This window comes from Salminus brasiliensis, chromosome 1 (assembly GCF_030463535.1).
Source record: "Salminus brasiliensis chromosome 1, fSalBra1.hap2, whole genome shotgun sequence".
Taxonomy (NCBI): Eukaryota; Metazoa; Chordata; class Actinopteri; order Characiformes; family Bryconidae; genus Salminus; species Salminus brasiliensis.
The window spans coordinates 27203842-27325737 of record NC_132878.1 but is presented as its reverse complement, the minus strand read 5'-3'; the positions used below and the strand labels follow the sequence as shown (position 1 = coordinate 27325737).

Genomic DNA, 121896 nt, shown 5'->3' with positions numbered 1-121896 from the left:
AGAAAAACTGTAAAAGTTGGCAGCCCTGACACACACACACACACACACACACACACACACACACACACACAATAAGAAACATCTATACACCTAAGAAAGAGAGAACCATAGATAGATAGAGATTGAGTCCTCAATAAGCCCCGCCCTCATCTCTATAACAGAGAGAGAGAGAGAGAGAGAGAGAGAGAGAGATACAGGGAGGGATGCTGAGGGACTGAGGCTCGCGCAGTCTCCCTGCTCTCCGCGCGCCTGACCGGACGTGCGTGGTGCGCGTGCGCTGCTGTGGGCGGAGCGGCGCGAGCGGAGCGGAGACACGGCGCGCGCGGGACACGGAGCCCATCATGATGAAGATGATGGTGAGCGAGAGGATGAGGATAATGATGATGATGATGATGTTGATGATGATGATGGTGGTGCTGGTGCTGGTTGCTATAGTGATGGTGATGGTGATCGTTTTTGTGGTGCCGCGATGATGCATCGTGACCTTGGCTGTATGGACGATTCTTGCATATGTGTTTGTGTGCGCGGGCGCGCGTGTGCGTATACGTGTATACGTGTGTGCGCTGTGTGTCTGTGTGCGTGTGTGTGTTTGTCCGCGTGCGCCGCGTGTCACACAGTTCCATTCCAGCGCTATGGAAACCAGAGAACAGAGATGACGGGGGGAGGGGGAGTTGTGTGTGTGTGTGTGACAGAGAGAGAGAGAGAGAGAGAGAGAGAGAGAGAGAGAGAGAGAGATGCCCACTGAAACGTTATTGCGCGATTATCCCGGTTGGTGTTTCTGTTTTAACCTGCGCCACTGCTGCGCGTATGTGTGTGCATGTATGTGTGCGCGCGCGCGTATGTATGTGTGTGTGTGTGTGTGTGTGTGTGTGTGTGGGTTGGTGAGGTAACTGCGGTAACGCGCGCGTTGTTGCTGCGCAGCTCCGCCTCGCCTCCGTAGCTCTACGTCTCGCGCATCCGCTCCCGATCAGCTCGAGATTATCGATCATTGACCGGAAATCGATCTCGCGCGCGACAGCAAGGGAGCAAGACAGGGGGAGAAACACCGGAAGCTCCTAGCTCTCGGTAGAATCTCACCTAGGGTAGCTTACATAAGCTAGCCCACTTTCTCTTTGCGCGCGCGCGCGTGTGTGTGTGGTGCAGCTCGTACCGTGGGCTTGAGCGCCGCGGATGCTGGGAGCATTGCTGCCCGTGTACACTAGAGCTCAAACCTTTTAGTCAGTAATGCTGCTGGTGATGGTGAAGCGGCACAGCAGAATCTACAGCCTAACGGTGTTCATTAAGCACTGGGAACTACGGCTGTAGTCAAGACCACCTCTGCTGAGTCCAAGACAAGGCCTAGTCCAAACGAGAGCAGGGCAGAGTAAATGCTGGGTTGAAATGAGAGCAAGGCAGAGTCAAGACCGAGTCCAAATGAGAGCAAGGCAGAGTCAAGACCGAGTCCAAATGAGAGCAAGGCAGAGTCAAGACCGAGTCCAAATGAGAGCAAGACAGAGTCAAGACCGAGTCCAAATGAGAGCAAAGCAGAGTCGAGAGCGAGTCCAGTTGAGAGCAAAGCAGAGTCGAGACCGAGTCCAGTTGAGAGCAAAGCAGAGTCGAGAGCGAGTCCAAATGAGAGCAAGGCAGAGTCAAGACCGAGTCCAAATGAGAGCAAGGCAGAGTCGAGAGCGAGTCCAATTGAGAGCGAGGCAGAGTCAAGAGTCAAGACCGAGTCCAAATGAGAGCAAGGCAGAGTCAAGACCGAGTCCAATTGAGAGCGAGGCAGAGTCCAATTGAGAGCAAGGCAGAGTCCAAATGAAAGCAAGGCAGAGTCAAGGCCGAGTCCAGTTGAGAGCAAAGCAGAGTCGAGAGTGAGTCCAATTGAGAGCGAGGCAGAGTCAAGAGTCAAGACCGAGTCCAATTGAGAGCAAGGCAGAGTCAAGACAGAGTCCAAATGAGAGCAAGGCAAAGTCCAATTGAGAGCGAGGCAGAGTCAAGACCGAGTCCAAATGAGAGCAAGGCAAAGTCCAATTGAGAGCGAGGCAGAGTCCAATTGAGAGCAAGGCAGAGTCAAGACCGAGTCCAATTGAGAGCGAAGCAGAGTCCAATTGAGAGCAAGGCAGAGTCCAATTGAGAGCAAGTCAGAGTCAAGGCCGAGTCCAATTGTGAGCGAGGCAGAGTCCAATTGAGAGCAAGGCAGAGTCAAGACCAAGTCCAATTGAGAGCGAGGCAGAGTCAAGAGTCAAGACCGAGTCCAATTGAGAACGAGGCAGAATCAAGACCGAGTCCAACTGAGAGCAAGGCAGAGTCGAGAGCGAGTCCAATTGAGAGCGAGGCAGAGTCAAGAGTCAAGACTGAGTCCAATTAAGAGCAAGGCAAAGTCCAAATGAGTCCAAATCTAGACTAAGCCAAAATGAGAGAGAAGACAAGTCTAGACCGAGCCCAGACGAGAGCAAGAGTGTGTCTAGACTAAGCCCAAATGAGAGTGAGGACAAGTCTAGACTGAGCACAAATGTGAGCAAGAACGAGTCTAGACTGAGCACAAATGAGAGTGAGACCGAATTTAGACCAAGTCCAGACAAGATCGACCAAATCTAAATGATAGCATAGTCAAATAAAGGCAAGGATAAATGTAGGCCGAGTCCACATGAGAGCAAGGGTCCTAGGGCCCTTAAATGCCACACTAAACATTAACCCACGTCACTGAACATATAGAGCCGGTTCCACTGGGTGAGGATTAAGTCTAGATAAGACCAGACAACCATATTCACCATTTGTGTTGGACAAAGACGGAATTTAGCCTCCACCTTCAAAACATCCGTGCAGTGAACACACACATACACACTACTGAGCAAACACACACACAATTACCCGGGAAGCAGGGAAGGTGAGAAGCCTTGCTCAAGGGCCCAACAGTGGCAGCTTGCAGAGCCCGGGTACTGAACCCACAACCCTGCCGTCAAGGTGGATGCTCTAACCACTGAGCCACCACTACCCCAACACTGTATCACTGTAACTGCTCATCCGACAGGCTAAAGAGTCAGCCTTCACTGTTCATTTGTGCTCAGCTGGAAACAAATTATTGTTGAGGATGAGGATTAAACCCAGTCTTGGGCTAAACTGCAACACCAAGGGTCATTGAAACCTGGTTTATTGAAAACTTGTGACTGTGCTAATTCTACATTTGGGTGTCTGAAGTGTTTACCAAGCCCAACAAACCTGTCACTTTTTTGTGAGCTGCTTAGGTGAGAAAACAGGACAATCTACGTGCTGTTCAGATTTGGCTCCCCTACCTACCTCACAGGGGGACACATTAGATCTATGCCCCCCCCTGCCTGAGTACTATATGTGTGAAATATGCATTTATATATGCATTTTCACCCAGATTCGTTAGCATTATGTCGTAGGCCGCACACGCCACCACAAATCACAACATCACCTTTGTGTCTGCTTTTCCAACTTGGCTCAGTATAACACAGGACTGGCAGCGATTTCTTTTTTCTAAAGGGGGGTTAATTACAGTTGCTTACACGGCTAGTTTCAACAAGTAAATATGCTAGCTATGTGTTTCTTTGGCCATTAGCGCACACTAACGCTAACTGAGGTAATATATGTATATATATATATATATATATATATATATATACATATATGAGATGTAATTCTTCAGTAAGTTTTTAAATTTGAAGTCAACATCCTAAATTCATACCTGTTAGCTTTATGCTAGCATAACAGGCAAATCCCCGTAACCAGGCTAACCGAAATGCTTTTAGCAGGGCTGACACGCGAATAAAAGATAGTGTTAAAGAAATCTGTCAGGTTTCTGTTAAGCATCGCTATGCAATGACGTGCTTGTCTGGCCTGTGCTCATGATTTAGTGACTGTATTGGGACTTTTAGCGCAAACAAGCTTAAAAAGCTGAACATGTACAGTGTATTGAGCGGCAGCCATTGTTGCCTTTTCCTCTGAATGCCGTACAGCGCCACACCCTCTACTGATGAGAGCATTTATTATTAACAAACAACATTAATATGAGCTGTTTTTGGCAGAGGAGTGAATGACTGAGTAATGCACATCGTATAAATCCTCCATTAAAGTGCTGTAGGTTTTATAATATTCACAGCTGTTATTTAAAAGGACGTAAAACATGCCTTCTTTAACAGTTAACTCAGTATTAAACTTCTATGTCTGCTCTGTAACCTGTGAAAGCTAACCTTTGGTGTTGAGTAGAGGCATTTAATGCTGTGAAATTGAATGAGTGTTAAATTAACAGTTCTTAAAGGTGATGTGTCGGAAGCGGGAAACAGGAAGCAAGCGAAAGAATCTTTCAGTGATGTTGACGAGAGCCAAATTGTGAAGACTGGATTAGAGCATCTCCAGAATGTCAGGTCTTTTGGGGGAGTTTCCATTATTTAGTGGTTAGTACCTACCAAAAGTGCTCCACTGCACCAGTACCTCTTTTTTTCTTTCCGATACAGATACCAGATTTTATATTATATTATATTTATACCAGTATCTGCCGAGTATTAACACAGTTAAATACTTGATAAACGGCTATAAATCCTGATATTTATAGTGTCCCACTTTTATAGGCTGTATTTTTTATATCCCAAATAAGATCTAATAAGCTCAGAGCTATATAAAAAAATTAAAACACGTGCAAGTAGGGAAGCATAATCTTGCTAAGCTTCACCAAGTGGCTTTTAATTGGTGTTTAAAATTTACATTTCAGAGCAGTGAAAAAAAAGCCAGTTTAGAAAAAAAAGTGCTTATTCAGCAATTTCACATTCTAGTACACAACTCTGTGTAAAAAGCTACTAAATGTAAATGTGTGGTCTTTAAACAAGATGCGGAAACTCTGAGAACCACAAAAACACAAAAAATGCAAAGTTTCTATTTAAGACTGACTTTTATTGGTTGTTTAAACATTTTTCAGGTTTCATAACAAAATCTGCAAACAAAAATGTTCAATTCTGCATGTAAGTGCCAGTATCGGTGCCAGTACCAATATGAACACTAACAATCAGTGAACGGGCATCAGAATCATGGACTCTAAAGTTCATCTAAAGTTCATTGATGTGTGTGGGAAACATCATAATATTAGTCAGGTGTTATGTATTTTATGTTATGGCAGATTAGTGTACACATATTTCATTTACAGTATTCTAGTATATTAAGAATACATATACATTAATATGCAAAGGTTAAGGCACCCCTGCTGAAATGGCATGCTTATTGTGTGGGTCTATATAAGTGAACCAATCCTCTACCGGAAACCAACTGAAATATGACATTGGCAACAAGGATGCCCTAACTTTTGCACATGGACTGTAGCATATGATAGGCCGGAGTACAGTATTTCTCTTTTAGGTTCTTCTGTGTGTGTGTGTATGTGTATATGTGTGTCAGATGCTTTTACAGAACATGAGTTTTGTGATTAGCTGTAATGTAACAGATTTGCACAGGCTAACTTGTTCTAATTGAAGGAAGATGAACGAGTTGCGATGACTGAAGCGGCTCGATGTAATCGTTCCCTTAACATCATCTGATTCAGCGTGCAGCGAGAAGCATGTTATTTCATCCAGCAGGTTCCAGGTCCATTTCCCAGAAGCCCCCCATATCGATATGATTAGAGCAGGGGAATCTGAACTGTTTTTCCATGGTGGTTTTCTAATTGTTCTTAATGAAAGCGGAAAACCAAACAAACCACACAAGGCTTCGCTAAGCCAGCGTACACCAGTTTTCTCCCATCATTTTTCCCAGTCGTTTACCAGATTGCCAGAGGATGGCATGCTTTTTTGCTTTTCTGTTTTTTTAGCCATCTGTGAACCCAAATGCTACTTGGTGTGGAGGGGTTTATTGTAATAGAGATGTACCGGCTCTGATTTCTGATAACCAAGGGTCTCCATGACTACAACACAAATATAGCCATTTTATTTACTATTCAAAATGACCAATGAACCTGTATGTGTTTTATATGGAATGTTAACAATGGTGAAGTAGTGGCAAATCTTTCACTTCCTTGAAATCATTTCATTTTGGGGACTGGAGACTTTTGTACACAATACCCTGCATGTATCCATCCACAATTGTAATGATATGTAACTTTAAAAACATGTTTTAGACTCACAGCCTTCTTTAAACTGTGGTGAAACTCATCTTAGTCAGGTAGAGAGACTGGACTGATCAGTGTTTTTGTGGCCAGAACGGAAGGCCGATACTGATTGAGGGCGAGGCTGTATGCCACAGTAACCTTTCTACCGTTTCTGATGTATTTTTGGGATTGATTATACAGGGTCTGCACAATTCGCAGACTTTTTTGTATTGTTAGCTGTCTTTGCTATTTCGGCTGTCCTCTGATACTCACTGTAATGGGCTGAGTAATAAACTCTCATATCTGTCATATCTGGTTAGTGGTGTTAAAAAGTATTCAGTGGCGTTAAAAAGGGTCTGTTACCTGAACAAGGCACATTTGTTCATTAGTTTGAGTCAAATACTGTAAAAAACTTGTAGACTGATGACATGTTTCAAAATGGTGTTTCTGGAGCTGTGTGTGAGGTCTGCATTTCCGTCTAGCAGTTAAACAAGGAACTGCAGCGCCTTGTGATCGAGCGGCTTTGTGCAGGGCTGCTGTAATCCTTAGCTTGCAAAATATGGCTTATATGATCCAATCAGCTCTTAGGATCAGTGAAATATTGGCCGATTACATATTTGGGCTGAATGTTTGGTGTAATAACTTTCTGTGAGCCTCTGGAGAACTGGCCTCTGAAAGTCTTAGCTTGCATCTTATGCAGAAGGTTTGAACAATCAATGGAATTCCCATGTAAAATCCAATCTTCTTTTGCTTCCTATCTTGGCAAAGCATTTTGAATGTAGCAATTTGCCACAAGGATTCTGACAGGCATTTTCAGATGTAATTCTTTGACACTAAATTTCTATGCCCATATGCTTAACAATTTGCTTTCTGATACTAAGAAAAATGCTGCTTTTCGACTGTCATCGAATTTGGGCCAATTTAGCGTCTGTTTTTGAGCTAATGTCAAAGCATTAGTCTTGAGACTCTTTAGGACAACATGTACATGTAAGGATGTGTACCTTACCATGGCATAGACTACTGTCTTTTTAATTTATAATAGTAACTGAGGACACATCGTTTTTTGCATGCTACTGTATGTTAGCATGTTTATCGATGACAGTGAGTCATGCAGTGTCAAAAAGTGTAACCTGGTGCTTTAGGCTTCCATTACATGCTTACCATGTTAGTGCTATAGCTGCAATTTAGAGATAAAGGAGCAAACATTCAAACACCAAGCATGTCTTTACTGATGGAATACAATTGGAGTTAGGGGAAAATGAACTATTACATATCACTATCACAAACGATTGCTTTAAACTCTTCCAGATGGCTTCAAATGCAAATGAATGGAGCCTGGGATGTGCAGCCAGGCTACTCACAGCCACTCTCAGGATTCCCAGCAGAGCTGCAGGACAAAAGTATAAAAAACATTAGTACAGAGCCAAACTGCGGAAGCCAGTCCAGCTGATATCTTCCATAATCAAACAACTCAACAGTTCCATAACCTAGACGATTGTAAATGTGATCTACTGTAGATTATGTTGAGATTACTAAAACTCTGCTGTGTTCTAGATGCTGGAGGTATTCTACTGTAAAAGTCTAGATCTATCATGAGATCCAGATTTATGCTTAAACTGTGTAAACATTCTACACTCAAGCTACGTACTGAGGCATTTTAGAGTTGTGTCTGTAAAATCCTAGACGTATGCTGAATCTAGAGGTATTCTATAGCGTGTGTAAAATCCTAGACGTATGCTGAATCTAGAGGTATTCTATAGCGTGTGTAAAATCCTAGACGTATGCTGAATCTAGAGGTATTCTATAGCGTGTGTAAAATCCTAGACGTATGCTGAATCTAGAGGTATTCTATAGTGTGTGTAAAATCCTAGACGTAATAATACTATATAACAATATTTGAAAACATTTTCATGATACACAATATTTAGCACAATACATGTAATCACAGAATAGTTATTTTTATTCAACATCTGCTGTTTTCTTTGAGCACTAACAAAAGCATATTGTGTATCACAATAATAAAATTGATCACGATACGATAAAATGACTTCATATTGCCCAGCTCTGCTTTTAAGTATTCCTTAGGTGTAAGGAGTACACAACTAGTGTACAGACAATTGTTGTTTTGTACTGCAACTATACTGTGAACTGCGCTGTAAGAGAACTTATATGTGCTAGTTATATACCTCTATCCCACATTTTACATTATGAAAGCATACTTTAAGTATTCTTTAGGTGTAGTAAAAAAAAAAGGCTCGCAGACATGGGGAGAACACACCAAACACCTTTGCAGGGTCTACACTGTTCCACGCTTAGTGAGACTGTAGAATCGAAAAGTAACGCATGAATGATTGTGTATTCAGCTCTTACCTCCAGTATGAACACACTTAATACACTTCAGTAATATTTAGACATGTTTTATTTAGATCTGTGTTGTCAGTGAGGGCTGAGTTCGCCAACAACCTCTTAGTACAAGGATCGAGTGTTAAACGGTAGAGCGAACATCACATTAAACACACATCCCCCCACCATTTAAGATGATCTTTTGGAGTGTGCTTCTGCAAGTGTGATGTGTGTATAGGGTAGAAATGATTCCTAAAGTATGAGTCACTTTGTCATAACCTTTATACCGGCGTGGTGTCCGTGGTCTCTTATCATCTGTCATAAATTCTGATTTATTGGCTGACATCACTCACATGATTTGTTACACAAATATCACACAGACAAAACTGGATAATCCTTATTATGTATAACTAATAAAGTATTTTTTGTGTGGTCACCACACTGATATGACAAAAAAGTCTTAGATTAGATTAGGAATGCTTCGTGATCCGAAGCATCCAAAACATCATCTGTCAAACATGGTGGAGGCACTGTTATTGCATGATCATGTATGGATGTCAGTGGAAGTGGATCACTGTCATTTATTAATGATATGACTGCTAATAGAAGTAGCAGGAAGAATTCTGAAGTGTAGAAAGTAATACGTTCTGCTCAGATTCAGACAAATGCTGCTAAATGTGCAGGGTTGTGCTTCAAAGTACAGATGGTTAATGACCAAAAACACACAGTGAAAGAAACCCAAGAGTTTCTTTAGGCATAGAAATGGACTGTTCTTAAATGATTTTGAGTTAGTCAGCTGGCCTCAACCCAATTGAGCAGCTTTTTACTAACTGAAGACAAAACTAAAGGCAGAAAGAACTGCAAAAGAAGCAGCAACTGAAGGTGGCTGCAGGCCTAGTAAAGTATCTCAAGGGACGAGACTTAGAATTTGGTAATGTCCATGTTGTCTAGACTTCAGGCAGTCATCCACTGCAAAGGATTTGCATCCAAGTATTAAAAATAATCCTTATATTTATAATTATATTAGTTTGTCTAATTACTTTTGTGCCGGAGAAAAAATGGCTGTATTTCCTAAATGGTTAATGCAATGGTTTAGTTAAACCCATTCAATCTGGAATCAAGTCATTTTGGTTGCTTTATTTCGAAGTCACTGTGGCAAAATGACAAAACGCTGTCGCTGTCCAAATACTTGTGGACATGCCTATGTATATGCATTTATGATAGCGTCATATGTTAATTACACTGCACTACGCACTGCAGTGTGTTAAGGTGGTGTGTGTTGTGTATGTAGGTGTGTTCCAGCAGTGTGTGTTGTGTGTATGGGGGTGTATTTTGCATGGATTGAAACGGTGGGGTGCTCATACAGTAGCATTAGTCCTAGCTGGGGTGTGTTCACATGGAGCCGCATGTGGGGCTAAAAATACACCAGCTTGTGTGTGAGGCGCCGAGTAGAAAAACCGAGAGAGCTGCCGGATTTAGAAACCTCCACACAAACACACACACACACACACACACATACACACACACACACATGCTAACTTCATATGAGCAATGTCTTTTAACAGCATGTCTGGCATGTGTGAAATATTTGTTGTTTTCTTACAGAAACTGTGGAGCTGCCATGCTGTGCTTGGCCTCCGTGTTTCCGACTCAGACTGGAACAATAATCTAGGGATCTTTTTCTGAAGCTGAGAGAACGGCTCTGCTAATTTTCACCGCTAATGCTCAAGCTTGCTGAAATTTCCTGTGTAGAAAGCTCGCAGCACTACGGCTTTTGCTAGCTTGCATTGTGTGTGTGTGTTTTTTTTTATCCCCTCACGTTTTTCAATGTATCAGTTTGTTGAAGGTAGACGTGCCAATATTAGCCAGTCCCTCCAGGAATTTGTGATCTTGCGATCGCGAGAATTCACGCACATTCAACCAATCCTCGCAGCATTTGCCAGGGCTCGCAATTTTGCCCAGTCACTGCATTATTTTTGCACTAAACATGTAAATCTGTGAAGTGCTTTCACAGCTAAGCGTGCGCCGTGACAGTAAGCCAACACTATTATACTAATCATACTGATGAATGTGCTACTATTGGTGGTTACACCAATTATTTAGTACAACATTGTATGGTTTCGGACGCAGCCGTAATGTCTAAGGTACCTGCCACAGATATCAGGATTCCATTAACTCTATTCTGATTGGCTGAAAGCATGTTCATGTGTGTCTGACGGGTAGTTATGGAAAAGTGAGGATGTATATATATTCTAATATTCTTTTTATTGTAGTTGTTGTTGCCAATTTCCAAAAAAACCCTATAAAATAGTATTATATTTTGATTGAATGATGAATTATAATAAATATAAATATCTACAGTTAAACAGAATTCTGTGTAGCGTCAAGGAAATCTTATGCTTTTCTCTGGGTTGTATGGTAAATATAAGTAAGTCCTTATGTTTTGCAAGCATACGTTCCAAAGACATGAGCTTAAGCTACCTAACTAACTAGTAAACAATCAGTGATACGTTATTTAAATGTGTTAAAGTGAAAGCTTTCTGGTAGATGGTATAATATAGTGTAGGTCTTTCATGGTGAAGAGGGTCAAAAAGCTGGTCATCCAAACAAAAACATCCAGGCTAGTTAACCAGCTTCGCTCTTGACCAGCATAGCTTATGTGTTCGTTTGAGTTTGATGGACTAGCTGGTTTATCATCCTGACCAAGCTGGTTGTTACACTGTCAAAGCTGATTCAGTCAGATTGATCATGTAGTGGACCAGCGTTGGTCCAGCTTCACTGGCTTAAGCTGGCCAGACTTCTTTTTCTTTCCTTATACACATATTGGCCTGACTCAGTGCAGGTTGGGAGTTTTGGTTCATTACATGCTTTGTTGGAGAGATGAGGAACTTGCTTCTGAAGACTGAGATGTATTTCTAAGAAGCTGTAGGTAAATATGTCTATGTCATAGAACAGTATACATATTTGTGGGTAATGTGGTGTTGCTTGCAGAGGCCACAATGCCCAGGCCTCCAAAATCTAACCTACACGGGATGCATGAGGTACTTTTGGAGGGTCTTCAGTTTGAAACTGTGGAGGAACCTCTAATGGTGCTTTTCAAGGAACCTTGTTCCTCAAGGATCTTATCCTTTTAACAGTGTACATGTTCTATGAGTCTGTGGAGCAGTGCAGCAAGCAAACGTAGATTGGATAACTGGTAGACTTAAGACGATACTTAACTTGAACTACAATTATTGGAGATAATTGCTGGACATCATCTTTTCAAACCGTTGCTTATGCAACACAGTTGGTCCTGTTTTGTCAGCTGAGGAGAGGGAGGGCTACTCCCACTTATGCTCTTTGGCACTCCTAGCTATGGATGACTGTGGCAGCACCGGGGGATTGAAACTGTGACCTCCTGATGACAGAACCAATGCCTAAATGGCTGCACCATTCAGGAGCCCACTGCAGTCATAATTTTTTTAACACTAGCTAACAATTAGCTAGCCCTGAATATAGCTAACTCTACTACTAACTGTCTAGCGGGTGTGTGCAGGTTTTAGTGAACAGTGTCACCTTCCTTCTTGTTTTGAGAATAAAAGAATTCCACAGCGAACGGCTTAATCACTTAATCAATAATACCTTTTTCAGTGTTTGACTTTGATTATTATCATATTTCATTTGGTTCAGGTCTAGTGTTTGCCTTCTCTCTTGGTACAGTAATGTTAAAGCTGCCTTATGTCCAAATTCAGAAGGCATATCTTATAATTGTTGCAGTTTTAAATTCAAAATAGTGTCATTTTCTTATTTTCATGACTGAAATGATATCATTCACTCTCTCTTTCGCTCTCTCACTCTCTCTCTCTGTCTTTTCTCTCTGTCCACGTGTTTGCTTGTTCTCCCTCATAGACTCCTGATGTACAGTGGTTACATAATCCTTCTCTCTGGTCAGGAGTAGGAGTGTATATGTGTATGAGTGTGTGTGTGTGTGTGTATTCTAATCCTGTGTATTGCATAGACATCTCGTGGAATGAAGAAACACACGCCTCTGAAGCAAATCTTTGCAGTGTGTATGACTAACGCTTTTTCCTGCTGACTCCACAGATGAGGAGCTTCTCAGGAGCTTTTCTGAGTGAAAGTGCTGGTCGGAGATCTTCTGTGTGACTGGATTCACACTGTGATCCCATATCAGCACGCTAATAATGCCACAGTTTGTGTGCTACAAATGGTTCTTTGAGTGAGGCCAAAGAAGAACCACTTTGGTTCCCTAAAGAACATTGGGCCTCATTCACCAATGTTTTCCTATTTGTCTTGGATTTGTTATAACAAAGTTCTACGTCAGATTCATGATGTGTTTTTTAGACAGCAGAATTGTTTATGCTCAGATTAATGCCAGAATCTTCGTTAAAACTGCGTAAATGGGTTTAAAGAAAGAAATCTTTTCTTAATAAATATAATATCTTTGTTTCTGTATATGGACTATGTGGACTGGGGACTTAATGGTACATTTTGAGACTTACTATAGCAAACTCTATATTCAAAACTAACCTATATTCATAACACGAAAATATAAATCAAACAGATTTACTTGAGACCTATAAGGTAATCTAGGAGGTGATACAGGTCATCCATCAGCTTTGCTCACTCGTATGGTTGTCACAACTTTCCCAAAGGCACTAAATTAGCTTTCAGGAAGCAACAACACATTAAGCGTCCTACAGGACTGATTTCACCTCAAAGAATTTCTTCAAAATTTACAATTTCAGTTTGTGGCAGCATTATAGCAACAGCATACAATGTGGGTCAAACGTCCAGTAGAGTCCAGTTGAATCAATGAACTCTGAGACATAATCCATTTAGTGAACAGGAAAGGAATTCAGGGAGATAAACTACACTACAGGTCAAATGAAATTAGGGTTATTAACGGGAGAAATTCCTGAAGCAAAATCTTGGCTAAAATAATTAGATATAATACCAAAACAGTTGAATAGCAAAGCTGCTCCTCAATCCCAGGCACATAGCACATTACACACTGAAGGGCTATTGAGACCACAGCCCCTGCGTGCACTGTTCATTTCTCCATCACATGTACAGCATATGTCCAGATGATTTCTAGAAAGCTGACACTCACCACTAGCTTGTGGGAAAATACCTTTATTTGATTTGATGTTAATAATTAATATTTAATTAAAGTATTAATTATTGGTTACAGAAACCAGTTGAGGCAGAAAATATAGGTAGCTAGCCTATGCCAGCCTTGGTAACTTAGCCTCTTGCTATCATACTAGCCTTGGTAAACTAGTCTGAAATGAAATTGCTCATTAAGCTTTTCTGATTCAGCAGATAGCGAGCAACTGTGAGATTGTACCATGATTTAATACTTGCTTAAATGTTTCAGTGCTTTTACTGTCAATAAAAATATAAACCTCGTTAAAACTTTGGTCCACTGGTCCAAATGTGTGCTTTCAGTACTGGTGAGTGTCGACTCTCTAAAAATCATCTTGACTTAAGCTGTACATGTGATGGAGGTACGAACAGTACATGCAGGGGCTGTGTTCTCAATAGCTCCTCAGTGTATAATGTGCCATGTGCCTGGGATTGAGGAGCAGTTTTACTATTCAACTGTATCATATCTAATTATTTTAGCCAAGTTTTTGCTTCAGTATATTTGTACCAACTGTATGTAAGTTTCTCACCCTTAGCTTTGAATATTTCCATTTTATTCACATTAATTCCAGTTAATTCCCATAATTACTCATTTATCCCCTCAGTAAAAGTATTTGTATTGTTATACGGGACATTGATGATAGTGTACAAAATAGTTCTTTTAAATTATCCAATATTTTCTATTAATGACAATAAATTTCCCATAATTTCCCATAGGTTCCCAAATTTTCCATGGAAAGTTTACATTTTGGAATATTTCCAATGTTCCCAGAGTAAATTTCCCATGGAAAGATGCCGATAATTTACTGGAAATTTATCAGAAATTGTCCACCCCTTTGCAACCCTAAATGAAATGTACAGTCACTAACACGAATGTGAATTGTGCATACCTGAGATAAAAGTGAATGTGTTTTCTACTACAGTGAAGGGCATAACAGTATGATAAACACTGCTGTATACTGACACATATCTGCAGTAAACTGCTGTATAATGGACTCTGCTGTACATTGATATACTGCTGCAGTAAACACTACTGTATATTAAACATTGCAGTATCCTGATACAGTGGCAAGAAAAAGTATGTGAACCCTTTGGAATTTTCTGGGGTTCTACATTAATTTGTTATAAAATATGATCTGATCCTCATCCAAGTCAAGCGACATACAGACACTCATATTATCCTATGGAATCCAGCGGCATAGACTCATGTAGACTCATGAACACAGATGTTAGCCTGTGCCAATGATGCCTTCAAATCTTTGGCTGTCACTCAGGGTTGTGAGTCTCTGTTGTGCTCTTGGGGTCATTTTGACTGGGCATCAACTTCTTGGCAGAGTAGCCACAGTCCCAAATTGTCTCCATTTGTAGATTGTTTGCCTCGCTATAGACTGGTGAATTTCTTTGAAATTACTTTGTAACCCTTTCCAGCTTTATGTAAATCAACAATTTTTGATCGTAGATCCTCTGAAAGCTCTTTTTGGGGAGGCATGGTTCACATATGCGTATTTTTCTTGAGAATTGTGTTTTTTATCAGTCAAAGTAGCTCTAATCCACACCTCATTTTCTTAAGAAGACTCCAGGTATGCTAACACCTGACTCCAAGAGATCATTAACTATGCGTTTTTTATGATTGTTCTCAATTATTGTTGTTTTGTATTGCTATTTTGGGCACATTATATTTGCCAAAAAGCTTGGATGTGGATGAGGATCAGATTCACATGACACATAAATGCAGAAAAACATAAAATTCCAAAGTGTTCACATACTTTTTCTTGCCACTGTATATATAGCTGCAGTGAACACTGCTGTATAATTAACACTGCAGTATCCTGATAGAGCTGCAGTAAACGCTGCTGTTTACTGATATATAGAGCTGCAGTAAACACTGCTGTATACTGATATATAGCTGCAGTAAACACTGCTGTATAATAAACACTGCTGTATACTGATATACAGAGCTGCAGAAAACACTGCTGTATAATAAACACTGCTGTATACTGATATATAGCTGCAGAAAACACTGCTGTATAATAAACACTGCTGTATACTGATATATAGCTGCAGTAAACACTGCTGTATACTGATGTATAGCTACAGTAAACACTGCTGTATAAAAAAACAGTAAACGCTGCTGTATAATAAACACTGCTGTATACTGATATACAGAGCTGCAGTAAACACTGCTGTATAATAAACACTGCTGTATACTGATATACAGAGCTGCAGTAAACACTGCTGTATAAGAAAACACTGCTGTATACTGATATATAGCTGCAGTAAACACTGCTGTATACTGATGTATAGCTACAGTAAACACTGCTGTATAAAAAAACAGTAAACACTGCTGTATACTGATATATAGCTGCACTGAACACTGCTGTATACTGATATACAGCTGCAGTAAACACTGCTGTATAGTAATATGCTGCTGTAGTAAACACTGCTGTAGAATAAACACTGTTGTATACTGATATGTAGCTGCAGTAAACACTACTGTATAATAAACACTGCTATATACTGATATACAGCTGCAGTAAACACTGCTGTATAGTGATATCCTGCTGTAGTACACACTGCTGTACACTGATCTATATCTACAGATCACACTGTATACTGATATATAGAGAGCTGCAGTAAACACTGCTCTATAATAAACACTGCTGTTTACTGAGATATAGAGCTGCACTAAACACTGCTCTACAATAATCACTGCTGTATACTGATATAGAGCAGCAGTAAATACTGCTCTGTAGTAAACACTGCTGTATAATAAACACTACTGTCACAGTATTTATGTGAGGGGTTCATTGTGATTACTAATATGATCAGTAGTCACCAACCCAATCTACATCAACTAGCTTGTGGTCTGAAATGCTATTTTTTTTCTGACTCTGTCAATTTGAATGACTATACAGTAATATTTAGGATCAATTTTGATATTTGCAGTCGAGTTCACAGCCTATTGAAGACTTTTGGCAGTCAGTAAAGCATCGTTTCACTAAAACCTGTGTGGTCTGTCTAATCCTATATAAAAATGATGACTGAAGGTCCACTATTGGTCAGGCCTTAACAACAGGATTTGTTGCAGCATGACTTTAGTTCATGAAGGTTCTTACTAACTTGTGTGTAGGTTTGTGGAGATGTGCAGAAAAGCATTCACACACACACACACACACACACACACACACACAGAATAGAAATAGCAGTGTCCTGAGCGCAGTTTGTTCATGCGGGAGTAGACGTATAAAGCAGGGAGGAATGGAGCGATGGCTGCAGGGTAAAGGAGTGGAGATGAGTTTAGCTTTAGACGGAGCGGTCAGGAACTGCAGAGACTCGCACGCCAGCGTACAGCCCTACAACAACGGAGTAATGACCCCCGCTGAAATGATTTACAGTATGTGACGTTGTTGTGATTCCTGTCAGGATAATCTGAGTCTGGCCTGGGGCTGCTGTAGCCTCATGATCAGGGCTTTATAAGCAGCTATAACATAAGCAAGCATGTGTGTAGAGCAGTGGCGAACTGAGACTATTAGACCTAGGCCTTCAGTTCAGACTGTAAATGTCAACACTTGGTTAAAAACAGAGAGGGGGGGGGCTGCAAAGATAATGCTAATTTGCCAGCTCACCTATGGGATTCTAGTAGTTTGTTAGCGCTAAGATATCAGCAGTGCCTTTGTTCCCACTACTGCTCGCATTCCTCCAGAAGACCTAGATCTAGACCTAGACCTGCACCTGCACCTTTACCTTTAGATTGACATTTTCTTGGACAAAGCTGGTCCAGCCAGAGAATGTGAATGGTTGATTACTGTGTCTGTGCCTAATTGAGTTGGTTAATTTGCATAATAACAGGTCTCCTGTTCTACCATTGAAGTCCCAGCCAAGCCAATGACTGGACCTTCCAGAAAGGTGTCTTTATACTACAATCGTACACTGCACTGTGATCTTCATTTCACTAATTGTGAGACTACTAGTACCAATTCTTTGCACATCTGCTGAATTAGGTCACTTACAGTCACAGTAAAAGAGGTATATTTATGCAATAACTTATTTTACATTTTATATTTTTTTATTTAAATCACATCACCTTTTTTGGTCAAATCTTGGTCATTCCATTGGTATAATTTGACCACTGGAATCATGGTCAAATTATATTGACCATGATTCTGTTTATAAAAGCAATAAAAGTGGAACAACATCCAAGGGGGTGAATACGTTTTATAGACACTGTACATCCCAGCATCATTCTACTAAATAAAACGTATTCTAGACATATTTTGTTAATTCCTAGAAATTATTAGACCTTGTCTGAATGCCTATAAGGCTGGTATCCCACTCATATAGAGTTATGTAATCCCACACTCCAGTTAATTGTATTCTTGCCGCAATGAAATAATGACTACAGTAAAAGTAAAAGTCAATGATGTCCCGGTCCAATTTTTATCCCCCCCCTCAGTTTGATCTGAGTATCTGAATGATGAATGTCAGTCAATACTAATCTGATATATGTGTTTTCAAAAGTAATACAGCGTTGTAGTTTAGGTAAGACATGCTGCCAAGTAATACTACTGAAGTAAAATCAATGGATATATATAATCTGACATTTTGGACAGATTTTTTGTGTACATTTTTAAAATGAACACAATGTGTTTAATATCTTCTAATACAGTCTGACTGACATCCCTGATCATTCAGCCCCCAGTTCCTTTAAAACACTGCAGTCAAGTCACTTTTTGTGTGATATGTGTACAGTGTTACGCACTCTAATTTCTGCTGTTTGTGGGACGCTTGTGTGGAATAACTATTTCAAAATTCAGCTTAAACAGACCAAAAGCAAGCTCACAACCATAGAGCTACTGAACAGGCTAGAACCACAGACAAGACAACTCTGGACAGACTACAGACTAGAAGCAGTCTGCTGTTCACGTCTGTTGAGACTTGTCTGATAGATGGTTCTAGACCATTCAGTAGCTCTGTTGTTGTGATCTTGCTTCTAGTCTGTTTAGACATTCTAGAGTTGTCTAATCTAGTTACAAACTATTCAGTAGCTCTGTGGTTGTGAGCTTGCTACGGGTGTTTAGACATTTGGAAATTGTCTGATCTTGTCTGTTCTAGAGATTCAAGTTCAGTAGCTCTACTGTTTTGAGTTGGCTTCTAATCTGACATTTCAGAACGGTCTGATCTAGAGTTCCAGACTGTTCAGAAACTCTGTGATTGTGAGTTTGCTTCTGATCTGTTCAGGCATTTCAGAATTGTCTGATCTAGAGTTTTAAGCTGTTCAGTAACTCTGTGATTGTGAGTTGGCTTCTGATCTGGTCAGATCTGTTTAGACATTTCAGAATTTCCATTTAAACTTTTGAAAGTCCATGGCTCACAGTTTGGTTCCACGTTATTTTGGAAATTTTGAAACTGTAATTCCATAGTTGTGAGTTTGGTTCCAGACTTTGATTTGTTAGATTTATTGAGATGTTAGAGTTATTCTTTGGGTTCTCAGCTTTTGCTTTCGCTAAAAGGGATTATTTTTCTTATTTAATTGAAGTAACTGAGAAAATGAAACATTCCCTTGCGTTCTAGAATAAAATAAGTGATAAAATATACTGTTAATCTCTGTGTTTATAAATATACCCTTTTCATCATTCATAACTAGAAGCCTCGCCTGCTTTTACTGAACGTCATCTCTGTTACGTTTTGGATGGATTCCGGAACAGATTTATCATTGGTTAATTAGCATCAAATCAGATTCAGGAGAAAAGCGTGAACTTAAGGTTTATGTACACACATATTCACTCTATATGACTCCCATCTGCCGTTTCTTTTTTTTTCTACATCTGTCTATCTGTCTCACTGTCTGTTTGTCTTCACTGTATGTATGTGTGTGCATGTGTGTGCTTGCGTGATGATGGTACCTGTTTAGGCAGACTCACAGCTGTGTCTCTATAGAGTTCTTTCTGACGGAGTTACATAATCGTACTGTTTACCCCAGAGAGAGGCGCGATTTTACCGCTTTAGCTCCGGAGAAACACACACACACACACACACACACACACACTGATACCCTTTAAACTGCAGGCTTTTTCTTAGACGTCTCCATTGTAAACAGTGAGCATGAACAGGTGCACTTTTTCCAGGCTTCTTTACTGAACATGCTGAGCTGGAATCGGTTCTTTAGAGACACTACAGGAATTCTGTGGAGGAACAGCATTTCAAATGAAGCTAACTCTGTGATTAGTGGTTGCGCCTAGCAAAGCGCCATCACTGATTGTGCTCTGATCAGGAATCGTGTGCTTGCATACAGCCTTTACAGCTCCATGTGGCAACCATGTTTTGGGCCCTATTTAATTCCCATAGGAAAGAATGGCAGAATTTTGTGCATACAAGATATCAAAGCAAACACCTAGCAACATCCTAGCAAGCACCTGGGATACCATAGTAACCACATAGCAACCACCTGGCAACATCCTGGCAACCATCATAAATGGCTTAGCAACTAGCTAGCAGCACAGTACAAACCATCAAATAGCCACGAAGCAACATCTTTACAACCACTTGGCATAGCAACTTCCTAGCAATATTATTGCAGCTACCATAACAACTGCTATAGCAAAGCAAACACCTAGCAACATCCTAGCAACCACTTCAGAAAATATAGCAACCACAGTGAAAAGCATATAAACCACCTAGCAACACCCTAGCAACCACCATAAATGGCATTTAATTTACTGCAACAACTGTAGACTGTAAACAAAGGGTTCTATGTACAGTGTTATCCTTAATGTTTGGGACAAAGACACATTTTTCCTTAATATGCCCCTTTATATTTCAAATCATACCAATCAGATAAGTAATAACTAATCCGATTTGTGTACAGTTTTACCATGTTGAAATTACAGCACGTTTTGACACAGTCCACCTCATTTCAGAGCACCGTAAAGAGGTTCTTTACTTTGTATAGTACTCTTTTTGGGACTACATCATTTTTTTAAATGTAATGTGCTATATACTGATAGGAACATGCTAACCAGGCAACAAACCATTTAAGCATCCAAATGATTCTTTTAGTTAGTTCTATATAGAGCCATTGTCTTTACTAAAGAACCCTTGAAGAACCGATTTTCAAAAAAAAAGGAATTTTCTGGAGAAAACACATTTTATACCTAAATCCAGGTAAAAAACAACAAACAGGCAGTCTGATACTTCATAATGATTCATTTCAGTGAGCAGTGATCACACCAGCAGACTGCTGATGATTTGTTTATTTTGGTCGCCGGTACAGACTGTAGTTCAAACGTGCAGTGAATTACTATTTTTGTCTCTTTTACCTCAAACATTTCAGTTGTGATCAGAGAGAGGGGGCAGATAAACATAGCTGTTTAAAAGTAAGACCCTGTTTGAGATTATTTTGGACTGAAAGTGTTATGAGAACAAAAGACTACTGAGTTCAAACTAGTGCTGTCTCCAACCATTTTAATAATTATGAACATAATCATTTAAACATACAAAAGTGAGATTTCATGAACATTGCAGACTGGTCTGTTGAATTTCTTAGACGTTTGGTAGTTCTTGGGTATCGGTTTTGTTGTACGTAGAATGTTCACGGGCTCCAACGTTGCCAGATGTCATCAGTAAGGCTCTAAAGCTTGTGAGATTGGATTATCCAGTCTGGAATTGCTGGTATGATACTTAAACATTCCCTAAAACTCAACTGGTTATAAGTTTTGTTGCAGACTGTCTGCCTCTCGATGGTTTGGTATGTCCAGGCTTGTCTAATTGGTTCCATTCTGTTCAGATACTCCACAATTTCTGATAGAACATTCAGGACTTTAATGGCTGTCAGTTTGGTTCGACACTGTTTTGACATTCTGGAACTGCCCATCAGGCTCTTGACTGTTTGGTAGCTCAATAGGTAGGCAGGGTAAGGGAAGCTTATTTGTATAGCACCTTTCATACACACTGACAATTCAAAGTGCTTTAAATAAAGAAAAGCATTAAAGAAACATTAAAACGTTTAAAAAGTACATTTTAAAAAGTTACCCACAGTTTCCCCACTGGAAATGCTGTCATTAAGCAAAATTTAACCTCAAAAGTAAGACCAGTCTCTAAGCTGTTTATTGTTTCTTGGGATACCTATGCTAGTATCATTCTAATAACCCTGGTTGTCAGCTTGGTCCTACTCACAATGCAAAAACACATAAAAAAAGCTGAAAAGGGCAAATTTGTCAGACGTCTCAATAAGGCTGATGTTTGGTTGAAAAAAAGGTAAAAAAAAAAAAGCCATATTTTTCAGGTCAAATATTCATTATTTCATATTATATTCATAATTGCTCTAAATGTACAGATAAAACCATATTCATTTATTAATATTTATATTAATTAACAGTGTCTCCTTAATAGCAGTGAGTATTGAGTATATAAAATGAGTATATAAAATATTTTTGGTTTGAACATAACATTTGCATTAGTTACTTACTGTCATGGTTGTATTAGAGCTGAAAATGGTCTAAAACAGATGTCCAGACGTCCTGGGCTAAATTTGGACCAAATCACACTGTTGAAACACTTTCAATGTCTATTTTGGGGCTTTATAAAGGCCATAACGGACCGACCAGATTTAGCCCAAAAAACAATGTGCATGTGACATCTGGTGCTTGGTGGGTAGACATTCCAGATGTCTGTCCATGTTTCTACACTGTTCAGACTATCTGCTGGGTTCTAGGGTGTTGGACATTTCACAATGATCTATTGAGCATTCTACAGCTCCATCATTAGTTTGGTTAAGGCCTCCTGCAATCATGAGTCAGATTGTTTAGTAGATCCATGGTAATCTGAGACTGTTCAGACAGTCCAGAGCTGGCAGTTGGGCTCTTGGATGTTCAGAAACTCTGTGGCAGGTTGTAGACTGTTGAGGCTTGGAGACGTTCCAAAATTGTCTCATGGTTTCTACAGTAATGCCCAGAAAGCTATAAACTGTTCTGACTTTTAACTATTTATACAGAGCTTCACACAAAAACACACTCACACATATACTGGTGGTCTGTCAGTGGAGATGGAAGGCTGAATGGAATCTAGTCGACAGTAGATGTGGTGGGAAGTGCAGGTTGGCATAAGCGATCATGCTCAGTGGCCAGTTCCTGAGGCACTAATGCAAGTTTCTTGATGGCCTTTCTTGACATTTCTTGAATGTCAGTTAGAGCCACACAGTGGAGATAAATCATGTTGTGATTAGAAAGTACTGCACAAAGTCCTAGATGTGTTCCCAGTGCTCTCCTGGACAAAGGCCAGTATTCCCAGCATCCATCCAACACCTTGTTTATCAAATCAGTCCTTTATTAATCTGGAGAGCTACTGGTGGCACTGAACCAGTACATACAGTGTCTGGAGTTCACAGAGAAGAACAGCCAAACCTTCTTCTAACTGTTCTGGCTTATTGGCTGTCAGTTTAGTTCTGCACTGTTTTAACATTCTGGAACTGCCATTCAGGTTCTAGATTGTTTGGTACCTCCATGACTGTCTAGTTTCTAGGTTCTAGACCTTTCTAGAATTGTCTAACAACTCATGGTCAGTTTTCAGCTGTCACGTTGCTGTGAATTCTTTCTCTGGTTCTAGACTGTTTGGTAGCACCATATTTGCCAGTGTTTTTACGCTGTCTTAACAGATAGGTTAAGATGCTCACAATGCAAAACAATTCAACTCAATTCAAATTTATTTATATAGGCTTTTCACAACAAATGTTTTTCCAAAGCAGCCGGTAGCAACAGTGGCAAGGAAAAACTCCCTCGGATCAGGAAGAAGGCTCAAAAGGGGAACCCATCATCCTCAGGTCGACACCTGATAATAACAATAATAATAATATAATAATTATATAATAACTCTAAATAATAATAATAATAAAATAATAATAATAAACAAAAATACAAAAAAGCCTTAAAAGATGAAAACGTGAGTGAGATGATAGTCACGCTGTGATTGGTTAGACTGCTGTTTGCATATTGCTGCCTCTTGCGTTAACCACATTGCAAAGACCAGTATTGCTGTAACAAATAACAAACAATATACTGTGCAGCTCCAGTGTCTCTCTTCTCCCTCTCTCTCTCTCTCTCTCTCTCTCTCTCTCTCTCTCTCTCTCTCTCTCTCTGTCTGTCTCTCTCTTTCTGCCTCCCCCTCTCCCCTTCTCTCTTTTTCTGCTGAATCTACCATGTACATTGCCTGTACACATTGTTATTGCATTCACTCTCTCTCTTTCTCTGTCTCTCTCTCTCTCTCTCTCTCTCTCTCTTTCTTTCTCATTCACACACACACATACACAGACTGTTGTAGGATCTTTAATGCTGATAAGAGAAACAGTGATGAGGAAGCTGATAGACTCTTATCTCCACCACTGTGTTATCACAAACACATTTACACCCTCTCGGGCCTGTGTGTGTGTATGTGTGTGTGTGTGCATTTCTCAATTTCAGCTGTTATTGAGAGCACAGCTGCTTAGAAATGAGGATTTCTTTGCTTTCCTTCTAGACCTGCCACTATTCATTCATACAAAAAATGGTTGCAAATCTAAGGCCTCTAAGGCTCAACATACCTGACTGTAGGGACATACAGTGATATTGGAATAATGTCCATATCGGCTGATAACTGCTTTAAGAAATTTATCAGCATCCGTGGGATTTTTAGATGTGGGGGAAAAATTGTGAGATCCTTATTTAATTCAAAAGGCAAAAAGCTACCTAATTCCAGAATGAACAAACCCAACACTGAAACTGGCCTTATTAGACCATCTTCAGTGCTTACAATGTGACTTCATTTAAAGATGCCGGGAGCCTAAAAATTAACTGACAAACCTGAGGCTGGAGCTGCGTGGGTACAACAGAGGCCATTACACAGAGGCCATCTATACAATCTGTTTACTAGAATGCCAGTTGAGCCTGGCTCTAATAATGGTAGACAGTTTAAACAGTTCATACTTTGCGTGTAAGAGCTGGTTTTACAGTAGCTTAATGCTAGTTTTTACTACCCTTGAGTGTTCGGTAATGAATAGTTTTGTTCAACAATCATAATGAATCATAAGTCAAGGTTTTATGTACAGATTCAGGTTTAATTGTAGTTTTGTTAATCCAGTGTTGCAACACAGCTCGACTGCAAATAAAACCTAGATTTAAAACCTCTCTGATTTGTATCCTTATTATTGTGACCCTGTTAGTTTAACTATTGATAAACATAAAATATTATGCAAAAGTAATTATTTTTTATGTCCAATTTACAATATTTGCACTGAAGTTTTTACATTTCATATGCTGGCAGAAATTCTAGACTAAAAGTTAAACAATGAAAGTTACTTAAGTAATTGTAAAACTATTAAATGTGTGTGTTGCTAAATTCGCTGAATTCAAATGATGTATTTCATTTATATTCCCAATGCCTGCTGTTTCCATCACCTGCATCAGCAAACATTTTAAAGTGTTCAACAATCCCACAGATGGGAGCGGCCTGCAGGCTAAAACTGCAGTTCACTAAACTGCACTTGAAATCTCCATTAGTCCTGTGTTTGACTTCTGTATAAAATCTGATTCCTCTCAGTCGGTTTATTTCCTGTGTTTAGCAAATCGTGAAAGGGGACAGATCTCTCACACTCACAGACACACTGATGCTTTGGAAGTGTCCACTAGGCCTCAACTACAGAGCTTTTTAAGCACAAATGTGAGATTTCAGAGCTGATGGCTGATGATGAGCAGCTCAGGTGTGTGTTTGCGTACGGGATGAGTCAAAAAGTTCATATAGTTTAAAGAATCAAGTAATAAATCAAGATTTCTGATATTTAAATTAGGTTCTCTCTAATATTATATGTTATCATTTAAGAACTACGAGAACCAGAGATGTGTATTAGGGAAGTAGAGCTACCTAAGTACTAAAATGCTGTATCTGTTCTCTACTGGAGTGTTATTTTTTTCTTCTACTTCCACATTAACTTCACTCACATTTTTGGATGAGTTTAATATTTTTACTCCTTTACATTTTTTATGTGCTGCATCGTTACTCCTTATTCAATCGAAATAAATGATTTTAGACCCACATTATCACGTCAGAGTGGTAGATAGCACTGGGCACTGTCACTGGGTTTGATGAGGCCGCCTCAACAACAACATTGAGCAGAACAAGCGATCGAGTGACTGTGCACGCTGCTCTTCTTCCTTTCACTCCACTGCTACAGTGAGAACTAACGCTAGAGCTCTGTTACTTTAGTCCGAGATGGAAGAACCAGCAGAAGCAACACCATCGTCACCACCTTCAAGTTTTGTTCACAGAGAGTGAAGCTCAGTGTTTTAAGCTGCTCTCCTTACTTGTTTTTACATACGAAACACTTGTATGTGGCAGGTTGAGTCAATTCCGTTTAGCCTTTTCTTTGGCTGAGTTTGTTTAGAGAGTTAATTGAAGGCTCCATGTACTCTGTTTTGTGCATCCCTGTCCTTGTACTACAGCCAAAAGAATTGTGACAGTCCTTAAGTCTGAGCATTTGAAATAATATAAACAATGATATTCAGACGTTTGACTGCTTTCTGTAATAACTACAGAACACAGTACTTGTACTTTTACTTTCAGTACTTAAGTAGTACATTTGGGAATAAACTACTTGCAATACTGTACAAAAATGTTGTGTGTATGTAATGTAAGTATGGCGCTTAAAGAACGCTTCTACTTCTACTCAAGTCACTTTTTTGATAGAGCACTTGTATTTGGTACTCATGTCTGGGTCAGCCCTTTCTCCCATTTACCCAAAAACTAAAGAAACGCTAGAGGGCACTCCTGAGCGAATACTTATTGAATGTTGGGTATGTTAAGATGTGTTGTTCTGTGTCAAGAACTCCAACCCATTCATTTTGGAGTTGTTCGGGAGCACCAGTTAGTGTTGGGCTAAACTGGAAGTCATTATCGAATGGTACTTCCCTTCACTACAGCTTCTCTATTGGTTCGAAGAAGGAAATTGCGATTCTGTTGCAGATGGCTAACAGCCACACTGGAGGAGAAGCTTAGAGCTGGCTAGATTTTATGAAATAAAACAATTAATAAAATAATAAAATAATTTAGTGAATTTATTAGTTTAGCTACTACTTATTTACACACCTGCTGCTTTCCAGCTAAAAGATTGTCTAATGTGAAATACAATTTGGCTAGGCTAGCAATGTTAGCTGAGGAGAAAACTGATGATTGGCATTCACAGATCTTGAGCACAAAGCCCAGATGTCAATGGGTGAAATGTCATAGACTAATAGTAAGATTGTGAGTGGTGAGTGAGTGTTTCTTGTGGCAGCCTTAAAAATCCTACACTTATTTTAGTATTTTCAAATGATGCCTTATATATCTTTTTATGTAAGATTGAATCAATCTTGTTGACCTACATGGCCAGCATGACTAAGGTACTTGACCAGCCTGACCATCATGGCAGTGCGGATTGATCGGAATGACTGGTCAACAAGCTTTACCAAACTAACCAACTAGTATGACCAGTAAGTAAAGACCTGCTAACCCATTAAAATCCAGATAGTTAAAGTGTAGCATATCTTACTCTGAATTCTCTGTAGCCCTCAAAACAGGTTTATAACTGCATTACACGAACACCCGATCTGTTTATTACCACAGTTAGTTTTTACTTTTGTCAGGTAAGCCACCTCCACTTAGTACAGTGCTAGACCTTCTCCGCAATGGTTAGACCACCAAGATCATAACATTCCAGTTGGATATATAGAAGGTATGAGTGTTTGATCTATATTTAGTTCACGTTTGGTAACATTTTGTCAGACAGAAGACTAAAAATGCTTGTGGTCCCATTTGGCATGGATACTAACAAGCAAAGTGGTATTCCCTAATATTCAAAAATTCTCTGCATAATGAAATAGTTGCAATGTAAGCAAAGTCATTCAGTGCAGTTTGGTGCAAAACGCTTCGTTCTAGAGAAACAAACAGAGTCAGAATTGTTGCCAGAATTGTTGCCAGTCCAGACGTCTGAAGAGTTGAATGCCTCTTAAAGTTCCCTCACAGAAATGCATCACACTAAATGGTTATGAATATGCCTTATGGATTTAAAACATATTTTTGAAATTCAATTTCGGCAACGCGGTACATACAGAATGTTGTGTGGCAAATTAGTTCCCAAAGAAAATGTTTTTAAATGTATTTTTTATTTTTTATTCATATACATATTACATTACACATAAAGCTCAGAAGACACATGTAGGTTCACTGGTGGTTTTGGACAGTAAATGAAAGGGCTATATTTGTGTTGTAGTCATGGTGATGCCAGGTTCCCATCACCACCACCACAAAGAAGTCAGAGTCTGTAGATTTATCCACAATTAACTGCTTCACACTGAACCTAACCTCTGAATGTGCTCCTCTCAACCACTGAATTATGCAGGGCTTTAGAAAAATCTGTGGAATTCTTTCAATTCTCAATTCAGTTCAGTCATGTGTTGGTTTTTCTATACTCCCTAACAACAGTGTCCATGAGCACAGAAGACATGTATGTGAATTTCTGAAGAAAAGCAGAAATGGAGCTAGTGGATATATAGGGATATAGTGTTAGGACAGATGGGCAGTGTGTGTTTCCCTTGTAATATGACCCAGAAAATTCCATACGGCTCACTGTGATCCACATTCTCTGGCTGGCCTTGGTGCTCCGGACTGGGCTTGGCCAGAATGCTGAAGGGGGGACATCAGGCAGGCAGCAGCAGTGTGTGTGTTTGTGTGTGTATATGTGTTTGTGTGTATTGGGGACTAATCTGCTCTAATATGTGACGAGTCTTGAATGTGTGATTTCTGTCAGGTCCAGATTGAATGGGGGAGAGCATCAGGCTTTTCAGATTTTAGGTACTTTTGGGTTTTGAGAAAGTCTGGCGTTTTGGATTGCTAGCGAAGTGCAACTGTGTGACTGTTTATTGCTTTATTATTATAGGGCTGTAAAAGATACATCATCTTAATAAATAAAAAAAACGATATATCATCATTTGATACAGGAAAAAAGGGAGTATTTGTATTCTAAAATTCTAAATTTGTATTCATGTCTTTTTTTTGTCATACCAAGACTTCATAATTCATCCATTTAATAACCATGCTCAACATTTTCATGTTATTCCTGTATTCCATCTCTGTCCAGTTGGTGAGTGGAGGCTCTGTCGTCAACGCAGAGGCGGTATGGGATCATGTGACCATGGCGGACCGCGAGCTGGCCTTCAAGGCTGGCGATGTCATCAAGGTCCTAGACGCATCCAACAGGGACTGGTGGTGGGGGCAGATTGACGATGAGGAGGGCTGGTTCCCCGCAAGCTTCGTCAGGGTGAGTACACACCTGCCCACCACACACACACACACACACATACACTCCCATCTGTGGTGTTTAGGTTTACCTGCCTAGAGCCGAGATTCATAATCTAGCCGGGCTTCTTTTTTCAGACCTGAGGCAGGTAATCCATGTTCTACGTCTCTTGCTTACCTGACTCAGGTGCGCTGCAAGCACTAATGCTTAGTTGTGTGTGTGTGCAGGCGTGTGTTTGTGTGTAATAACAGGTAAGTTGATCTGAATTGAATTCAGCTGATTAATAGAGCAAAAATATGAACCAAACGGACAGGCTGTACATTCATATTAGTATGCTTAATGAAGCTAGCATTCCAGCACCTGTGGGAAAATGGACTGTGTGTGACTGTTAGATCTGATGTTCCCAATCCAGTAATTGACTTTTTTGTTCTGTTCTGGAGCCAACACACCTGATTCAGGTAACCAAGTACTTTACAACACTGACCACTTGCTTCAGGTGTGCGAGTGTTGCAAAATGTGGCTGTTGGTCTTTGTGAGGGTGGTTTAAGGGTTTGCCTGACTAAAGGCTAGGGATGTGCATTCTGACTAATTCTGATAATCATGTATCTGTTAGTGGTAATGAATAGAGATTCGGTACTTGCAGGAAAGGAAACCACAACAACAGTAAATTAAAAGAAACAGCCACAGTTAGTGTAGGACTGTAGGCTTACTTTTTAGATCATAGCTAATGAGCTAATCCTAAGTGGTACAACACTGGATGTTGACAAGGACTCGTCATCTTCTACACAAGGTCATTTCTTTTTTAGTGGACGATGTGTCAACCTGTTGGTTTATTAGAGAAATATATGGTCACTGTTTCTGGGTGTAGCCTAGTTAGCAGTACAGTTGTGCCAGAGCCACCCTTGCATTCTCTGCGCTCTCAGTTTTTTTCGTATACAGTGAATCTTTGGCAATGCTAGCATTGTGTTATCGTAATAGCAACGTGTAGTATAATAAATACATTATGACCACCTGTTTAATATGCTGGTGGTCCTTTGCATGCTGCCTAAACAGCTCCCTCTACTAGACTTCTGAAGGTAATATATGCAGCCTTTCAGCAGATTGTACCTGGGCTTTCAACAGAAAACAAGACTCATCGGGCTGGGGCATCTTGTTCCATTACTCCAGGGTCGCATGTCTATTATATGGGCCATTTGGACAGTAGACAGGGGTCAGCATGGGCACTTTGACCAGTCTGCAGCTACTCAGCCCCATAAGCAGCAGGAGGCGCTGCATTGTGGGGTTTCACACATTCCTCTGTTATCCATCATTAATAATATGCTTGTGCCACAGTAGCATTTTGGTCGGTTTGACCAGGATGAAGCAGCCTTTATCTCAGTGTTGCCTCGCCAGTGTGGCACAAGTCTTCATGCTGCCCTTCAGTTACCATCTAACAGGTATCCCAGCCCTTCACGTGCTTCGCTGTTACCGCATTAGCGTTATTCACACAAACACACACACACAACTGTACCTCACCGTAACGAAAGGTTACAATTTCCCGAATACTGGTTTCAGTACTCAAGCACCCCTACACATCCCTACTAGAGACCTTCCTAACAAGTTTCTTAGACGCGATCTTTTCTGGCTGCTAACACCAGGTAACCAAGGGCTGTAGGACACTGATCACCCAGTTCAGGTTTGTGAGAGGGCACAAATGGTGGACTGGATTGGGAACATTTGAGCTTGGCTGCAGAAGCCGGTAGCTAATCGTAATGTCATGAATGCTAACTAATATGGCTACGACATCTGGCTTTGACCTCTCACCTGTCATGATAGTTACTGCCACATGTTGGCTCTTCAGTGTTAGCGCACCCCCACCCCCACCCCCACACACTCGCCTAAAAGACGTCTCTTGTGTGCTCGAATGTTGTCGTTTCTCTAAGGTGGACCCCAGCTCCACCCAGGCTCCAACCAAGCAGCAGCTTTTTTACATCAACCCCGTCGTCGTCCCGCGCTGCACAAACGCCCCGGCAAAGGTGCGTTATTCCACCACTCTGTCTTCTCGTTTTCCGGCGAACGCATCCTGCTGTTTTGCGCTACACATGCTGGTGCTTTTGCCGTTTACGTGCCGTGGTTTTTGTGGTTGTTTGTTTGTTTTTTTCCGCTGATGCAGAATGCTTCGCTTCCATACCGGCATGGTCACTTCTGGCCGCTGTAGTCTAACTGCAAACGATTATTTCTGCAGATCACAGACAAATTCAAACTTGGCGAGGAAATGCCTGATTGCTGGTGATTCTGGAACAATATTATGTTTGAAATGTAATGTTTAGAATGTAATTATATGATCCTACAATAAAACAATAAGGCCAGAAATCAAAAGAATTGATTGATGATTGATCACTGACCTCAGATGCATTTGTTCAGCCAGGACAAATTTTGGTATCTGATGAGTGCTTCTTTAGTTTACAGCGGAAGACAGGTTAGGCTAACATTCCTAACACACACAGGACTTAGACTGTTACCAGACTGTTATCTCATCTCAATAGACACCTAAATTCTTTATTTATTTGCCAATAATCTGTTGTACAAATATGTAAACAAGGGCAAGAAATAGGTTTTACGTAAACTTAAGCTTACATTATGATCTGCATGTAGTAATAGGTGGTTGGTGTGGCGCAACAGATAACACCACTACCTGCCACACCATGTGGGAGCTACCACTCCATGTGGTACCACTCACTGGCGTTCGATTCCTGGTCTGGGTCACTATGCTGTGCTACACCAATAAGCGTCCTTGGGCAAGTCTCCTCACACTAGGTTGGCCCACCTTTGTAATACGAGCAACCTTGTAAGTTGCTCTGGATAAAAGCATCAGCTAAATGCCATAAATGTAAAATGTAGTAATATTTCACTTTCAAACTGGACCACAGTACAGCATTCAGCTCTGCTGAGAAGTTTACTTGTTTTCTTTGTGGATTAAAGTAAGTCCTACTGTGTTTTTTGAGCATGTGTCACGAAAAATTAATTTAGTGACAGTTTACAACTAGTGTTTGTTAACAATGTTAGCTAAGCTCCAATCTCCTAAAGAAGTACACATCAGATACCAAACATGTCTTGGCTGACCGACTGTATTGGGGGTCAGTGATCAATCTTATTCATTTTTTTTGCCAAACTGCCCTTTTTTAACTGTGTTAGACATACTGCAGCCAATCAGAATACAGCTCACGCGGAAGTCTTTTGGCAACATTTGGACACCCTTTGTCAATTACCGCATTTTTTTTTATTTATTTTTTTTTTTATTGAGAACTAGCAAACACGGCCTGGGTAGCTAATCAAACATAAAATACAACATTTTCAGCAAATCCTAATGCACAGTGAAGTCCTCTTACATAACATAAATCATTATATTGAGACCTTAATAAACAAGTCAGGCCTGAGGCAGGACTGAATCACATTCCCAAGCTTTTTTAAATTCTCTTTTCATACCATGTATCTTATCAAACATGGAAACGATGGCCACAAAGCAGATGGAAACTTTAAGAATGTTATTAGGAAATGTCAGTTCAGGTTAAATGTGAAAGACTAAAAAGACCTCAGAGAGAACTGTTCATATGCTCCTAAGAAAGGCAAAGCCAAACCCTCTTATGACTGCCACAAACCTGCATGGAGGTTGAGCTGAGTCAAGAATGTGGTACACCATTCCACTGTAGAGCATTCCTTGCACAAATATAATCTTCATGGAAGAGTCATATAAAGGAAGTCGTACCTGTGACCTCATCACAAAACGTCAGAACACAGAACAAGTAGACAAGCCAGAAGAGTCTTAAAAATGTTGTGGACTAATTAAGCCAAAATGCAACTATTTGCTCACAGTCAGTAAAGGTACTGCATGGGAAAAAGGGAACTGCATGGAGTTTACAAAATACCAGCAAATCCTGAATGCGAACGTCAAAGTATCTGTTAAAAGGGTGCAGATAAAAAGGTAATGGCCTCTATAACAGGATAATGATCCAAATGTACCTCAAAACCACCATGGACTTTTGGAATGGCTCTCACAGACCCCTGACCTCAGCATCAATTAAAAGTTTTGGGTGGACCTTAACCCCTTAACACTCTAATGCTTATTACACATTAAGCTGTATTACTCAGTAAGTACAGGGACTTCTGTACAAACTGGTGGGGCTATTCTCTAGTAATAGAAGTCTGCAATTACACTTTCGGCCGTTGAGGGGTCATAGGCTATTTAAGGGGTTAAACAACTTTAAAAAAAACTCCAACTAAAAGACTTTTAGCTATATCAAGTGTTTGCAAACTGTGATTTCTGCCAAAGTGTTACTAAGTTTTGACTCTGTAATCACACTGATGATTATTAAAGAGGATTTGCTGAAAACATTGTACTGTGGGTTTGATTAGCTACAGAGACTGTTATAACTGCTTCCAAGGGTGTCCACACTTTTGCACAATGGTGTGCATACAATTCTTTAAAAGTACAGGACTAAAAACCTGCTTATTCCTAAGGGATAAAGAGGGTTAGGAAATAGTCATGCATGGTGAATTGTGACTCCTTATATACATATATTTCTAATTGTGAAATTGGCATAAGAATATGACAAGATCATTTTTAAATGTTTAAATGTAAAAGTGTAAGTATAAAGTAGAGCGATAGAGTTTTGAGAAATGAACAGAGGGAGAGAGAGAGACTTATACGATAAGCTGAAAAGGATTCCAGCATAAAATACTGTCTGGCTCGGATCACTAAGGAGCGCAAATCCTGTGAAAGGGAGGAATTGTGATATAATTAAATGTTAGGATGTTGGGCAAATTAAGATGTCAAGCCGAACCTTTTGCCTTTCCAAACTGCCAGTCTTTCACTCTCTGGCTGACTAGCTGTCCATTCAGGAGCAGGATTAGTGAGCTGAGTGTCAATCTTAAAGTCTTTTCCACCCAGGCTTAATTGTGGCCGTTTCAGATCAGTGTACAGATCTTTACCCATACTCTCCTCAAACTGACGCTGTGTGACCAAATCCTCTCTTACCCATTAAACAAAAAAAGAAATCCACACTCAGCTTTCCTGGAGTCTTCTTCGAGTATCTGCTTATGATTCTGGATCTCCTGATTTGCCTTGGCTCTGTCAATTCTTAAATGGCAGTTCTGTTTTCTTACATGAAATCTACAACTAACATAACTAACAACAACTAACTAAAACTGTAAATTCTAGACTTCTATATTTATCATAAAATTGTAAATTCTAGACTTCCATATTTATTATAAAATTGTAAATTCTAGACTTCCATATTTATCACAGAACTGTAAATTCTAGACTTTCATTTTTATTCTAGAACTGTAAATTCTAGACTTCCATATTTATTATAAAATTGTAAATTCTAGACTTCCATATTTATCACAGAACTGTAAATTCTAGACTTTAATTTTTATTCTAGAACTGTAAATTCTAGACTTCGATATTTATTATAAAATTGTAAATTCTAGACTTCCATATTTATCACAGAACTGTAAATTCTAGACTTTCATTTTTGTTCTAGAACTGTAAATTCTAGACTTCGATATTTATTATAAAATTGTAAATTCTAGATTTCTATATTTATCACAGAACTGTAAATTCTAGACTTTCATTTTTATTCTAGAACTGTAAATTCTAGACTTCGATATTTATTATAAAATTGTAAATTCTAGACTTCCATATTTATCACAGAACTGTAAATTCTAGACTTCTATATTTCTTATAAAATTGTAAATACTAGAGTTCCATATTTATTATAAAATTGTAAATTCTAGAGTTCCATATTTATCACAGAACTGTAAATTCTAGAGTTCTGAATTTATTCTAGAATTTACAGTTCTAGACTTCTACATTTATTCCGCAACTATACATTCCGAATGATTCAAGAACTGTAAATTCTGAATGTGTTCTATGTGTTTTGCCGCTAAGATTAATCCGAAGCTCCTTAGTTGCTCATCATACTTTTGATTTTCTAAAGAACTACGCAAACTAGCTGTTGTTGTAAAAAGATTAATCAGAAACGTATAATACACTCTAAAAAGGGTTCTACATGGTATATTGGCCACTTACAGGCTTAATGTATTCTTTTGACCTTATAATAATCACATTGATGCTCCGCTGACCTGTTATAGAATGAATAGCGCTTCTATTGTAGCTACTCTGGACTCTGCATGCCAAAATCTGCACTACTGAGTTTTGAGAAGTAGGCAGGACAGCGCTTGTGAAAACTGCATAATGCTGCGTAACCTCATATTTATCATATCGTATACTGAGTCATATTTGTGTCCTGTATTATTACAATATTAATATACACATTTTTCTTTCACTTCCATTGCCAGTTCTGTACCTCAAAGAGGACCAGAAATGCATTTAATTGTGCCCTTCCTGAGTGGTGGCTTAAAGTGTGAATTCCACCTCCCAACTGTAGGGGAAGCCCAGGAGCAAGAAATCCCAATTATCCCATAATGCTACTTCAAGCATTCAAATTCAAGACTTTACCTAAGAACCATTGACGAGAGTGCAGAAATGGAAATAGACGAGAGTGGAAATAAAATCTAGTAGAGTTTGATGAGGCTGATATTTTCTGTTCTACTTTGTGGTGTAAAATAAATGTGTCCGTGTTCGGCACGGCATCTTCTTTTCACCGATCAGACTTGTTTGGACGCAGTTATTTTGGTGTGTTTAGGCTGGGAAGCTTGTCTGCTTCAAACAGCAAAGAGCTGTCCTGTATTAATAGTGTTTGTATGGATTTATCAGACTGATTTATTACGGTCACAGCTCACCCCTCTGCCTATAGGGTAAGCTTGCACTAGCTCTGATTTCAGCTAAATTGTCCAGAAAAGATCAGAGACGCAAATGAAGTTAACGTTTTTATTTGTAGCACAGACGTGGGGGTTGTTTATCTAAGGATCTTAATAATCGCACTTTAAATACTGTAATAATATTTTTAGCAAAACGTGACAAGACATACTGCATTACAGAATTGCACGTTGACAGTGCTTTATACTGTGATACTCAATACCACTGAGGCAAATCGCCATGGCTCAGGCTTTATTTTTGGTCACAGATAATGAAACATGAATGCAAACCCTTTCAGTGGTGTGTGTGTGTGTGTGTGTGTGTGTGTGTGTGTGTGTGTGAGATAGAGAGAGAGAATACTGAGCGAGGAAGTAAGAAAAGCACAGGAACAGAGGAGAAAAAGATAAAGTGTTTTGTGAAGAAGAGCTTTTTTTTAATGGTACTTTTATGTAACTTGGTCTCAGCTGTGGACAGAAGGCTGCTGAGGTCACACACACACGCATACAAATGCACGCACACACTCTTACCCCTGCCTAAGTGCATTTCCCCATTCCATCTCACTTTCTTCCCACAAAAATGTCTATATTTGCCTCTTTTAATGGAATGCACACTAGTCCCTAGTCCAGCACACACACTCACACACAAACTCACACACACACAAAAGCAGTGACATGACAAGGTGTGTAAGTGGGAGTGGTGGGTGTGTGGGAGGGGAAGTAAATCACTTCTCTGTATAAAGAATGTGCTCATATTTCATTCATATTTAATACACAGTCACTATCAGTCTATTATATATATATATATATATATATATATATATATATATATACATCTTAAAGTAAACATTAAAAGTATACATGTATGGACAAAAGTTTTGGGACACCTGCTTATTCATTGTTTTTTTCTGAAATCAAGAGTATTAAAAAGAGTTTATCCTGCTGTTGCTGGAGTAACTGTCTCTACTGTCCAGGGATGGTTTGCTGTAAGGATTTAAGGATTTGATTGCATTCTGCAACAAAAGCGTTAGTGAGGTAGGGATGTTGGATGATCACCAACTCCCCAACTCACCCCAAAAGTATTGGATGGAGCACCACCATTATTACCAGAGCTCAATGCTAGGGGGCTTTATCCCCCTCTAGCTCATGCCTGGCATTAGGCATGCTGTCAATAAGTCTGCATGCATTTGAAAATTAGCTTTGAAAGAGAGAAGAAGAGATTAAATAGAATATGGTGAGAGAGAGAGAGAGAGAGAAAGAGGAAGAGAGAAGAAGCGAGGGTGAAAGAGAAAACAAGAGAAGTGAGAGAGAGAGTGAAGCAGTGGTATGATGGTTATGTCACACTGGTTGGTTTAATAGAGAAGCAGTGAGAGATGGAGGCAGACGATGTGAAAGAAAAAGAAGTGCTCATGAACGGGAGAGGGGTGTTATGTCACACCAGTTGGCCCTGTATCCCCCAGGTTAGTATATATGTAACACCAATGAGCTAAAACATTCGGAGCGCTTCTAAACGAGGTGAATAAGGTTGAATTATGTGGTAACAGTGGAGCATGTGGAGCTTTGATAAAGCCAGATAAAGCAGAGGAGGAATTATGTTATTATTTTACAGGAATGGTCCATTGTAGATGCGTCGTGAAAGCCCATTGCACCCGAACTCTGTTGAATGTAACCCTACACCTAACCCTAACCTTAACCTTGAATCAACCCTAAGACCTTAACCTTATTCTGGTAGGTTTGGGTTAGGGTTAGGTTTTAGGTTTAGGTTAAAGCTAGGGTTCGGGTTAATTTGTAGGATTTAGGATTGATTCAAGGGTAAGTATAAGGTTAAGGCAGGGTTACATTCAATAGACAATCATTTACATTCAACTCATGAATTTAATAGACGTTCAGTTGAATGTTAGTTGAATGTCAGGTGAGCAAGTTAAGCAATGCCAGAATTATCTGAAAGCTTAAATAGGGTGTGGTACATTTTTGTTCACTCTAAGCTGGATAAATAGATGAATAGATAAATAAAGGAAAAAAGATAATAAACGAACAGTGATTATTCACTGTAAAACTTGCAATGGCAATGAACACATGACTGAACATCACTGAATCTGAACACAGATTTAATTAGTGTAAAAGTGTGAATCGGACATCACTCAGAAACACGTGTGTGTGTGTTTGTATGAGGTATGTACTGAAGTTTGGTTTGCATTTCAGTTTTCCTGTTAGTTTCTGTTAGCGTGAGGTGTGTTTGAGCTTCTGACGTCAGCGGGCCGAGTGTGTGTATGTGTGTGTCTGATCTCACGAGGTGAGTCATCCAGCTCCCAATGAAATGTCACTTTGCATTAGTGAACGAAAGAGAAGAACAGCAAAAAAAAAAAACAGGGGGATCTCTCACTGCACAGAGAGAGAGAGAGTACGATAAAGAGAGATGGAGAGATGGAGAGAGAGAGATGCAGATATAGTGAGGAGAAGAGAAGGGTGAGGAAAAAAAGGTCAAAAAAAGTGGATCTCTCTCGCTCTCTCTCACTCACACACACACACACACTGTCTCCCCTGGATTTGTGTTTGATGAGGATGAGGAGGGACAGCTTCCTCTTCGTTCTTCATCGCTATCACCACGGTAACGCACCAAGTTTAAAAAAGACAGCGAGAGATTATAATCCGAGTGTGTAATGAGATTAGGAGCGAGGAAATGTTCCTAGAGAGACAGAGAGAGAGAGAGGAGTGTCGTCGCTGTCACACAAAAATCTTTTTGTTGTACAATTTTGCTGTTTTTCACTTTTTCACATTTTCTGAATCTGAAATTTATTCTTTGCATTATATGAATACCAACATAACTGTAATCACATAAACATAAAGTGTAATCTTTTGTAATACATTATATATCTGTGTATTATAGATGATTACATTTATTCAATCTATAATTATTTAACTAACGATCACTTAAGAATAGTGATTTTTTATTTTTGCAATTTAATATTTAATATTAATTTTATATTATTGTTTTTTATTATTAATAAAAGCCCTGTATTAACAAGATTTAATTATAATTATATATAAAATGATTAATACAATGAATAAAATGTAAACTCTAAAACTTAAAAAAAAAACGAAATTTGCTGCCCCCATATATGTTAGGTCTCCAAAATAACATAAACGAAACTTAATCACAGTAATCAATATGAATTATTCTGTATCTTCTATGAACTATTCAGTATCTACTATAATCTGTTTAGTATCTTCTCTGAACTGTTCTGTATCTACTATGAACTGTTCAGTATTTACTTTGAATTATTTAGTATCTACTATAATATGTTCAGTATCTACTATGAACTGTTCAGTATCTACTATGAACTGTTCAGTATCTACTATGAATTATTCTATATTTACTATTGAACTGTTCAGTGTCTACTTTAAATTATTCAGTATCTACTACAATCTGTTCAGTATCTACTATAATCTGTTCAGTATCTACTTTGAGTTATTCAGTATCTACTTTGAATTATTCAGTATCTACTTTGCATTCTTCAGTATCTACTATAATCTGTTCAGTATCTACTATGAAGTGTTCAGTATGTACTATGAATTATTCTGTATCTACTATGAACTGTTCAGTGTCTACTTTGAATTATTCAGCATCTACTATAAACTATTCTGTTTCTACTATGAATTATTCAGTATCTACAATGAAGTTCTCAGTATCTACTATGAACTATTAGTATGTACTATGAACATTTCAGAATCTACTATTGATTGTTTAGTATCTTCTATGAACTGTTCCTTATCTACAGTGAATTATCCAGTACATACTATAAACTATTCAGTATCTACTATAAATTATTCAGTATGAACCAGAATGAACTGTTTACTAACTACTACGTATATAATTATTATATAAATTATATACTATAAATTATACACCTCACTACTGCCCTGTGCGTGATTTTGAATTATTGTTGGTAATAAGAAGTATTAATAAAAAAAACAAAAAAAACATTAAAAATAAAAAAGCCAAAAAACACAGAAAGCTGAGTAGCAGAAATCATGCACACACAAAGAAGATTTATGTGTCTATTTTTCCATCTATATCCAGCCAACCAAAGTGAAATAGTGCTGACTGGGTGGGATACAATGCGAGTATTGGTATTTAAATCTGCTGTTTATTTATCACCTTTCATCCTGTGTCATTTATTGCTGGAATTTCTTATTTTAAAAGGGAGCAGAATTGCGCCTTTGGGAATTTCTGAGGATAATTTAGGAGCCAAGGAGAGTTCTGTTGTGTGTGTATTGTTTTTTTCACTTGTTTGCTTTGACTCATCTTCTTGTGTTATTTTTTGGTCTGTGCTCTCAGATCTTTTAGCTCATGCTTTTTTTGTCCACAGTCATAAGGACCTGTTTCAGTATCTATGATAAAATATTAAGTATCTCCTGTGAATGTTTCAGGGTGTACTATAAATTATTCAGTATCTTACCTGAATTATTCAGTATCTACTCTGAAATTTTCAGTATGAATATAATACGTATATAATATATAGTATAAAGTATATAGTATATATACTCTGCTATGGTATTCAGTATCTACTATGAATTATTTAGTATCTACGATGAATGTTTCAGTATATACTAATAATTATTCAGGATCTACTGTGAATGAGTATCTATTTATGCAATAATACACTCAAGGTCATGCTATATCATGGATATAGGTGTGAATGTATTTCTGTCATAGGCACAAGGTTGAAAGCTGAGTAGATCGGCACATCAGTACCAGTATGCATGATACAGCCTAACGTTGAGTGTAACTTTGCAAGTATACCACAGTTCTGATAGTACTGATAATTATTTCGTTTTTTGTTTGTTTGTGCGAAGACACACTTCTTAACAATGGTTAAGAAGAAAGTTTACTTACATCTCCCAAGAAAAAGTGGTGTTGCCAGTAATGGAGCGGTTTTCAAATAGTGAGGCTCTCACAGCTAATTTTCCTCCATCTCATGGATTAATCTTTCCTAGATGTGTTTGGTTAGCTTACCCATGTTCACTGCAGTCTTCCTGTTAAAGCATTCAGCAGCTAATAAGCTAATGGCTGTCCCTGTTGAGAAGTGAGCACACAGCTCCCCCTGCTGACCAAAGGTGAAATTAAGAAATGTGTCATTTGAAGGAGTGATGTGAGTGGGAGTTATATTACTGCAGTATATGAGCTGCTTCTACTGCACTGGATAAGCTGTGCTGTGTGTGTTTGGGCTGTAGTTACAGTATTTACTGCAATATCTGTAATATTTGTTTATGATACCATTCATTTTGATCATTTAACTGCAAATTGATCATTTTTCAGGGTGTTAAAACTGTGGGTTGAGGTTATGTACACTCACTTTACCATTACATTTGACTGTACATGGCGTATTTAAATGAGGACCACTGTGTGTGTATTTGTATAAACTTGGTAAGTGGCTTTTTCTGATTTGCATGTCTGTGGATTAGATGCTCTTTTTTTGTATTTGTGGTTTGGCTCACAGACTGAGCCAGATGCTGTCATAGTGGTAAAGTGCAGTACCACCGCATCCACTAGATGTTGCATTTAAACTTTTATTTGTTGTATTTGATACTGCTTTATTCTTTCCATATGTGAACTAGTGATTTTTGGAGTCATTGCTCTGTTGTGTGTGTGTGTCTGTGTTCCAGCTGTGGGCAAACCAGGAGGAAAGTGCAGCGGTGGAGCCTGCAGAGGGCAGTAGTGAGGTGCAGAACGGTCATGCTGAGGCCAGTCCAAACCCCAGCACAGACTGCCTCTGCCTCGGTCAGCCAGCGCAGAACAGAGACCAGATGAGAGCCAACGTCATTAATGAAATAATGAGCACAGAGAGACACTACATTAAACACCTGAAGGACATCTGTGAGGTAACACATAAACACACACACACATGCAAAAGAATAAATAAAGTATGAAGAAAAAAAAATAAAGTTTTAATAACATTAATATCCAGAATGAAGCTCTAATAACATTAATATCCAGAATGAAGCTCTAATATAACTAATATCCAGAATGAAGTTCTAATATCATTAATATACCAAAATGACTTTCTATTACACTAATAACTAGAAATGATAAGTTTTAAAATATAAACTGTAAATATAATGAGTATATTTTAATATATTAATATTTACACAAGCAATGCTGCATTAAACAAATGTAAAAATTCAGTTCAGTGAAATATGCCAATTTACACTACATACGTTTTACTGTGTAAGAAAGTATTTCTATTAAAAGTGGGTCTAAATGTTTAACAAAAGTGTGTGTGTGTTTCAGGGTTATCTGAAGCAGTGCAAAAAGAGGAGAGACATGTTTAATGATGATCAGCTGAAGGTGATTTTTGGGAACATTGAAGATATTTACAGATTTCAGCTGGGATTCGTCAGAGACCTGGAGAAACAGTTTAACACAGAGGAGCCTCATCTCAGTGAGATTGGACCATGCTTTCTGGAACACGTTAGTACACACACACACACACACAAAACACACAACATATGACATGCATGTAATGTCTTTAGTGATAAACCCCTGTATGTTCATATTCACGACATTTGTTTTTATCCAGAGAAACTTCATGAATCATGTTACACAGGTAGCTGAATGTCACATGCCTGGGAATCTTGCCCAGGGACTTTTATTGGTGTAGGGTGGTGTGGTCGCCTGCCCTGGGGAATCAAAGCCTAGTCTGGCATTTAAGGGAGGGGAGTGTTGTTACCACTATTCTACACCAACCGGTACATTACTCTTTTTTTAGTGACTTTAGTGACTTTTTATCACGAATGCTGGGGCTCTGTGTCACGTATGCCTCTTTCTACACACTATATGTCCAAATTATTGTGAACACCCCTTCTAGTGAATGTATTCAGCTACTAAGGTGCACCCATTGCTGACACAGATGTGCAAATGAACACACACACACACACACAACTTGTCTAGTCCATATAGAGAAGCATTGTCAATAGAATAGGACTTTTTGGAGGAGTGATTATCACTATTAATCATGAACCTATTGGCGCTATGCCTAATGCCAGGTGTGGGCTAGAAGGATATAAAGCCCCCAGCATTGAGTTGTGGAGCAGTGGAACTGTGTTCTCTGGAGATTCAATACTTTTGGGCTGAGAATATAGTAGTATTGTTGTATTGGTATCTGCGCTAATACTGACACTTACACACAGTATGGGTATCGGCAATAGAAAGCACCGATAGAAAGTGCCGTTACTCGATACATTTTAGTTTGCATACTTTGTTATGAAACCAAACCTGTCATAAATAGTGTTTACTTTAAACAAAAGTAGCTTTTTACGCAGAGACATGTAGTTCAATGTGAAATTGCTGCATAATCACTGTTTGTTTCTTACTTGACATTTTCTACACTGCTCTGAAATGTGAATTAACACCAATATTTGTTCGGTCAAGCTTAGCAAGATTATGCTTCCCTACTTGCACGTGTTTCTGCATTGTGCCAATTTAAATTTTTTCATAGCTCTGAAACTCAACCAGTAAATGCTGTTCTTTCAAGCTTATTGTATCTTATTTGGTATAAGATATAAAAAACTACAACCTATAAAAAGTAAAACACTTTAAATATCAGGATTTATAGCCATTTAAGTCAGAGATGATATCCGGATCGGTATTGGAAAGGAAGAAGTGTTATTGGTGCATCCTTAATTGATTAATACTTATATATGTGTGTTTGTGTGTTCCAACAGCAAGACGGTTTCTGGATCTACTCTGAGTACTGTAATAATCACGTTGACGCGTGTATGGAGCTGACACGTCTAATGCGGGATGGGCGGTACCAGCACTTTTTTGAAGCGTGCCGACTGGTCCAGCAGATGATTGACATCGCCATTGATGGCTTTCTGCTCACTCCAGTGCAGAAAATCTGCAAATACCCACTACAGCTGGCTGAGCTGCTCAAATACACAGTACAGGAGCACAGGTAACACACACACACAGGCACACACACATACACACACACACACACTCACCACACACACACACACTCACCACACACCAATAAAATCTCTCTCTCTCTCAGTGATTACCGGTATGTTGCCGCTGCGTTGGCTGTTATGAGAAACGTAACTCAGCAGATTAATGAACGGAAACGGAGGCTCGAGAACATCGACAAAATTGCCCAATGGCAGGCCTCTGTTCTGGACTGGGAGGTACGATTACACAATCAAACATTGTCTGTCTGTTCAGTCAAACAAGTTTGCCTATTGTCAAACTAAACTTAATAAACTAAAGAAACCAGATTAAAGGAACATTTAATTAAAATGACATTAATTCATACTATTATATGGTTAATTACTGGAATCATTTCCAGGCTGTATTATTGGATTAGTTTTTATTGCCTTTATAGCTGTCTATATCACTGTAAATAGTACTGCCTTTATAGCTGTCTATATCACTTTCAGTAGTACTGCCTTTATAGCTGTCTATATCACTTTCAGTAGTACTGCCTTTATAGCCATCTGTAATACTGAAAATACTACTGTCTTTATAGCTGTCTATATTACTGTCAATAGGACCGTCTTCATAGTTGTATATATATTACTGTCAATAGGACTGTCTTTATAGCTGTCTATATTACTGTCAATAGGACCGTCTTCGTAGTTGTATATATATTACTGTCAATAGGACTGTCTTTATAGCCGTGTATATTATTGTCAGTTTGATCGTCTTTATAACCGTCTATATTATTGTCAATAGGGCCTTCTTTATAGTCGCCTATATTACTGTCTATAGGACCATCTTTAAAGCTATCTATATTACTGTCAATAGGACTGTCTTCATTAGGACGGTCTGTATTACTGCTGTTGTTTCTGAACTGTACTCATTATTGGGTTAATTTCTGGGTTGTACCATTCTGGGGTTCAGATTTGGGTTGTACCATTTGGAGGGTCAAATCTGGGCTGTAATGTTCTTGGCAGCGTTTCACTTTCCTTCACTTTTGTTCTGTGTGTGTGTGTGTGTGTGTATACAGGGCGAGGATGTCCTGGATAGAAGCTCCGAGCTGGTGTACACTGGAGAATTGTCCTGGATCTATCAGCCCTACGGCCGCAGCCAAACCAGAGTCTTCTTCTTGTTTGACCACCAGATGGTAATCTGCAAGAAGGTGAGAGAGAAAGAACGAAAAAGTGAAAAAACAATTTTAATATACATTCCTAATCCATATTAAACAGGTTAGATAGAGAAAGAGAGAGAGAAAGAGAGAAATGCACTTTGTTCATGAATAATAAAAGCATAGAAGCTGCATGCCTCCATATGTCTCTGTGTGTCTATATGTCTAACGAGATCTTGTGTAATCTCTATCAAAATAGCTCTCTTCTATTGACTAGGAATACACAGAGGTAGTGTTACAGATAAATAATACAGAGGCTGAAGCTGTCCTGCGTCACTCTGTAGTTGGAGTAATGCCCAACTAGGGAGCTCTGATAAGCAGTTCACCCTATGTGGAATAAAGATAGTTCCATACCCCATACATTTTGTCCTGTGTACCCCCCTCTCTAAATGTCACTGCATGCTCTAAATTACTCAGCTGTTAAAGAGTCCAAATATTCCTATCACATGTTGTATGTAAATACTGTTCATCAAACTGTTCATCAGCACCCCGGATTCACTCAGTGTTTACTCCCGCTTCACATCGTCCATATATAGAAAGTAAGCTGCATAAACAGCCCATTTTGAATTCACTGTAAGTCTGGCTATTCAGCCTACGGCAGTTTATCACCACCCCCTCTCACATAGAAGCTCTAAGGAGTTAAGGAGTGTGTTTGCCTGGACTGCTTTTTCAATGAGGCACAATACAGTTTCTCTCTGTAAATAGTTCTTTGAGAACCTTTTGAACTGTTATACACACAGTCACAGTTTTTTCGGGTAATATTTGGAGCCCTATTTATGGCAGAGTAATGGAAGAGATGAAGATTTTTAATGTTTTTTAAAAAACTAACATTTTAAAACCATATGAATATATTCCACATTTAAGTGGCCTTTTATTGTTACTCAGCTGAAACACACAGAAAATCAGGGTTTCTAGCACCCGTTAGCATACAGAAAGGGGATTCAGAAATGAACACATTCAGAGTGGAAATAGGAGTGATTTTGTAGCATATTGTGGAGAAATTATGCGGAGGATTTTGATTGGTGGAACTAGTGGACAAACACTCTCACTGGATGCCCTACCATACATAAGGTAAGACTGGTGTCAATTGAAGGTTAAAAGAAGTACTGAACTTCCACACCAGCGACTCACACTGTAGCCTGTACCACTAGATTTTCTGTTGATAGTTATATTTCCAATTGAATAGATATTTAGTTGAACATCAGAGACAGTCAAGGCAAACATCTGCAGTGGATCATCTGTAAACTATCAAACTACCTGTTAATGTGACAGAAGCACTCAGCCATACTTTTCTGTAATTAATTAATAAATTCACTCTTCTTTCAACAGGACCTGATCCGGCGTGACATCCTTTACTACAAAGGCCGGATCGACATGGACCGTTACGAGGTTGTGGACGCGCTCGATGGGCGAGACGATGATTTTAACGTCAGCGTGAAAAACGCTTTCAAACTGAGCAACAAGGACTCAGACGAGATCCACATATTTATTGCCAAGAAGCTGGAAGAGAAGATCCGCTGGCTGCGAGCGTTCCACGAAGAGCGCAAAATGGTCCAGGAGGATGAAAAGATTGGTAGGAACTCTCACTTTTTATTCCCTATGATACCTCCTGTGAAAAAAAACCCACATTCAATACATTAGTATGGGTTATTATTACTATCACTGTTACACATACAGACAAGGGACCTCTTTATAAAATGTGTGAAATTCATGATGGATTTAAGATGGAAAACTCTTAAAATGGAGGAAGTTGCATCTGCTCAGCTGACAGATGAATTTAGACAGACTACATAATATACCTAATACTCTACTTGAATATGTGAATAAGTTTTTTCCTGAATTGAATTCCTGAAGAAACATTCTGATTAATATTACTCATAATACTCATAAATACTCATAAATATATAATAAATTACTCATCCAATATTTTATATATTTACTTATATATATGTTTATCTAAATATTTGTTAGTTAATTAGACATGAATTGTTTGTAATACATATACATGGTAAATCTTATTTTCATATGGTTTATGGCTTATGGTATTTGTATGTTGATTTAGGTTTTGAAATCTCTGAGTATCAAAAGAGGCAGGCGGCTCTGACAGTCAGGAGAGTCACCAAGCAGAAAGGTAAGAACTTGTAGAGCCTTCTGTCTGTGTCTGCTAAAATCCGGAAAGCTTTAATAACATTAATATCCAGAATGAAGCTCTAATAACATTAACATCAAGAATGAAGCTCTAATGCAGTGGTTTAGGGGTTTGAGTATTTGATTTATTTTGTGTTTTATTTGTTAACCCTGTGAACATACCTGTTTGTGTGTGTGTGTGTGTGTGTGTGCAAATGTGTTTTTTGCAGGTGTTGGCCGGTCAGCTCCCCCCGCCTACCCCCCTCCTTTGGACCCGATGAACCCGGGTCAGTATCTCCTGCCAGATGGTTACGGCCAGGCGGATGGATATGAGTACGGACCCAAGCGCAGCACATCTCCATTCTGGCAGAACATCAGCCGGTTAGCCCCCTTTAAGAAATAACAGTAAGAGCCAGCGCTGACCTGGAGAGAGAAAACACAGACTGCAGTATTTTTCTGGAACAAAACAAACAAACAAACAAACAATCAATCGAAGGTACACACACAATAAACAAAAAAAACAAAGAAAGAAAAAAAACAACAGAGGAAGAAGAAACACTATCCTACATGCGGTGGAGAGGAAGGCGTGACGTTTTCGGAGGAGAGAGACTCTGCGGGAGAGGGGCTGCTTTTGTCCTGAGCTTTTGGAGCCCCCTGCTGGGCTGACTGCACTGAACAATATATATTACATCCTTCACTATGGAGAAACACACACACACTCTATTTGCGGCACACCCACACACACAAAAACATGCTCTGTTTGAGACATTTACCACACACACACACACACACACACTGTATCCTCGTAAAACACACACAAATATACACAATATACCATAACAGTTATATACACACACTTGTGCATCCCTTTGGAAACCAAACCACGACACAACTTCACCCCCTTTTCCTCACCACTTTTTCCTCCAGTGGGATTTTAGATAATTAAAAACGACTCAGTGTTTGTTCCCTTTCTCTTCAAACGAGCGAAGAAGCGTTTTCACCTTTTAAACGACAAAAAAAAGGAAAGAAACCTGACAAAGCACTAAACTACTACAGACAACCGCCCTGGTGTTCCTCCGTGCACTGTGACTATTCGGGGCATTTCTCTCTCACTCTCTCTGTCTCTCTCTCTCTCTGTCGTTTTTTTCCCTCTCGCTTTCTTCTTCTGCGTCGTCTCAGCTTTTAAAGCCTGGTCAATCCTGCCGTGTTTCAGATTTACAGTTAGGTTTTTTTTTTTGATTGTTTGTTTGTTTTGGTTTTTTTATTTGTTTTAGTTCAGTGGGTCGGTTCTGCTGCATTGTTTCGGTTCCGTTCTGCATGAAAATACTACACACAAGAAAAGTTCATGGCAGGTATTTTTTTATATGTGCGATTATTATATTCTTACGGGTCAAAGTCATGTAAAAAAAAAAAAACAACAACAACAAACAAGAAGAAGAAAACAGAAGAACAGCATCAGCAACTGCAAAGTAAACATGTCACGAGATCCTTAATGTCGGCTGCGGTCGGCGGGGTGGCCGAATGTTCCAAAATACAGCTTGTTTCAGTAACTGAATTGAAACGCAACCGCGTAGTCACTCTCCGAGCACAGCATTTTGAAATTCTATAGAAGGGTTAAGGTTTAAGGATGTTTTTCTGCCTGATAGTGAACTGACTGTCTAATTAGACAAATGTCCACTAATTTACCTTACTACTGCATTTCAGTAGTTCAGCCCGGCGGTCCCAAAAGCACCTTAGCTCCTGCTAACATAATCTTAAGACTGACGTGCTTTTGGGGAAGCTGGACCCAAGTTAGTGAATTAGTTATTTCTAATTGATACGCATTTCTAATTGATACAGACTTTGATCTGATTTGTGTAATTAGACAGGTGTAAACATTTGAAAATAAAAAATGTGTTCCTTAGGTTAGGTATTTCTAAATGATATGCATTTCTAATTGACCACAAATTTCTACCCACACTTTGATCCAATTGATTGTCTAATTAGCCAATTACTTTACTTTAATATGCTGTCTAATTAATCGAATTGCTTAATGCGTTATATCTAATTGATATTGCTTTGATCTACAGACATTGATTCAATTAGCAAAATGTTGATTAGTTATATCAGTCAGTTAATTGAATTCAACTTCTTTTTTTTCTATGTAATATGCATTTCTAATTGATATTGAATACACTCCTCGGAATTTGTCTAGCCCAATGCTAGTAACTTTATTTAAATAATCAAATGAGCTAATTGGTCATTTGATATTAGCTTCCAGCCGTTCTCAAACTGTTGCACAGACTTTTGATTGGTTCAGTTTAATTGTCTAATTAGCAAAATGCTAGTTACTTTATTTAAATAATGAATTTGTTGTTTTCAGTTATCTAATGATTTAGGTTTTCCTGGTGCCAATTCCTCTAATATTCTCTAATATTGTGCCAAAATAGTCTGGTTGCCAAATTTCTGCCCGCAAACAGGTGCACTGGCGCAGCACGTTGCCAGATCCCTTCGAGACGGAACCCAGGTCTGCGTCTTTCTCAGGCGACATTTTTGGTCGGAACACATACGCTGGCGCTGCTGCCGTTAGTGTGTTAGGGTTTGGGTTTCTTTTTTTCCTTGTTGTTTTCTCCTCGCTGAAGGGACTTGTGCAAGGTTTCATTTATGGTAATATTCAGATTTTGTCTGATATCTTTTGAAAGATAGTATTTAGTCCAAATCACAATATTTAAAGTATTAATATAAAGCATTATTTATTCTATTATAATGTGATAATTTTTTTTTCCACTTTGATGCTCTTTCTGCATTTTGGAGTTGGTCGAGGAACCGGAGCGGATTACCTCTGACTTAACGAGTTGACAATGAAAAGGAGAAAGAACAGACTTTTTTTCTGAAGAGGGAAAAAAAAAAACATGGCAAAGTGACAAAATGCCTCACTGAGAGAACTGTGGAAGAAGTTCTGTTGCACCATATGTACTAAGTGCCATATGAAAACAATGTTAGGTTATGAAGGAAAATATCAGTTTAATGTTTTAATTTGGTGATCTGATTGACATGATATCATTATTTCATAATAAACTTCGTTATGAACACCACAAAGCTGAACTGAGGACCTACGTCTTGTTGTCTTATTAGTGCTGATATTGTCATGATCTTTCTCAAAGATTTAGAAAATCCTCCCATTTGAGAAGTTCTCATATGTATATGAATCTCTTACTTGACTGTTTGATTTCATTAAAAGACATCACTAGTCTTTAGGAAACAGTTCAGGGCTTCATGAAATCTTGGACTGGACCATAATTTGACATATATTTTGGTTTGTGTTAAATCATCTTTGAAGTATTGGAGTGAGATTATTAATATGTCTTACACAGACCCTCTCAGTGTCTCTGCTACAAATGAAATAGGCTAGGTTAACTGTAACAGGCAGAGGGGTGAGCTGTAACAGGCACTAATCAGTCCATATAATAAATCTATACAAACACTATTAATACAGGACAGCTCTGTACTGTTTGAAGCAGACAAGCTTTCCAACCTAAACACACCAAAATATCTGTGTGCAAATAAATCTGATCAGTGAAAAGAGGCTGCTGTCGAACACTGCCACTTTTACTTTACATCACAAAGTAGGACAGCAAATTTCAGCCTCATCAAACTCTACTAGATTGTGGGGTGTCTCTAATTGTTTACTTTGGGGAGCTTAGTTGTAGCAATGTGTTAAACTAACTGATCCACTGAGCGTGAACTATCTAGATCAACTCTTTCCATGAGATTATAATCAGGAAAAGCAAGTCTTTTGAGAGACTTTTGAGTTTGTTATATATGCCTGCACCTAACCCTAACCTAAACCATAACCTTGAATCAACCCTAAATCCTAACTATGTTCTCTGGAGGGATGGAGCTGCATCCTGCATCCTTGGTGTGGCAGAACTAATCGGAGGCTCAGCGGTTAGATGACAGGGTTGTAGGTTCTAAACCCGGGCTCGACAAGCTGCAACTGTTGGGCCCTTGAGCAAGGCCCTTCACCATCTCTGCTTACCATAAAATCAGAGTTATTCAGTTTATTTGTGAGCAGGGTTGGGTACCGAAGTCAGCACTTTTAAGGGTATCAACCACATTAGGTAAGTGCTGCAGAGTACCATCTGGGTTCAGTTGTGCACTGTACCCTATTTGTGTGCGGAAGTGAACACTACATGTGCACTGATTAGTGCATTAGAATTATTGGACTATTTTCTCGCGTTGTAGGCATGGATGACGTTTCACTGAATCACTCCGAAGCAAAAACAGTGCGGTTCTTCTGATGACCCTGAGCATGATGGAGTTTCTGTACCAAACGTCTCCTCTATGACAAAGCAGCCCGGTGGCATCATCATGAGTCATAACTGTATGTTTGTGTGTGTGTGTGTGTTTTGGGACGTAGCCCTTCCAGCTCATGTTTAGCTGTTGTGTTTATCAGATGAAGTGTAAGATGGGGGTGTTATTCATTGCTGAATCAGCTGCTGCTCATTTTTGTTTGTTTGTTTATGCAAATAAAGCAGGCTGTTCATTTACTCGTCTAATGCTGAGCATCGGCATTAGAAGAGTGAATCTCTGACCACAGTAGCGAAGCCTTTTTCTGGCATGACTGCTTTAACTGTCCTGTACATGAATCAACCATGACATTAAAACCTATTGTCAATTGTGTAGGTCCCTCATGTGCCACCAAACAGCTCTGGTAGGGGCACCACGAGACCTCTGAAGGGTGTCCTGTGGTAAGTCGTGAGGCGGGGCCTCCACGGATGTCCTTCTTTGGACCTCTTTTAGTAGGAGCTGACCACTGCACACCAGGAACACCCCTCAAGACCTTCCTGATATTTTGGAGATGCTCTGATCCAGTCGTCTAGACATCCCAATTAGGCTTTTGTCAGAGTGGCTCACATTCTTATGCTTGCCCGTTACATCAACTTCAAGAACTGACTGTTCACTTGCTGCCTAATATGTAGGTCCCACCCCTTGACTGGTAAAGTGGGTGGGACTTTGTGGAGTCTGGAGCAGCCTCTCTCTGATTGTTGGAGCACTGGCTGCGGGACTTCCCAGCATACCCTCTGTTTTTTATTTGTTCAACGGCAGCCTCCTTTAATATGAATTGTCACTTGAACACGGTGTTCTCACTGTATGGGTAGGGGTAAATATACAGTATACAGCTGCTATAGTATCTCTATCTATAGTATCTCTACTGCCAGTGTTTCTGTGTAATTCAGGTGTATACAGTACTGTGATATAGAACCACAGTACAATTGTGTAAACAAGAATTACAGTAGTGTCCCTGTGAAGTTACAGCAAGTAGCCGGTACCAAGGGCATATGAGTGAGTTTGACACTGGGGAGTTACTTTACATACTACACTACTGAAAACACTTCTAATGGTGATGAACTATTTTTTTATATACTGTTTATTGTGGCAATACGCAGTGTGGGATGCAGTCAGGCTAACTAAATAACAGCCACTAACATTATCTGACCGCTTTCTGACACTTTGAGCATGGTCAGTGTTAACTCTAGCTAGCCCAAGCCCTCCTAGTTTGTTACCATAACAAGACGTTATACACTAATTGTTTTCATAGCTATAATTTTTTTATAGCAGCCGTAGCTATTCGTTAATGTGCTCTAATTACCGACCACAAAGGCAAAACTGAGTTCTACACCCACTTCCACATCTGTCTGCAACAGAAGGGTCTGAAGTATATTGGCATATATATGGTATAGATATATGGCAACAGCTTGCAATCAGGTTAATTTAACACTTTAAAGTAATGTACAGTTCAGTAACAAAAAAAGAGGAGGAAATTGTGGCCTAATGGTTAGAGAAGTGCACTTGAGACACGGAGGGTCACCGGTTTGCAGGTAAGAATTGGGGGTGGGGTGATTGAAGGCTGTCTCCTCCCTCAATCCATGGCTAAAGTGCCCTAGAGCAAGGCACCTAACCCCTAGTTGCTCCCTGTGCGCTGGAGTTGTCTGCCCACCGCTCTAGGTGTGTGTGCTCACTACCCCTACGTGTCTGTGTTCACTACCCAGATAGGATAAAAACGAACACTGGAGAGAATGTGAACATCATATTAAAGACAGGAGATCAGAGCGTTGGTTTATTTTTTTAATTCATAGCTTTATTTTTGGAGAACTTTCTTTTTATAGTGAGATTATTTTGAAATGTAGAGCACACAGTTAGAGTGTTACCTGCTGTTGGCAAAGCCATACGCAACACACACATTCACACACACATATACACACTCTTTCTCACAGACATACGCACATGTTCATACAACACTTTTTGACACTTGCACTTCCTTGAGATGGACACAAAGCTTTAAAGTTTTGGGCTTTTTTTTGGACGTTAATGACATCACAGTGACGGTACTGCAGGTTACATTTGTGCTTTAGTCGGTACGGAACACTAGATTCAGTCATGGTGATGTAACAGCGTGAAACAGCAGTGACCTAAGCTTTAGTGACAAGCGTGTCACAACCCACAGTGCTCCTGACCCTGTTACGCCATTGTTAATACGGACGCTAAGCATCACTGGTTGCAGGGGCGGCAGCAAATCAGGCAAAGAGTCAAAGTGGCTAAGCAGTATCTGAGAGGACCGGCGCGATACACAGTGTCTGCAAAGCTACCTTTCACTTTGTGTTTCTTAATGTAAAGCCTCCTGCAGTTCACTGCCACGTTAATGGGAAAGTTTTGCTAAATGTTTTGCACGGGAGCTGCAAGGCTATCGTCACTCAAATCGTCCCTCAAATTGTTTACATGTCTTCAGCTCGCTCAAACTGCATTCGGGCCTTCCTTTAGGTGGCACAGACTTGTGGATGTGCTTTAGGTCACAGTATGACCTGATGAAAATTCAAGATTTTTAGGTATCTAGAAACAGAAACAACAGAAAATCATGAGGTCTGTGCCCTTCACTGTCCAATTCTGCTGAGGGTCAGAACGTGGCATGCCATTTGTTCTCTAAATCGGCTGCAATGTTGAGCTAAATGGCAAAGTTTCAGACATCCCACCTACAAAAGTTCATTTCAGGGAGGAAGCACCAAGCAAAAACCCCCACCCCCTCAAAAAAATCTCCATCGCAACCCCCTAAACACACACACACATATATGTATCTGCTTGATCTAAAGGAAAATCTGTTCATATTTTTCTTAACACATCTACTAGAGGCTAATTATGTCTGCCCAATATCATTCATATTACTCCAGTCCAGGGTACATGGAGTACATTATTAATATCATGCTGTTTTTTTTATCTTGCATCCCAGAAAAACATGTAGCCTTACTTATGTTCTAATTTTGGTGATTTTGTCTAATCTGTGAACCATGTTGGGTAGCTATATGCATTATATGCATGTGTCATTAAATTTGTACTTACTAACTAGGTAATGAAAGAAGCTAATGAAAGAATGGTTGCTGTTAACTCACCTCAGCTTGTCCTTTACAGCCATTTACCCCCTATGGGTTTAACCCACACTGTCATTATTCTGACCCTATAGGACAGGGTAGTGCGTCTGATGCACCATTAATGAGAGTGGTCGACTGTAAATCCCGCCCACGGACAGGTCTACTGAGCAAAAAAGAGAGACCAATCAGGACGCTCTCTGTGTCACGTTCTCTCTCTCTCTCTGGCTACATTATACAGAAGTTTGATTTCTGGGATATTGTAATTTGCATCCGTCAGGGAACCACTATCAATATGCGGGAGAGGTGGGATGTCTGAAGTCTGGTTAATGTTAATAGTTCACAGACGGTTCACATACTGTGCCCAAGACCATGTCTATAAGCCTGTGTGCTTTTGATTTTCAGTGTTTGTAAGCTAAGTTAGCCTCATAGCATGAAACATCTGTATGGAACAGCCAATCAAAACACAGATAATGTTCAGTGTGATCACTTCAAACAATATCCTGTCAGCCAACTGATTCTCATCAACACTCATATTCTCTTCTTTGGACATAATAATGCAGCAGAGATACAGCAAACTGTACTGAATGTAGCGGCGGTTTCTGTTCTTGATGTCTTGTTCTGAAAGGTCCACCTCTTTGCAGCTTAGCTGTTTTTTTTTCTAGTCATAGCCTGTGGCCGCCCCTGCAGCTGTTGATGTTTAAAGTTCGTAGCGACATTAGAAAGGCATCTCCTTAAAATATCTCAGTCTTAAAACAGAAAGAAAATAAAATGCAGCACATTATGCTCCCTGGACACTTTATCAGAAACCCCTTTCTAGTAGCTCCAGCTCTGTTGATGCACAGTTTAAGTTAGCCTTCCTGTTGACCTTCATCAGTGGTCAGTTTCTGGCCACAGAGAAACTCTTGGTTGGATATTTTTCGGACCGATCAAATTCAGCAGTGCCAATGACGTTGCTTTTCCTAATACACCCGCACCAACTATTTAATGTGTCACTGCTGTGCTGAAAACGGACCACTACCCCAATAACCCCAACAACAGAAACTGCTGTCAGAAACTGACCAGTGATGAATGAAGTAAAAAGGGGTTGATACTACAATACATATACAATGTACACTTATGTAATGGTCCTGTATGGTGGGTGGTTTACTAATAAAGTGGCCAGTGTAGTTTTCCTCATGATTACCAATGGATGGAGCTGCAGCAGTAGTTGATATTGGAGCAACAAAGCAATGCTTTGGAATGATCAATTCCAAGTTTAAAAAAAAATCTTTTCACAGTGTGTGGCTGAGGTGCTTTTACAGTGATATTAACCGCTTTAATGCCAAAACTAGTCGTGAACCTGAAATAAACCTACCCCAAAATTCACTGTTAGAGTGAGGGTGTTATAAATCTCCCAACTGTTGCATCCCTCCCCCCAACAATGCACCAGTTTGTACCTGAAACTGAAGAATGTGTAGCAGATTCCACTCTGTTGTATTTGTACACTCGTATCATACACTCAGACCCACTGACCGAGAGCACATTAAAGGAATACTCCTGTGTTTTTCAAACCTATCTGCTGTGTAGTGTGCCACTGATTGACACGGACAGTCATTGTAGTTCATTTCCCGCCATTTAAACTGACAGCATTCGACAAAACGATACAGTAGTTTGAGCCTGTACAGTGTGGTGTGCACCAGCCTCTGAACAGAACTCCTAATCACTGTGCCATTGGCTTTAAGACGTTCCCCTGAAAATGTCTGGTTCTAACCACCACATCCTTAGTTCTAAGACCTCCCCCTGACTGTGATTGGTCATAATTGGTTCTAGAACCTTTCCTGACTGTGATGAATTATAATGACCTTGCCATTGGTTCTAAGACCTCCCCTGATTTTGGTGAGTCATAATGACCATGCCATTGGTTCTAAAACGCCCTCTTCACTGTGACTGGTCATTATGACCAAGCCATTGGTTCTAAAACGCCCTCTTCACTGTGACTATTGGTTCTGAGACTTCCCCTGATTTTGACTGGTCATTATGACCAAGCCATTGGTTCTAAGACCTCCCCTGATTTTGGTAAGTCATAATGACCTTGGCATTGGTTCTAAAAACGCCCTCTTCACTGTGACTGGTCATTATGACCATGTTATTGGTTCAAATACTTCCTCCTGACTGTGATTGGTCCTAATGACTGAGATATTAGTTCAGAGACTTTTACCTGGCTGTGATCATTCTTCATGACTGTCTTTGGGTCTGAAACCTCCCCTGGACTGTGATTAGTCACAGTTTGTTGTTTTGAGAACTCTCCCAGAATACTACCTGCAGAAGTTTTTTTTATTAACAGTATTCTTTTGCTTTTTTGTGTGATGTATGAACATGTCTAAAGATCTGTCCGTAGTGTTCTTGCCTTGTTGTTTATTTGTTCTCTGATTGATGGCATGGTATCATCATCATCGCAACTTTAGAGAAAGCAAAGAAACTGTAAAGACTGTTTTGTACTCAAGTTGCATATCTGCACATGACAGATAGTCACCTCCTTCAAATGTGTATTTGCAGAATTTAGCATTTGGCCATTTTGAATCAGTAGATTATTTAGTTCAGAGTGTTGAAATGATGCTCCGTGTTAATCAATTCTACGCTACAGATGCAGCAGGTAGAGAACTTTTTAAAAAACTCAGGAGTATTTCTTTACATTCAGTAGCACAAGTGCACAGTTTAAATAAAGCAGTCTGTAATTTCTTTCTTTTTTACTGTATTCTTTCCCACAAAGCTTTTGGGCCTGTATGTTTGTCCTGGTCCTTTCCTGCTGGGTTTTACACTTTGGACTGGCGGATGTCCTTCCATTCTGTCTTGGTATTCTGCAGTGCTTGAGTCTTCTTCTCGTCCACCTGAACGTAGTCCACCCGCTGTTCGTCCAGCAGGGGCTTCTGAAAGACAAAACAGAACCAAAAATACTACGTACCTCTGCAGCGTGACCATAAATCAAGCTTTTGTAGCTGTTGTGCTGTTTTTCTTTTTTGCACATATATATTTAATATGGCTGTTCTTTACATTGTGTCTTTTCATAATGGATCAAAATCTTTACATTGAGATTACATTATATTACATAGTATGCTATGTTATTCTATTCTATTCTATTTTTTTACATTATATTCCATTCTATTCTATGCCATTTTCTTCTGCTTAATTATATGATATTCAGCAGTATTCTTCTTCTTATATTTATGTTTTATTTTCCTTTATATCCAATACTGTTTTTGAATAATATTATATTTTATTGCATTCTATTTAACTTTCTTGTATCCTCTTTTTACACAGTATCCTTTGTTATGTTAGACCCATATCTTTCTATTCTATTTTGTTCTTTGAGTGTTCCTGAGATTTTTGCTTTCTTCTCCTCCCACTGTGAAAAGTCTTTCTGTGAGTCTGTGAGTCGCTGTGTGACTGACGGGAAGTGGACAAGTCGTTTAATGCTGAGTCATGTACACAGAGGTCAAGCTAAAATGGCTGGTGCAGAAACCACTGACACATCAGCATCTCTGCCGGTCATCTCAGCATTTTTCATCAGCTTGGGAAAAGCAAACTCATCAAGATTGCTGTAAACCAGTTCATTCCGGAAGACTCATCCACCACAGTCCCAGCTGACTCCCATCACACACTCAGGCCTTACGCAAGCACGGAAACACATGCTACAGAACATTCATTATTGAGTGACTGTCAAACTGTGTGTTTCTTCTTTTCCCATCTCATCTCATCAAGTGTCTCTGAGCTGCTTGACTTTGACTTTGACAAAGTTTAAAGAAATAAAGGCTTGCAAACGTTTGGGCACCCCTGGTCAGCATTTTTGTTACTGTGAGTAGTTACAGGTATTCAAGAATAACAGGTTATAAAGTTGTAAAAAGAAACATCTATTTAATGTGCTGAGCAAGATGAAAGTTGCATGACCTGGACTGTTCTAATGATGACAAGCTAATTAAGGTCTGATACCTGTGAAATATTTGAAAAAACTAAACAGGACCAAACGAAAAGGTCAAATAATAATTCCTAACAAAAATACCTGAATCCCGATTGTCCCATTGCAAATGCAGCTGACCAGCAAAGATGTGTTTGGTATCTGAAATTTAGTTTCTTTAGTATTACACTGGAGCTATGTGGCTAACCAGTAATGAACACTTATAGCCCACCACTTAGCATGGTGCAAACTGTGTGCTGAAATCATACAGACCAAATATCTGTAAGAGAATGTTTGTAAACATATACATTTACAGTACCTTCAACATTCATCAGCTGTAGAGCAGCTTATTTTTATGTAGTGCTAAATATAAATTAAAGAGAATATTACCAAAACACTGAATCCCACAGAAGCAAAGGACACTACAGAATCCCTGGATACCACAGAAACACTGGATAACACAGAGACACTGCATACCACATAAACACATGGTACCATAGACAGACAGGAGGTCACAGAAACACTGGATACCACAGAAACACTGGATACCATAGAAGCAAAGGACACTACAGAAACCCTGGATACCACAGAAACACTGGATAACACAGAGACACTGCATACCACATAAAAAACATGGTACCATAGACAGACAGGAGGTCACAGAAACACAGGATACCACAGAAACACTGGATACCACAGAAACACTGGATACCATAGAAGCAAAGGCAACTATAGAAACCCTGCAAGAAAGGATGCCACAGAAACACTGGATACCATAGAAACACTGGATACCATAGAAGCAAAGGCAACTATAGAAACCCTGCAAGAAAGGATGCCACAGAAACACTGGATACCATAGAAACACTGTATACCCTAGAAGCAAAGGCCACTATAGAACCCTGCAAGAAAGGATGCCACAGAAACACTGGATAACACAGAAACACTAAAAACCACAGAACTACTGGATACCACAGAAGCAAAAGACACTGCAGAAAGCCTGAACACCACAGAAACACTGAATACCACAGAAACACAAGGCACCATAGCAAGAAAGGATGCCACATAAACACAGCAAACCACAGAAACACTGAATACCACAGAAACACTTGGTCCCATAGCAAGAAAGGATGCCACATAAACTCAAGATACCACAGAAATACTGGATACCATAGGAACACTGAAGCCCACAGAAACACTGAAGACCATAAAAACACTGAAGCCCACATACACACTGAGTACCACAGAAACACAGGCTAGCACAGAAACACAGGCTAACACAAGACTGTTTCAGTGCAGTGTTGACAGAATTATTCACCCAGAAAGTTTACTGTTACTGTGACGTAAGGCTAATTTGTTCTATAGGCATCACCTTGTTATCATGGACTAAAAACTAGTCTTTCTGCGTCATCCTCCACTACAGTAGCTGTAGCTGATGCGGATGCGTACCTTCTGGACAGGTGAGGGGGAGGCGGAGTTAGCGAAGTCCAGTGAAAGGTAATCCAGGTGAGAAGTCCTGAACCAGGTGGCCGATTCACAGCCAGGCAGCAACGTCTGCCGACACACACACACACATAAAGAACACCAATTAAAAGCCTGTCAAAGGTGTTACTTTAAAATGAGGCAAGGTCAATGATGGAAGCAGCTGTGTGTTCTACTGGGTCGGTCAAGCTTTGGCCTAATTGAGGATTTGACAGATTTCTATTCTAAACTGTTGTTAAAAGCACAGATTAAAGATATTTTGGCTCAATGGTGGTTTAAACACCTGAAAGGTTTGAACGCTGATGAGCGTTGACATGGCAACAAGGGCTTACATGCATAGCCTTTCCCAGACTAGCACTGTAACTAATCCTGGCTGTAATATTTACTTGTGTGGGATTGTTCTCCTCTAAATAGACCTGATTAAAACACAGCTCTGAACAGCTAGATGTCTCAAAGCTCTTTATGGGCAGTGGATGTTTTGTTCCCTATACTGTACTTCTTATCTAGTCCTAATCCAGAGGTCTGTATCACAAAGCATATTCAACTAAATCACTTCCTGACTAGGTTTCACACTTGGTAATAGGTCTACCCTTATAAGTGGCAGGTAAAACATGTTTATTAGTGGTTATTAATTAGGTCATAAACATCTTAAAAATCATTAGTAAGAAGTAATAACATGAATGAAAAGGCAAGCAATGGCATGTTGTTTTTCAAGAAGTGAATCCTCATTCATTCAGACTGTTAAATCTCAGGTCTTGCTGGTTCCATGCTGTATGGGTGCTCTCCATCGGTCAGTGTTCTACCTGTCAGCTTCTGTGGAGATCTGTGCTATTCACAACGTTCACAATTCTCTCCCTTTTTCTCCAAATTTGAGAGATGCCAATTAACACACCCATTCATAGCTCCCCCTACCACTAGCAATGTCTCCTCCTATACATGCAAAGCCAGTCCCCACCTATTTTCAAACTGTCGCCGATGTGGCATTGCCAAGCAGCTGACACGCCAGGATCCCCAGCTCCACCGTACCAGCTAACGGACATTTGTGCTGGCCAACATCACTCAAGATTGATGGCGGTACGAGCATGGCCAGTTATGCTCCTCCGGGCTCTGACCGCCGGGCTATAGTGGTCACAAATTAGACCGCTAAGACATTTTGACCCCTTACTACAATATAACACCAACAGGAGCTTTTGTTCATCAGAAATGATCTTTAGACCTACACTGACCTATGAATTGACTACATTCACATTCTAACCTCTAAACAACATTGCTTACTTTCATATTGTGAAGATTTGTGACCTTATAAATATATGTTAAAAAAGGAACTTTCTCTGTTAATCCAGGTTTAGTTTCTTAGGCTGTGATTGATCCTAGGACAGTAGGCTGCAAAGGTTCTAATGAGGACCTGAGTGTTGTCTGTAGGCTAAGTAAAAAGGATAAATTGACATGGAATTCTTTTTACTGCTATATGACATTTATGGTTCTATAAAGAACCCATCTACAACAGGTTTTCCTTGTATCTGAAGAACCATTTAACTATGCAGTAAAGCATTTAAGCATCCAAATGTTTTTAGTTGTCATGCTTCTATTTAGAACCGTTGCTTGTATTAAAGAACCATGTACAGAGGTCTTAACTTGGTCAGTGTCACTCTTTTAATTATATTATAATATTTAACAGGGCTCTCTGCTGAAAAACCTTGGTTTCGTCTGCTGCAAAGCGATATTTTTCATGTGATTGACAAGCCTAATGTCAACATAACTATGTCAACTTTTATTAGTAGGCAGGCTCTGATTTGTCAGAAGCTTAGCTCTGATTGGTCCAGGAGCTGTTTATGGAGCAGGTTAGGCATGCAGCATATGCTGACACACTAATGTCTCCCAGTAAAAAGTGATCCACTGGTCAAAGGTTTAAAGGTTTAAATCAGACTAGGATTAAAGCAAAACTATGGAAATTTGGCATTTCTTGCTCCTGGGCTCCCCCTACAGTTGGGAGGTGTAATTTGCACTTCGAGGCACCACTACAGGACACGTTTTTCTGGACTAGCTGAGAGATGACTTACACAGCGCCACAGCAATTTTTAGCATCCCAATGTTAGCATCACATAGTCATATGCATTAGATGATCACATGACCATATTTACAACAGTTGCATCTAAGCAGCTGAAGAGACAGGGGTTCGGTAAGTCCCAACAACAGTCTGAATCAGTACCTAAAGTTTACTTTCCACAATTTGTAAAGTGCTTAATATGCACTGGAGGAGCTGAGATATGTGTGTTTAGAGACTAAATAAAACAAATAGCAGCAGCCTCAAACCATTTTTCTAGGTAAAAATAGAGAATTACCCCAGGACCAAGGAGTGGGCGATATGGTAAAAATGTCACGATACATGATAATTATCGCGATACACGTGATTGCAGATAAAATGTATCAGTAGTGACAAATTCTTAACAACTACTGTTTAATTACTCTCTGAGTACAGTGATTTTACATTCATAATGTGCTGCACTTCATCTAATTAAACCAGACTAATTACACTTTTGGTAATTAACCCTGCAATTTATCAGTGTTCTTTAAGCACAGATGATATCCTTCTTAAAGCACATTGTCTATCACAATAACAAAGTTTATCACAATACAATAAAATATCCTCATATTGCGCACCCCTAACAAAGACCCCATGTAAATTGAATCCCGTCTAAATAGGGCCTTAGCCATAACTCCTGCTTTGTGAGATGGACCCCTGGAAAGCGCTAGGCTCGTTTTTTTTTTTTTTTAGTTTTTTTCGGTCCCAGTGTGCTCAGAAACTCGTATAAATGATTCAAGCTGCCCTACAAGCACTTTAGACTATTTATGTAACTTGCTTGTTGTTTTGTCTTTTATTCATGGCTCTTTGTGTTACTTACTAATCTCTCACTTTCTCTGTCTGTCTGTCTGCCTGTCTTTCTCCCCCTCTCTCTGAAAGAACTATGAATAATAAATGAGAGAGAGATAGCAGTGATCATGAGAGATAGTATGTCACGTTACCGTAGGCGTGACACTTCCTTCCTGTTCGGAGCCGTTTAAGCCCCGCCCCCACCGCCTGTCCAATGGAACACAGTGAGGTGAGGCACTGCATACGGCAGACGAACAAACAAACAAACGAAAAGACACAAACAAAAAAAAAAAAACCAATGAGGACACTGACAGTAAACAGCAAATATAAACAAACGTACAGAAATATTGTCATTTACATTAACCTCTTGATACCCTGCGTCCTCAAATGGGGACATTACATATTTGCTTCTCTACACCATGATACTTCATTTTTTAAAACTCTGATGGAGACACTGGCAGGAAGTCAAAGGTTTCTACAGCCAGTCCAGTGAGAAAAATGGGCCAGGTACAAGTCTCACCGGATTTTATGTTTGAAACTGGTTAAATTACAAACAATAATATCTCTAGCTTCATATGGCATGCATTTAAGACAAATTAGCACTAGTAATAAACTACAACATCTGTAAAGATGATGTACTTGTTTGGGACATTGGGACTATTTTATGTCATTGCTTGTGCTTCATTTTATAATTACAGGGGGAGTTTCAATGTCAAAAGCAGAACAATTGCTCAGTGCAATTGTAGAACAGTGTTTTTGTGCGTTCTTAGTTTCATATGTGATGTAGGTTGATGTTGATTTTGGTACATTTAGTCAAGCACTGTACTAACATACATTATTTTATTTATTTGTGCTTTAATGTTACTTTATCATACTTCATACCTCTACTTTGTTGCACTGCAGAGGCAAATATTGTATTTTTTACTCATTTACAACATTTATTTATCAGCTACTTTGCAATAATAATATTTGCACTATTGTCTTTGCATTCAAATAGGGCTTGATTTTGTATGCTCTTGTTTACAGTTTGAAATAAACGGTTGTGTACTTTGTAAACCAGTTGTTTCTTTATTTTATCACACAGTAAGATAGACCTATTGGCCTCATATGAGGCCTTTTTTTGCAAAAGGACTTCGTGTACAAAAACTTGGTTTAGTTTTTATACTTGTTAGGTCCTACTAATCCCAAATAGCTAGGAGAAATAAAAAATGCATGCCAAGTAAAAGTCTGGGTGTCAGGAAATTAAAACAATGACAGACAAGAAAGTAAAAACTGGGTGTGAAAGAAAGCAATGGAGGGAGAGGAAGAGCGAGAGAGACGGGGCAGATGGAGAAAAAAGAGGGGAAAAGAGAATGATGCAGAAACAGTTTTTCCCCTCACCCCGGTTCTGTCATGGTGCGGATCAGCGGATGGTGGGTGGGAAATTCACGAATTGTAGACAGTCCTCTCAGGTCCAGGGGTGGCGGCCTCACTGCAGAGCCAATCGAAAAGTGGAAAATATATACACTGTGTATGCATATGCAATAATAACAATAAAAACTTAAATGTATGTTTATGTCATAAAATATGATGGTAATTAGGACCAATCACGGTCAGGAGGAAGTAAGGAGTAGGAAAAATGACATCTAGTACATATTAAGAGCTCTGGCCCAAAGTGGACTTTTCTCTGACAGAAATGAACAGTTTTATAAACAGATTCCTTTTTTTTTGTTGACATGTCCCTCAATTCTGACTGAGACATGAACAATGATGTGTACATAATACAAGTTAAGCTTACTCTAAAATTAATTGTACAGTAAATTGTACAGTAAGACATTCACATTTACATTTACGGCAGATGCCCTTATCCAGAGTGACTTAATACCCGTGGCTAGTTAGTATGAACTAGGATCCAAAAGATCCCTCTAAACTTAGATACTACTAAACACAAAAGTCAGTATGGAGACCACTACATTTCCCCCCAGGCCTCTTGGAACAAGAGGGTCTTCAGTCTGCGTTTGAAGACAGTGAGTGACTCTGCTGCTTGGACACCCAGGGGAAGTTCATCCTACCACTTCAGTGCCAAGAAAGAAAACGCCTGCTTGTCTTCCGTGGATTTTAAAGGATGGCAGGTCGTACTTGAAGCTCAAAGGGCTCCTGGTACCAATCTGCTTTTGACCATTGCCATCAAGTACAGAGGGGCTGGTCCATTCTTGGCTTTGTAGGCCACCGCCAGGGTTTTAAATCTCATGCAGGCAGCAGCTACAAGAAGCCGGTGAAGAGAACCCAGCAGAGGACTTACATGGCTGAACTCAGAAATATTAAACACTAGTACTATACTTTAGCAGTACTATAGAACAACAGCAGCTACTGCCAAACACACCAAACATGTTTATTTTGGGGTATGATGGTGAGGTCAGTCTCACAGCTGTGTTATCTTAGCATGTAGCAACACTCATAATTTGACTCGATATAAACAACCTCGTGATTCAGAGGATCCAGATGCTTCAGAAGGAAAACAAATGCAGGACTGAATGTATGAACTTTGGAACACCACAGGGTGAGAGAGCAGAGAAAGTCCAATTAATTACTGTCAGAGAAAAGTCTAGCTTGGCCATTACACTGACCACACAATGATGCACAACTGAATTAAAAACAAAAAGGGCCAGACACTCAGAGCTTACATCGCCTTCTGGGTTTCAGACTGCGGTTGACTGGAGGAGGCTCTATGTCTGGGGCGGGAGGAAGAGGTGATTCTGCTTTTCCATTGGTCAGCAGAGGGACAGATAGGGTGGGACTCATTGGAATGTATCCATCTGAGGCAACATCGGAGGGGCCAACTGTCGGAGACGCCATCGGCACATAGGAATCTTCTGATTGATTTTGCGACACCGGGCTGGGTAAGAATAATGGCTAAAGAGAGACAGAGAGTTTAATACACAAAGGTCTTAGTCACCTTTGGCTCGATCAAAACAGGCTTGGACCCAGATTTATATAAATAATATGAATTAAACTGAAATCTGGGCAGAACGTGATCATTTGTTTGCATTAGAATAAATACAAATAATCTATTGTGATTGCCATGTGCGTGGGAAGGCCAGTATGTCCAGTTGGTTTATTCTAATTCTATTCTAAATCCTTCAGTTTATTCTAATGTTACATAGAGTTTTACACTAAACACACTCACTGACCACTGACTTCATGTTTATTAGAGTTTATTCTAATGTTATATAGAGTTTTACAGTAAACACACTCACTGACCACTGATTTTATGTTTATTAGTTTATTCTAATGTTATATAGAGTTTTACACTAAACACACTCACTGACCACTGACTTTATGTTTATTAGGGTTTATTCTAATGTTATATAGAGTTTTACACTAAACACACTCACTGACCACTGACTTTATGTTTATTAGGGTTTATTCTAATGTTATATAGAGTTTTACACTAAACACACTCACTGACCACTGACTTTATGTTTATTAGGGTTTATTCTAATGTTATATAGAGTTTTACAGTAAACACACTCACTGGCCACTGACTTTATGTTTATTAGTGTTTATTCTAATGTTATATAGAGTTTTACAGGTAAACACACTCGCTGTGTTACATATATATAGAATATGTGCATAGAACAAATTGTGGTATAGCTGGTGTTGGTATAAAAAGTCACGTCCTTTGTTTATCCTGAGGGTTTTAAGGGAAAAAAGTAAAATAAAATGTGGCATATATTTATGTGTAATTCAGATTTACACATTTACTTATTTGCACCTAGAACACAACAACACAACAGAGGTGCCCCAACCTGCTCATAGATTGTCTAACAAATTCATGTGAGGGCAGACAGATGTTTAGGTTTGTTTTGATTCAAGAACAGGAATTTAGTAACTGTTTATTAATAATTGTGTATTGTTTTAATGGCCAGGTTGGTCAGGTTTAGTTTTGCTTAAACTGCATAAAACCTAGCTTAACACAGGTGGTCTTACCAGGTTTAGGCTCAGTCTTTTGTTCCGGTGACCTTTAGTGCTGATTTCAAACTCTAAAAACAAACAAACAAGAAACATTATGGGAGTGGAAAAGCCCCCAAAAAGAAGAAATGTCAAGGCCAGTCATTAAAGCCAAACACAGACACACACAAGTTCACAGTCCTTTCCCCCACCAACACAAACACACACCACATATACTCAGTGACAACCTAAGACATTTACCCTGCCAGCACATGCACACACAAACATGACCTCAGACACAGAGAAGACTATGGAAACATTTACTTTACTGGAAGAAGCAATGATTATCATACAGTGTGTGAGTGTGTGTGTGTCTGTGTGTCTGTGTGTTGACATTTTCCAAGACCAGTGTAAGACATTTCTGCCAGCAAGTGCTATCTATATCTACAGAGTAATATTATAATCAAGTCATTTTGGAGCTGAGAAGCTGGACAAATCTGGACAGATCCAATTCAATATGTCCTGAAACATTGTGAGAACTGTGAAGAACACCCCAAAGCAGTCAATGGCACCGCCAACAACCTCCACAGGGCAAGGGTGAAGGTATCACAATCCACTGTTTGAAGACGATTCTGAGCAGAAATACAGGCCATAACATCTTCTTTGAGAACTCACTGGTCACTCCATCTACAGAAGCACGAGGCCAGATCAGTTATCATTGCAAATCTGACCTAGTCATACAGATTTCTCCTTTTCAACATCCAGAGAATTCAACCCTTTCTCTCTAGAGAGGCCGCCCAGGTTCTTGTTCAGATTACTGCAACTCTCTTCTGCTGGTCTCCCTTTGCGCACCATCAGGCCCCTGCAATTAATCCAGAATGCAGCAGCTTGTCTTCAATGCGTCTAAGTTCAGCCATGTAACTCCACTGCTGCGTTCTTCTCTTCACTGGCTTCCTGTAGCTGCTTCCCGCATCACATTCAAAACCCACATTGACTCTGGCCTACAAAGCCAAGAATGGACCAACCCCTCCATATGGCAACAGTCAAAAGTCGATCCGCACTAAGAGCCCTTCGAGCTTCAAGTATGTTTCGGCTTGACCCGCCATCCCTTAAAATCCACTGAAGACGAGCATCCAGGCTTATTTCTATCCTGGCACCGAAGTGGTGGAACAAACTTCCCCTGGGTGTCTGAACAGCAGAGTCGCTCGCTGTCTTTAAACGTCGACTGAAGAACCACCCTTTCCGAGAGTACTTGGGCAAAGTGCAGTGGTCTCCATACTGACTTTGGTGTATAGTAGTATCTAAGCTTAGCGGTATCTTTGCATCCTAGTCTATTTCAATTAGCTGAGGGTATTTTCTGAGTAAACAGTGAAGCACTTTGGAAAAAGTCGCTTTTGAAAAGAGCATCCACTAAATGCCTTAAGTGTTACAAAATAACCATCAGCCAGATTCAAATCTACAGAGATATTATTATTATCCTGATATTCATTGTGTGTGTATGTGTGTGTGAGTGTGTGTGTTCATACCTCTTCTGAAATGTTCGAGACCTGAAACTGACGTTCTGCGGGGTAGGAGGCTTGGTTGCCAGTGGTTCCGTGCGGCCTCATCATTGTTGTGGTGATCGGAGAGGTGTGTTGGTTTTGGTGGGAGTGGCGGTGGTGTGTGTGTGTCGGGGGAAGAGCAGAATGGGCGGTCGAAGCGGAACACATCACCATGGCCGCTATTAAATGAGGTGGAGGAGGAAAGGGGCAGTGGGCAGCAGGGCAAGCCGCTGAAGGGTGAGGAAGACGGGTCAGTCACTCCTGGAGAAGTAAACATATCCTCCGACATGTTCTCCAAAGAACTCTGCTCGAATGACCGCTCCGAATTAGAAATGCTGTCACACCTGTAAAACAAACAAACAAAATCAACCAATGTAACGGAATCATCTACAGTTAATAAGTTCCTCCAAACCCACACATTTACATCTGCCTGGTGATTTGTACACACATACCCTGAGGCTTTTCTACATTGTTTAGTACATTTTAATGATTCTGGAGAGTTGCTCCAGAGTTACCCCACAGTTCTTACAGAATTAGCCTGTAGTCACACAGGAGTAACATCATAATCACACAAGTTATCAACCCACAATTGCTCAAGTCAGCCCACACCTACCTGACACACCAGATCAAAGCGCTAATAACATTAATATCCAGAATGAAGCTCTAATAACATTAATATCCAGAATGAAGTTCTAATAACATTAATATCCAGAATGGAGTTCTAATAACATTAATATTCAGAATGAAGCTCTAATATCATTAATATCCAGAATGAAGTTTTAATAACATTAATATCCAGAATGAAGCTCTAATAACATTAATATCCAGAATGAAGTTCTAATATCATTAATATTCAGAATGAAGCTCTAATAACATTAATATCCAAAATGGAGTTCTAATAACATTAATATCCAGAATGAAGTTTTAATAACATTAATATCCAGAATGAAGCTCTAATAACATTAATATCCAGAATGAAGTTCTAATATCATTAATATTCAGAATGAAGCTCTAATAACATTAATATCCAAAATGGAGTTCTAATAACATTAATATCCAGAATGAAGTTCTAATATCATTAATATTCAGAATGAAGCTTTAATAACATTAATATCCAGAATGAAGCTCTAATAACATTAATATCCAGAATGAAGTTCTAATATCATTAATATCCAGAATGAAGCTCTAATATCATTAATATCCAGAATGAAGCTGTAATAACATTAATATAATGATAATCATTAAATTGTTATAAATGTATCATTACAAATGTCTGTTGTACATTTAATATGATGTTATTGTTAAAAAATAAAAAATATCTAAAGACATATATATACTAAATCTACACGGAAGTTCATGTGATTAGCAGCTTTGGTAAGGCAAATGTTTGTGATTGTGTCTAATTGAATATGTATGATGTGATGATGCGTGCGGGCGCACAAGACTTGCCTGGTGATGCACTTCCTGCCGGTCTCGCACTGGGACAGGAAGAGGTAGTCGAGGGGCGGGCTGCTGTCTGACTCACTGGGCGTGTCTCTGACTGCAGTGTCGCCGTTGGCAACTGTGTCCTGATTGGCTGAGAAGGGGATGTGGGGGGAGAGAGCCGGAGAGGGCTGCTGAGAGGAGGGAGTGTGAGCCAGACTGTCCATCGATTCTGAGAAACAGAGAGAGAGAGATAGAAGATTGAGGAGGGAAAAGAAGGAATAAGAAAGAAAGAATAAAAGTAGAGAAAAAGAGAGAGAATGAATGAGAGAGACAAGGGAGCGAGTGAAAGATAAATGAGAACAAAATTCTAAAAATAAAAGCGTATATAAAGACAGTCAGCGAAAAAAAAAAACAGAAGTGGAACATATATATATATATATATGTGTGTGTGTGTATAAATATGCTATAAAATGAAAATGATAAAACTGAGACACAGTAATCATGTTCAGACATCTGCAGTGGCAGCGACTGACCAGCAGGTGGCTCTGTGTCCAGTGAGACACAATGGTAAAGGAACTTCTGATCACAGTGACATTATTAAAACCTGACCTTTTTGTTATACGCACACACCAACACACACACACACACACACACACACACACCATCACAACGAGTGATTCACGTGTCTCTGCCACCACACAAACACATGACACACATACATCAGACACCAACCGTTTAGAGAAATGAAAGTATGTGTGTGGGGGGGTGGTGGAACTTGACTATGTAATTATAACGCAGTGGACATTACAAAGACAAAGACAACCATATTCACAATGTATGTTGACAGAGGAATACATGGACATGACAGATGGCAGATTTGACCCATACATGCGTCGAAAACACACATACACACTAGTGAGCAGCCATCACTGCGGCACCTGGGCTGCAGAGAGGGTTAAGGGCCTTGCTCAAGGGCCCAACAATGGCAGCTTGCCGAGCCTGGGTAAGGAACCCACAACCCCCATCAAATGGGAAAGACAAGTTTTTCACATTTCAAACAAAGGTAAAGAAGTGTCAGTACTGTATACACACAGTTGATGAGAGCAGATGTGTGTGTGTGTGTGGGTGTGTGTGTACTGTATGAGTTTGGTCTGAGGTTTGCTGAAAATGTGTGTATGTTTGTGCTTTTGTATGTATGTGATTTGCATGCATTAGCTAGTTCCTGTGTTTATAGGTATAAACAAGCCCTGACCCAACTACAAAAAGAAAGTAAAACTTGGAGGCAAATTTACACTTCCTGTCTTTCACTAATATACTAGCATTCTTCACCTTCAGGAGTGACTTATTATACGTCACTCAACTATTAATAGGACATAAACATACAAGGGAAGTTCATTTACATATACAGGAGTACATGGGACATATTACTATATATTAATGTAGATTCATATACTAAAAACGGGAAGTCTTTTGAACAGAAGGCCAAAGAATGAAGTATTTCAGAGGTTTCACTGGAAATAATACTTCCACAGAAACATTGATATGTCTGCATGTGCGTGTGTGCGTATATTGTGGTGGCATGAATAGATATGGTCACTGTTTATTTGCACTGTGTGTGGAGTGAAATTCTGAGAAGCAGGGTGGCTGTTGTCATGCTATCGTGTGTGTGTGGTTGTGTGTGTTGCACACATTTACCAGCTTAGTACTTCATACAGCTCCAAACTTTACCAAACTACACACGGCCGGCCTTGCATTTGCTGCATTAAAAAAACGCAGTCCTTTCTGTGTTTTAATTGCTCTCCGCCTCAAGTGTCTTCCATCTCTTTATTATCTGTGGTAGTAATGGGTAAACTTATGGTTTCTGTCTCTAATCTTTTAGGCTTAGTGTGTGTGTGCATGCAGATGGGTGTGACCCTGCATCTCTGTTAGCCTGTGCATGCTTGCATCCGATTGTGTGTGTGTTCACAGTTTTGCTTTAAAAGCTAAAAAGATCTTTCTTTGTTGTAATGTGTTTACTTGAAATTCTTTTGAATATTCTCTCATACAAATCCTCCAGTAGGTGATAAAATAACCCAAGAGCAACATCTAAAAAAACTGCAGGCCTCTCTTGCCTCAGCTAAGGCAGGTGTTTGTGACACAAACACTAGAAAAACACTAGACAAAAATGGCATACATGGCAGAACAGCACGGCAGCAACAGTTGCTAACCAAGAAGAATGAAAAGCTTATCAAAGGCTCACAGAGTAAAACCTATATGATAGTCCTGAACAACGAATAGATATGAATTTAAAAAACCTAATGTGGAGCTTTTTCGCTGACCTATCTGCCCTATTATTTAGACAGCAAACAACATATACCAACTGTGAAGCAATGGTGGAAGCATGATGGTTTCGAGATGCTTTGCTGTATCAGGAACTAAACACCTTGCTGCCATTTATAGAACTATGTAAGGAACCTCTGCTTTTTATGCAAGAGCCTTTCAAGTCATCTGTCCATGATCTGAAGCTGCAGCACAGTCGGGCCATGCAACAAGACAATAATCCAAAGCACACAGACAAGTCTGCCTCACAATGGTTGAAAAATAAATGAACAATTATAGAATGCATTTATAGTTATTGCTGCTAAACAGGGGGGTGGGGGTGGATGTGTAAGCAGCTATGGGAGGGGTTAGTTGGGAGTGGGAATTAGTTTTACATACTAGCATTGATTGTAGGATCTTTTCACACATGTAAAAAACCTGTTGTGTTTTTGTTCCCTCAAGGTCCCATTTTTTTTTACATTATTAGGTTCTGGTTTAAGATGTGACGTCCCTTAGTGTTTGAAATGTGCATGAATTCAGAAATTTGGACAGGGGGCAAACACTTGTTTATAGCTCTGTAAGATATACAGTGCAGCTGTAGCTGTTATCTAGGCTGTATAAAATATCAAATGCTGGCATTTGGCTTTAGTTTTTTTTGGCAACATGACTGTCCCTGTCAGGCCCAAACGGCTATTTGAATATGAATTTGAATGTGAGAGAGTGAGATGACTCTGTGTTACAGAGAAAGAGAGGAGAGGTGGAGGAGTGTGTGAGCGTGAGCGAGTGAGAGAGAAAGAGGGAGAGAGCGAGAGAGAGAGAGATGAAGGATGGACTAGAATGTTAACACAGAAGCTCGACTGAACCAGAATTAACTGGCACGGAGGAGACATAATGGTGGCTAATCTCATGCTACCTCTTTCTCTGTCTCTCACTGTGGTTGTTAGGACTCATCCAAAAAGTTCCAGCATTTACAATCCGAACAGGCTTGTTTACAGACATTGCGTATGAGCATGTGTGTAAGTGAGATAAAGATAAAGCAGTGGCTACATTTCAGCAGGTAAACGATGCTGCATTGGTGTTACCTGTGCTGTTTATTAGTTGCCTTAATTGTTCTGACTGTATATGTACAAGTACAAGTGTTATTTGTGCTGTTTTGTCTTGATTTGTACAGGTACAGGTGTTATCTTCGCTGCTATGATTGTATTTGTACCGGTAATTGTGTTCTGGTGATGTTCCCTACTCTCTTGTGATTGTACATGTAGAGGTATAGGTGTTACCTGTGCTTTTGTGAATGACTTTGTACAGGTACAGGTGTTACTCATGCAGATTTGACTGGGTTTGCATAGGGACAGGCGTAACCTGTGCTGTTGTGATTGGATTAGTGCAGGTGCAGGAGTTGCCTGTGTTGTTGTGATTAGATTTGTATGGTTATAGGAGTTACCTATGCTGTTGTGTTTGGATTTGTATGGGTACAGGAGTTACCTGCGCTGCAGTGATTGGATTTTTTTTATACAGGTGTTACCTGTGCGGTTGTGATTGGATTTATATTTGCACAGGAGTTACCTGTGCTGTTGTGATTGGATTTCAATGGATACAGGAGTTACCTGTGTTGTAGTTATTGAATTTGTATGGGTACAGGAGTTACCTGTGCTGTTGTGATTGAATTTGTATGGGTACAGGAGTTACCTGTGCTGTAGTGATTGGATTTGTATGGGTACAGGAGTTACCTGTGCTGTTGTGATTGGATTTGTATTTGCACAGGAGTTTTCTGTGCTGTTGTGATTGGATTTGTATTTGCACAGGAGTTTTCTGTGCTGTTGTGATTGGATTTGTATAGGTACAGGAGTTACTTATGCTGTTGTGATTGGATTTGTATGAGTACAGGAGTTACCTGTGCTGTAGTGATTGGATTTGTATTTATACTGGAGTCATCTGGGCTGTTGTGATTGAATTTGTATAGGTACAGGAATTACTTATGTTGTTGTGATTGGATTTGTATGGATACAGAAGTTACTTATGTTGTTATGATTGGATTTGTATGGATACAGAAGTTACTTATGTTGTTGTGATTGGATTTGTTTGGGTACAGGTGTTACCGGTTCTGTTGTTGTTGGATTTGTACAGGTACATGAGTTACCTGTTTTGATTGCATTTGTACAGCTGTTTCATCAGTCTCACCTGTGCTGTCGTTGAGGGCAGAGAATGTGCAGATTTGACCGATGTTTCGCACCCAGCAGTTCATCTCCTCTGCCGTTTTTGCGAGCAGGTAGAAGACACGGTTTGCCGTTTTGACCACGAACAAGTGCTGGTTGGGCAGGGTTCGCTTGAAGGGCCACACCTCTGTCTGTACGGTCACCTCACACTCCTGCAGGTCAATGGTCCGGATGGGCTTCCGCGAGCTTTTGCTGCGGAAATATTCCAAAACGTCCGGATCGCCACTCATCCGGCCCCTTCGGAGGACGAACCAGCGCTTCCGCCATGACTGAAAGAGAGAGAGAGCAAGAGAGAGTAGTTCAAACTATTCTTGGACTCTTTGTCACATTGCAGAATAAAACTGAATTAAAAGACCTGTATCAAGAAAAATGCATTCCTCAAAACAAATCAGTCACTCCTCAAAACAAGCTCTTTGAGTTGATACCCTGAGCTCTGATATCATAATCGGTAAGGATCAGCTGATATCATGAGTTTAGAAACTGTAATTGGTAAGGATCAGCTGATACCCTGAGTTTAGAAAGTGTAATTGGTAAGGATCAGCTGATACCCTGAGTTCAGATATCATAACCGGTAAGGATCAGCTGATAGCCTGAGTTCAGAAACTGTAATTGATAAGGATCAGCTGATACCCTGAGTTCAGAAACTGTAATTGGTAATAATCAGCTGATACCCTGAGTTCAGAAACTGTAATTGGTAATGATCAGCTGATACCCTGAGTTTAGATATCATAATCGGTAAAGATCAGCTGATAGTCTGAGTTCAGATATCATAACGGGTAAGGATCAGCTGATAGCCTGAGCTCAGATATCATAATCGGTAAGGATCAGCTGATAGCCTGAGTTCAGAAATCATAAGCGGTAAGGATCAGCTGATAGTTTAGATATCATAGTCAGCATTTTTACTTAAGCCCTTCAACAACAGCTTCATATTGAGAGATTTAAGTAACCTTAGTAACAGCGAGAGTGTGTTTGTGTGTGTGATGCCATAGTTACAGTCATTATGCTACTGGCATACCAACAACCTAAACTCTTGAAATGAATTAGTGTTTGTTTGTGTGAGCGCAAGCTTGCTTACAACCTAACTCTCTCTCTCACTGTTCTTCATCATTTTGATGTATTTCTCTTTCTCTCAGGGTCACTCTGTACCTTTCACACACACACACACACACACACACACACACACACACACACACAAACACACAAGCAGGAAACAGACTGTGGGATATAACCACTGATGGAGAAGAGCTTCTAACGGTCATTTATTCAGTAGGAAACTGAACTCTGTGGGTGTGTGTGTGTGTGTGTTCTTAGAACAACGGCAAACATTGAGTTGGTGTGTTTCTACCTGTGAGTGTTCTTCCTCATTTACTGTGGTTCAGTTTGGTTAAATAATAATAATTATATTAAATTCATAATAAGACATTTACAATATAATATAATACTATATACAGTCTCATTGTACGGCCAAATATAACAATGTAAATCGAACAAATAAGTAAATGAACATGAACATAAACAGGAAACATAGGAGAGGTTAGATGGTCACTTATTGCCCTTGTTAGGATAGAATAATGAATGTTGCAGTTGTCAGAATGCTCAAACAGTATGTAATCAAACATACCACTATGCAGTTTATATTACATATTAAATCTGAAATGGTAAAACTCAGCTCAGCTTCTTTACAGACATAACAGAAGCTTTTTCAACACTGCTTTCATTGCCACAGCAACCCAAAGCTGCTACAAGGTCACTAAACAGGACAGAAAAAACCCCACAGCAAACCCTTCTTTATAAATAGCAGAGAATTAATCATAATCACATACTTACTTCACCAATAATATAAATGCATTATTAATTATTACTGTTTTAAATAGATGCATTTATTAATATGTAATACATAACTTCTTCATAGATTACTAACACATAACATACTAGTTACATTTAGATGTAAATTTAGTAGATACTGAATAATTCATAGTGGATACTGAAACATTCACACTCACATAGCAGGCATTTAATAATTCATAATAGATATTAAATAGCAGACACTAATAATTGATAGTAGATACTGAAACATTCATTGTAGATATTAACAATTCATAGTAGATGCTGAATAATTGATAGTAGACACTACAAATTGATAGTAGATGCTTAATAATTGATAGTAGATACTAATAATTCATAATAGATGCTGAATAATTGATAGTAGACACTAATAATTGATAGTAGATGCTGAATAATTCATAGGTGATACTAATAATTGATAGTAGATGCTGAATAATTGATAGTAGATACTAATAATTGATAGTAGATGATGAATAATTGATAGTAGATGCTGAATAATGGATAGTAGATACTAATAATTGATAGTAGATGCTAAATAATTGATAGTAGACACTAATTATTGATAGTAGATGCTGAATAATTCATAGTTGATACTAATAATTTATAGTAGATGCTGAATAATTCATAATAGATGCTGAATAATTGATAGTAGATGCTGATTAATTGATAGAAGATGCTAAGTAATTTATAGTAGATGCTGAATTTCTGACAGAAGACACTGAATATTTCATCGCTAACAGAAAGGAATAAATACTGGTTAGAAAATGATTGTTGATAAGTGTTTCTGGATTGTACAACTATACAAGCATGTTCAGTGGAGCTCAGAAAAACAAACAATTAAAAATAAGGGTACATAGACCCTTTAAGTAATATTAGACCTTCAGACAGAAATCGGAAGAATACAGAGTTAAACATTTGCTTTGTTTATTTAAGTATTGAGGTCAGAAGTGCAGATCCTAAACAGAAAAAAATGTTTTGTCGAAGCTTATGTGTGTGTGTGTGTGTGTGTCTGTGTGTGTATACTCTTCTGAAGAATTTGTTATTCTAACCACATTGGGGTTGTTCTGGGTACTCTGCGTTACTGAGACTGACCTGCTTCTACCTTTGACCTTCAACAAAGATGAGTTTCTTCTCCCTGTGGGCATGACAGGCATTCATTTGTGTGTGTGTGTGTGTGTGTGTGTATTAGTGAGCAAGAGCGGAACCACTTGTTCTTTTCCCAGCATTCTTCACAAACAGGAAGTCTGACACAGACCGTGTGTGTGTGTGCACATACATATGTGTGTATATATATATATATATATATATATATATATGTGACATGTAATGTGTGCACACACTCATGTCCCTAAATATAAGTACATATATTTGCACGTGTGAGAGTCTGTCTGTCTCTATGTAAGTGTGTTGAGAGTGTGTTAGTTAGGCTAGAGATGGTTCCTCAGTATAGCCATACTTCAATAAGAGGAAGTGTGAATGTGACCCAGTGACTCAGGCCACAAGTCTTTACACCCTCTACAGCAAATTACTCAGTAACTATGATAAATAATTAGGAATTATTCAGTATCTTCAATAAATGATTAAGTATCTATTATGAATGATTCAGTAACTACTATTAATAATTTTGTATCTACTTAAGTGTCCACTGTGAATTATTGAGTATCCACAATGAGGTATTCTGTAACTACTATGAATTATTTAGTATCCACTAAGAATTGTTCAGTAACTACTGTTAATACGTCAGTATCCACTATAAATGACTCAGAATCCACTATGAATGATTCAGTGCCCATCATCAATGATTGATTCAAAATCCATTATGAATTATTGAGCGTCTGCTAAGAAATATTCAGTATCCACTATGATTGATTCAGTCAATTCAGTATGGACTACAAATGATCAGCATCCACTATAAATGATTGTCTACTGTAAATGATTCAGTATCTACAGCTAATTGATTAAGTGTTTATTATGAGTTATTCAGTATCTAGCATGAATGATTCAGCATTAATTATGTATGATTCACTTACTTAGTATCAAATATGAATTACTCAGTATTTAATATTAATGATTCATTAACTACTATGTATTATTCAGTATCTACTATGAATGATTCAGAGTGCACTACAATTTAATCAGTATCCACTATGATTTTTTCAGTATCTATAGAGAATTATTCAGTATCTACTATGAGTTATTCTGCATCTAACATTCACTAAATGATTCAGTAAGCACTTATTCTTTAATCTATGCTGCTACTGCTGTTTTTATGTAACCAAAACACACACACACACACATACACACACCCATCACACACATTCAGACTTTCACATGCACACATGTGCACACACGCACACCCGTTAGTTTACTGCCTTTCCTCTGTACTGAGATATTAGGGTTTATTTTCTATTCAAATTTACAGCAATGGTTTGTAGAACTTCCTTATTTAGTGATAACAGAGAGCGACACACACGCACACACAAACACTATAACACACATTAATGCAGGAAGATCGCCACCATTTCAAGATTATCTTTGCAATGTTACTGTTTGAACTGCCCTATTTCAATTAACGTCAGAATTACTCATGAGTGTCACTCAAATATGACAGACCGAAATGTGTCATACTTCTGCTTTTGCCACTTTCATACTGCATTGTTCAGAACCAAGTGTCCAGTCACAGTCATGCAGCCACTGATGCCAAAAGCATCACAGCACAGTGACTCAAAGTGGATCTGGAAATACATAAATGACAGCGGCAGTCTACTGCGCTGTACTTCGTTGTTCACCATGGTACCTGCAGTGTAAATGTAGCCTCAAAGTTACAACACAGCCCGTAATACCCAAATGTGCACCTTGAAAGTTCACTGCATTCACTGCCCCAGGAGAAAGGAGCTGCAGAGAATGATGGTAAAGTTCTGCCTCTCCGACTAAAGCTAATAAAGACGTATACTTGAAGGTATAACCTCAGAGGCCGTTACCTTATTTGTGAGCATGTGGAGCAAAACTCAAACGAGACATTCTGAACCACACTCTAAAAAAGTAAAGCTTTATAAATGATTCTTGGCTTTAGCAAATTACCTCATAAAAACATCTCATGTTTAAATCCTTTTACCTTAAATTAAACAATCATTTTGGAGATGCTGCTCTGTTAAAATAGCACATTTTTTCTTATTTTTTATTCTTTAGGTGGTGTATTTCTATATTTCACTAGTTTGTGTATTTCTAGGCTGAGCTTGACTATAGCTCTAGTTTGTGTATTTCTAGGCTGAGCTTGACTATAGCTCTAGTTTGGGTATTTCTAGACTAAGCTGTAGCTTTAGCTCTAGTTTGTGTATTTCTAGGCTAAGCTGTAGATTTAGCTCTAGTTTGTGTATTTCTAGGCTAAGCTGTAGCTTTAGCTCTAGTTTGTGTATTTCTAGGCTAAGCTGTAGCTATAGCTCCAGTTTGTGTATTTCTAGACTAAGCTGTAGCTATAGCTCCAGTTTGTGTATTTCCAGGCTGAGCTTGACTATAACTATAACTAGTTTGTGTATTTCTAGGTTAAGATTAACTCTAGCTCTATTTTATGTATTTCTAGGTTGAGTTTGTAGGTTGAGGAAGACTCTAACACTAGTTTTTATATTTCTAGGCTAAGCTGTAGCTTTAGATCTAGTTTGTGTATGTCTAGACTGAGCTGTAGCTATAACTCCAGTTTGTGTATTTCTAGGCTGAGCTTGACTATAGCTCTAGTTCATATATTTCTAGGTTAAGGTTAACTCTAGCTCTAGTTTTTATATTTCTAGGCTAAGCTGTAGATTTAGCTCTAGTTTGTGGATTTCTAGGCTAAGCTGTAGCTTTAGCTCTAGTTTTTATATTTCTAGGCTAAGCTGTAGATTTAGCTCTAGTTTGTGCATTTATAGGCTAAGCTGTAGCTTTAGCTCTAGTTTGTGTATTTCTAGGCTAAGCTGTAGCTTTAGCTCTAGTTTTGATATTTCTAGGCTAAGCTGTAGATTTAGCTCTAGTTTGTGTATTTCTAGGCTAAGCTGTAGCTTTAGATCTAGTTTTATATTTCTAGGCTAAGCTGTAGCTTTAGATCTAGTTTTATATTTCTAGGCTAAGCTGTAGCTTTAGCTCTAGTTTTTATATTTCTAGGCTAAGCTGTAGCTTTAGCTCTAGTTTTATATTTCTAGGCTAAGCTGTAGATTTAGCTCTAGTTTGTGTATTTCTAGGCTAAGCTGTAGCTTTAGATCTAGTTTTATATTTCTAGGCTAAGCTGTAGATTTAGCTCTAGTTTTTATATTTCTAGGCTAAGCTGTAGCTTTAGCTCTAGTTTTATATTTCTAGGCTAAGCTGTAGATTTAGCTCTAGTTTGTGTATTTCTAGGCTAAGCTGTAGCTTTAGATCTAGTTTTATATTTCTAGGCTAAGCTGTAGATTTAGCTCTAGTTTTTATAATTCTAGGCTAAGCTGTAGATTTAGCTCTAGTTTTATATTTCTAGGCTAAGCTGTAGCTTTAGCTCTAGCTTTTATATTTCTAGGCTAAGCTGTAGATTTAGCTCTAGTTTTTATATTTCTAGGCTAAGCTGTAGATTTAGCTCTATTTTGTGTATTTCTAGGCTAAGCTGTAGCTTTAGCTCTAGTTTTTATATTTCTAGGCTAAGCTGTAGATTTAGCTCTAGTTTGTGTATTTCTAGGCTAAGCTGTAGCTTTAGCTCTAGTTTGTGTATTTCTAGGCTAAGCTGTAGCTTTAGCTCTAGTTTGTGTATTTCTAGGCTAAGCTGTAGCTTTAGCTCTAGTTTGTGTATTTCTAGGCTAAGCTGTAGCTTTAGCTCTAGTGTGCGTATTTTAGGTTGAGGTTTAACTCTAGCTACAGATTGTGTATTTTTAGGTTAGGCTATAACTCTTGATTCTATGTTGTATATTTCTAGGTCGAGCTTTGACTTTAACTGAGTCTAGTTTGTATACTTCTAGGTTGGGGTTGATTCTAGCTCTACTTTGTGTTCAGGTTAGGGTTGCCCCTCTAGATCAGTTCCCTGCAAGAGTTGATTCAGCTGCTTTCAGAGGAAAGACCAAACTGTGTAGTGCCAGAACTACGACACTGACTGAAGTGTTCATATTTTTTGTTGACTTAACTCACACTCTAGTTTTCACTCATGGTGGTTGATGAGGGCAAAGGCTGACCAAGATGAATCAGATGAATTATACACAATTGAAAACACACTGCAATAGCAGGAGGCGGTCAGACACAGATGCATTTTTTTTTATCATTTGCTGTGTGGGAAACTCCGACCATGATGTAATTCTGTACAAAACTGGGCTTTAATCCATGTCTGGAAAACCAGCCCACACAAATACACACACACACACACACACACACACACACACACACACACACACACACACACACACACAGACATACAAGTAGGCACATATATATAGTAATATCAAGGCCTATTGGTATTATGTATACATATGCTACATACATATTACATGTAATTACACAAACAGTTGCATGGCTGATTAGCACTTTAATGGTCAGCTGTGGCCTGTTCCCTTATTCGTTTCTGACAAATTAAGAAGATAAATGGTCTGGAGTTAACTGAGGAGTTGCTACAAGTGAAGGAGACCATGGCTATCAGAAGCTTTTGGAAGTGGGCAAAGCAACCATTTGGTACATTTAAAAAAAATGGTGAGCCGGTGAGCTCAGCAACACCCAAACATCTGGTAGACCATGGAGGATATAGACGATCACAGAATGATGTCTTTGGTGAAGAAAACACAGTTCATCACTGTCAAAGTCTACAATCTAGAGATGTTTTCATTAGTGTTAAATCTAGATACAAACAACTAGCAACACTTAAGAACAGAAAGGTTGGCTGCTAGAAAACATCTAAATGGCCTGCACAGTTCTGGAACAACCAAGATAAGACTTAATTGACTATGGAGAAGGAAAGGAATAATTCATGATACAAAGCATACCACATCATCTGTCACACATGGTGGAAGCACTGTTACTACATGGGTATATACGGCTGGGCCTCTGATGTTTACTGATGACGTGACTGCTGAGTGAAGCAGCAGGATGAAGTGTGTAGAGCTATACTTTCTGCTCAGGTTCTGCACAACTTCTAGGATGGTCCTTCACTGCACAGATGGCAACCCGAGAGCTTCTTAATGCAAAGAAATGGAATGTTATTAAACGTTCGAGCCAGTCAGCTGACCACAACACACACAACAATTAAGCAGCTGTTCTCTTACTGAAAACAAAACTGAAGGCAGAAAGACTGAAAGTAGCAGCAACTGAAAGTAGTTGTAGTGAAGACCCGGACTGCTTCTCAAAAGACATAAAATCCTGTGGTCCAGACTTCAAGTATTAAAAATAACCCTTGCATTTATAGTAATGTTAGTTTGTCCAATTACTTTTGAGACTGTGGAAGTGGAGGGACTGTGTAAAAATGACTGAAAATAATTCTACATTGTTAATGCAATGTTTTAGTTAAACCCATTTAATTAAGGCTGATCCACTGTGTCATAATGTAATCATAATAAGCCCTAATTGAATCATATGTGCTACAAATAAAACCAGATTGAGACACATAGAAAGTTTTTTTAGAAAGCTTTCTACTAGATTTTGGATCATTGATGTGAGGCTTTGGTTGTATTTAGTGACAAGAGCATTACTGAGGTCAGGATGTTGGATGATCACCACCCTACCTCATCCCCAACTTCCAAACTCATCCCAGACATACTGAATGAAGCATCATCATTTCAGAGAACCCAGTTCCCTTGCTTCACAGCTCTATGCTGGGGGGCTTGATACTCCTCTACTCTATGTCTGGCATTAGGCATGGTGTCAATAGGTTCATAATCATCTGCTCCAGAGAGTCCTATTGTATTGACAATTTTTTGTATTGACAATTTTAAGTATTTACATGCAATAATAATAAGACCCATATGTGCTTTCTATATGTAATAATAATATGACCTATATGTACTTTCTATATGTGATAATAATATGACCTATATGCACTTTCTATATGTGATAATAATATGACCTATATGCACTTTCTATATGTGATAATAATATGACCCATATGTACTTTCTATATGTGATAATAATATGACCTATATGCACTTTCTATATGTGATAATAATATGACCCATATGTATTATCTATATGTGTAATATAATGACCCTTGCATACTTTCTATATGTAATAATAATATGACCTATATGTACTTTCTATATGTAATAATATTAGAACCCATTTGTACTTTCTATATGTAATAATAATATGACCCTTATGTACTTATTATATGAAAGTATCTATATGTAATAATATGACCCATATGTACTATCTATATGTGTAATATAATGGCCCATGTGTATTTTCTATATGTAATAATAATATGACCCTTTTTTACTATCTATATGTGTAATATAATGACCCATGTGTACTTTCTATATGAAAGCATCTATAAGTAATAATAATATGACCTATATGTACTATCTATATCCAAGTATTTATGTGTAATTATAATATATGTACTATATGTATTACTCTGTAAAAAGTATATACTGTATATATACAGTATACTTTGTACTGCAATGTCTTTGTTCCCTATCAGTCGACTCATTTTTGCTTGTCTGGTCATCTCTTATAATAACTCACTTTTGCCCGTTGGGTCACTCCCCAACGGCCTGGCACTCAGAGTACTTCCCATGTTTTGCAAACGCCCAAATTTCACAGAAACACACGCACACACACACATACACACACGCACGCACACACACAGGTCAACACTTTCAACATACATCTTATGTTGGGTGGGCCACCCCTGCCTTCCTTTTCTCACAACAAAACAGCTAAAGTCTCACCCTAAACCCATGTGTGTGTGTGAGTGTGTGTGCATGTGTGATGACAGAGATTAGTCTACAATGGCCTGACTGTAAGTATTTGTAAAATATATATGTGGCATATGTTAAGCAGTGCTCAACATATTAATACCATCTTCATGGCATGACTTTAGCTTAGTGACTTGATGTGTAAACAGTTCCGTTTACATTCCAACATCACTACTGTATTAAAAACAACACACCATCCAGCTTACCCCCAATTAAATACTAATCTAAAGTTATAAAGTGCAATGCACATTAAACTTTAGAATAAACCCTGATGAACATAAAGTCAGTGGTCAGTGAGTGTGTTTACTGTAAAACTCTACATAACATTAGAATAAACTCTAATAAACATAAAGTCAGTGGTCAGTGAGTGTGTTTACCGTAAAACTCTATATAACATTAGAATAAACCCTAATAAACATAAAGTCAGTGGTCAGTGAGTGTGTTTACCGTAAAACTCTATATAACATTAGAATAAACACTAATAAACATAAAGTCAGTGGTCAGTGAGTGTGTTTAGTGTAAAACTCTATATAACATTAGAATAAACCCTCATAAACATAAAGTCAGTGGTCAGTGAGTGTGTTTAGTGTAAAACTCTATATAACATTAGAATAAACCCTAATAAACATAAAGTCAGTGGTCAGTGAGTGTGTTTACTGTAAAACTCTACATAACATTAGAATAAACCCTAACAAACATAAAGTCAGTGGTCAGTGAGTGTGTTTACTGTAAAACTCTACATAACATTAGAATAAACCCTAACAAACATAAAGTCAGTGGTCAGTGAGTGTGTTTACTGTAAAACTCTATATAACATTAGAATAAACCCTAATAAACATAAAGTCAGTGGTCAGTGAGTGTGTTTAGTGTAAAACTGTATATAACATTAGAATAAACCCTAAAAAACATAAAGTCAGTGGTCAGTGAGTGTGTTTAGTGTAAAACTCTATATAACATTAGAATAAACCCTAATAAACATAAAGTCAGTGGTCAGTGAGTGTGTTTAGTGTAAAACTCTATATAACATTAGAATAAACCCTAAAAAACATAAAGTCAGTGGTCAGTAGGGCTGAAAAAACTATTTTGATCCTCTGATAATCTGTTGATTGTTAAACTTAATAATCAAATATTTAGATTATTAATTGCTCAATTATCAAATAATGTAGTTATTAGCTTTTAAAAATGAACTTCAGATCAACCAAAAGGAAAAAAGATAAACACAGTAAGACAGTAATTTTAGCTTTCTGTTTAAAAGAGTTTTGTGTGAGTTTCAAGTTTGTATTAGAGACTTTTATTTTGACATGGTCTGACTGGAGGCACAATATAGTCAACCCTCCTCCGCTCTTTTTGTGGGACTTATTTATAACCAGCAAGCTGACTGGCTCTTTTTGTTAAAGGCCGGGACTTTAACTGTAAACAGGCAGCACAGTGAGCGTTACGAGAACTCCTGTTCATATTTCAAACCGTGGTGAATATCCTATTTGTATTTCAGCCAATGACCAGCTCCTTATTTATTACGCCTCTGAGTTGAGGTTCTCCTTTTTCCACTCAGCCCGTGTCCACATGAGACTCCCACGCCTCAAAGATATGACTCTATGAATCTTTACTCACACACTAAGAGTGATGTCACTGTTCCCTATTCACTACATAGTGCACTACTTTGTGGTCCCACCATTTTCTAGTGGCACCCAAAAACGTTAACAATCCCACAATGCACCATAATATAAAGTGGATAAACAATGTACGTACACAAAACACTGATGATTATGGAATGCCCATAATGCATTATGTTGTTTGGTTTGAAGACTGGCATTCAGCTTCCTATAAGACGACTAATGTTCAGACTGTTTATGCGACCAGTGTTGCCAGATTGGGCGGTTTCTCACCAAATTGGGCATATTTTGTAACACTGACATCAGAAGCCCTTTACCAGGACTTGATAGACACCTCCATGTACTAGTTAACCTGGCAGAGAATATGGAGTTCTGCAGTATCCCTGCATGAGCAGTGAACATACAGTGACTGTATGAGCATTGCTTACACAGGCAAGCACGTTTCTATATGTATGGGTAGTTATACTTCTTTGACTGTTTGCAAGTTTAATTGATTGTATTGGGTCATATGTCCTATCATAAAAAATGCATTAAAGACATACCTTGAAAACATTTTAGTTTGTGCCGCAAAAGAAAAAACAAACAACTCTAAATGATAACAATTAATATACACAAGCAAATAAAATAATTTACATGTCCTTCTTAATTTATAATTGATTTGTACATTTTTTAGATATCAACAGTTTATTATTAGGCCATGTTGTTTTGGTTTGCTGTTACTGAAATGCTGAACATCAGCTGTTGGTGGTTTTCATGCATTTTGGTGGATTTTGAAACATGTTTTGGCTGGAGACCCTCTGTAGCAACCCTCTATGACACACACTCTGCTGTCGCACAGCAAGGAGTTCATGAAGTTCAGTCCAAAATCGTTCATTACCTTCTGGAATTCTGTTCTCTACAATAATGCTCTATATAGTGATCTGGATTTTCACATGTAGGGGATAGTAAATAGGGCACAGTTTTGGACACAGCTCAACTTTTATCCTAAAAGTGACAATACAGATATTTTATTGCGAGACACCAATGCAGATTCTACCATTTTTACACAGCAAGTGTCCAGTCACTCACTGTTACCCCAAAGAGCACACGGTTTTTCATTCATTCCCTGCCAGTGCCTTTCTTTCTGGATTCTTTTCCCCCTGAATATTGCTTGTAAGGCCTGGCTGAGCACAAAATGTTAAAATTTAAAAATCAAAATCATACATGAATCCAAGACAATTACAACTCAATTACATCTCTCTCTCTCTCTCTCTCTCTCTCTCTCTCTCTCTCTCTATTATGATTTCAAAACTCTGTTTGGTCAAAAACAGTTAGTGTAATCTTGCTTTCACAATGTTGTGTCCCAATACAGATGGAGAGTAGATTTCTGCAGAAAGCAATAACCACACACACACACACACACACACAAACACATGCACAACTGCAGACTGAAATGCTTCCCACTGCACAAACCACAAATAATGTGTGTCATCTGGCACAGCACAGGAGGATGCCACACTTCACCTTTACACAACAACAACAAGACGCAGTGGGGAAATAGCTAAGCTTAATGATGGATTAAAGCACAGCTCATCTGACAGACCGTGGTTCAGCTCTGAGACATAAACATATTGACACATCAACACTGTCAAACCTATTAAGCTAAAAGGCTTATTACGAGTCAGTGTGCTACAGGACAGCAAGGATGAGGGAGATAAAAAATAAGGGGAAAAACACAGGATCAAGGAAAAATGTTATGCACAGAACTGAACAAATGATTTACTGTAATGGATTATAAATCCAGGAATGAATAGCCCAGCTAAGTTCTGTAACACCACAGCGGTCAGCTATGTGCAGCAAAACAGCATTACAAAAAACAAACAAAAAACAGGAACAGTCTGTTAGAGACTGCATTCAGACAGCAAAACATCAGGAACTCACAACAGACAGAAACACACAGACACAAATCAAACATGCAAAGTGAGGAGTGAAAGCTCGACCTACAAATACACAAATTACAGACCATGATCTACAATTGCATACAATTCAAATTCAATCCTGCACCAACTAGGGCTAGAAAAAAGAACACAAATTAGCCTAGAATTTAATTTGAAACTCTAAAGAAAATACAGAGATAAAGACATTCCAAAATTCCTCAAAACATTTTTTATTTCTAATGCTATAGCTAAAGTTAAAACTACACAAACTAAAGCTGTAAAGTTAAAGCCAAAACTAGAAATACACAAACTAAAGCTAAAGACAAAGTCTAAACTAGAAATACACAAACTAGAGCTAAAGACAAAGCTCAAACTAGAAATACACAAACTAGATATACACAAACTAGAGCTAAAGACAAAGCTCAAACTAGAAATACACAAACTAGAGCTAAAGACAAAGCTCAAACTAGAAATACACAAACTAGATATACACAAACTAGAGCTAAAGACAAAGCTCAAACTAGAAATACACAAACTAGAGCTAAAGACAAAGCTCAAACTAGAAATACACAAACTAGATATACACAAACTAGAGCTAAAGACAAAGTCTAAACTAGATATACACAAACTAGATATACACAAACTAGAGCTAAAGGCAAAGCTCAAACTAGAAATACACAAACTAGAGCTAAAGACAAAGCTCAAACTAGAAATACACAAACTAGATATACACAAACTAGAGCTAAAGACAAAGTCTAAACTAGATATACACAAACTAGAGCTAAAGGCAAAGCTCAAACTAGAAATACACAAACTAGAGCTAAAGACAAAGCTCAAACTAGAAATACACAAACTAGATATACACAAACTAGAGCTAAAGACAAAGTCTAAACTAGAAATACACAAACTAGATATACACAAACTAGTGCTAAAGACAAAGCTCAAACTAGAAATACACAAACTAGATATACACAAACTAGAGCTAAAGACAAAGCTCAAACTAGAAATACACAAACTAGATATACACAAACTAGAGCTAAAGACAAAGTCTAAACTAGAAATACACAAACTAGATATACACAAACTAGAGCTAAAGACAAAGCTCAAACTAGAAATACACAAACTAGATATACACAAACTAGAGCTAAAGACAAAGTCTAAACTAGAAATACACAAACTAGAGCTAAAGACAAAGTCTAAACTAGAAATACACAAACTAGATATACACAAAGTAGATATACACAAACTAGAGCCAAAGACAAAGCCCAAACTAGAAATACACAAACTAGACCTAAAGACAAAGCCCAAACTAGAAATACACAAACAAGAGCTAACAGCAAAGTCTAAACTAGAAATACACAAACTAGAGCTAAAGACAAAGTCTAAACTAGAAATACACAAACTAGATATACACAAACTAGAGCTAAAGACAAAGCCCAAACTAGAAATACACAAACTAGAGCTAAAGACAAAGCCCAAACTAGAAATACACAAACTAGATATACACAAACTAGAGCTAAAGACAAAGTCTAAACTAGAAATACACAAACTAGATATACACAAACTAGAGCTAAAGACAAAGTCTAAACTAGAAATACACAAACTAGAGCTAAAGACAAAGTCTAAACTAGAAATACACAAACTAGATATACACAAAGTAGATATACACAAACTAGAGCCAAAGACAAAACCCAAACTAGAAATACACAAACTAGATCTAAAGACAAAGCCCAAACTAGAAATACACAAACTAGAGCTAACAGCAAAGTCTAAACTAGAAATACACAAACTAGAGCTAAAGACAAAGTCTAAACTAGAAATACACAAACTAGATATACACAAACTAGAGCTAAAGACAAAGCCCAAACTAGAAATACACAAACTAGAGCTAAAGACAAAGCCCAAACTGTATAAGCATACAAACTAGAGCTAAAGGCTGAGAGCAAGTAGAACTTCCAATAGCATGCACTAAGAGATTGGAATGAATAACAACTGAAAATGCTGGCCACCTTTCTCAAAACATTACGCAATTAAAGGATATGCCATAATTGTTTTGTTTTAATTGTTGGAGGTGTACACTTCATTTCAATGGGACAGGTGGATCTTTCCCAATGACTCAGACCTGAGACCTCAGAGTTTTTGGCTTTCCTCATAGGCTAATGTTGGCCCTCTGTTACTCTGAACACAACATTAGTATTATGGGGAAAACACAGCTGGGGTCAATTTGTGGACGTATATACTGTGCGACCTCAACAACACACTCAACACTGGTCATGAGATTGATGTAAAAACATTAGGATTTTTTTTTAGCTTTTCACTTGTTTTGACTTGTTTCAAATTGTTTCTTTAAATAAACAGACAACATACCCCAATAGAATGAGTGTATTTCTTAGATGAAATTAGGTAACAAGTAAAAAATATATTTACATATATTTACAACAATCTTCTAAGGAGAAATATTAACTAGATTGTTTCACTGGCAAATCATGTTTTGCAGTGTATGTCCAAGCATAGTGATTACGTAGCATAGTGACTTAGTGACACACACTCCAGACCTGTTTTGCAGTTACATATTGTTATGATTGTTATGCTGGTGGTTAGGCAACACCTACAGCATACCTACAACCACTAACACAATTTCATTCCAAAACTGCTCATGAATACATCACAAGACCAGGAAGAAGAAGAAGCTTCAGCCACTGTACATACTTCACACCAGTTCAACACCGGGGCCCACACCTAATGGTTAATAGTTCTCATTAGGCGACTGCTGTAAGAATATATTCCAATTGTTCAGCCAACTTTCAGACATGTCTAATAATTTATCCAAGTCATTTTTTCAAGAGAAGTCATCCAGCACTGACACTGTTACTAGAATCAAGCCCGGTTGCTTGTCCATGTAGTGCTATAGCTTGATAAGACAGATAACCGTCAAAATGCAGAGTGAGAACCCGCATACGCCTACGTCTATTAGAGATGACTGAAAACATCTCCCCACAGGTTCAGGTGAGTGTGTGATGATTTAGGCATGTAGCTAGTTAGCAGCACACTAATTGGTGGGGCATACGCCTCCATTGCTTGTTAAGGGTAGCTGCATTAGCCTCATAGAAACCCAAAACGGACTTCAGACACTACACATTTTTTGGATGACTGGCTACGTTCATGCTGAGCGAGGGGTTCACCAGAGGAAATAGGATTTCTGACCAAACTATCACTATATAAAATGAATTAACATAATTGAACACTTTAATATAACATAATATTTAACATAATCAAGATCTTGCCAACATTTTACGCAGGAGTACGTCTGCTTTCCAGCTCAAAACAGGCTTTAGCCACAACACAGCAGGTAAACTGTGCTTCAGGTGGTCTGGCATGAAGGGGGGTGGGGGGTGGACAGAATATTAGGGAAGATAAAGGTTTGTCAGGATCAATGAGACTGACAACACATTCTTATACATGGATTACAGTTAGATACAAGGCATCCAGTATCCACACACACACACCACACACACACACACACACACAGACATACACTACAACTATCAAACACAAGGCATGACGAGTGTGTTTTTAGAGACCAGTGAGCTGATGGTTTATACAGCACCATATTGCAGCACCTGCTAGCCACATACTCTCCCTCCGTCCCTCCCTCTCTCTCTCTCTCTCTCTCTCTCTCTCTCTCATACACACACACATACACACACACACCAAACCCAGAAAACTCAATGCACAGTGTTTTTCTTAAGTGTAGCAGTAAAGCATTTGGACGTGTTATTCACCCTGTATATGTCATTACTATGTTAGTGTATGTCTAGTAGAACACACACACACACACACACACACACACTGACGCGCGCGCGTCTTTTTACTTACATATCTCTTGAGCTTTTTCTCTGGCGGGGATTTGACGAGCCATCCGGTACACACCACGTCCCCTGCGCTCATGGCTGTGTCCATGTGTGAGTGTTTGTGTGTGAGTGTGAGTGCAGACTGATACAGAGCAAATCCCGTGTGAAGCCTCCAGCGTCTAAAGGAGGAACTAACTAGCATTGGCCAGAGAGAGAGAGAGAGACAGAGAGAGAGAGAGAGAGAGAGAGAGAGAGAGAGAGAGAGAGAGAGAGAGAGAGGAGGGGAAAGGGATGAGGTAAAGAAAGATAGAGTTCTCCAGAAGAGCCGAGTGGGAGAGAGAGACAGTGTGTGTGTGTGTGTGTGTTTCTACGCTTCGTGTGTGTTTCTTGTAAGTGCATTTGAAAATTTGAGAGGGAGAAAGGGTGAGGGAGAAAGAAAGAGAGATAGAGAGGACATGTATTTGCATGCAACGTGTGTGTGTGTGTGTGTGTGTGTGTATCATGTGTGTGTGTGTATGTGGGTGGATAGTTGGGAATTGAAGACCCTCCTTTTTTCAGTGTCTAGTGACAAAGTAGCACATGACCGTGTGTATATATGTGTGTGTGTGTGTGTGTGTGTGTGTGTGTGTGTAAGAGACTGTCAGACAGTCTGGAAAATGCTGTGAAGCCACTTTTAATGGTTTACTGGGCCATCTGTTACTCAGAGAAGAAGATGGAAACTGTGCTTTATATGACCACATGTTTTATAACAGTGGTTGATAAAATTGAGAATTGTTTTAGAAAAGAAGACTTTCACTCACATTTCAAATATTTTGCATTTTAATGTGTAATATGATTACCTGCAAAAAGCCCCACTGTATCCAAGTCAGCCCCCCAAACCTGAGCTGTTCAAAATTAAAGAGGATCTGGGCTTTGGGTAACGGTAGTAAGTGGAGGCCATAACGTCTTGCACTGCAAATGATATATCATGATACTTCTACTAGTACTACTACTATTACTGCTATTACTGAATAATAAATATACTATACTATACTACTACTAATGGTTATTATACTGTACTGCTGCTACCACTAATAATTATACTAAACTACTACTACAACTAATAATAATTAATATCATTATTTTACTAAACTATTACAGCTAGTACTACTACTAGTAATAATAACAATACTATACTACTAATGATTATTATACTATACTTCTACTACTATAAATAAAAAATGAAAACTACTAATAATAATAATTATTATAACCAACTACTATTACTACTACTACGGCTACTCCTAATAATAATTACAAAAAATGATGCTACTACTACTACTATTACTGCTACTATCACGACTGCTATTATTATTATTAATAATACTCCTACCTGCTCCTCCTCCTCCTACTACTAATTGTACTATACTAATAATAATAATTATAAACTACTACTATTACTATTACTACTACTACTACTGCTACTACTACTACTAATAATGATTATACTAAACTACTACTACTAATACTACTAATATTAATTATTTTACTTAACTACTACTAGTACTGATAGTACTACTGCTACTAATGATGATTAAAATAATTATACTACTACTACTACAATTACTGCTACTATCAATACTACTACTACTAATATACTACTACCACTAATATACTACAACTACTACTACTACTAATATACTACTACCACTAATATACTACAACTACTACTACTAATATACTACTACTAATAATATACTACTACTACCACCACTAATACACTACAACTACTACTACTAATATATTACTACTACTAATATACAATTACTACTACTAATATATTACTATTACTACTAATATACTACTAAAACTAAACTACTACTAATATACTATTACTACTACTACTATACTACTCCTACTACTAATATACTACTACTACTACTACTAATATACTACCACCACTAATACACTACAACTACTACTACTACTAATATACTACTACTACTACTACTACTAATAATAATAATAATAATAGTATAATTAATGATGTTGTATTGACTGTAAAATCAAATTATAAAATAGTATTAAAACTTTCTAAAAGTCTGTCTATGACTGTTTTGAAATAAGAAAAATAAACATTGGGGCTTGGGTTTGTGGTTTTGTCGCCCTCTAGTCGCCCGAGCTATTTACAACACAGTAACACTGAAGTGGGGAGAAAGAGATTCAAACAGTGAAAATAAAGTTTTAAGAGCGTTGCTTTTTAACATATGACTAACGAGCATATATAATTAGCTATATTTATACTGCAATACAGCAGATATTCAAATGCATCACATTTATACTTTCCACCCAATTTCAATACTTTCACTTTCAGTTATTTGCAATATTTTGTATATTTTTAAAGTAGTCTACTTTCCCCCTGATTTATTCTTTAATTTATTTTTTGAGCTTTTTTCTCATCCTATTAAAATACATGGTTAGTTATTGATAGTAATCATATGAGCATTTTACAGAAATTTCCTAAAAGAAGATTACAGTAAATGTACAGACACGAACAGTTTACTGCAAGTATTGCAGATTGCACGCGTTTCATATTTACCTATAACTGCTAGATTTACTCTGACTTTAGAGCGACTTTTATCCAACTAAGGGAGAAAAACATGTGAACGTTTTACACGAATGTTTCACACTTCGGGTTTGTTTACATCGATGCTTTTCAGAATCTCGCGGTACTTCGCTCCTCTACCATCGCGATATTTCCTGTTGAAGGGGGGCGTATGCCTGCCATGTCTAAAACTGCGGCGCTGCTTCGGGGTTTATTTTTCTCTGTACAACTCGGTAAGCAACTCATGAGAAGCTAAAAAATGTCTGACGAAGAGGTGCCGTCAACCTCTGGGGATCCCGGGCCCGGGAAGGAGAAGGTAAATCGGACATTTAACACCTCCAACAAAAAGAAGTGAGGGAGCTGAAGTTGGCTTCTTATTCGCAACCTCCTTATTCGAATTTTCCGCTCCACCTTAAATGGTGCAGCGGTTCCACTTTGGCGCCCGCTTGGGCTGCACTGACTGAGCGCACTGCAGTTTAAGGTGGAACGGAAAATATAAAAATGGAGCCAACTTTAGCCTCGTCAACAAGCACAAGTTTTTTTTGCCTGTACAAATATGGCGAAGTTCGCTTGAGGAACGGCGCTAAAATACAGCAACAAAACAATTTCCACCACAAATACAAGCAGGAGTGAACGCACACAGAAGTTAGATCTGTCCTCTGCGTTTCCAGCTGTGTTTCTCCTTCTGTGTGACTCCCAGGCCCAAATTTGTCCCATTAAATGGCTTCGTCTTTGTGATTTCTTTTAGGGTTTCTCTCAGCAGGTCACGTTGGAAAATAATATTACTTCAAACGGGTCACTTTCACATGGATAACAGTTTATTACCACCTACATGATTAATGCACTGTCTTATGCATATGCTCTACTACCTATGTTATTATTTAATATTGCATATTAAGGAAAACAGTGCATTTAGTTTACTGGATTTAAAGGAGTGGTTCACCAAAAATTGAATTTGCCCCCATATTTTACTCTGAATGTAGTCAGTTGGACTAAGAGTATCTAAAGTTGAATTGTTTTACTACAAGACTAATGAAACAGCTGACAAGTAATAGATGTCTGTCAGCCGAAATCGTCTTGAGGTTTGTCAAAGTAAAGTCAAGTAAATGACTGAAATGTTGGTCAAAAAATAATGCAAATTAGACTGTGTTTCCATCAGCTCTGCACAAACAAACACGTCACATTTATCAGCAAGACTGCTTATCCACCTCCAGCGAGCGAAGAAGCATTTATATGGATTTTGACTGAGTGGTTTTTATTAAGATTTTTTATTCACTGTGTCAAAGTATGAATAGAAAACTATTAATATTCCATAATAAGGTGAAAAAGGTGCATAGCATTCATACAGTGTCTAATAAAATATCTGGGTGTTTTCGTCTGGCAATATTCCATCTTAAAAAGGTAATTATTTGCAGTTTGATAGTAGTTTGAGACCCCTGATTTAATACCCTTGAGTAATATATGCACAATATGGTCCCATGTGAATTATTACATTTAAATTAAATCTAAATTATATTGCACAAAAGGTGTACTATCTGGACTGTAATAATAATGATGAGTATTATTATATTAATAACAACAGCAATAATATGATTAATATTAATAATAAAACATGTTTTTTGTACTATTTGAAGAAAATTATATTGCAATATGCTACACATACATGACTTTTTTAGTTGTATTATTTTCATTATATGCACAGGTGCTCTGACATTACACAGTGTAACAGTTGTCACATTTGAAACCTGTACATTTAAAGTACCACGTGTCAGTAAAACTAATTTATGTGACATTATTATTATTATTATGCACAATGTGAACACATTTGTATCATATTTTCTACTGTTTGAACAGTAATGTATTAAAATTATATAATATAATTAATAATTATAATATATAGTATATACATATTGTTATTATACATATACATAATTATATATATAATATTATAAATCTAATGATTTAATAATTTACTGTTCAGACAGTAGAAAATATTATGATGAAGATGTATATATACACTTTTGTATCATAATACTTTCTACTGTCTGAACAGTAAATTATATATATTATATATTATATATATATATATAAATAGATAGACAGATAGAAAGATTAATTTATACTATTATACATGCATTATTATTATGATTATTAACATTATCATTATTATTATTATTATTACTATTATTATTACTATTGTTATCATCACCACTCCTTTTTAATACACAGTTCTGTTTTTTGTGGACAGGCCTTTTGATTTAACATCTTTCTGAGAAATATATTCTGATATATATATTTTCTGTTTGTGTATATTGGTGTGAAGGATCCGCCGTTCCTTCTGGGCCCCCCTCCTAAAGCAGCAGTAAAGGAAGGCACAGTGGACCCCGAATATGAAGAAAAAAGAGTGAGTGTTTATTATGAGTGAAATAATGCTGTTTATAACCACTGTAAATTCTGCATAAACAAATACACTTCACCTGTCTCTCTCACTCTCTGTAGAAAGCAGACAGGGCAAACAGATTTGAATTCCTGCTGAAACAGACTGAACTGTTCGCTCACTTCATCCAGCCAGCGAGTCAAAAATCCCCCACATCACCCCTGAAGGTGCGGGTGGGGAGACCCCGCACTAAACAGGACGAGAAACAGAACCTGCTGTCTGTTGGGGAGTGAGTCTAAAACATACATTCACACATATTCTGGAAATATATTAATGTTATTACAACTTCATTCTGGATATTAATGTTATTAGAGTTTCATTCTGATATTAATGTTATTAGAACTTCATTTTGGATATTAATGTTATTAGAACTTCATTCTGGATATTAATGATATTAAAGCTTAATTCTGGATATTAATGATATTAGAACTTCATTCTGGATATTAATGTTATTAGAATTTCATTCTGGATATTAATGTTATTAGAGCTTCATTGTGGATATTAATGTTATTAGAACTTCATTCTGGATATTAATGATATTAGAACTTCATTCTGGGTATTAATGTTATTAAAGCTTCATTGTGGATATTAATGTTATTAGAGCTTCATTGTGGATATTAATGTTATTAGAACTTCATTGTGGATATTAATGATATTAGAACTTCATTCTGGGTATTAATGTTATTAGAGCTTCATTGTGGATATTAATGATATTAGAGCTTCATTCTGAATATTAATGTTATTACAACTTCATTCTGGATATTAATGTTATTAGAGTTTCATTCTGATATTAATGTTATTAGAACTTCATTTTGGATATTAATGTTATTAGAACTTCATTCTGGATATTAATGATATTAAAGCTTAATTCTGGATATTAATGATATTAGAACTTCATTCTGGATATTAATGTTATTAGAATTTCATTCTGGATATTAATGTTATTAGAGCTTCATTGTGGATATTAATGTTATTAGAACTTCATTCTGGATATTAATGATATTAGAACTTCATTCTGGGTATTAATGTTATTAAAGCTTCATTGTGGATATTAATGTTATTAGAGCTTCATTGTGGATATTAATGTTATTAGAACTTCATTGTGGATATTAATGATATTAGAACTTCATTCTGGGTATTAATGTTATTAGAGCTTCATTGTGGATATTAATGATATTAGAGCTTCATTCTGAATATTAATGTTATTAGAACTTCATTCTGGATATTAATGTTATTAGAACTTCATTCTGGATATTAATGTTGTTAGAGCTTTATTTTGGATATTAATGCTATTAGAGCTTTATTTTGTATATTAATGCTATTAGAGCTTCATTCTGGATATTAATGATATTAGAGCTTTATTTTGGATATTAATGATATTAGAGCTTCATTCTGGATATTAATGATATTAGAACTTCATTCTGGATATTAATGATATCAGAACTTAATTCTTGATATTAATGTTATTAGAGCTTCATTCTGGATATTAATGTTATTAGAGCTTCATTCTGAATATTAATGTTATTAGAACTTCATTCGGAATATTAATATTATTTACTGGTAATGGTTAATAACTACATGTTTTTTAGTAATCGGCACCGTCGGACGGAGCAAGAGGAGGATGAGGAGCTGCTTTCTGAGAGCAGGAAGGCAGCTAACCTTCTTGTCCGTTTTGAGGAGTCACCTTCATGTAAGTACGCACGTACATACATACATTTATGTACACAGCTTCCCCTTACCACAAATGTGGTAAAAAAACATGTTTGATGTCTAAAGCAATGAGGCTAACATAACTGACTAGCAATAAAAGCTTATGTACACCAATTAGCATGATGCTAACTCTTCTTAAAGCATGTAGAGTTGTTTATTAATCTCTAATACACTCGAAATGTTTCTACACTGTTATCTATTTACATGGACTGAAGTATGGACGGCATTCAGGCTTTAGGATAGTTGTTACTGTTTTTAGCTTTGTGACATTTTTCCATCATAGTGATTGCTCTTCAATTTGGCTCAGTTTCCTGTCTTTCGATAGCTGGTGGTCGTAGACAGCGGTCACTGCGGACTGACACAGATATCGGAATTGTAGTGCATTTATCAGAAGAGATTGGCCCTCACATATAATCTCTAATTGGTGTAATGTGTTTTACAGTGTGACTTGTGAGTTAGAGTGTGTTCTTTGTTGATTGATTAACTGATTTATGTTTAGACGTGAAGAACGGCACTCTGAGAGATTATCAGATCAGAGGACTGAACTGGATGATTTCTCTCTATGAGAACGGCATTAATGGCATCCTGGCTGATGAGATGGTAAGAAGTGTTTTTAAACACATTAATACACACCACTATACACCATACACAATACACCATTATACACAATACACACCATCTGCAAGTAACAGAATAAGATGCAATAGACATTCTCAAAATCTAGGGTTTGGGGAAGACGCTGCAGACAATAGCACTGTTGGGGTACCTGAAACACTACAGGAACATTCCAGGCCCACACATGGTCCTGGTGCCCAAGTCCACTCTGCACAACTGGATGAACGAGTTCAAGCGCTGGGTCCCCACGGTCAAGGCCGTCTGCCTTATCGGAGACAAAGACGCAAGAGTAAGACTCTCACACACATTTGATTACCCCGCTTACACATATTTTAGTTCAGTTAATTTCAGCTAAGCTTACTCAGCTTCATGGGCATGAAAGTTGTCAGACAATCTTGTTTAAAGATTATATTTCCTTAAAAAGGAGATCAAGAATATTCTTAACTTCTGAACTTTTTTGAACTGTTAGTTTTGGAAATAATAAAGTAAAGGGGCCATAACACGGAAAAACTAAATTCCTTATGGACCCTTTAAGTTGAGCAGTCTTTGCTAGCTTCACCAGAGAAAACACTGTAAAGCTAAAACACTAACAATGGAATTACTTGTTTGTTAAATATTAGAAAACTTGTATGGGTGTTAATTTATTTGTGTTTGTGTGAATGTGTGTGTTGCAGGCAGCGTTTATCCGTGATGTGATGATGCCGGGGGAATGGGACGTATGTGTCACATCATATGAAATGGTGATCAGAGAGAAGTCTGTCTTTAAAAAGTTTAACTGGAGATATCTGGTGATTGACGAGGCACACCGCATAAAAAACGAGAAATCAAAGGTAAGAGCAGCAGTTTGCAAGTCTGTAGAATGTAGCATAGCTTTGCTAGACATTTAGTTTAACTCAAACCAAAGAATACTGAATACAGGGGAAAGCCCACAAATCTCAGTTAAGGAGGGTTCTTGAAATTAAAATGTAAGAATATATTGTTGCTCTCGCCAATATATCTCCAAAATTACAACAAATGACAGTGATGGTGTTATGGTATTAATTGTGTTTATTATCTGTATTACAGTTAAAATCACACCCAAATATGGCTTCAGGAATATGTTACATTTTTTAGTTTCCCTGTTGTACAGTCAAAACAACACAATCCTGTCTCTATTGTAACAATCTGAGATATGTTGCTGAGTTGGCTGTCAAAGCAAACAGCTAACAATATACACTAAATATACGTATTGGGACACGTACACATTACACCTACAGGAGTTTTTATAACATCCCATTCTAAATCCATAGGCATTAATAAGAAGTTGGTCCCCCCATTGCAGCTCTGAAAACTTCTACTCTTCTGGCAAGGCTTTGTGTTTTTGGTGTTTGTTTGTGGGAAGTTTTGCCCACTCATCCAGACTGTTCCCCAAACTGTTCCCACAGTTGGAAACATACAGTTGTCCAAAATGTCTTGGTTTGTTGAAGCATTAAGATTTCCCTTCACTGAAACTTAGGGGCCTACAGCTCAACTCATGAATAACAGCCCCACAGGATTATCCCCCCTCCACCAAACTTTACAGATGGCACAGTGTAGTCAGTCAGGTAACATTCTCCTGGCATTCACCAACCCCAGACCCATCCATCAGACTGCCAAAAAGAGAAGCATGATTTGTCACTGCACAGTGGAACTGAATGAACTCAATGAACTAAATGTGTCCCAATACTCCAAACAGTGTCTGTCGATTATTGCAATTCTTTGGATTTTGTGAGTCCAATTTGTTCGGCTAGCCCTCCTGCCACATGTGTTTTTAGTATCAGTTCTGTGGTATAATTGTTTTGTGCCATTGTATTAAATTCAGATTTGCTCACATTCTACCTCCAATTCTCTACTGTAATGTTTGTTTGGACACGAAAACTTTTTTTTACAACAACACTGTATACACAGCAATTAATCTTTATCAAATTCAGATCATAATAAAGTATTTCCCTGATCCATTTACACACTGTTGTGGGATGGACTAAGTTCACAGACTGCACATCCCAGTTTTTCTGCTTATTTTATTGTCTCTTTCTCTCCTTCTATCTCTTTCTCTCCCTCTGTGTCTCTTTGTCTCTTAGTTGTCAGAGATTGTTCGTGAGTTTAAAACTACGAATCGTCTTTTGCTGACCGGAACTCCGTTACAGAATAACCTGCATGAGCTCTGGTCTCTGCTCAACTTCCTACTGCCAGATGTGTTTAACTCCGCCAGTGTGAGTTTACAGACACCCCCCCCCACACACACACACACGCTTAGATAATATGGTGAATTATTAGTAGGAACACTGAAGGATTTTTGTATCTCTGTGTGTGTGCGTGTGTTTGTGTTTGCATTTCAGGACTTTGATTCATGGTTTGATACCAACAACTGTCTTGGTGATCAGAAGCTGGTGGAAAGACTGCATGCTGTGAGTTTAAAAACATACACATACACACACACACGCACACACACATACAAACACACACACACACACTTACTGGAGATACAGTACACATAAAGTAAAGATGCGTATGTGTGTTCGTGTTATTAACTTTTGATCTAGGGTTTTTTTTTCATTTTTTCTTGTTATTTATTAATATTTTTTAATTCTTTAAGTCTTTTCTGACATCAAAAATGCCAAAACATGGCAAAAATGTAATATATTTCCTTTTGGCTAAAGAAGAATCACACATAACAACTCTTCATCCAATTCAGTTCGCTATAAAATATCTTCTACTAACAGAAACTGATGTGGGATGGATTGAAACTTTGCAGTCTGCACTTGCTCCACTGTTTTAGTGAAATGATGAATCAGAACTGTCTGGGCGTGTATGTGTGTGTTTGCGTTTGTTTTCAGGTGCTACGGCCGTTCCTGCTGCGTCGAATCAAACAGGAGGTGGAGAAGAGTCTTCCTCCGAAGAAAGAGGTGAAGATCTACCTGGGTCTCAGCAAGATGCAGAGAGAATGGTGAGGTGACATGAAGATGTACTATAATATGGTCTGTATTGTTTTGTAAAGGACATCCTGTAAGGGGTCGGGCAGCCTCTAAGCCTCTGCCTGTCACCAGAGGCTCTGCAAACAGGCCATTATTGGCACTTACTCACAGACTGCTCGCTGTTCAGGCTTCAGTTCATGCTGCCGTGTGCACATGTCTCTGACACCTATAACACCTGATAACCTATGGTATCTCTATCTCTCTCGCTCTCTCGCTTGAGTTTGGATTCTATTGACCTCCTGGGCCCAGATCTTTGATCTTGAGTGCTTCTCTTTGAAAAATAAATCTTTTCCTTTCTTTCCTTTCTTCCCCATCCCTTTTCATTTTCTCTGGAGCTTGTCCAGATGCCCTTCTCATGTGTTTCTGCCTCTTTTCTGCCCTGAGTCATTTATTTGCTTTGCCTCCCCACTGTCTGGTGGACTGGAGCAGTGGTTCAGAGGTAGAGTGCTGGCCCAGTACCTGGTTAGTCCAGGTTCTTGCCTTTGGGGGGTTAACTCTGTGTTTCAACGTGTTTGTTTGATATAGTTTGCTTCTTTTCATACATAGGACCTCAGATTCCCAAAACCCTGGGGTCCTTTATCATTTCAGCATTATGCTGCAACAAAATATGTCTCAGTGTCACCTCTGCTTTGTCATAAGAACCCTTTACCTGAAAACCCAAAATATTTTTATTTAAATACTAGACTTCAAACTTAAGGTATTTACTCACTTATATTACACTGATTTGTTTAGTCAGTGTAACGTCAATACATGACTGATTTGGGACTTACACATCTGTTTATTCAGGTGAAGAACAGAGTATGTGAAGGAATCATGTGTTTTATATGTGTGTGTCTTGCAGGTACACACGTATCCTGATGAAGGATATAGACATCCTGAACTCTGCTGGGAAGATGGATAAAATGCGTCTGTTGAATATTCTGATGCAGTTGAGGAAGTGCTGTAATCACCCGTACCTGTTTGACGGGGCGGAGCCTGGACCTCCCTACACCACCGACACACACCTGGTCACCAACAGCGGCAAAATGCTTGCTCTGGATAAACTGCTGCCCAAAGTCCAGGAGCAAGGTGGGTTGTGTGTGGAGAGGATTTTTTAGAATTGTTGACAAAATTATGAAATCATGAATGAGTATTCAGCAATTTCTTCACAGCAATTTCACTGACAAGTGTTAAACTGTGTGTTTGTGTGTGTGTGTAGGTTCCCGTGTGTTGATTTTCAGTCAGATGACGCGTGTGTTGGATATCCTGGAGGATTACTGCATGTGGAGAGGATACGAATACTGCAGACTGGACGGCAACACACCACATGAAGATCGAGAGGTGCATACAGAGACACACACACACGACACACATGTACAGTCATGGAGTTATATACATATATTCACAACCACATATTTTTGTGTAAATCTTTTTGATGGATGTAAAAGTTACTATAATGTGTGTTTGTTCCAGAAAGCAATCGACACATATAACGCTCCAAACAGCTCCAAGTTTATCTTTATGCTGAGCACTCGAGCAGGAGGCCTTGGGATCAATCTGGCAACCGCAGATGTTGTCGTTCTGTACGATTCTGACTGGAATCCACAAGTGGACTTGCAGGCCATGGTGAGTAGCACACACACATTTACATAGGAATTTCAAAGACTTTTACTAGACTGCTATTAGAATTCTGTGACTGAGACTGTTATCATTTTGCAATGCTCCTTAAACATAGTTACATCCAGTAGTAGGGCTGTCACAATATCACAATATCGCGCTATTAACAAGCGAACCGCAGGGAATGGCAAGTTCATGTTCATTTTTTCTCCGTTTTGTAAGATGGAGACAACGGCAGGTGCTCTTGTCACAAAACCAAATGCAGCTTTACCAGTTTAGACGAGGCACAATGCAAAATTGGTGAGACAAAGCCTACATGTTGGACGTCAGCTATAGAGGAGTCATATCATTGAGTGGTTGGTGTGGCGCAACAGATAACACCACTACCTGCCACTGAGCTACCACACCATGTGGGAGACTGGGGTTCGATTCCTGGTCTGGGTGACTATGCTGCGCTACACCAATAAGAGTCCTTGGGCAAGACTCCTAACACTCCATTGGCCCACCTCTGTAATATGAGTAACCATGTAAGTCACTCTGGATAAGAGTGTCAGCTAAATGCCGTAAATGTAAATGTAGACTAAACCATACGCTCAAAGAGATGCTGATAGTGAAGGACAGAGCCAGCGAGTGCAACCGCATCACCAAAAAAAAGGTCTTGGACAGACAACAACCTCTGCCTTCATATGCTAGAGAGCCCGAGCAGATCACTCAGAGCAGATAATTTCGAGCAACATCAGAGAGAGTTTGGTGCGGCATATTGTTAGCCTCTATAAACCACACAAGGTGAACATGTTTTTCTTAGCATGCAACGAGGACTAAACTTACTCACGTTGTTTGTGATGAGACAGATATGCACAGTCACTTACTAGATCATATAAGTTTATTGAAAAGGTGGCCATCCAAAATCAGTCCAATAAACAGGTGAGGGTGAAAACCGGAGCTGTGGAGACCATAACAGAAGGGCTGTGGCAAACAACAAACAGGCAGAGGTCAGGTATAAAAGGCAGACAAAACTAAACATAAAAAGGTTGGTACACAAAACGGAGCAAACAAATACACATAAGGTAAACAGGGGAAGGTTGGCTATACGGTGGAAAGAGTCATTTTGTGGGGAGAGGTTAAGTAGCGGAGCTTCAGGGGCACGTTCTAAAACTCTGGCGTTCTGGCTTTGTCCCGATTGGTCGGTGTGGTCACATGAGCAAGCAGAGGCGTCCGGTAAATTTAGTACATATACAACGACTGATGGTAAAACCTCATATCGCAATGCTGAGTCACCCTAAATTTCATTATTTCACCGCGACAGCCCTATCTAGCAGTTTTAAAAAAAGTTTGCAATCCGCAGTTTCAACCAAATCCAATCTGTTTCCCTGCATATATTATTATCCTTCTTTCATCCTGTTCTATAATGATCAGAACCCCGACAGGACCATCACAGAGCAGGTATTATTTGGGTGGTGGGTCATTCTCAGCACTGCAGTGACACTGAAATGGTGGAGACAAGTGTGTTAGTATGTGTTGAGCTGGTACGAGTGGATCAACCACAGCAGTGCTGCTGAAGGTTTTAATCACTGTCCACTAAATTAGACAATCCTACCTAGTTGGTCCACCTTGTAGATGTAACAGAATAGAAGCTCATCTCTTGCTGCACAGGTTGAGTTGTAGTTCTGTAGTCCTTCATCAGTGCTCTATGCTATGGATAGCTATGCTATTCTCAGTCCATCAGGACACTGAGAAAACTGCTGCGTTCTCATACCAGTGCAACACATACTAATGTGTCACCACCATGTCAGTGTCACTGCAGTGCTGATGATGACCCACCACCCAAATACTGCCTGCTCTGTGGTGCTCTTGTGGGGTCCTGATCATTGGAGAACAGGGTGAAAGAAGGCTAACAAAGTATGCAGAGAAACAGATGGACTACAGTGTGTAATTAAAGTACTACACAGTGCTCCTATATGAAAAGTGGAGCTGATAGAATGGGCTGAGTAAAATTCCAAACCTGGAGTGCTCATGATATTCTAATTACTTTAATTAATCACAATAATAATTATAGTATATATTTAACATTCTATTTTTTAAATATTAAATAAAACATTTTCCATGAATAGTTAGTTGAGTATTACTTTGCTGTGACTATTAGATCAGTAATAGTAATAGTCCATGTAAATCCATGTTGTTGTCATGCTGACTAGGCTAGACATGGATGGGCGAACACTCGCAGGGACGGTGCGATGCGTGATTTATTAAATTAAACAGGGGAAAACACAAGAATGCAGCAATAACCAGTGATAAAGGATAAACAAGACAAACGTGACAAAATAACATGGGCTAAACCTGAAGGCCACCTGAGGCTGGTTGGGAGCCAGGGAGCCAGGCAAGATAGGGAAGCTAAACAAAAACCCAAAACCGCGCTCGTCAGGCGCAACTAAATTTACGTTACTCAAACACTAGGGAATCGGTCGCCGAATCTTTCAGGCGACCAACCTGTCAACCAAGAAGCGAACTCCTCCTGAACATGAATCGGCTCTTACAGAGCGTACTCCAGAGAACACCAGAAACAGACCTAGAGTCTCTCGGCTAGTGAAGCCAACATACCGCTTGGTGTGGCAAGGATAATTGATGGATAAAATGATGATTAATATCATTATTAATGATTGTTAATATGCAGTGTAACTACATAGTTAATAATGAAATGAATGATATTAATTTAGGGTTGTCATTACATCAGTAATTATTTTTAGTTTAACATATATTGCAAAAACAACAGTGCAGTTCACTTGAAGCTGAGTCAGAAATAATTAAACAAAGTGTAAGAAGAAGTGTTTAATGATGTGTATGCCAGGGCAGTTAGGTGAGTTCAGTAAAGAAAATTCTGAGGCCTTATTAAAAGATGAGTTCAGGCCCAAAAGCTTATGCTGTTAACAGTGAATGCAAACGAAAAGTAGCCACAGTAAAATGGACCAACATGTAGAAGTGGAGCTTTCTCTGTACTCCAGTGTTTTATATATATATATATGATCAAAGTAACAAAAAAATTCAACTGAAACATGCCATATTTTTTTCTGTATTTGCTTGTTTAAAATAGTAGTTTGTTTAGCATCTTCTTCATGTCTTCATCTTCATATAGCAAATGAAAGTAACAACACCAGTAGGAAATCACTGCAGAGTAAAACGGTATTTGGTTTTGCAATCCTGTTTTACTCTCCACAAACATTATTTTCTTTGTTTCTGTCAGGTGCATGCACACACACACACACACACACTGATGAAGTGTGTATTTGTGTTGTTTGCTATAGGACCGAGCTCACAGGATTGGTCAGAAGAAGCCTGTTCGAGTTTTCAGACTCATCACAGAAAACACAGTGGAGGAGAGAATTGTAGAGAGAGCAGAAATGAAGCTCCGCCTGGACTCTATAGTCATACAGCAAGGTGCACACACAAAAACACACAGATTCTGATACTGATTAGATACTGAATAATTTGTAGTAAATACTGAATTAGTCTTTTATTTTGTGTGTGTATGTGTGTCCATGTGTGTCAGGTCGTCTGATCGAGCAGCAGAATAAGCTAGGTAAAGATGAGATGCTGCAGATGATCCGGCATGGAGCCACGCATGTCTTCGCCTCCAAAGACAGCGAGCTGACAGACGAGGACATCAGCACCATCCTGGAAAGAGGAGCCAAGAAGGTCCAAAATCAAGCCATACTATTGTAGTAACATGATAATTCAGCCATTTTTTGTAGCTCCAGTGTCAAAAAGAAGCGAACTTCTAACAGCAAACTTGCCTCAGCTTATCGCTACAAAATTGTATTTCTGACCATAGCATCACGTTGTGGTGATTTAGTGTGCTCTACTGAAGTTCAATCAGTTCAGTGTATAACTCTTCTTTTCATTGCAGACGGCTGAGATGAATGAGAGAATGCAGAAACTGGGCGAAAGTTCTCTTAGAAATTTCACCATGGACACCAGCAGCGCAGAAACCAGCCTGTACAAGTTTGAAGGAGAAGATTACAGAGAGAAGCAGAAGGTGAGAGAGAGAGAGAGATAAAGAAGAGTGAGAGAGGGAACTGTATAGATCTGTCCGTATACGGTCAAAAGTTGCAGGTGGTGTTGCCATGGGAACATGAGAAAGTGACCAAAAGCATGTTCTACTTAGGCCTGTATGACTATATGTAAATATAGTTATACCCTGCGTTTGTCCCACACTCTCCACTGTGTCATAATGATTTAATGATGGGTTTATTGTAGCTGAGCATGATGGAGTGGATCGAGCCTCCGAAGAGAGAGAGAAAAGCGAACTACGCTGTAGATGCTTACTTCAGAGAGGCGCTCAGAGTCAGCGAACCCAGAGCACCAAAGGTACACGCACTTGCACTCACCCTCAAACTCAGACTCACATACACTCATACACACTCATACATATGTCAGTGAGCCAAAACATTCTGATCTCTCCCAGAGGAAATTACTAATATTGATTATGATGAAGCAGCAGTTTTGAAAGTCTGTGCTTTCTGTTGGACGGTCTCTGAACAGTCAGTTCTTGAGGTTGACGTTTGGATAAGGAGGAAATGGATAGAAGACCTGAACAACTTTGACATGGGTCAGATTATTATAGCCAGATGACTGGGTTGGAAAGTCTACGAAACAGCAAGGCTTGTCTCAGGAAGGAGTTAGCCCACCAACCATAGGCAGGGTGTTCGGTGCCTGAGGCTTATCAGTGTGTGAGGGCAAAGAAGGCTTTCCTATCTGATGGGCTACAGTGGCACATCCTAAAATCAGCAAAATATTGACGACAGATGTGATCAGTGTTCTACGTCAAATAGATGTTAGCATCAGACATTTTCCTGACATGAATTTTAGTCACCCAACATCAGAGCCTACGTTCAGTAGATCAACATCATCTATAATATTAGCATCAAGCCTAGGCCGAAATGGTTCACCGTGTCTGGCCAGTGGTGGTATTTATGGTGAGGAATGTGGTAGAGGAATCTGATAAACTGCAGAAACAGATGAGCTACAGTATATAACTGTAATTTACAAAGTGTTAATTACAAAGCATCTGTATGGTAGCTGTTTCTGATAAAATGAACAATGAAGGTACAAGGCAGGTGTATCTAATAAAGTGGTAAATATGCAGTCTGTGTAAACTGTACCTGTCTTTGTGCTGATGTGTGCATTTTAGGCTCCCCGCCCCCCTAAACAACCGAATATTCAGGATTTCCAGTTTTTCCCTCCGCGTCTGTTTGAGCTGCTGGAGATGGAGATTCTCTACTACAGAAAGACAATTGGATATAAGGTCAGATAAAATGCTGGATACACAAACACACACACAAGGGCTTCTTCCTACACTAATGGTAGGGTATATATTGCATTTTATGTTTAATGTATGCATCTCCAAACTGGCAAGTTTACAGGATGAGGACCCTCTTAACTTTCAATGGAAGTCAATGTAAAAAGATTTTATCTCAGATTATTTTGGAGCATTTTTGGGGCATCCATTAATGATGACATTTTGACACAATAGAAAAAACAACTGCCAGGTTCAAATTATGTCCAAAAGTACAAAACTGCAAAAATGTAGATACACCATTTTTGTGTGACTGCAACAATATATTTTATTACACAAGTAAAATCAAATTGCAGTGTAAAAATGTGAAAATGCACAATGTGGATATTTGACATTGCGTCATGCAGAACAGCCATTCTGTTTTTTTGTAACAGAATTATTGTTATATAATAATAATATATATTATATAATACTGTTGCATTACTTATACACTTACTTAAAGTTTCCAGACAACTTCTCTCACCTCCCAGCTCTAGGCTCATTTGTAGATAATGCAACAGCATGAATACAGTAACCATTTTTCTTTTTTTTTCGTACAAAATCCAGTATCGAGATTTGTGAATGTGGGCATTTTATTAGGCATTTTAGAGTGGCCATCTAAGCATAACTTATCAATTGGAGATCATAGGTTCAACCTTGGGAATGCTACAGCCATTCATGACCATGAATCGCAGAGAGCACAACCGACCTCTCTCTTTACTGGGGTAGGATGATTCTCCCTTCCCTCCGTCACTCAGCATGATGCTAGCCACCGGAACGGGCGTCTGTCAGTCAAACAACATTGATTCAACTTAGTCAAATACAAAGAATCTGTTTATCATTACATTTAAAAAAAGGTTTGTGTTGAATAAATTATATTATTATTTTTGTTATTATTATTATAATTATTATTCAGTAATCAGATTGGCTGAGGGATGTTCTCAGCTGCTAAAATACTTACATATGACTGCTTACATCTATATAAATGCCTCAAATGCATTCTTCTTCTTCTTATTATTATTATTTTTATTATTATTATAATGTATGCTTCAGGACCCTTGGTCAAATTCCATGTTTTGTTAATTCTAAATAAAAATCACACATCTAATCTAATCTGCACATTCTGATGCATAATTATTAGCAAAATGCAAATGCAAAAGAATTGTGTCCAAAATGTGCAGAAAATGTTTATATTTAAGACCTCTATAGAAAACTACCTTTCTATAGAACCATTCTGAATATATATGTTTTCTGAAAAAATAAAACAATATATTTAATGTTCCAGTACTTTTGCACACACCACATTTAATGCTGCATGTAAAGTTCTGTAAATAAACAGTAATAATGCTTTAGAATGAATAGATCCCTCCACCTGAGAATTAGCAGTTTTTAGGTGTGGAACCGCAGCCAAAATCCAACTGAAGAAGCACTCATAAGAATCATAAGTAGACCGGGATAATGTTCGGGTTAATGTTACTTTAGTTACGGAGGTTTTGAGACAAACATTCTTAATAACTAGTTAATTAAGTACTTAGCATAACGAAGCTTTAGAGAAACTTAACACTAATCATTTCTGTTATACAGCTTCTTACTGATAATGTGAAAGTATTGTTGTATATCATTGTATACATTTATCTGCCAATAAACTGCTTCTATATCACTGAAAACAGAGATTCAAAACTTTTAATGGAAGTGTATATCTGTGTGTGTACGTGTGTGTGTGTGTTTCTGTGTGTGTATAGGTTCCGAAGTCTCCAGATATCCCGAATGCAGCTCAGGTGCAGAAGGAGGAACAGAGGAAGATTGATGAAGCCGAACCTCTTACAGCCGAGGAGACGGAGGAGAAAGAGAAACTACTCACACAGGTACACACACACAAACATATACACAGACACACAACTCTACACGGCACGTCAAACCTCAATGACTATGTTTATATCTTAGCAGAAATCACTTGTGAATCTGACACACTGAGACACGTGTGTTTTGTCAGGGTTTTACGAGCTGGAACAAGCGAGACTTCAACCAGTTTATTAAAGCAAATGAAAAATACGGCCGTGACGACATAGACAGCATTGCCCGTGAAGTGGAGGGCAAAACACCCGAAGAGGTTATAGAATACTCAGGTAACACACACACAAACACACATATGCACTTGTACACGGTCAAGATCTTTAAGAACTTGTGGGCTTATATGTGTGTATGCGTTGCAGCGGTGTTCTGGGAGCGCTGTAATGAACTGCAGGACATTGAGAAGATCATGGCTCAGATAGAGAGGGGAGAGGCCCGGATCCAGAGGCGCATCAGCATTAAAAAAGCCCTTGACGTGAAGGTCTGAACAACACAATTTTACTATAAATGCACAATAATTCCCTATATACACAAAACGCACCCAACAACAAATGTTTACTACAAATATAATAAGTATTTTTACTGAAGATGGGCCGGTCAGTGTTTTGGGGGCTGATCCCGATCACACTTAAGCCCAATTGGCCGATCAAGGGCTGTGCTTTGTCTCTCAAGATGAAATGTACTTTACATTTTTCGAATCAGCCACATTTTAGACACTGTGGAACTCCACGTACCAGCTGAGAGACTACTGAGATTCCTGTACAGAACTTCATGTGGAGCTCAAAGTGTCGTTAGCTGTGTTTGCAAGTTCTGCTGATACATATTGTACTGGACTGAGTGATGTACTTTAGAGAGGGGTATCCGGTTAGTGGTGGGTCACGTGGGACCGTGATGGGATGCCACCTGTGTGAAGTCCAGTCGTGAAATTTCCTCGCTATTAAATATTCCATAGTCAACTGTAAGTGATATTATAACAAAGTGGAACCTATTGGGAACGACAGGAATGCCATGAAGTGGAAGGCTGCGTAAAATGACAGAGCGGGGTCAGCGGATGCTGAGTGCGCAGAGATCACCAACTTTCTGCAGAGTCAGTTGCTACAGACCTCCAAACTTCATGTGGCCTTCAGATGAGCTCAAGGACAGCGCGTAGAGAGCTTCATGGAATGGGTTTCCATGACTGAGCAGCTGCATCCAAGCCTTACATCACCAAGCGCAATGCAAAGCGGTGGATTCAGTGGTGTAAAGCTTCACTCTGGAGTGAAGTCACGCTTCTCCGTCTGGCAATGCGATGGACTAGTCTGGGTTTGGTGGCTGCCAGGAGAACTGTGTCTGACTGCATTGTGCATTGTAAAGTTTGGTGGAGGGGGGATTACGGTGTGGGGTTGTTTTTCAGGAAATGGGTTTGGCCCTTTGGTGCTAGTGAAAGGAACTCTTAATGCTTCAACATACCAAAAGATTATGGTCAATTTCATGCTCCCAACTTTGCGGGAGCAGTTTGCGGATGACCCCTTCATGATCCAACATGACTGCGCACCAGTGCACAAAGCAAAGTTCATAAAGACATGAATGAGTGAGTTTGGTGTAGAGGAACTTGACTGGCCTGCACAGAGTCCTGACCTTAACCCGATAGAACACCTTTTAGATGAATTAGAGTGGAGACTGCAAGCCAGGCCTTCGCGTCCAACATCAGTGTCTGACCTCACAAATGCTCTTCTGGAAGAATGGTCAGAAATTCCCATAAACACTCTCCTAAACCTTGTGGAAAGCCTTCCCAGAATAGCTGAAGCTGTTATAGCTCTATAAAGGCTGGCCCGACATCATATTAAACCCTATGGATTAAAAATGGGATGTCAGTTCATATTCGTGCAATGACAGGCGGGCAAATACTTTTGGCAATATAGTGCATGCAAGTTTAGGTCAGATACGGAGTGGATTTTAACTCTGACTGTAACAAGGTTCTGCACCCATGAGTCCGATACTGATACATAGTCAAATGATCTTTCTAGGTCCTTTTTTAAATATATATATATTTACTGTATTTCACAAAACCAAAATATCCTAGTAGTCTGATGGTACTAGGACAGTAATAATTGTAAGAATGCAACAAATGCAAAAACAATAATACATGTAAAAACATATAGGTTAGCCCAAGAGGCTGGCTTCATACGATAAGCTTCAGCTATTAATATATTCACATAAATAAAAACAGCCAGTTTTATGTTTTTTCATGTTTTTTCAACTCTTTTATTCAATTATTTAAAATAAATCTCACATTAAATTGGTACATCACAGTTTTTGTACAGCACAGTTTCCTTCATAGTGTCTGTGTGTTACATGTATTCTTTATTCAATAATTCTTAGAAAATTATTAGAGGTTAATGTGTGCACGTTTGTTTATGTGTGCAGATAGCACGATATAAGGCTCCATTCCACCAGTTGCGTATCCAGTACGGCACTAATAAAGGGAAGAACTACACAGAGGAGGAGGATCGATTTCTGATCTGCATGTTGCACAAAATGGGCTTTGACAAAGAGAATGTTTATGAGGAGCTGCGCCAGTGTGTCCGAAACGCTCCCCAGTTCAGATTCGACTGGTTCATCAAATCCAGGACAGCTATGGTTAGTATGTGAATTTTGTCTTAACACTATAGAAAAAAAAAGAAAAATATACGTAAGTTATTAAATAAGTATTATAATGCACTAAAACTATTTCTTTTTATTTTACAGTATTTATTGCATATCATTGCTGTCACACTACTGAATGTTTTCAAACAAATTGTGTTCTTGTACTGATGAAAAAAAGTTTTGCTAATGAGCATGATTTTAGCAGTTTTTAGCCTAGCTGTACAGTGTGAGTGTGTTTGTGTGTGTGTGTGTGTGTGTGTGTGCGCGTGTGAGAGAGCCTGAGTTGATGTGATTGTGTTTTGGCTGTAACATGACTGATGCAGATCTGTTGTGTGTAATTAATTGAGGTGGATTGTTAACATGTTGTTTTGTTGTTATATTTGTGTTTGGCAGGAGCTACAGAGACGCTGTAACACCCTCATCTCTCTGATTGAGAAAGAAAACATGGAAATTGAGGAGAAGGAGCGAGCGGAGAAAAAGAAAAGAGCTCCCAAAGGACAATCAGTAATCTTTTCTCTTTTCTGATAAAACACTTACACAGACAGTGGCTGCCTCCAGCTACACACGTTCTATTTGTTTCTTACCTAACCCCTACACTTCTAATGTGCTGTTTTGCCATACATTTGATTTACATTTGAATGTATGATGGTGTATGGTTGTCTTCTTATTGACTTGTGTTTAGTAGTGTCTAAGCTTAGAAGTATCTTGAATTTTTAGTCTATTTAAACTAGCTGTGGTTATTCTTGGGTAAATAGCGAAGCTCTTTTGTAAGTCGCTCTGGATAAGAGAGTCTGCTAAATGCCTTAAACGTAAATGTAAATGTGTACAAATTGAAAAATTATACATGTATAATTATTTGCCACTATATATTTACATTACATTTGCTTTTTTTATTACAATGAATGCATCTACTTCAAATTAAACTGCTATTAAACAATTACAATGAATTATTAGGTATCTACATTATTTAGATTATATTATACATTATTCAGTATCTAGTATTAATTATTTAGTATCTTCTATGATATACTTGCATATATAAATAATTCTGTATCTACTGTATTCAAACTCTACTGTGATGGTGTACAAAATAAGATATACTGTGATATGTATTTACAGTAGATTTGCATTTTTAATTACAATGAATAAATCCAGTATAATTCATTCAGTATCTACTAAAAATGACCTAGTATCAACTATATCCAGTATCTAGTAGCTAGTATGAAGTATTCAGTACGTTCTTTGAATTATTCAGTAACCTCACCATCAAATTAATGTGCAAGTTCCTAAGATGTGAGAATGACATTGAAATGTGGATCCACAAACAGAACCTTTGAAGTTGTAGGAATTTTAAGTAAGAAAGTTGTGGAAGTTGTCTCATTTCTTTTTGTCTCTTAATTTCTACAGGCCCAAAAGCGGAAAGCAGAAGCAGCATCTGACAGAAAAGAGAAGAAAGCCAAAACCTGATTCTGTCATTGGGGGTTTACATTGTTTATTCATCATACAGTACGACAGTTTGCTACGATTCATGATTTAGCATTTTTCCTGCTACATCCCAAGATCTTCATGACTGTTCAGCGTTATCTCAAAATCACAAACAGGACAAGAACGAATGAAAGAAGAAGTTGTATGTTCCTCTACAAATGCTGTGCTTTTTCTATGCTTCCTTTTTACAAACATTTGATGCACTTTTAAAAATCAAAATCACATTAAGCTGCAGCATTTTATTCTGGATAAAAGTCTTCACTTGGTTTGGCATGCTGAAAAGGGGAGCCACTTCAGTGTATATTTTTTAAAAATAAACATGCTTTAATTTTTTAACTGTTCTTTTTATAGTTAATATATATATATATATATATATATATATATATATATATATATATATATATATATATATATTCTGCTTTGACGTATGACCAGTAATTGGTTAAATTAGTTGTCTCTTGATCCAGTCGTGGATCTTGCTCTGAAAGTTGCATGTGCAAAGTAAGTTTCATCAGTTTTATTACACCCGGCTAAACGTGTCGTCTTTAACGCTCTGTTTTCTACACCTGTGTTGCATTATGTGCTCTGTTTAAGCCACTTTACATATTAATGTTTCAATTTAAAACAAAAAAACATTTTTTCAGATTATCATAATCTTTATATATGTCTGGGTTCAGTGTTATTAAAAAAGATAAAATAAGACTAGAGGCCTGCCTGATGCTTCCTTTATATAATATAGGGCTTCCTGTTTCTCTGGGGTATAAATATGACATGACGGAGAGGCCTATTTCTCTTATCCACGCTTCAACATGGGAAAGACATGAGAACACACCATTTAAGTGAGTCTGATGTGTGTTGACCTTCATGTGTCTTCATGGATACAAGAAAATAGCCACTCGCCTAAACCTGCCCGTAGCCTGTGGGTCCGTTTCTCTTCCAAAAGCCCTGGGAACCCTGTTAGTGTGCATGGCATCTTGAAACAAAATTTGGTGGCTTCTGCCTGAAAGCTGAAGATGGGTCATCGCTGGGTCTTTCAGCAAGAAAATGACCCTAAACGTGTGGCCAAATCTACACAAAAATGGTTCGCCAGACACAAAATCAAGCTCCTCCCATGGCCACCTCAGTCCCCAGACCTCAACCCAATTGAAAACCTGTGAGGTGAGCTGGAGAGCAGAGGACCCAGGACTCTGGACGATTTAGAGAAATTGTTCAAAGAGGATTGGGGAAGGATCCCTCTCTCTGCATTCTCCCGTCTTGTGAAATGTTATAGGAGAAGGTTAAGTGCTGTCTTGTTGGCAAAAGGGGGTTGTACAAAGTATTAACATCAGGGGTGCCAATATTTGTGCCACACATGATTTAACGTAAATCATTTCTTTTTTTAATATTATAAAAAAGCTTAAGAACACATCTTAACAAGGGGTGCCAATAATTGTGGAGGATGTGTGTATATATATATATATATATATATATATATATATATATATATATATATAAAGATATAAGATATAAAGATTTAGGGATTAGGGTAGGGTTACGGTTATGGTTTAGGGTTAATTCAAGGGTAAGGTTTAGGTTAGAGTTGATTCAAGTTTAAGGTTAAGGTTAGGATTTAGGGTTGATTCATGGGTAAGGTTAGGTTTAAGGTTAGGATTTAGGGTTGATTTGTGGGTAAGGTTAAGGTTAGTTTTAGAATTTAGGGTTGAATCATGGGTAAAGTTAAGGTTAGTTTTAGGATTTAGAGTTGATTCATGGGTAAGTTTAAGGTTAGTTTTAGAATTTAGGGTTGAATCATGGGTAAAGTTAAGGTTAGTTTTAGGATTAAGAGTTGATTCATGGGTATAGTTGGGGTAAGGGCTAGGATTTAGAGTTGATTCATGGGTAAGGTTAGGTTAAGGGTTAGGATTTAGGGTTGATTCATGAGTAAGGTTAGGTTAAGGGTTAGAAATTTAGGGTTGATTCATGGGTAAGGTTAGGTTAAGGGTTAGGATTTAGGGTTGATTCGTGGGTAAGTTTAAGGTTAGTTTTAGGTTTTAGGGTTGATTCATGGGTAAGGTTAGGTTTAGGGTTAGATTTTAGGGTTGAGTCAAAGGTAAGGTTAGGTTTAGGGTTAGGATTTAGAGTTGATTCATGGGTAAGGTTAAGGTTAGTTTTAGGTTTTAGGGTTGATTCATGGGTAAGGTTAAGGTTAGTTTTAGGTTTTAGGGTTGATTCATGGGTAAGGTTGGGGTAAGGGTTAGGATTTGGGGTTGATTCATGGGTAAGGTTAAGGTTAGGGTTAGGTGTAGTGTTAAATTCAACAGACATTCATTTGCATTCAGCTCGGAGTACAGTTGCATTTAATAGCCATTCAGTGGAATGTTAGTTGAATGTCAGGTGAGCATCTATGAGACATCTGTAATTGATCATCCCAGTAAATTGATTCCCATGTTTGTAATAGAGGTGTGTGAATGTGAATCTCTATTACAAAAAGGTTTCTTCATAGAACCAAAAGTGGTTCTTCTGCAGCACCTTTTGTTGCACCCTTAATTTTAAGATTAATAAGATTAATTTAGCATTGCCAGGTTGGAGGAAAGCAGAGCGGAGAGAACACACCAAAGCGAGAACTGATGCTTGAAATTAGTTTTAGACATAAAAATATCAAATACATCATTTTGAATACTCCAGCGTACAAAGTCCAGCGGACAAAGGCACTGCCATGACCCTAGGATTGCTGGTTTGATTGACTGGTGTCATGCTGCCTGCCAGCTTGAGAGGACGGTTGGCCTTGGTTTTTCCAGGTGGGTAGCTTGCTGCTGGCTGGCATGGGCGTCTGCATCAGAGCTGGCACTACCTGGCACTTTCCACCGAGCACATTGTTTGCCCAGTGTCAGGAGCATTACATGTGATAGGGGAGAGTACTAAAGAGTGGGTTAAGTAACTGGCTATTGAAAATTCTATTCTACAAATAGAAACTTAATACTCCAATTTAAACTAAAAGCACAATAGCACAGTTACACTACAATAGTATTTTGGTACTTATTACAGTAGCCACCAAATGTTTGTGGACACCTCTTCTAATGCCTGAATTCAGCTGCTTTAAGTTGCAGCCATTGCTGACACAGATGTGCAAATGCACACACACACACACACACACACTGTTGGGGCAGTGGTGGCTCAGCGGCTAGAGCACCGGGATATCGATAACAGGGTTGTGGGTTCGATTCCCGGGCTCGGCAAGCTGCAACTGTTGGGCCCTTGAGCAAGGCCCTTTACCCTCTCTGCTCCCCGGGCGCTGGAGTTGGCTGCCCACCACTCTGGGTGTGTGTGAACTCACTGCCCCTAACACGTGAGTGTGTGTTCACTACCAGATGGGTTAAATGCAGAGGACACATTTCGCTGTACACTGTACAGTGACAAATACGTGCACCTTTACACACAAAGTCTAGCCCCTGTAGAGTAGAAGTAGAAGTACTGCCAATAGATAAGAAGCGGATAAACAAGAACCTATTGGCACCGTGCCTAATACCTGGCATGAGTTAGAGGGGTAGCATTGAGCTGTGGAGCAGTGGAACTGTGTTCTCTGGAATGATGGTGCTCCATCCAACTTGGGGAGATGGGATGATGTGAGGTGAGGTGGTGATCATTCAACATCCTGGCCTCACTAAGATTCTGTCACTGTATGCAATCAAATCCTCACAGCAATGCTCCACAATCTTACAGAAAGGCTTTGCGGGACAGGAAAGGCGGTTACTCTGACAAGAGCAAGATTTTAATAACCGTGATTTAGGAAGAAACAATAAAGGAGCAGGGGTCCCAAAACTTTTGTCTATATTGTGTATGTTTGCTCCCACTTTTAAATATAAAGTAAATGTATATGTATTTAATTGTACAACTAGATTTAGCTGAAGTTCTGACTAAGCAACAACTTCAGACTTTTAAACACCAGCCTTTAGATCCTAGCCTTTAGATGTTCTGACTGTAGTACCCACTGTTATACAGATGGGGGTGCTGTCTCTCTATCTGTAAATGTTCTCTATTCCCTTTTACCCTTTCCTCCACAGTTCTTCTCTCTTTCCTCCATCAAACAAACCTACATAAATAACAAATGTGGCTGTCCACACACACTTCACTTCCTCTGTATCTAAGATTGTTGCTTATTATTTAGTCATTGGCCAGGATCACAAAATCCTGCCGTCATTTAATATGAATTCCACTGTCCGTCTAAAAGAGGTGCTCAGATGTTCAGATTGTTCTACGCTGATGTTGATCAGCTGTGTTGGATGGATTTGAAGGATCTGCCTGGTCTCTTTTGGTGAATGACCTGATCTGGGCTGGAAAGAAGCTTTGCTCAAAGATGAATCTTAAAGCGCTCTGTCTATCAGTTAAGACGGCCTCGGCTACACAACCACGATGCTTTGGAGAAACTGGGCCCACAACAAAAAGACTCAGTGATGGAGTATCCAGTGATGGAGTGAGCTGAGGAGCGAGGAAGGTCACCTGATGTCATGGCAACACAGTCAGCAGATTTAAACCCCACTGAGTGTGTGTGTGGGACAGGGGAGAAGAAAAGCCTACATTGCCACTGTAGAAGGCGTGTGGACAGCACTGAAGGATGTGTGGGAGGCAGTTAATTTAGATCTGTTAAAGAAAATGCAAAAATATGACAAAGCATTGTGAGGGGCTCCTCAAGAGTGAGCAACCCTCATACACACTATTACAGTGCTTCCCAATTGCAGACCTATTGCTAATATTGAGTAGTCTTTGAGTATGACGTATGTAGTACAGATAAAAATGTGAGTTGAGTTATGATTGGTTATGATAGACACTATTATCCCACAATGCAATGTGACATAGAAAGGGAGGAGCTACTCACATCTGAAACCATCTGAAACAATTAGAAAAAAGAAGGCAGGTAACGAAGCAAGTGCAGCGGTAACGCCATCAGGACAACTTGGTATAGCAACACCTCATCACTTCCTGTTAGTAGAAAAGGAGTTAGTATGTTACTATTTTATGTACCAACCTGCTAAACCTGCACTTTTAAGATTAGTACATAGTCTATACCTTAGTATTAGTGTGTGAGACACAGCCTTAGTCAACTTCAGGTCAAAGTTGGCCTGTGAGGATTTTTTATTTTTGGCCACCAGAAAGTAACCCTAAGCCCACCCCCCTCACCCAGTGAGAAACGTATGGTATGACTTATTATCTTCAATTTCTTTAAAAATAAAAAGTGAGATTAACATACTGGACAAAAAATAGTATTTTATATAAAATACATAAAATAAATAAAATTTGTCCAGCACATTTTATATTAGAATTTAAAAAGTCAGTAAATAAATAAAACTTGAGCCTAAAATGTGCACCAAAATAAAATGTTTGTTCACATATTTGCACTAGGATTAACAACACATGGCATTTGAAGGGGGAGGGGGGCAACATTTGAAATAACCACTGTAGAATTTTTATTATAAAATATATTATAAAACACATTTTTTAAATGCTCAATTTAAAAGTCTACCTACTGTGCTTGTACAGCGCTATCGCTTTGGGCTAACACCTCGGCCCTCCACAAACGTTGCACTTTGGCCTAACATAATAAAGTGTAAGCACTCATGCTCTTTTTTTACTTGTATTACTTCATTTTGTTAATTGTTTATGTGACTTTTTGCCTACCAATGTATTTCCAATGTGGTTGCTCTGAAACAGGTGGAGACGCTATGAAAAAAGTCCATTTTAATCCTTCCCACATCAGTGTCTGTAAGTACAAGAGGAGATATGTAATTGTGTGAGTTGTATAAGTATGAGTTATTGTCGTGTATACAGCCTCATACTGCCGACAGAAAAAGCCTTCCTTTTCATTTTGCCACGTTTTTGTCAACAGCTGACATTGAAATACACATAAAGTCAGACTTGAACCTGTCCACCCCGAATGGAAATGAAATGTAAGTATAATTCATAATGTAGCTTCAATTTATTATATAACCATTCTAAACAGCACAGCGAAGCGAGAGTAATGGTGTGTAAGGGTCAATATGAAGAGATGAAATAGGAGTGTATGCTAGCAGTGCTCGAGCAACACAGCACTTCATCAATGCCCAGCCCAAGGCCATCTGCTTTCTGTAGCGGTTTGTTTCCCTCCGTGACTCGAGGAAAGAACAGTTCAGCTGCTAGGCCTCTCGCCTACGTCTAAAGCTGCAGTCCCCCAGAGCTAGCGAGGATATTCTAGCCTTTACTGTACACAACATAGCCTTGATTTCAGCTCGTAGTTTATGAACAAAAAATCTAATTCCCCACACACAAGGGTTTCTTTGAGTGATGCCTTAGAAGAACCAGTCAGTTTTATTCCCACGAAGAATCAATTTGTGAAAGGGATGTGAGTGTGAAGACCCTTTAAATTGGTAAAGAACTTTTACATTCACTTCTTTAAACTCACACATCTCTTTTACAAAAGTAGGTCTTTATGGAACAAAATGCTTCTTCTGTTGAATCATTTAAGGAAGGGAGACGTGTCCCACTGAGTATTGGATAACAGCTGCATTCAGCCCACCTAAAAGTTATACTGCATTATAGAGGCGTTATAAATTAGGAGATCAGCCATTGATTAAAATATGAATGGGAGTTCTAATGCATAAGGCCCACCTCTTCTAATGCATAAGGCCCACAAAAAGAGCCAAATCAGCTTGCTGATTACACTGAGAAGGGTCAATGATGTGCTAGATGGAAAAGCCCCCCTCGATGTGTAGATCAGCGCAAACACATTTGCCAGAACAAGCTAAAACATCATGTTGCTACAAGCTGGTTATGAGGTTAGATACGCTTTTTTTGTTGAATATTTCCCTTTTTATTCCAATGTGGTACTGCTAATGAACCCACCCTTTTGTAGCTGCCCCTAGCACTAGCAATGTTCCCCAACACTAGGAAGGGTGAGGACCGGGTGAGCGCCGGGTCCAACATTGCTTTAAGAGTGATGAGGGGAGAGAGCGCCATCTACCCACCCTGAGAGAGAGCACCACCAATTGTGCTCCCTTAGACTCCGGCTGCTGTTGGCGAAGTGGCATGGCTCAGGATTCAAACTCACAATCCCTGGACTGAGATTGGAGCCCGATCTTGTGGAAACAACCGCTCAGACAACCTTCCCAGTTCATGCTTTGTTTTGTGTTGGGTGGCGCTGGGTCTTCTTTTAGCCTAATGTTGCTAACAAGTAATAAAATTAGGCAGTTAGCATTACTAGCAAACCTGTATCACACTCTTCTCAAACCGTGTGGAGATGTTCAGTGGTGTCTAATAGGCTTGCTAATGTATTTTTGGAAAACTTGGACTAAAGGACAGACAATCTTCAGGCTTGTGGATCCAGCTACTGTTTCCCGCTATGCTAGTGAACTGTGTGCTGGGTTTACATGCTGATAATTTCAGTCTCACAGGTGCTGCAGCTGCCAGCGGTGTGTGGTGGCACGGTATTACTGAAAGAGCTGTGGCGTGGCTGTCTGTGTGCGGGGTCAGGTCCCTGTTGCCACTGTTTAACCCTGAAAGTGCTTTTAACACATGCTAATATCTATGCTAATGTA

At 38.7% G+C, this 121896-nt stretch overlaps 3 protein-coding genes across 4 annotated transcripts; 2 read left to right on the top strand and 1 right to left on the bottom strand.

Moving 5' to 3' along the window:
• Nucleotides 1–215: 215 nt before the first annotated feature.
• arhgef9a (Cdc42 guanine nucleotide exchange factor (GEF) 9a) lies at nt 216–50013 on the top strand. Its single transcript, XM_072676609.1, has 11 exons — nt 216–356; nt 28698–28877; nt 30779–30871; nt 41319–41534; nt 41944–42123; nt 43377–43609; nt 43709–43838; nt 44660–44791; nt 46127–46370; nt 46860–46928; nt 47155–50013. Exons 1-11 carry the CDS (start codon nt 342–344, stop codon nt 47325–47327), a joined length of 1665 nt encoding a protein of 554 aa, XP_072532710.1. The 5' UTR covers nt 216–341; the 3' UTR covers nt 47328–50013.
• A 3006-nt stretch (nt 50014–53019) lies between these two features.
• Nucleotides 53020–91675, bottom strand: gab3 (GRB2 associated binding protein 3). 2 transcript variants are annotated; one of them, XM_072676620.1, is made up of 10 exons: nt 91153–91675; nt 73982–74285; nt 69530–69734; nt 68066–68424; nt 66579–66631; nt 65273–65501; nt 63990–64080; nt 62762–62816; nt 59705–59809; nt 53020–57233 (listed from the first exon to the last, which is right to left on the bottom strand). In XM_072676620.1, the coding sequence occupies exons 1-10, from the start codon at nt 91327–91329 to the stop codon at nt 57120–57122; spliced, it is 1692 nt and encodes a 563-aa protein (XP_072532721.1). In that variant the 5' UTR covers nt 91330–91675; the 3' UTR covers nt 53020–57119. The 2 variants fall into 2 exon arrangements, with proteins under 2 accessions (XP_072532721.1, XP_072532720.1); XM_072676619.1 differs by having other exon boundaries at nt 62762–62846; nt 91153–91335.
• A 2205-nt stretch (nt 91676–93880) lies between these two features.
• On the top strand, nt 93881–115045 carry smarca1 (SNF2 related chromatin remodeling ATPase 1). The gene is made up of 24 exons (XM_072676616.1): nt 93881–94027; nt 96035–96115; nt 96211–96377; nt 97738–97838; nt 98358–98458; nt 98583–98762; nt 99148–99303; nt 100573–100704; nt 100831–100899; nt 101329–101438; nt 102308–102534; nt 102665–102786; nt 102919–103071; nt 106362–106494; nt 106607–106752; nt 106964–107092; nt 107314–107424; nt 108248–108361; nt 110134–110256; nt 110385–110517; nt 110605–110723; nt 112649–112861; nt 113261–113371; nt 114275–115045. Exons 1-24 carry the CDS (start codon nt 93971–93973, stop codon nt 114332–114334), a joined length of 3048 nt encoding a protein of 1015 aa, XP_072532717.1. The 5' UTR covers nt 93881–93970; the 3' UTR covers nt 114335–115045.
• Nucleotides 115046–121896: the final 6851 nt, after the last annotated feature.

Coding starts and splice junctions, on each gene's coding strand:
- smarca1 (XM_072676616.1), top strand. CDS start 93,971: ATGTCTGACGAAGAGGTGCCGTCAACCTCTGGGGATCCCGGGCCCGGG. Junction 102,535..102,664: donor GCCCAAAGTCCAGGAGCAAG/GTGGGTTGTGTG, acceptor GTGTGTGTGTAG/GTTCCCGTGTGTTGATTTTC. Junction 107,093..107,313: donor ATTACAGAGAGAAGCAGAAG/GTGAGAGAGAGA, acceptor GGTTTATTGTAG/CTGAGCATGATGGAGTGGAT.
- gab3 (XM_072676619.1), bottom strand. CDS start 91,329: ATGCTAGTTAGTTCCTCCTTTAGACGCTGGAGGCTTCACACGGGATTT. Junction 74,286..91,152: donor AGAAAAAGCTCAAGAGATAT/GTAAGTAAAAAG, acceptor TCTCTCTTTCAG/TCATGGCGGAAGCGCTGGTT. Junction 66,632..68,065: donor TCTCGAACATTTCAGAAGAG/GTATGAACACAC, acceptor GTTTGTTTTTAG/AGTTTGAAATCAGCACTAAA.
- arhgef9a (XM_072676609.1), top strand. Junction 46,371..46,859: donor CCAGGAGGATGAAAAGATTG/GTAGGAACTCTC, acceptor ATGTTGATTTAG/GTTTTGAAATCTCTGAGTAT. Junction 46,929..47,154: donor GAGAGTCACCAAGCAGAAAG/GTAAGAACTTGT, acceptor TGTTTTTTGCAG/GTGTTGGCCGGTCAGCTCCC.